The 142339-nt window shown below is 45.6% G+C and overlaps 7 protein-coding genes and 1 long non-coding RNA gene across 15 annotated transcripts; 5 read left to right on the top strand and 3 right to left on the bottom strand.

Annotated features, from left to right (window-relative positions):
- The first annotated feature begins 1942 nt into the window (after window positions 1-1942).
- LOC103722909 (uncharacterized) lies at window positions 1943-24668 on the top strand. 3 transcript variants are annotated; one of them, XM_088712237.1, is made up of 6 exons: window positions 1967-2139; window positions 2981-3093; window positions 22149-22231; window positions 22399-22461; window positions 22890-22974; window positions 24132-24668. In XM_088712237.1, the coding sequence occupies exons 2-6, from the start codon at window positions 3013-3015 to the stop codon at window positions 24222-24224; spliced, it is 405 nt and encodes a 134-aa protein (XP_088568363.1). In that variant the 5' UTR covers window positions 1967-2139; window positions 2981-3012; the 3' UTR covers window positions 24225-24668. The 3 variants fall into 3 exon arrangements, with proteins under 3 accessions (XP_038976055.1, XP_088568363.1, XP_088568362.1); XM_088712236.1 differs by having other exon boundaries at window positions 22146-22231; XM_039120127.2 differs by lacking the exon at window positions 22890-22974 and having other exon boundaries at window positions 1943-2139; window positions 22146-22231; window positions 22399-22517.
- A 39041-nt stretch (window positions 24669-63709) lies between these two features.
- LOC108511864 (uncharacterized) lies at window positions 63710-69219 on the bottom strand. The gene is made up of 4 exons (XR_003382809.3): window positions 69097-69219; window positions 68573-69006; window positions 66330-66552; window positions 63710-64234 (listed from the first exon to the last, which is right to left on the bottom strand). It is a non-coding gene; the product is annotated as an uncharacterized LOC108511864 (long non-coding RNA).
- An 89-nt stretch (window positions 69220-69308) lies between these two features.
- On the top strand, window positions 69309-70338 carry LOC103722907 (uncharacterized). Its single transcript, XM_008813635.5, has 2 exons — window positions 69309-69824; window positions 70000-70338. The coding sequence occupies exons 1-2, from the start codon at window positions 69309-69311 to the stop codon at window positions 70156-70158; spliced, it is 675 nt and encodes a 224-aa protein (XP_008811857.1). The 3' UTR covers window positions 70159-70338.
- A 10728-nt stretch (window positions 70339-81066) lies between these two features.
- LOC103722906 (uncharacterized protein At1g15400) lies at window positions 81067-81748 on the bottom strand. The gene has a single exon (XM_008813634.6). It carries the CDS (start codon window positions 81588-81590, stop codon window positions 81276-81278), a length of 315 nt encoding a protein of 104 aa, XP_008811856.1. The 5' UTR covers window positions 81591-81748; the 3' UTR covers window positions 81067-81275.
- Window positions 81749-97466: 15718 nt separating this feature from the next.
- On the top strand, window positions 97467-101952 carry LOC103722905 (tail fiber). Its single transcript, XM_008813633.5, has 3 exons — window positions 97467-97627; window positions 101064-101295; window positions 101390-101952. Exons 1-3 carry the CDS (start codon window positions 97527-97529, stop codon window positions 101684-101686), a joined length of 630 nt encoding a protein of 209 aa, XP_008811855.1. The 5' UTR covers window positions 97467-97526; the 3' UTR covers window positions 101687-101952.
- A 142-nt stretch (window positions 101953-102094) lies between these two features.
- LOC103722904 (aspartate-glutamate racemase family) lies at window positions 102095-106366 on the top strand. Its single transcript, XM_008813632.5, has 2 exons — window positions 102095-104364; window positions 105841-106366. The coding sequence occupies exons 1-2, from the start codon at window positions 103645-103647 to the stop codon at window positions 106123-106125; spliced, it is 1005 nt and encodes a 334-aa protein (XP_008811854.1). The 5' UTR covers window positions 102095-103644; the 3' UTR covers window positions 106126-106366.
- Window positions 106367-110302: 3936 nt separating this feature from the next.
- On the top strand, window positions 110303-114763 carry LOC120106985 (uncharacterized). The gene is made up of 3 exons (XM_088715289.1): window positions 110303-110779; window positions 110870-111363; window positions 114235-114763. Exons 1-3 carry the CDS (start codon window positions 110303-110305, stop codon window positions 114761-114763), a joined length of 1500 nt encoding a protein of 499 aa, XP_088571415.1.
- Window positions 114764-121117: 6354 nt separating this feature from the next.
- LOC103722903 (uncharacterized) lies at window positions 121118-134428 on the bottom strand. Of its 6 annotated transcripts, XM_088712191.1 has the most exons (10): window positions 134333-134428; window positions 133156-133274; window positions 131913-132146; window positions 128923-128996; window positions 128309-128368; window positions 127967-128191; window positions 127728-127790; window positions 121825-121893; window positions 121678-121723; window positions 121118-121592 (listed from the first exon to the last, which is right to left on the bottom strand). In XM_088712191.1, exons 2-10 carry the CDS (start codon window positions 133190-133192, stop codon window positions 121522-121524), a joined length of 879 nt encoding a protein of 292 aa, XP_088568317.1. In that variant the 5' UTR covers window positions 133193-133274; window positions 134333-134428; the 3' UTR covers window positions 121118-121521. The 6 variants fall into 6 exon arrangements, with proteins under 6 accessions (XP_088568317.1, XP_008811851.3, XP_008811853.3 ...); XM_008813629.5 differs by lacking the exon at window positions 133156-133274 and having other exon boundaries at window positions 128923-129002; XM_008813631.5 differs by lacking the exon at window positions 133156-133274 and having other exon boundaries at window positions 134333-134427.
- Between the last annotated feature and the right edge of the window lie 7911 nt (window positions 134429-142339).

Below are 142339 nucleotides of genomic sequence, written 5' to 3'. Positions count from 1 at the left end.
GCCGGCCATAATGGTATATTCAAGTCCGGATCAGATCCAAAATGAATCTAAAAAACAATGGAGTAGGTTTGATCGGAATTCAGTAAACCTAAACTCAAACCCAAATAAAAAAATGGAATAGGTCTAATTTTAGAACCCAACCTGCCCCACGGGTCCTTTAAAACTGGTTGGATTGGATTTAAGCAGGTCGAGTCAAAGATCAACCCGACCTTTTTGCACCCCTAAATATAGGACATGGTATGTTAATATTTATAGCTTGAGAATTTGTTCTTGTAACTATAATAAATCTAAAATAATTAATAACTCATAATTATGAATTTGTAGGATATTTGCTGCATGAATATCGAGCAACATGTATGCTTACTGTTAGGGAGTGAATGGGGATTTGGGACTTTAGTCTCACATTGGTTGAGTAACGGAAATGATTATGCTCTATAAGAAGGGACCAACCCCTTTCCTTCAAAGGCGCCTTTTTAAAAGACAAAGCTGTGAGGGGAGCGTTGACCCATAAGAGCCTACTGGGCCCAGAAGGGAGTTCATCCCCAAAACGGATAATACCTCTCGAGGGAATGCGATCCATTTTCCTACTCTAACACTTACCATGAAGTTATATAACATCTAGATATAAATCTTAAACATGGTGTCAATTTATGGATCCGAAGGTTTTTAGTAACTCCTAAATACAAGTTTCTGAATAGCTTTCTAAATTAATCCTAAACAATTTCTTAAAATACTTTTTCAACTTTTTTCCTTCCAGACATACACGTGGAGGAAAATTTTCTTAAAAGAAAAACTTTTGTAATTAACTTTAATACAACTTTGCAAAAAAAAGTTAATGATTTTCTAAAATAACTTTAAATTTGTCTTTTCTATATATGGATGGACTCCAAACAGCAATCAATATTTTTAAAAATAATTAAGAAAGTCCACTAGATTTGGAAATTTATTTTGATTTTTGTATGATGTGCATGGAGGAAATTTTTTTGTCTTTCTAAATATGATTTTTCCCTATCAAATTTAAAATTTACTATAATTTTTTTTTCTCTGCGTGCATAGAGAGAAATATTCTTAAAAGAAAAGAAAATTTTTTCCCCGACATGCGCGGAGAAAAATTTTCATGAAAGGAAAGTTTTCATAATTAATAATTCTTAAAATAATTAATAGGGTTCTAAAATAACTCTAAATTTGAATTTCTTTCCTATATATGTATAGACTCTAAATGGCCAATATTTGTTTCTTAAAATAATTAAAAAGAATCCAATTCTTTTCTAAAATAATTAAAAAAACTCCTACTTAATTTTTTTTTGGCATGCATGGAATTAGTTAACAACTTTCTAAAATAATTCTAAGTTTATATTTTTTGCACATGGGCTCTAAACGATGAATAATTTTTTTCTAAGATAATTAAGAAGAGTCCCACATAAATTTGACTTATTTCAATTTTTTCCCTCTACATGTATAGAGAAAAATTTTCTGCTTCCTAAAATATTTTTTTACTCAAATTCAAAATTTATTTTGATTTTTTTTCTTTGCGTGCTTCGAGAAAAATATTTATGAAATTTTTTTTTGGAACTTAACTTTAACATAACTTTCCTAAATACTTTTATCCTATGCAAAGTGATATCTAATATATTTTGATATATACAGTTTTCTTAAATATTTTTTCTGTACGGTAATTCTCCCACTCATTTTGATATGCTTAACATATTTAGATAATTTTAACATATCTAGATTACTTTTAACCTATCTAGATATTTTTTTAACATATTTAGTATTTATATTTTGTTGATATTTCAGACGGTTTTACAATGTTTTTTAATTTTTTTAAATTTTGGATAGAGGCTAATTTTCTATTATATATGTATATATATGAGATGAAAAAAATGTAAAAAGTTAAAATTAATCTTTGCTTTGTTTAAAAAAAATATATTATACATTTTATAATTCTCTCCTCTCTCTCTCTCCCCCCCGCCCATCCCCCCCTCCGGTCTTCTCTTGCTAATTATATTTAGGGTTTTGGAATCATCTGAATCTCGGCTGTTCGATCTCGATTCGGCAGAAGAAAAAGTCCCAGCGTTTTCGGAATCCGCTCTCTCTGTCCGTGTAGAGATCAAGATCAATTCAATTCGCCAGAACCAGGTATGCTTCCACTCCGGACCTCGCAGCAGAAGAGATCTGATATTTAATTTCTTCCTTCTCTCACTTTCATCTCGTTCTTCGCGACATCTGTCGAATTTTCTCCAACACGTAAACGGACTCCGATCCCAACTATGGATTCCAATTGAGGAGAGACATCTGTTCTGAATCTTGTCATGCTATGGTATTATTTCACCCACATGTGGCTGGATAATCATATTAGAAACATAAATTTTAGGCGAAACCAGGGGCTTATCGTAATGAGGGAATGAAATCGGTCCAAGACATCCGCTTATTAGTGTAATGCGAGGGCAAAAAACAAGAAAAAAAAGAAACAAAGAAACAAGAGAAAAGGTTTTCCTATTCTCGGCCGTGATGCTTCTTTCATAGTCTTGCGGCTCTTTTAATTTCATCATATGCGTCGATGTGATATTTCTTTCTTCTTTTAGGTCATCTATGTTAATATACCGATTTAGGGATCTCCTCGAAGCTTCTGATGACGATGAATGTTTGCTTGGAAATACCTGCATCATGTATAATCTCAGAGCTAGAACTGTTTTTCCGCCCAGATCTTTTTATCTTGTGAAAAAGTTATTACTATCCAACTATTCGCTCAATATGCCTTGTTTCTATGTGGCAGTTGACTGTAGCAACTTTCTGTATCATAAAATTTTATGAAGAGATCCTGATCTTAACCCCACCTCTCCCTCCTCGAGTGGTTGAATTCTATCATTGCTGGAGAGTTTTAGAAGATAGTGAAATGCTGATGTTTTTCACATTATAGCTTAATTTCCTGACTCCTTTCAATTTGTCCTTTCCTTTATCTGACTTGGATGCTTGTCAGGCTGTCAATATTCGGGTCTCTGTTGAACACATATGGCAAGCACGGCATGCTTTATAATCGTCAGCAGGAATGACATTCCTATATATGAAGCTGAAGTGGGATCTGCACCTAAAGTATGGCTTCTGTTGCATCATCCTTTATTCTTGCTTCATACGCCTTTCTTCTTTCTTTGACAATGATCATTAGCAGTAATGATGGCATCATATCAATTCAAACCAATGCTTAAGACCATTAACTGACGGACATGAAAATTCTTTTCTTATCTACAAGAATGACATCAGATAGGCACATTAGCAATGTAAAGAGCTCTGAAACTGTGCACATACATCCACATGTATTTTTTTGATGGATTTATGTATAGTTATTCAGGTGTGTAGTATTGGTATTTGGGTGACATGGCTGGCATACTAACAATTTTGCTCCATCTACATAATTTTGTTTTCTGTCCCTCTCTCTCCTTATTCCTTCTCTCTATCTATTGCTATCTCTTCATGTACAAGCATAAACACATGTAGTTAATCTCCATTAATGAGGTAGCACCTTCTCTAAAGGCAATTTTTTCCGTTGAAGCTTTTACTTGACTTTAAGATTTGTTGCTGGACTACCCTTCAAGGGGATCGTGTTTCAATCTGACAATTTTGACTTAATCGTAGCTGAAAGATGACTGCACAGTTCCCCATGTTATCCTCTACTTCCATCTTTGTCTAGCTTCTATTTCTAGAGGATACTTGGAGGTTTTCTTCTTGTTGCTTGAAGCTTAAATTGCAATACTTACTGACCTAGTAGGTAGGTTTTTTATATTTTTCTTTCAAATTCCTCTAATTGGCCTTCTAGATTTCATGGTGATCCTCTTTGTTGCCTGAACTATTATAGCTATCTGGTAGCATTTGATTGGAGGTTGACTTTAGCTTGAGAGTTGTTCTTGAACATTTTCAAGCTTTGGTGGATCACTTTCATCTATATAGTCAACTAGTTGATGGAATAAGGCTTGCTAGTTAAGATCAGAGCTTAGGCATATCTTGTTGAGCAAACCGCTTAGTTTGGTGATAGTTAACATTTCTTTTGAACATCAATTTGATAGAAAAATCATACTTTCTTGTGATATCCTTCTTTCCGCTAATTCATTATTTTATTCAGAATTTAGGTTTATATAAATCTTTCATAGCGTAATGATGTAACTTTCTTATTGCATATTAGTTTTGAAAGTCAATGCTACCTTAGTCTGCAAAATGAAAACATATTGTTTACTTGGTATTAGCTCAACACCTTGCTTTAATGCATATTTTCCACATTATGTTGGATCTGCTAAAGGTATCAAAAGAAGCTATCAGAAGAGCATGATAGCATCTGTCTTGTCCATGTAAAAAGCAATTTAATAGCCTTTCTTTCTGTTTATGCATATTGGCACATAAATAAGTGTTACGGGGGAATTTAGCCACCATGCCCCACGTGACCGGCACGCGCGCCCAGGAAGACTACGGCTGCCCCTTGATCCAGCAATCCGACCCCGAGTCGGATATCTTCGGCTCCGCAGCCCGACCCCGAGTCGGCTGCCCCCTGATCCAGTCATCCGACCCCGAGTCGGCAATCTCTCGACAACAACAGACTGTTCCTCTGAGGCACGCCGCGGCCCCCTGCTCCACTACTCCCTGCAACGGCCGTATCCGGCGCTGCCCCACGATCCCCTGTAACAGCCGTACAAAGCGGAGCTCCACTATGCCCTGCCAGGGCCGTACCCAGCGCTGCCCCACGACGCCCTGTAACGGCCATGTCAGTGGCAGCCCCATCGTGCCACACGATGACGAATCTCCGGAAAAACCCCCCAGCCTGATATATATGAGGCTGGGGGGGAAGGGGGAGGGTAAGCAAAGGTTTTCCAGAGTATTCTCTTATCCGTTACTACTATCTCTCCTTCTCCTTCAATCTCCTCTGACTTGATCGTCGGAGGGCCCCCACTACCCCAGTGGTGGTGCGAGGCTTGCCTGCAGGTTTCCCGGTGGAAGGTGGAGCGCAATCAACCCAACTCCAAGGGAACTCCGTTCACACCGCTGTGCCAATCGTTCTCGGTTTGGACCACCAGCAACAGTTGGCGCTAGAAGGAGGGCCACCGGATCTCAGAGCGATCGTAATGGCACGGCGAGGTGGTCGTGGAGCTTCCAATGCTTCCGGTCGCGGGGCCTCTCGCGCCACTGGCCGGGAGGCCGCTGCATCCCCAACACGCTCTCAGCAACACTCCACCGCCCCACCGCCCATTCAGATGGTCGAAGCCGCCCAGTTCGACCAGCTAACCCAGCAGGTTCGCACCCTCGCGGAGGCAGTGCAGAATCTGCAGGGTGTGATGTCCCGGGCGCCGCAGCAGGCTCAGGAGCCGCCGCTGCCTGAGCGTTCGCCTGTCCTCCCCAACCCGTGTTCCTTCCTCTCCCATGGGGAGAAGCGCCGACGCGAGGAGGATTCTCGAGCACGCTCCATTCTGCTGGGACCTTCCCACCGGAGCTGCGCGGGGTACGAGAGGCGGGCTCGGGCGCGTTCCCAGACCCCCCAGTCCTCGAGGAACCCGCGCTCCAGTCGATCCCCCTCTCGCCGCTCCTTGTCTCCCACCCACCGGTCGCGTTTCCTGGACCGGCGGGTGGACGATCTCCACCGACAACTCCAGGTCCTGAAGGGCCATTCCAAAGATCCCTTCGCCGACTTAGAGATCTCCTCCCAGCCGGCGCTCGCCTCGAGGATCCTGCGGACCCCGAATCCGCCGGGGTTCAAAATGCCGGCGATCGAGCCCTATGACGGGGCGGCGGACCCGCGGGATCACGTCGAGAGTTTCAGGACCCTTATGCTCCTCCACGGAGCATCAGATCCCCTTTTCTGCAAGGCTTTTCCGGCAACCCTCCGTGGCCCGGCGAGGGCATGGTTCGCCGGGCTGGAGGCTGACTCAATCCGGTCCTTCGACCAGTTCACTCGCCTCTTCATCACTCATTTCGCCGTCAGTAGCCGGCGGCGACTGGTCTCCGACTCCCTCTTTGATGTCCGGCAAAACGAGGGAGAAAGCCTGCGGGATTATCTTACCCGCTTCAACAGGGCTACGCTGGAGGTCCGGAACCTGAGTCAGGAGGTAGCTCTTTCAGCCCTGAAGCGTGGCTTCCGGAAGGGCAGACTCACCTTCTCCCTGGACAAACGCCTGCCGCGGAGCTTTCCAGAGCTGTTGTCCCGGGCGAACCAGTATGCGGACGCCGAGGAGGCGGCCGCCCACCGGAGCAAGGAGGCCGCCGAGATCCCACAAAAGCTTGGGAAGAAAAGGCGGAAAGAGGCACGCCAGAGGAGGAGCCCGACGCCCCAGCGTCGGCGCAGAAGCCCGTCGCCGGCGAAGAACCACGGCGCCCCACGCCCTCGTTCTCCGCCCCGACGTTTCAACCGGTACACCCCTCTCCTGACTTCTCGGGCCCAGATCCTTATGGAGATCAAGGGGCGGGAGGACCTCCCGGCCCCGAGACAGATACGAAGGATCCCTGGAAAGAGGCCCTCCCGGGCGTACTGTGAGTACCACCGAGACCACGGCCACGACACAGAGGACTGCTTCCAGCTTCGGGACGAGATCGAGGCTCTTATCCGTCGGGGGCATCTCGGTCGGTATGTGAGCGACCGACGTCCCCCCGCAGACCCGCGTCCGGCCGACCCGGCTCCTCCGGAGCCTCGGGAGCAGAATCGACCCGTTGCGGGCGTGATCCACACTATCACTGGGGGCTGCTCTCGGCCTGTGAGGAACGCAGGGGGCTCGACGGAAGCGTCAGGGACGGCCGTCGTAAAGAGGCAGAGGGTCGGCAATGTAATCACCTTTTCTGATTAGGATGTAAAGGGAGTTCAGACTCCCCACGATGATGCCATGGTGATCTCCCTCACTATGGCAAACTATGATGTAAGGCGTGTTCTTGTGGATAGTGGAAGCTCAGCTGATATTTTGTTTTACGAGGCCTTCCAAAAGATGAGCTTGTCCAAACAGTTGTTGCACAAAATGTCCACCCCCCTCGTAGGATTCACCGGTGACGCTGTCCCGGCGGAAGGTGTCGTTGAGCTGCCTGTGACTGCGGGCGTCGCACCCGCAGAAGCCACGGTGCGACTCGGGTTCTTGGTCGTCCGTATCCCCTCGGCCTACAATGCTATCCTCGGGCGACCCGGGCTGAACGCCCTTCGCGCGGTGGTCTCCACGTACCACTTGCTCATGCGGTTCCCCACGGCGGTCGGGATCGGAGAGGTCCGAGGTGACCAACCGACCGCACGGCAATGTTTTCTAGCAACCCTCAAAGGGAAGAAGCCCGTGGAAGCCCTAAGCGTCGAGTTCCTTGATGCCAGAGACGAGGTGGCCTTGCGGCACGGGGAGCCGGCCGAGGGAGTGGTCGAAGTCCCCCTTGAGGAAGGCCGCCCCGACCGGGCGGTCCGGGTCGGCGCCAATCTCGACCCGGGAGCTCGGGCCCGGTTGGTGGAATTCCTCCGAGCCAATGCCGATGTATTTGCCTGGTCGGCGGCCGATGTACCTGGGATCGACCCGGAGGTCATTTCTCACGCCCTCAACGTCGACCCGACCCACCGACCAATAAAGCAGAAGAAGAGACACTGTGCCCCGGATCAGATCCGGGTGGTCGACCAGGAGGTAGACAAGCTCTTGGAGGCAGGATTCATAAGGGAGGTAAGCTACCCCGAGTGGCTGGCAAATGTTGTACTTATCCGGAAGGCGAGCGGGAAGTGGAGGATGTGCATCGACTATACCGACCTGAACAAGGCGTGCCCTAAGGATAGCTTTCCGCTTCCGCGAATAGACCAACTGGTCGACGCGACTTCCGGATATCAGCTGCTGTCTTTCATGGACGCCTTCTCCGGTTACAACCAGATAATGATGGCCCCACAGGACGAGGAGAAAACTGCCTTTATAACAGACCGGGGGCTGTATTGCTACAAGGTAATGCCCTTCGGTCTGAAGAATGTTGGCGCCACTTACCAGCGCCTCGTCAACAAAATCTTCAAAGAGCAAATCGGCCGGAACATGGAGGTGTACGTGGACGATATGCTGGTGAAGAGCCGCCATGCAGACCAGCACATCGCGGATTTGGAGGAGACTTTCACCACCTTGCGGAAGTTTCGCATGAAGCTGAACCCAGCGAAGTGTGCCTTCGGCGCTTCGGCCGGGAGGTTCCTCGGTTTCATTGTCAACCAGCGGGGTATTGAAGCCAACCCAGACAAAATCAAGGCCATCCAAGGTATGTCCCCTCCGACCAAAGTAAAGGAGGTTCAGGAGCTCGCTGGAAGGGTCGCCGCGCTTGGACGATTTGTGGCAAAATCGGCCGAACGCTGCCAACCATTCTTCAAGGTGTTAAAACGCCCGAAAGACTTCCTCTGGACGGCCGAATGTCAAGCAGCATTCGACCAGCTCAAGGAATACCTGGCGTCTCCTCCCCTACTGTCCAAGCCGCAAGAAGGGGAGATGCTCTACCTCTATCTGGCGGTCTCCCCAACCGCGGTCAGTGCGGTGCTGGTTCGGGAAGAGTCAAAGCTCCAGAAGCCTGTGTACTACATCAGCCGGGTCCTACGGGATGCCGAGACGCGGTACACGAAGGCTGAAAAGATCGCCTTCGCGCTGCTGACCGCGACCAGGAGGCTTCGCCCCTATTTTCAGGCCCATTCGGTCACCCTCTTAACCGATCAACCACTACGGCAGATCCTCAGCAAACCCCGAGAATGCGGGACGACTGGTGAAGTGGGCAGTAGAACTCGGTGAGTTCGACATCCGCTGCCAGCCTCGACCCGCCATCAAGGCCCAGGTGCTCGCAGACTTCCTCGCTGAGTGCACGGTGCAGGAGGCGGAACCTAGACCGCCGGAAACGCCCAGCCTCGACCTCCCGATTTGGACGCTTCACATCGATGGGTCGTCGAACCCCGAGGGTGGAGCCGGGCTGGTCCTTACCAGTCCTGATGGAGTGATAGCCGAGTATGCCTTGAGGTTTGGATTTCCAGTGACCAACAACGAGGCGGAGTACGAGGCCCTAGTCACGGGACTCAAACTCACCAGAGAGCTCGGCATTCGGCGTTTGAAGGTCTTCACCGACTCCCAGCTGGTGGTCGGGCAGGTTCGTGGGGAGTTCGAGGCCCGGAGCCCGACCATGCAGAACTACGTCCGGAAGGTGCAAGCACTCATTTCCGACCCCGGCAGTGTCGACATTCAGCAGGTCCCCAGAAGCGAAAATGCCAGGGCCGACAGGTTGTCCCGCTTGGTGGGCACAGAGGCGCACAACTTGTCGAGGGCAATCTACCTGGAGACCCTGGATGCCCCGAGCATCGGCGAGGCTGGAGCGGTGATGGCGATTGATCCGGAGCCGTCTTGGATGGACCCGCTCGTCGCCTACCTCGCCGAAGGGATCCTCCCTGAAGACGAAGATCAAGCTCGGCGACTTGTCAAGAAGTCCGCCCACTACGTACTCTATGAAGGGAGGCTGTATCGGACCTCGTTCACCGCCCCCCTCTTAAGGTGCCTCCGCCCCTCGGAGGCGGCCTACGTCCTCGGCGAAGTCCATGAGGGCGTCTGCGGATCGCACTTGGGGGCTAGGTCCTTAGCGCACAAGATCATGAGGCAAGGCTATTATTGGCCTACCTTGTTGGAGGACTCGAAGGATCACGTACGGAAATGCGACGCCTGCCAGCGCCACGCCAATGTTCAGAGAGTCCCTTCTGTCCCCTTGGCACCAATCACCGCGCCCTGGCCCTTCGCACAGTGGGGAATGGATATCCTCGGACCATTCTCCGTCGCTTCAGCCCAGCGGAAATTTTTGATTGTTGCAATCGACTACTTCACCAAGTGGGTGGAGGCAGAGCCGCTGGCCACTATCACGGAGGCGCAAGTCCGGAAGTTCGTGAAGAAGAACATCATTGTCCGATTTGGGGTACCTCGGGTCCTCATCTCGGATAATGGTCGACAGTTCGACAACAAGCATTTCCGTGACTTCTGCGAGGAGTTCGGGATCGAGCATCGGTTTACATCTGTGTCGCATCCCCAAACCAACGGTGAGGCCGAGGTCACAAATCGGACAATCCTCCAAGGAATTAAGGCGCGAATCGGTCGGACGGGGCAAGCTTGGGTCGAAGAACTCGAGAATGTCCTTTGGGCGTATCGGACCACGCATCGGACCCCTACCGGAGAGACGCCTTTCAGCCTAACCTATGGCACGGAAGCGGTTGTTCCCGTGGAGCTCGGACTCCCCTCGCCCCGGGTCGCCGCGCACCGACCCGAGGCCAATTCGGAGCAACTCCGAGGGAACCTGGACCTCTTGGAAGAAGCAAGAGAAATGGCACAGGTGCGGATGGCGATGTATCAGCGGAGGGTGGCCCGATATTATAACTCCAAGGTCCGACCGAAACTTTTCAGAATCGGAGATCTGGTGCTAAGGCGAGCCAAAGCATCTCAACCCGCGGAAGGTGGGAAGCTGGCGCCAAATTGGGAAGGCCCGTATAGGGTTCGCTGGGTAAACCGACCTGGCTCCTACCAGTTGGAGGCCCTAGATGGTCGAGAAATTCCGAGGAGCTGGAATTCCGCTAACCTGCGGGTGTATCACCAGTAGAGCGACAAAGCCAGGAAGACAGTTCGAAAAATGTACAATTCTTTTCATTTCAATAATTCCTGGTTACAACGGTGTGTTCGTGTGATTACAAAGAATTCCCAGAGGGGAATTGGGGAGTAAAGAAAACAAGGAAGAGGTGGAGACTCCGTGGAGCTGAAGATCTGGGACCCCGAACCCTCCATCCGAAGCAGCTGCAATCCCACCGGGCGTGGGTGCTTCTCCCCGGAGGCGCCATCCACGCCTCACGCAAAGGACGAAGAGCCGGCGCGGACGAAGAAGAAGTGGACGAAGGAGGAGTTCCCGCTGCCTCCAGAGAAACGCCACCTCCAAGGGATATTCCGGTCCTCCCAGGAGAAGGGGAGGGAAGGAATACAAGGGAGAAGAGCGCGAGGAGGCGCGATCCCGGATGAAGCGTCTGGCGCAGAGCTTAATTGGGAGGCGGGGCTGAAAGGAGGGGGGATGTGATCCCGGATGAAACGCCTAGAGCGGAGTTCCGCCGGGGAGAACCTCCTTGTTGATCCCAGATGAAACGGCTAGTTGGCGGAAGTCGCGAGGGGCGCGCCTCCCGTTCCTCCGGCGGGGGTTTTCCAGCCACACGCCGGAGAGGAGGTCCACGATCCATGGTAACCTGAATAGCTCCGGCTTGGCAGGCTCCACCGCGCCTGCACTTATATTTATAGCCAAACTGTGGCCCCCGGTCGTTCCGATGCGGGTGGCTCCAATAAAGGCGGGCGCACCGAATCCGGAGCCGTTCCAGCTCTCGAGGCGTATCCTCCCACGATCTCCTAAGCATCGTTCTCCTTAATTGCATTCTTCATGCAGAACACTCCGGGCGGTGTGTATCCCACGGCCCACGTATCTCCGCTCGCGCCCAGGCCGCATCCGCCTCGAAGAACGCGCATATCGCGGCCGCTTAACTGACACTCCTTGCAAGCAGCAACTGGCGATCCGATTTCCCAGGTAACGCCTCAATTAGCATTTAATACCCTTCTGGTGTTCTCCAGGCGACGCTTGGAGAAGAGGAGAAACACGATCGTAGCTGGCCACGGAGAAATCTCGTCGAGCGGCAAGCGACAGGCGCGTGACCAACGAGCGGAATTCCCCGAGGCTCGGCCCTCGGATGCCAGGCTAACCCGATGATCATCCCGGGAACAGACTAGCCTGAAGCCCCGACCGGTCGCCTCGGCTTGCGCCAGCCTTGGCTGACCAACGAGCGGAATTCCCTGAGGCTCGGCCCTCGGATGCCAGGCTAACCCGATGATCATCCCGGGAGCAGACTAGCCTGAAGCCCCGACCGGTCGCCTCGGTTTGCGCCAGCCTTGGCCGACCAACGAGCGGAATTCCCTGAGGCTCGGCCCTCAGATGCCAGGCTAATCCGATGATCATTCCGGGAGCAGACTAGCCTGAAGCCCCGACCAGTCGCCTCGGCTTGCGCCAGCCTTGGCCGACCAACGAGCGGAATTCCCCGAGGCTCGGCCCTCGGATGCCAGGCTAACCCGATGATCATCCCGGGAGCAGACTAGCCTGAAGCCCCGACCGGTCGCCTCGGCTTGCGCCAGCCTGGGCCGACCAACGAGCGGAATCTCCCTAGGCTCGGCCCTCGGATGCCAGGTTAACCCGATGATCATCCCGGGAGCAGACTAGCCTGAAGCCCCGACCGGTCGCCTCGGCTTGCGCCAGCCTTGGCCGACCAACGAGCGGAATTCCCTGAGGCTCGGCCCTCGGATGCCTGGCCTAGCGCCGGAAGAATTTCCTGAGGCCTAACCCTCGGATGCCTGGCCTAGCGCCGGAAGAATTTCCTGAGGCCTAACCCTCGGATGCCTGGCCTAGTGCCGGAAGAATTTCTTGAGGCCTAACCCTCGGATGCCTGGCCTGGTGCCGGAAGAATTTCCTGAGGCCTAACCCTCGGATGCCTGGCCTAGTGCCGGAAGAATTTCCTGAGGCCTAACCCTCGGATGCCTGGCCTGGCGCCGGAAGAATTTCCTGAGGCCTAACCCTCGGATGCCTGGCCTAGCGCCGGAAGAATTTTCTGAGGCCTAACCCTCGGATGCCTGGCCTAGTGCCGGAAGAATTTCCTGAGGCCTAACCCTCGGATGCCTGGCCTGGTGCCGGAAGAATTTCCTGAGGCCTAACCCTCGGATGCCTGGCCTAGCGCCGGAAGAATTTCCTGAGGCCTAGCCCTTGGATGCCTGGCCTAGCGCCGGAAGAATTTCCTGAGGCCTAGCCCTCGGATGCCTGGCCTAGCGCCGGAGGAATTTCCTGAGGCCTAGCCCTCGGATGCCTGGCCTGGCGCCGGAAGAATTTCCTGAGGCCTAGCCCTCGGATGCCTGGCCTGGCGCCGGAAGAATTTCCTGAGGCCTAACCCTCGGATGCCTGGCCTGGCGCCGGAAGAATTTCCTGAGGCCTAACCCTCGGATGCCTGGCCTGGCGCCGGAAGAATTTCCTGAGGCCTAACCCTCGGATGCCTGGCCTAGTGCCGGAAGAATTTTCTGAGGCCTAACCCTCGGATGCCTGGCCTAGCGCCGGAAGAACTTCAAGAGTTAGGAGTCGGCGAGACGCTACCAAGAGTTAAAAAGAGGAAGGACGAAAGTGAAATGAAGAAACACTCTATTTGCATTAACTTTCATTGTTTCAGGGCCGAGACCCATACAACTTGGCAAAACGCCAACATACAAAGAAAAGGACAAAGAAAGGTACAGAGGGTCAGCTTGGAGGAACCCCTGGGTCGGGAACGCCGGGCACGTCCGCAAGGGGTAGGGAGGCGGTTGGAAAATCAGCAGGCAATGGCGCCGGAGGGGAGTCGAGGAGGGAGACCCCACTCAGGTCAATCCCGGGGTATTTAGCCGACACCCTTGCCAAGCCTTCATCGAAGCCTAAGACAAAGGAGTCGGACCCCGCGTCCGACATGTCACGGACGAACTCGTCGGACTGACGATAGGCCTGTACCGCCTCCGACATGTCACGGATGAACTCGGCGGACTGACGATAGGCCTGTACCGCCAGACGCCCGATTTTCGCGCTCTTCTCGGCCAGCGCCGCCTCTGCTCGCTCCGTAATCTGAGCTTTTGCCTCCATGACCTTCGCCACAATCCGGTCGTCCGCCTCGGAGGAGACCCTCAGCAGATCAGCCCGAGCCTCCTTGTGCTTCGCCTCGGCAGCAATGCGAGCAGCCTCAGCCTCCTCCAGGCGCGAATGAAGCTCCTGGTCGCTCGCGCGGGACTCCTCCAAGACCGACTCCAATTCGCCCAGCTTGGCTTCAAGAGACCGGGTTCGGTTGCGGGCGTTGTCGGCTGACCGCTGGGCCTTCTCCCACCTCTCCCGGAAGTCGGCAGCCTTCCGGGACTGCTTTTCGGCCCGCTCCTCCGCCTTCCTGACCTCGCTTTCGAGACCCGAGGCAACCTTGAGTTGCTCCTAAGCCTCCAACAGTTGCCTCTCGAGGGCGGCGAAGCCGAGTGCCCGCTCTTCGGCCACCTGGAGCCTCGTCTCGAGGTCCCTGGTCGTCCTCCCCGCCGCAGCCTGGCCTCCCTCCTCTACTGCTTTCAGTTGGCTCTCGGCCCTCGCCAGGAGCTTCGCCTGTTCCTCGTGGCTCTCCTCCAGACGAATCATGTACTGGGCGAGCTAAAAGATAGGAAAAATGAGAGCGTCAGACGGGGATCAATAGAGCTTATGAGTGGCGGAAGCGACCAAAAGAACACTCACCGACATAAGACAGACGCAGCTGGCAGCCCCGACGTCAGGGATCCTCATCTGCCGGACCTGCCTACGGTCCTTCTCCAGCAGCACCGTCTCGATGAGGTTTCGGGCGCCGGCGAAAGTAAAGGCCGACCCCGACTTCGCCCCGGAGCCGGACGGTGGTTCTACAGCCTTACCCTTACCCATCGCTTGGGGAAGAGTCATGCTGACCGTGCTCGGGGCGGGGGCCGCTCCAGGAATCGACAGGGTCCCGCTCGGCCGGGGCCTCGGCGCGCCCCTCCTTCTTGTGTCATCCGAAGCCGACCGAGTCGAAGGCCGGGTTGGGGACCGATCGCGTCCAACCCGGCCGTCTCGGGCGCGCTCGAATGACACCTCCGGAATAACGGTAGTCTCATCACCGGAGGGCTGATACAGCGCCAACTGTCGGTCCGAGCCCGCGACGTCCCCCTGATCGGTGGGTCCGGACCCGTCTGTCGGCGTCGGAGTCGCCTGCTGGCGGGACTTCTTCGCCGGTGGGACGCCGCTCGGAGGAGTCCGTTTCTTCCTCCGGACCGCTTCCAGTAGGGACGTCCTACCAACAGCCATCGCCTTGTCCGACCGCATGACGTCGTCGATTTCTGCAAAAAGGACGAGATGGTCGGAGACTGAGAAGCTGATGGAAAGAAGAAACGAAAGAGGAGAAAAAAGCCAAAAAAGAAGTGGTGGCGAGCTCACGGTCAGCGGGGACCGAGCTCAGGCCGACGTTCACCAAGGTGTCCTCAGAAATAAGGCGAGACACCGGGGGGAGCCGGCCCTCGGCAACCAACCCCTTCAAGACGGCGACGCCATCGGATTCCTCCCTCGACAACCTCGATAGGCCGATCGGGGACTTCATCGGCGTCTCCCAGGTTGCCCTGATTCCCCAAGAGGGATCTACGTCAATGAAAAAGAAACGCTCCTTCCAGCCGTGAATGGAGGAAGGAGCCTCCTTAACAAGGCCGCACCCTCGCCGCGCCGCAAAGCACCACCACCCTCTGTCCTGGGGGTGGCCGTTCAGGCCGTAGCATTCCCAAAAGACATTCAGGGTGGCGGGAACCTCGTGCATGCGGCAGAGAACCTGGAAGGCCGTCAGGGCGCGCCATGAGTTCGACACCAGTTGCGTCGGCGCCACTCTTAAACCCCGAAGCACCTGCACAACTAAGTCCGAGGGGGAAAAGCGGAACCCGGCCCGAAGGATGTCCTCGTTGATGGCGACCTTCCCTGGAGGAGGATGGGACATCCTCTCCTCAGGCCCCGGGAGCGTAACGTTGCAGGCTTCGGGAAGGTGGTACCGGGCCACGAACCTATCTAGGTCTTCGGGGATCAGATCCGACTGAATGCGGTCCGCTCTTACTTCGTCCATACCTAATGGCCAGTGGATCTACGGTCAGGACGGGGCCAAGAAGGGGGAAAGGACCGGAACGACTGAAGTACACTAATACGGAAGGAGAAAGTATGGAGAGCCCTAAATTGAAGAATGGGGCAACTCACCGGAAGGGAAGGAAGAACGGCTCCGAGAGCGTCAAAGGAGGAGCGAGCAAACAGTCCGACGGCAACGACAGCAGCGCAAGGGAGAAACTCGAAGATGCCTGCGAAGAGAAAAGCGGACGGGGGAGGGCCCCCGGTTAAATAGGCGGAAAGGCGGGTGACGCCTCGGTGACGCCAGAGGACGCCTGGCTGCCGAAGGGTCGCTCGCGCCCCAAAGGCGAATCGACGCCATTAAGGAAGGATGTCCGCCGAAATCCGCAGACTGCCAGATCAGCGACAACCGCTATACGCCATAAAGGAGGCGGGGAGCTCGAAGCGCGCGCGCCTTTCCGAGGGATGGCGGCAATCTCGAAGCATCACTCCCTTCACCCGTTCCCCTCCTGGTTCCAGGCTCGGAAGTGGGGGCCTACTGTTACGGGGGAATTTAGCCACCATGCCCCACGTGACCGGCACGCGCGCCCAGGAAGACTACGGCTGCCCCTTGATCCAGCAATCCGACCCCGAGTCGGATATCTTCGGCTCCGCAGCCCGACCCCGAGTCGGCTGCCCCCTGATCCAGTCATCCGACCCCGAGTCGGCAATCTCTCGACAACAACAGATTGTTCCTCTGAGGCACGCCGCGGCCCCCTGCTCCACTACTCCCTGCAACGGCCGTATCCGGCGCTGCCCCACGATCCCCTGTAACAGCCGTACAAAGCGGAGCTCCACTATGCCCTGCCAGGGCCGTACCCAGCGCTGCCCCACGACGCCCTGTAACGGCCATGTCAGTGGCAGCCCCATCGTGCCACACGATGACGAATCCCCGGAAAAACCCCCCAGCCTGATATATATGAGGCTGGGGGGGAAGGGGGAGGGTAAGTAAAGGTTTTCCAGAGTATTCTCTTATCCGTTACTACTATCTCTCCTTCTCCTTCAATCTCTTCTGACTTGATCGTCGGAGGGCCCCCACTACCCCAGTGGTGGTGCGAGGCTTGCCTGCAGGTTTCCCGGTGGAAGGTGGAGCGCAATCAACCCAACTCCAAGGGAACCCCGTTCACACCGCTGTGCCAATCGTTCTCGGTTTGGACCACCAGCAACAATAAGTAATGCAGATATTGTAGGTATTAATGAACCAAAAAGGCCAGTTTCTGTGGGCTTGACCAAAAGGGACAAAAAAAGGCTTGTATTCCTCCTTATTTGTTAATCTTTCTTGTGAAAGTTGCTCTATATGTTAATTTGTAATATAAGGACATATGTAATTGAAGTTATTGAGGAACACAGTGGAAGTGAAGTGTCTATATCATCACTTGATCAGAACAAATTTCATAGAATGCAAATTTATCGAATTAACAAATCTAATCACAAATGTTGTTCAATAGAGAAGTAGTTAGTATTCTAGTAGTATTAAGCGCAAAGATCAAAAGAAGATGTTCGTGGGGGTTGTTTGTGATCTGCACTTGCTGTTGTGACTCAAAAAAATAATAATAAGGCAATGAGGTTGATAATATTTTGGAACTTTGTGTAAGCTGAGTTTGTGCACATTAAGTATATATGGTATCAACTAGAATTTTGTTGCTGATGTGTGCCAGAGCAAGTAAAGAATTAGAATGAGTATCTAATATGATGTAAAGGAAAGATCAGAAAGTTATGGCTATGTACATTGAGAATTGGCAGAGAATTTGGTAGGGAGTGGGGCTAGGAATTATGTGTAAGTGTGAAGAAAGGAGAGATACTTGAGAAGACCTTGATGTTGGTGTGTGGAATATTTAAAATGTAAAGAAGGATCTTATTTTTTGTAGTGTAACACAAATGAGATTTTTAAACTACAGCACTCATAAATTGTTTAGGTTTAGTCCTTATCCATAAATGAATTGATAGTGGTGCTCACTTTTGCAAGAACTTCCATTTGTTGTTATGTTACTTTTTTAAGTTTCCTGCAAGCTGAGTGGGAGAATTAGCTACTGAATTCTTAGATGAGAGGATGTAGTATTGCATGGCAGTCTTGGCTTTGGTAAGAATAATTGCGTAATCATGAAGAGCGAGATATGAGTGTCTTCAATTTCTTCCATGTGAAGTGATGATCAGGTTACATATATTTCTTAAGCAGTGAATTTAGTCCAAGGAAGCCTTTTAGTGCACTCCGATTCCCATAATGGATAGTCTTGCAAGGAAAAAAAGGGTGAATCGCTAGATTACAATGCCAGTTGTGCCACTAGGCTCCATGCTAGTGCATGACAAGTGCCAAGCACTGGAACAACACGATATGTCAATCTTGGTGCTAGTGTGTGGCACATTATCACTGATGTGGCTCTAGGCTTATTGTAAGGGGGTGCCCGCATGAGTGTGGCTAGGCATGGTGAAGCATTTTGCATGTGCCAAAAGTTGGAATGCTCCTCGATACTTTGGAACATCCTAGGGTGGAGAGCTGGTGGATGTCTAGCTGGGATGTTGAGGAGGCAATGGTTAGCTGTGGTGCAGCATAGCAAAGGCATGATGTTGGGACACTTGCAGAACATGATATTTGTCATGGCAACGGACCGCCAAGACATGTGAATATTCGAGGATTCCTCATGGATTAAGGAAGGGTGGTGCTTTAGATGCGTCCTCGACTCTAGGCCTGTAGGACATGGGCCCATAACGGCACATTCGAGGCAAGACAGTGCCATGCCCAAATAGTCTCGTGTGGAGACGTCTAGGGCAATGTTGGTTAGACAAGCTGGCCACATTGCATGGCAGGGATTTCCACAAGGTTTTACCTTGTGGAGTTGTCCAAGTTATCCTGTGCGTTCTTGATCTTTGTAGTGAAGCATAAAGGCGATAAAGGACTAGACGAACAAGGGTTTACCCTACCTTGACTAGAAAATCTTGTGAGTATTGCAAGGTGTGATGTTTCACAGGGATCTGTAAGAGCCGGTCGGTCATGGAGCATGTGCGGCGTAAGGCTTATTGGTTGAAACATGTGCCTTGGAGCTAGGCCAAGGATCAAGGACAATCAAGTGAGTCATGCCAAGGAGAGGACAATGTGGTGCAAAAGTTGTGTAGGTTGAATATATTTACTTGAGGGGTAGACTTGGATGCCAGTACTGTGGCAATGTGCAGTGATGTGTGAGCAGGCCATGAATAAAAAGTGTTGGGAGGTGTAGCCATGTGCTTTGAGGGTATTATGTAATGTGCAGGAATGTGCGAATAGTCTATGAACATTGTTAAGCAGTATGGCCATGGATGCGAAGGCATGCCAACGATGCAAGACAGGGATCGTGGCACGAGAGCCTTGGGGGAGGTTGAATTGTGGAACCTTGGAGGGTTCAGACATGCATGGTTAATCGTAGCTTTAAGGGGTTGTGGGGTGGGTTAGCTTGGTGGTTCGATTGAGCCACACTAGAGGATGGTGTGGCTATTGCTACATGCATAGCAATGGCATTGCATGGTTGTATCATGTGATCTTGGTCTGTCTATTCCCAAAGGACGGCATGGTGGCGTGCAGGTTGGTGGTATGTTGTAGCATGAAAGTACTTTGCTAGCCATCGCGATATCTAGATGAGCAATACTTGGCTTGTAGGGCAAAACCCTGGAATTGGCACAAGGGTGTGAATGAGCATTGCGGTTGACTTGAGGTGTCGGGTTGTTTGCGGGCATTCGAAGATGCCACATGTGTTTAGTTTGGTAGAGCTGCCTAGCAAAGACATAGAGGTGCATGCTTGGCGATGCGGCTGGACCATTGTGGATTTCTATGTATGTTGGAGGGAAGGATCCAGGAGGGCTGGCCTTGGTGTGTGCCATGTGGAGGCGGCGTCCCACAAGTGTTTGGGTATGGAAAACACCCACCCCATGGCAATGTGTCATGCATCGACACAAGTTGCGGCCCTTGGGTGTATGTAGTATCAAGAAGGGCCAATTGTTTTCAATGCTAAGGCTGCAAATGGGTCGGGTCAACCCGTGACCCGACCCGACCCGACCCGCGTAGACCCGACCCAACCCGAATTTTAGGATCCGTGGGTCCGGGTCGGGTCCGAAAATTGGACCCGAATCATTTTCTGGGTCGGGTCACCTTTTTGACGATCCACAGGTTGTAGCTTGACCCCCGGATTCTGGGTTTACCGAATGGACCCGAAGAGAAAGAGAGAGAGAAGAAAAAAAAGAAGGAAAAGTGAGGGAACACTTGGCCTGTCAGGATTCTCTCTCAATCTATTACACTGTTGATACCTCTGGTGTCTCGGTAGCTGGCTTTTTTTTTTCCTTCTGTTTTTGGGCTTTTGTTTCTTTTAACGTTTGAAGGGCGAAAGTGAGGGAACACTGAATTGAATATGGGTCATGTGCCAGTTTTCTGCAATGGAATTGGATTTTGGAAGACGGTCTAGGATTTTTTTTGTCCTCGTGAGAGGGGAGCTGGGAGACACCAAGTTTCGTCCAATCAGTCATATAGATAAAAAATAGTGTGGTATGACATTTGGCTTGTAGACCAACTTAGTTAGTCATGGGTCATCTGTTCTGACTCAAGGTCACCCATGACTTAGCAAGTCTTTCGAGTCATGAGTCACCCAGCACCTCATAATTATGATATGACCAAATTAGATTTGCCCAAATCTTTTTCCAAAAGCACAAAAAATTGGACCCCATTCGGACCCAAACCCGACCCGACCCGATCTTCAACTGGGTCGGGTCTGGGTCCAAAATTAGGACCCGAACAAAAAACCGGGTCGGGTCGGGGTCACTTAGGACCCGACCCGACCCATTTACACCCCTATTCAATGCTAGTCGAGGAAACAATGTTCAACCTAGGCATTGTATCTAGCAAGAATGTGTTTGCAAGAGCACAAAGAAAAGGCAAGGAGGGATGCAAAACTAACTATGTCTACCACTAAGTGCTAGGTTAATCTGCACTAGAATCCATAAATGGCTATTTGAAAATTGGTCCTGTAAGAAGAAAAAAAATCTAATTCTAACAATTTCACAAAGAGTTGTAAATAATGTTTCAAGGCAGGCAAATGATGTTGGCAGAAATTGTGGCTAAGCTTGTGAATAGATGATATGTCTTGTTTTAGTAAACTTTTGTGGCTCTGGAAGGTATTAATGTATTCCGCACTTCGTGTATGGTTTTTCCCCCTATTACAGTATTTAAGCTTTTTCTCTCTAAATTCCATGCTATTTTACTAACTGCACATTATTGTAACCAAGGTACGTCGTATCGGCCTAAATCAGGCGATTCGGCGTGTACTGTACTATAACGGTTCGGTACTGGTACCCGGTACGGATGGCATACCGACACTTGGTATGCCAAAAAAGCTTCGTGCCCTACTATATCGATATTGTGCTAATGTGGCACTGGTATGGGGTCCAATACCGAGATGGCAAATCTTGGTTGTAACCGTATGAGCCTTATAAACAATGAGTAGAGGGCTTGACATAAGTACAAGTAATGATATTAATACCCTATTCAAAAACCACATTACACATTATTTCAAGACAAAGCATTTATACCCTTGATCATTATTTTATTCTGCACGATGTGCAGTAAATTCTTTGATTCTTTAATAATGATTCTTTGGTGAGATTAGATAATATCTGGTGCATGAACTTTTTTTGCTATGAATTGTGATAGGATAGCAAACAACGAGAATCCCTAGGATAAATGGATATTAAAAGCAGCCTTTGTTGGTTTAATGTTGGAAACAAGTGGGGTATGATGGATCATAAATGTTTTTTAATCCAACTGTTGTCTGACCAGATTTATTTTTTCAATTCTTTTAAAAGAGAACAAATACCACCAGAATGAGATCCACCAGCAAACTTGTTTAGATTGTTTGAAAATCATATAGGGAAAACAACAACAGGTGAGGAACAGTTTGTTTATTTTGGAACAGCACTGTGATATGCATAAATAGCAGATTGGTTAGGTATGGTGTGTGAAATCAAATAGCCTTTTGTTGGTTTCAGACCCTAATGAAAGAGCATGGCTTCGCCAACTTCAGCATGGAATCAAAAAGGTTTATTTTCGATGCAGATTTAGCCCTTCATAAGATTGGCTGGTGAAAAAGATATTTCGCCATAACTTTAATTGAATATGCTCTTCTTAATTATATTCTCATATACATTGTCATTGGTATTTTGTTGCTGTGCAACAACCTTGAGCAGATCTTACTGTTAGAATTCTTCCTGTTGTTTGTTTGGGAAAGAGCATTTTTCATTTTAAGATTAGCTGGTGAAATAATATTTGCACCAAAACTTTAATTGAATATGTTCTTTATATTCGTATTCTCATAAACATGGTCATTGCTATTTTATTGCTATCCAACCACCTCGACCAGATCTTACTATTAGAATCTTTCCTGTTATTTGGTAAGTCATGTTTTTCCAACCACATTATATCTTGCGTTTTGGTGTTTATGTGACAGAAGGAAGAAGCAGCTCACCAGCACCAATTTATTTTACATGCAGCATTAGATATTGTTCAGGACCTTGCATGGACAACAAGTGCCATGTGAGTGTGTTTTTAGGTGTCTGTGTTATCGATGTTTGACCTTTATTTATGAGAATTGTTTCTTCATGGAGGCTCAAATATAATGCGGACAATAAAGTTTTCAGTCTTGTAGTTCATTCTTGAATTCCATCTCTCTCAACTTTCTGATCTTCACGTATTTTGTGCAGGTTTTTGAAAGCAGTGGAGAGGTTCAATGATCTGGTGGTATCTGTGTATGTTACTGCAGGTCATATCCTTACCATTAGTACATTGTTCTACTGGATTCCGAACATGATGGGCAGATATGGTGAAGTGTATATCAAAAATTTATTTTGAACAAGCTGTGTGTAAGATAGTTGCGTTGTGTGATGCAAACCAGTTGTCTGCTTTTCCATTTGACAGATAAAAAATAATGTGTTTCTTGATTCTGTATTGATTTTCTCCTTTTTCATTAGGAACCAATTGATACAGGGTCATTATGCTCTGTTTCATTAAAAAAAATTCCTTTAGATAATAAAACAACATGAATTTACCATTGCTCATGTTCTTTAACATGGAAAGCTTTTAGGTCGCAAACAATGTTATTTGAATAGGTTCGTTTTCATTTATGACTTGCAATGCTTAGTTTAATATTCCATTATGTCCAATTTCTGTTTTCTTTGATCAACTGTATCATACACACTAGATTGATGCTGCTTCACGATTCTCGTAATGAGGATGGGATAAAAAGTTTCTTCCAAGAGGTTCATGAACTATATATAAAGGTAATATTGCTGCTGTCTACCTGTATATCTTGTTTGACTTCACTGCCAGTATTACATGCTTATTCAGCCAATATTGATTTGAGAATTCTTTTGATTTTAGACATTCGCTTTAAATTTTACTTGAATTTTTGTGTTAACTGAGTTTTTTGATGTGGAGTTCATATTTTGATGAGTTTGTTTTCATTGTTCAACATTTTAAGCCATAAAAACATGTCATTTGAGTTAAATTTTCCAATTTCGCAAAGTTTTCTCTCACTTGTAATATACTTGTCATATTTTAGCATTCATTCACCTGAAAATTCTTGATGTTAAAATTATAAATTTTTTTAATTCAGTGAAAATGAAATGTGTCTATATGGAGGGGAACCCTTCAATCCGAATGTACTTAATCATGAATTGGTCTAGTGAGACTTTCTCCAGTGTGAAATCTTTAAGCTAATACATTAAAACTGTGTTGTCATGAAGGGGAACCTTTGAATTTTCAAACATATATTTTGGAAACTAATTGTCATCTCAGCAAATTTAGTAATTTTTTTATTTCTTTAAGTGATATGAAAAAGAATGAACTTTAAAGGTGATTTGAGAATAAGCTGTTATGATAATTAATTGAAACTTGTTTCAGAAACGATGCTGCATTTTAGGATGTTATTTTAGAAATGGCTGCGATTAGCTAACAGAGATGCTAGAAAGTTGGTCTTTTGATATGAGAATCCAATGTGCTCATTAGATGTCTGAGATATGTCTGTTTTGTTTCTGATGTCCAGTAATCACCACCCATCATTAAATAGGTAGGTAGTTGTGCCATGATCATCATTGGCATGTTGCAAAAGGATTGAGCATGCTGTTTGCAGGAGCAAGAATAAATTTACTCGTTTAATGCAACCAAATAGCCATGTGCTTGTACGTTCTCATTCATGCTCATGCATGCTTGTTTGTGCACGTGGCTGAATGTGCGAGACACACCAAGCTTTTTAACTTTGTTACTGATCCATTTCACCTGTTTTCTTCATTTTACATCGGTCCTTACAATTTATATGCTTTATCTGCTTGCTAAAACAGCATTAATCAGATTTATAATGTATTCTGTTTGGTCCTGTTTGTAATATTGTGAATTTTATTTTCTCGTAATTGTTCATGATCATCTTTTGGTTGTGTAGATACTTCTGAATCCGCTCTACTTGTCTGGATCTCGCATCACATCCTCTCACTTTGATACCAAAGTTAGAGCTCTTGCAAGAAAATATCTGTAGTGGCAGGCATCCTCCATCGAGGACAATGGAAGGGTTGGCACAGTCAATCTGCTGCTCGTTTTGATATGGATGACAACTCGACTACTCAATTGTTGATCTATATTTTTTGTGTAATTTTTCTTCGTCAATGAACTTTAGAGATTGCTAATTGGCAAGCCGACCGGGTATTTTCTGTGATGATACAGTCATTGCTCGGGGAGCCTGGCTACGTCTTGGAAGTCATCTCAAGAAATGAGTTTACAACTTAAAACATGTTATGGAGTTTCCAAATGGTAGTGGTTCTGTACTGGTCCAACAGCTGTTTAGCTGAATGGGCGTGAAATTAAGACTGATGCTTATGCTAATCTTTCAAGTAGGCCCATAACCTCGTTGTTTGGTTTGTGTGGCTATCCAAAAGGAAGTACTGGAGCCATGGAAAAGGCTGGATGAGTTTGTGCTATTTAACTTTCTGGTTCTTATTCTGATAACCTTCTATTTGTTTTTGGTGGATGTCTGGAGGTGGTTGAAACCCTTCGTTGTAATTACGCAAAAGGTTGTCTCCAAGCCGCAACTCTCGGCGGGTGATAATTTCAAGCAATGTGCAAGAGGGTCCATCTGAGGCTTGTTCTTATTAGGTAGTTCTTGGTAATTTTGATGAATGCACGCGCTCGGACATCAGCACTGCTCTTGTGGACCAATAATAGCATCTCTTCGTCCGGCGTTTGGTAGCCCCAACAGGATCACCACGGTGATCTAAGATTTCGGTGATTCGAATACTAGGTGATTTGATCCCTGGTGATCTAAGATCAATGTGTTTAGTAGGTCACGATCCAGTGATTAAAAGTTCCTGGATATCCATGAGTAACTTGTTTGGTATGGTGCGGGGATTCAAGATCACTGACTACATAATACCGCAAATATCTTAGATGGATTTTTTTATGTATCTTTAATTCTCATGAATTAAAAATGTAAGTTAATATACTAATTTCTATAATAGCTCCATAATTTTGTTATATATTCTACTTTTAGTAGCTCTTATCATATAATTATTAATCATATAAAATATATTATAATAAAATATTAATATATTTATCAATATATTAATTATTGATATATTCTATAAAAATATATTTATTACTCCAATAAATTATTAATCTTTATAAAAATATGTTATTTTTCATTATAGAATTAATATTTTTATTTATACTTATAATAGATTTTTTTAATACTAATAATTATTTTGATTAGAAAAATAAGGTAAATAGGAGTAATATAGTAATATATTAAATATTTTCATTATATAAATATAAAATATAATAATATATTTCTACTAGAATTTAAAATTATCCTTCAATAATAATAGTGTTGAGGGAAATACAAGTCATCCCAAAACACTTGATTAGAAGTACCCGACCTCGGACGACCAACCTCGGGCGCCCGACCTCGGACGACCGACCTGGCGCCCGACCCCGGACGACCGACCTGGCGCCCGACTTCGGACGACCTGGCGCCCCACCAGGCACCCAACCCGGGACTCTCAACTTTGGAACATCCGACCTAGAGAGTGCTCGATCTCTGAAGGCATCCGATCTTCGGAGGCCGGACCTCATCCATTGCTTGCTACTGTCATATCCTCCTACGGCTAGATTTGAGACCACGCCTAGGGCGGCTTACTCAACAATTAATGCGCATGGTCTCTGCAGGCCTCTGGCTTACTCAGCAATTAATGCGCATGGTCTCTGCAGACCTCCGGCTTACTCAATAATTAATGTGCATGGCCTCTGCAGGCCTCCGGCTTACTCAACAATTAATGCTTATAGTCTCTGCAGACCTCCGGTTTACTCAACGATTAATGCGCATGGCTCCTGCCGTCTGCGGATCTCCAGTCCTCCATGACAAGTCAGCTCGGCTACGTTCAGTCGGCCGCGACAACTCCCTGATTCCGACCTCATCCTCTACGGCAAGGCATTAATTCATGTGATCGTGCACCGACTCACACGACGTGCTCAGTCGTATGGCAACCTGGTCCCGTCACATCACAGGTAACCCAGCACCCCACTATAAAAGGAGAACCTCTCTACCATGGGGGGAGAGAAAAACTCTGCACATATTGTTTCTACACATATTTTCCCTCTGACTTAAGCATCGGAGGGCCGGCGCCGGAAATCCCGGCCACCGGTTTCTTGCAGGTCTCCCGGAGGACGCCGCCCGCCGACGGATCACCGCCACCCGCAGCCCGCCGATTCTCGCCGGAGCTCCGCCTCTTTAGCTCAATGGTCGCCCCCGGGTCCAAATTCCAGCAACAGTTGGCGCTAGAGGAAGGGCCCGAGTCGCGGCCATGAAGTTGAGAAGTAAAGGAGCCTCCAATGCTTCCCGGCGTCTTCCACCAAGCCCTGGACATTCCGTCCAGAACTCGCCGCCTCCTGCTGACCTGGTCCCCCAAGTTCAGCCAGAACAGTTCAACATCCTGGTGCAGCAGGTCCAGGCCCTGGCCGCAGCAGTCCAAGGCCTGCAACATGGGAGAGCCGCGCCGGAACGGCCTCTGCAGGCCCAGGCCCAGCCGGTGCTTCCTCCAAATGGACCGATCCCCCAGGGCCAAAGTCTTCATGGCTCCTCCAGGGCTAATAATGAAGAACGAGCGTCTCCCCGGAGAGAACCGCCGGAAAGAAGCCTAGACAGAAGGCCGCAGCCTTCGGAGGCTGAGTCGGCTCCGGACCGCCACGAACCGGAACAGGTTACCGTGACAATCCCCCAGGTTGGGGAGCTCGACAGGAAGGTCGAGAACCTGGAGCGCCAGATTGAAGCGCTTCATAACGGAAAGGCAAGGCGCGAGGGTGACTTTGAGTTCACCACCAAGTCCCCCTTTTTCTGCCAGATCGAGGGTGAGCCGGTCCCACCGAGATTCAAAATGCCCCAAGTGGAGCCCTACAACGGAACTGCCGACTCTCTCGACCACTTGGAGAGCTACCGAGCCCTCATGGCATTGCAAGGGTCCTCGGAGGCTGTGCTTTGCAAGGCCTTCCCAGCTACCCTTCAGGGAACCGCTCGGCTTTGGTTCTCTGGACTGAAGCCGAGCTCGGTATCTTCTTTCGAGCAGTTCGGCCGGCAGTTCACTACCAACTTCGCTGCCAGCCGACGTCAGCGGCGGACATCGGATTTCCTCCTGGACGTCAAACAAAAGAAGGGGGAATCCTTTAGAGAATATCTTGACCACTTTACCGTTGCAACCTGGGAGATCCGTGAGCTCGACCAGTCGATAGCCATGTCGGCACTAAAGGCCGAAGCTCGCTCCTACAGATTTCTCTTCTCCATCGAGAAGAGCTTTCCCGCCGACTTCACCGAAATGCTGGCCCGAGCTCGAAAATATGCGAAGGCCGAAGAGGCTATCGCCTCTAGGCGAGGCGTGACCGAGCAGGCTTCGAAGAAGCAAAAGAAGTGCCGCGAGGAGCGCGGCCGCCAGAGAAGCCGATCTCCCCGCCGAGAGAAGAATCTCCCTCGGCTGAGGAGTCCGCCCCGACAGCGGGGACAGCTTCGCCAAGGTCCCCGCCCGGACCGAGATCCCCGCCGTGGCCCCGAATGCACTCGGGGAAGTACGAGAACTACACACCCATCAACGCACCCCGGACCGAGATTCTAATGGAGATTGAGGGTCGGGATTTTTTCCGACCCCTGCCTCCGATGCGGGATGTAGGAGTCCCGCGCAACCCTAGGAAGTATTGCCGCTTTCATCGGGACCACGACCACGACACGGAGGACTGTTTCCAGCTCCGAGACGAGATCGAGGCGCTTATCCGCCGCGGGGTACTCAATCGGTTTGTAAGGAACCGACGCGAGGAAAGGAGGCCAGTGGAAAACGCCGTGCCGCTCGAAAATCTAAATGACAACAGGCCCATCATCGGCACCATCAATGTCATTGGAGGAGGAGGCTTGGCTGAAAAGTTAGCCGAGGAAAGGACCTGTGGAGTGATTGATTAAAACCCCATTTAATTTTGATGAGCTCAAAGCATTTGAGTATATCTTGTGATTACTAATGAATTCAATTGAGTGTTTCAGTGAAAATCCTGTCCAAGTGTCTCTAGATTTGGTTCATAGTATTTTGGATAAGGTAAGAAGTCTGCTGAACCAAAGTCTGAGACTCGAGTCGACTCCCGAGTATCACGAGTCGACTCCAAGCGTATCAAGTTCACTGGCACGAGCTCGAGTCGACTCCAGACTAGTACGAGTCGACTCCGACTGAGAACAGAAAGAAGAACAGAAAGCCTCATCTCAGAACCTGTCAACGAGTCGACTCCTGAAGTGCGCGAGTCGACTCCAATGTTCAACGAGTCGACTCCAGGGTAGTAAGAGTCGACTCCAAGAGGTACACAAAGAAAAGTCAGAGAGCAGTTTTCGAGTCTGAGATTCGAGTCGACTCCAGTGGAACGCGAGTCGACTCCGATGGTTGGTAAGTCGACTCCAGAGAAAGCAAGAGTCGACTCTCAGCGGTACACAAAGAAAAGGTCAGAGAGCATTTTATGGACTCTGAGATTCGAGTCGACTCCCGCAATACGCGAGTCGACTCCGAGACTGTGCGACCATCGACAGACAGAAAACCATGTTACTGCCTCTGAGATTCGAGTCGACTCCCAGATAGCTCGAGTCGACTCCAAGACAAGCTTCACGTCAAAAGGCAGAAGACCAACTTTCGGAAACTGAGAGCCGAGTCGACTCCAAGGAAGTTCGAGTCGACTCCAAGACTGGATGAGCCAAAAGACAGAGAATCGGGAGTTCGGGCTCTGAGATTCGAGTCGACTCCAAGGACAGTCGAGTCGACTCGAGTGGACAAAATTCAAAATTGAATCCACGGACTTCAGTGGATGAGCCGACTCCAAAATTGCCAGGTCAGCTCCAGAAGTTGGCGAGTCGACTCCGGGTCAAGACGAGTCGACTCCCAGTCGTGACGGCAACTTTAATTCAAATTTGGAACAGTTGCCGTGTCGACTCCGGAAAAGCTTGAGTCGACTCCCGCTACAGCCGAGTCGACTCCTGATCGCGCGAGTCGACTCCAACCCACCAACGGTCATATTGTCAGGCTGCGCAGAGTGTGCAGAACGGGCAGAAAAAGCAGTGTAACGGCTAGTTTCCCTGGGGGTTGGCTTAAATAGCCACAGAAGACTGTAGCAAGGCAGAGAACAACCATTCCACTCCAAGCATTCAAGCTTTCAAGCTCTGCAACGTGCTCTTCAACGAAAAAGGGGAAGATCAGCATTTACTGCAACCAACTACATCTTCCCAGCAATTAAAGGCTCCTCCTCCTGCATTCAAGTCGACTACACATTCTAGAGGAGACCGGAGTTCAAGAAGCCATTCCTCTACTTCAGCTTACAAGCGTTTGAGGGCTTCTAAACTCCTCTTTTGATTATATTGTTTTACATCTGCTTTTGAGAAGCTTATTTTCCTTTCTTTCTATAACTTGTATTTACTTGATTCAATCGGGGGATTGAATTAAGGGGATTAAGGTTGGTTGGTGAGCCAAGTTAAAAACCAACGTGTGTAAGGGTTTGATTGTGAGCCCGGGAAAACAATCGGGGTTGGTTCTAGTCGGTGAGCATGGAAAAACCGACCGAGTTCGTTGTGAGCTCGTAAAACAACAAGTTTGGTTGTGAGCTTGCAAAACAACCGGCTGTAATCCAAGGGGGTTATAGTGAATTCCCAAGAGAGACTTGGGGAGTGGACGTAGGAGCAAGGGGTAGCTCCGAACCACTATAAAACTCTGTGTTTGCATTGGATTGTCTCTTCTCTTCTTCCTCTCACATCACTCACAGCACTTAGCATTAATTAAATAACTTGCAATAGTTTTTAATTAATCATCCATAACGTTTTAATTATCCAAATTAATTTAAAACCCAATTCACCCCCCCCTCTTGGGTTGTCTATCTGGGCAACAAGTGGTATCAGAGCCAAAAACTCTTCCACTCAAGAGTTAAAAGATCAAAATGACAACCCCATTTGGATCTTCTCACATTGAGGGTCAGTCCACCCAAAGACCTCCTTTCTTCAATGGATCCGACTACTCATACTGGAAGGCTAGGATGAGAATATTCATCCAAGCCCAAGACTATGAGATGTGGACCATTGTAGTGAATGGCCCATACATCCCATCCATATATGTAGATGGTGTCAAGGTACCCAAACTAGAAACGGATTGGGATGAACATGACATGAGGAAGGCACAATTAAACTCTAAAGCTATGAATGTGTTTTATTGTGCCTTAGACCGTAATGAATTCAATAGGGTTTCAACTTGTAATTCTGCAAAAGAAATTTGGGACAGACTTGAAGTGACCCATGAGGGCACAAATCAAGTCAAGGAATCCAAAATAAACATCTTGGTTCATAAATATGAACTATTTAAAATGGATTCAAATGAAACAATCACATGCATGTTCACTAGGTTTACTGATATTGTCAATGCCCTAAAAAGCCTTGGCAAGAACTATACTAACAGTGAGCTTGTCAGGAAAATCCTTCGGTGTCTACCAAGGTCGTGGGAAGCTAAAGTGACGGCAATCCAAGAAGCCAAGGACTTGAACAAGCTACCACTTGAGGAGCTTCTTGGATCCCTTATGACGCACGAGCTCACCATGAAACAACACAACGAGGAAGAGTCCTCCCATAAGAAAAAGGTAATAGCTTTAAAGTCTACTTCATCTAACAAAGATTTATCTTGCAGTAGCAGTAGTGAAGAAGAAGAAGATGAGGAAGATGGTGGTGAGGCACTTCTTGTGCGCAAGTTCAAGAAATTTATCAACCACAAGAAGTCCTATCATCAAAGGAGAGGCCCCTCAAATTCCTACCGCAAGGACAAAGGTAAGGAAAGAGAAAATGAGGGGATTAGGTGCTATGAGTGCAAAAAGCCGGGACACATCAGAACTGAGTGTCCCTTACTAAAGAAGGGCAGCAAGTACAAGAAGAAGAAGAAAGCCCTTGTCACCACCCTATCGGACTCCGACGCATCATCTTCATCATCGGATGAAGAACAAGAAGAGAAGGCCAATTTCTGCTTCATGGCCAACGAAAACGAGGTAACTTCCGATACGCATTTTGATTTTACATTTGATGAACTTTATGATGCGTTTAATGAATTAATGATTGAATATAAGAATATAAATGTTAAAAACAGAGAACTAAAAGTAACTAACCAAACTTACATTCATAAGCATGATTCATTAATTAAGGATAAAGATAATCTGTTGCCCAGTAGATACAAGCCAAGAGGGGGGGTGAATTGGGTCTTTCAAAACTTTTATGCTACTTCTAAAACTTTTTGATTAACTATGCTAAGTTGTATAGATGCACAGTGAAAGTTAAACTTAGCAAGGGTTTGATGTATAGACTTCGACTTGATTAAATATGCTTGCAACTAAAGGATGTGCGGATAAGAATTAAGCAAGCAATTTATCTAAGTAAGTAAGTGTGTTAGTTAAACAATAACTAGAGGCATTACAAACACACAGGACATATAGTGGTTCGGTGCACCCCAGCACCTACATCCACTCCCCAAGACCTCTTGGGAATTTCACTATAATCCTACCGATTACAGCCGGTTGTTTTACAAGCTCACAACCCAACTTGTTGTTTTTACGAGCGCACAACGAACTCGGTCGGTTTTCCCAGGCTCACCGACTAGAACCAACCCCGATTGTTTTTCCGGGCTCACAATCAAACCCTTACACGTTGGTTTTACCCTCGGCTCACCAACAAACCTAAACCCCGTTGGTTTTCCCTTTGGCTCACCAACAAACCTTAATCCCGTTGGTTTTCCCTTTGGCTCACCAACAAACCTTACACCGTTGGTTTTCCCTTTGGCTCACCAACAAACCTTTAACCCCTTGATTCAATCCCTTGATTGAATCAAGTTACAAGATATTAAAACAAAGAATAAAAACAAATCAAAGCTTCTTAAACAAGCAGATATGACAATATAAACAAATAGAGTAAAGAGAAGCCCTCAAACGAGTTTTGAAGATGGAGGAGCTCGGCTTCTTCTTTACTTGACCCTCTTCTGATTTGGCACGAGGTAGAGGATCACTGAGGCAGCACACGGATGGAGAGGAAGCTTTGGGATTCTCTTGGATGCTCTTCTTCTCTCTATTTCACTTTGAATGGCCCTTTTGTGCTTATGGGAGATTTCCCTTGTAATCTCTTTGGAATCTCTTTTCTAAATGATCTCTCCCACTTCCATGCCTTCTCCCCTAGCTCTCCTCTTGTTTTTATAGCTTTAGATGGCGTGGAAACAAGAATCTAGCCGTTAGAGACAAAAATAGAGCCGTTGGACACAGTCTGCACTTCCTGACAATATTACCGTTGGGATCGGAGTCGACTCGCGCGATCAGGAGTCGACTCGCCTGTTGCAGGAGTCGACTCGTGCTTTACTGGAGACGACTCGGCCACTGTTCCAAATTTGAATTATGGTGCATCCTCGACTGGGAGTCGACTCGTCTTAACCCGGAGTCGACTCGCCAACTTCTGGAGCTGACTTGGCAATTTCGAAGTCGGCTCATCCACTGAAGTCCGTGGATCCAATTTTGAATTTTGTCCTCTCGAGTCGACTCGACTGTCCTGGGAGTCGACTCGAATCTCAGAGCCCGAACTCCCGATCCTCTGTCTTTTGGCTCGTCCAGTCTTGGAGTCGACTCGGCTCTCAGTTTGCGAAACTTGGTCTTCTGCCTTTTTGATGTGAAGCTGTCTTGGAGTCGACTCGAGCTGTCTGGGAGTCGACTCGAATCTCAGAGGCAGTAACTTGGTTTTCTGTCTGTTGATGGTCGCGGAGTCTCGGAGTCGACTCGTGCAATGCGGGAGTCGACTCGAATCTCAGAGTCCCAAAAATGCTCTCTGACTTTTTCCTTGTGTTCCGCTGAGAGTCGACTCTTGCTTTCTTTGGAGTCGACCTACCAACCATCGGAGTCGACTCGCGTTCCACTGGAGTCGACTCGAATCTCAGACCCGAAAACTGCTCTCTGACTTTTCTGCCTGTGACTCCTAGGAGTCGACTCATACTTCTCCGGAGTCGACTCATACTTCTCCGGAGTCGACTCGAATTCCACTGGAGTCGACTCGAAGACTGTTCTTTTGAATTTTTCTTTTGATTTTACTCCTCCAATTTGAATCCTTTGAACTTTAAGCTTGGGCCAATAAATTGTAGCTTTCTTCCAACTTGAGAGCTTTGGAGGCCTTCTTGTGTTCTCCCAACTTGCTATGTTCCTTGCAAAATAAATATCTTTCTCCTTGCAACATAAACATTAGTATCTATACTTCAAGGTTTTGTGATCATCAAAATCAATCTATGAATCAATCTTTGGGTCATCAATCTCCCCCTTTTTGATGATGACAAAACTTGGAGTATATGCAATATAAAAGATATTGTTTTCTAGAAGTAATACATAGCTAAGTTGCATGAAGTAGAAAACATATATATTTAAAAAAAATATACTTCATGATAATGCTTTAGATTTAATCAGCTTAACACAATCAACATATTTAAATTTTAAGCTGATTTATATTCACTTCAAAGTAATAAAGCATTCTGAGTATATAGCATATACTTAGATATTTCTTCCCTTTTTTGACAACATCAAAAAGATAGTGAAACATTAAGTACAAAGATCAGAGCAGAACACATCGAGTGTGAATTCAAGAGATTTTTTAATTTGATACCACAGATAGTTTTCTAATCAAGTGTAGGTGGAATCTTCCTTAGGTTAATTCAAGAAGTACCACAAATGATATTCAAGAAAAAATATGAGTGGAAATCTAACCTCTCTTCACTAAGTATGAAAGCTTGTTCATTTAAGACCTTTTGCCCAATCTATTAAGTATTTTATCAACATGAGAGCAATTTAATTAATTTTCAGAGTAAAAGATCAAAACTTATATATTTGGAAAAACATATCATCATGTTGGATCATTAATTCTTAATGACTTCAAAGTTCTTATATGATAATAAGAGCATTGGGGCACAAATACCAAAATATGAGTTTATGCAATTTTTGATACATCTTTGAGCTCTTTTAAAGACTTTCTTTTATTCCTTTAGAAAATAAGCATAATTTGATACATAAAATAATGAATTGGCACAAAATAGAAGTTCTAAAGAGTAAGCCAATTAAAACTCATTAGTGAGGTTCAAAATAGATTTTCTAAGAGATACTCAAGAAAATTTAATACATTGTTCTCCCCCTGTTTTATTAAATTAGAGGCTCTTAAGATTTGTAATTTGGTTCATGAGTGATGCATAAGATATACTAACCAAATAACACGCCTCAAGGTGTATCATAAAGATTTTCAGATTTAAATTTCAGATGATACATATTGGAGAGTATTAGGATCACTTTTCATTTAGTATTCTTTCCCTCTCCTATAGATTTATGTAATTAAGTTCCATAAGACCTCTCCTTCTGAAATTTTCTTTCTCCCCCTCAATTGATCATTCCATTTAAGAGTTTAGAATCCTAAGATAATGTTCAATAAGATTGTCAATCTCAAAAATATATTTCAGCTTATCTTCATGAGACTCAAGGTTTGAGACAAGACAACCTTTATAGAACTCATCTCAAGGTATAAACTTATAATTAAAGCAAGTATTGTAATATAAGGAGGTTCATCAAAATCAATCCATAAAAATCAAGGTATGCATCAAAATAAAGTGTCTTTGGGATAGGATACTGAATATCTAAAGCTCCCCCTCAAAAGATGCATTCTTCTTTAATCATTTTAAATTGTTGAATTTCAGATTTTAGTGATAAACGTGAATAACACTGAAATTCTGTAATATCAAGAATGTAGAGTGATCTAGAATTATTCAGAATTTATAGTAATCACTCTTTCTAATCCTTTAAGAACAAGTTATGCTTTCTCCTAATCTTAGAGAAAATGTATAAAAGTATTAATCAGAAAATGATTCAATTGAAGCTCAATTTCTTTCAAAAGCATTTACATTTTCTTTCTTTTAGAGTCATTTGAGTGAACTGAAATATTTCTAGTTTTAAGATCATTCACTCTATTGATATTCTGATGGAAATCTTTAAGAATGTAGGAGAGAAAAACATATAGATGATCATTGAGGTATATATATTTATAGAACTCAATTTCTTAATCATAGTTTTTCACCAATGTATTCATGAAACACAATAAATCTTTTTAATATCAAAATAAGATCATATATTTAGAAATTTTTGTTTGCAATCAAGATCATCGAAAGACACATCATTTGGACCAATATTAGTACATTTTAACGATAAGAAAAGATATGTTTCGGATGCGTATCGGAGCAATCAACCAAGGCATCAAAATTAATTCTGTTTTTCTTAAATTAAGATTTTATTTAGAAATCATATTGAGTTTAAGCTTTTATACGAAATCAGATTCTGAATTTCATAAAGATTTTCAAAAGAGGCTTTCAAAGTCATAATTTGAGATATGGATCTTCCACATTGTAGCTTATCTTAAATCATTACGATTGAAAACACATATTTCAAGCATATTCAGAATATTTGTATTTATGTTGAATTTTGGTATGAGTTAGCACATTATATACCAAAGTTAAGCAAGTTGATGGATAAGACAAACTCAATTCATTGTGCCTAAATAGAGATATCCTTCTCTTCTCCTTTTTTTTTTACAAATTTATTTAACTTTCAGATTTTAATGATGATTGTGAATAACAAATCTGAATTTTCTTTTCAATAAAACCAAACAAAAGATGTTATGTAGCATTTCAAACATTCAATCAAATTGTCCAAGTATGGGGTACTACAAAAGATATTGAGAACCCATAATTTAAAATATCATGCCACATGCAAAATATAGTGTGTGTTAAGTCATACATTAAAATATTAAGAACAAGCATGTCAAGTATCAAAATCAATTCTTTTCAAATAAACTCCCCCTATTTAAATATAATTTTGCACTGATTTCATCCTTAAAGTGTGTTTCCATGTGACTAAAAATTTGAATTGATTCTTTCTTGTATACTTTCATTTACTTTGTCTTTCTTTTAACTTTCTTAAGCTCTATACTCTATTTGCTCCCTATCCGGTGGAGTTGGGAAGGGGCACGAGGTACTACCACTAGCCTCCCTCTTGTGCCGTCCCTAATATGCCCTACACCGAATAGTTGGGTCAAATAGTGCCGGGTACTACCACTAGCCTCCCCATTGGCACCATCCCTATGATGAGCAATATAGAAAGGTTAAAATGTTTACTTCAAACTCTCCCTGTTTGAGTGTAATTAATTATAGATTTTATCCCTTCCAAATGTGCCGAATATATTATGCTTGTTTTGCTTTTCCTTAAGATTGAAGTACTTGCCTTTGCTCAGATTTTTCATCTCTTGAACAATGTCCATTTTCTTTTCTTTATCTCTCTCTCTTTTTGTTATTCTCAAGTAATCTTCTTCACGCCAATCTTCTATAAGAGTTTTCTTGTGGACTAACGTTGGTCAATGAAGATCTCCTTTCCTGTTTGTCTTAATTTGGAGTTTGAGAGAAGATGTTAATTCATTCATCATATTTCAAACTCACCTTGCAATATAACTATTCATATAAATTTTCATTGGTAGAACAAAAATGATGCCATCAATGTGTGCTATGAGCAAGCAAGATATCATAGATTCTTCTTTTTGATGCATAGATTTATCACTATTACTTTCTATCAACAAGGTTACCTAAGCTTTTATATATCAAGCTTTTGATGCTTGTTTTAAATCACATATTGCTTTATCATATATGTAATGTGTAATTTTTAAATATGGTGGTTATTTAACATAGATCTACTTTTTAATGAAATAACCACATAGGAGTGAATTCTACACATTCATTTGACAGAATATAAAGCTCATGAGTCAAGCAAATGATAGTGGTGATCTTTACTTTTAATCATGAAAGAATCAAGATCTATTTCATCTTTTCTTGATTCAGTCTTTTAGTAGTTATCAATTTTTCTTCATTAAGTGCATTTCTGAAAAACTCAATTTTGTAATAATTATTAACAAGTTTTCAGATTGTTATATGTAAAAGATTAACCATATATAATTTGATCTTAGTATCTTGACAATAAATCATTAGTCTCATAGAGAATAAGACGACTTGATATTTTTGCAACTAAAATCTTTTCATTGAATATTCTATATGCATTGCTTGATGAATGATATCCAAGGATAGACATATCTCTATCAGATTTGGCATTATTTTTCATAAGAACATATCAAGCATAACATGTACGACTGAAAAATATGAAAGATATGCAATGGTTCATTTTTCATTTTTCAGAAGATCAAAGGGAGTTTTCATCAAAAATAGATCTAATAGAAATCATATGTATGACAAGCAGTGATGATAGTTTTTTTTTTAAAAAAATCATTTAAGTAGATGACTATCATACACAATTGTCTTTTTCATTTCTTCAAGAATTCTATTAATCCTATTTTACTTAAGGTGTCCTTGGTGCTGAAAATATTATTTTTCTGTGCACAACTTAACACAAAATTGGTTTTCAATCACTATGCCATGATTTCATAGTTTGCAAACCTTTATCATTTGATCGCTTCTTGTGAGTTTGTGCCAATGCAGAAAATATTTTAATTTGAGTGCCAAGAACAAGGCTAATGTAAGCTTTTGAAAAAATTAGTGTTGGAAACAACATCTCTAGATTTAGAAATTATTTTTGTTTGTTTCCTTAGTTAGCATGCATAGTAAAACTTTGACCTTTAAGAGGATAATCTAAGTAAGCCTATGGCAAGGTCTTTTGAGATTAAGTACATACTAGCATGAGCTGATTTCATATGCCAAATATGGTTTCTTTAATCTTGGTATTCATAGTGCATATATTCAAAAGCATACCAAGTACACATTATCATATCTATGATCAATAAACAATAATGCCATAGATAAAAACTCTCAATCAAGCATATAGAGAATTCATAGAGTTATTCTTAATAAGTTGATTAATCATTTAGCACCTTATCCACTAGTGAGTAAAATGAAATGATTTGATTATATTTCCAAAAGTATTTTCTATATCACAAAATTGATCACTACTAGCAAATCATATCAAATACTAAAGCACAAATAATGATGAGATGCAAGAATTACTGATTTCATTATTATTTTTTTTTGTTAATAACTTTTTAAGTTTCTTTATGTTCCATGGGTACCTTGGTACACCTATGTGTACATCCTCATTTTCTCATTTTGGGTACCCAAGCTTGCTTGAGTCCTTGAGAGTTAGGACATATGGTTCCTTTTGGAACCTATATCTGTTTAATAGTAATAACTTTACCATTTGATTTAATTATACTAGAACGATAGGTAAAGTTGTTATTCCCATCCTTTTCATTTTTGAAATAAGTTATCTTATTTAATGGTTTGCTTGGTAAATTGATAACCTTTTTCTCTAGAGATTTATGGCTAAGTGAAGGAGTCAAGCTAAATTTTGATTTATCAAAATCAGCATGTTGGCTTTCAAACATCATTTTTAATCTTTCTGAGCTTACGGTGAATTTGTTAATGCAAGATTTTAATTGATTAATTTCTTCGCTTAAGTTTTGATTTTCTTTAATTAAGCTATGATTTTTCTGAATCAATTCTTCTGAAAATGACCTTAAGCATTCATTTTCAGAATTTAGTTTCTCTTGTATTTCATCATTAGAATTTCTTTCTTTTGAAATTTTCAGATTTAGTTTCTTAAGATTTTTATTCTTTACAGCTAATTTTCTACATTCATCATACAAATCATGAAAAGCATTTAATAATTCATCATAAGAAAATTCTTCTTGAAAATTATTTGATGTAAGAGTAGATTCAGTTTTTACCTTGTCTTCTTGTGCCATAAAGCACAAGTCAGTTACCTCTTGTAGTTTCTTGGAGCTAATATCATCATTGTCGCTCCTAACTTTTATTTTCTGGCTTGACTCTTTCTTGGTCAAGGCTTTCTTCCTTTTTATCTCTTTCTTCCTTTCTTCTTGCTTCCTTTTCTTCTTTGTCTTTAGGAAGCTGATTTGCCTCGGAGTCGACTCGGACCTTATTGGAGTCGACTTGGTAAACTTGAGAGTCGACTCTGAGATACTTGGAGTCGACTCGACTGAGGAAGATTCAACACCCTTTTCTGCAGTCTCATTGTTAGTATATATTTGAAGCACATGTGAGCTAGTCTGAGATTTATCATAAATATTTTCTAAAGTATCCCAGATCTCCTTAGCAGATAAGCATGCAGAAATTTCATTAAACTTCGTTTCTTGAATAGCACAATATAACATGTTCATAGCATTAGCGTTCAATTGTGCTAAGTCCTTTTCATTAATAGTTTGTGAGAGTGTGTGAAGGTCATTTGTTATGATTTTCCATAAATAATAGTTTTGTGATTGAATAAAAATGCGCATGCGTATTTTCCAATGTGTATAGTTTATGCCATTAAATAGTGGAGGTGTATCAATTGATTGTCCTTCTCCTAGAAAACTATCTATTTGACTTGTCATGATCTTTGGCTTTTGATCGTGAGATCAATAATTAAACTTAGAGCACCTGCTCTGATACCACTTGTTGCCCAGTAGATACAAGCCAAGAGGGGGGGTGAATTGGGTCTTTCAAAACTTTTATGCTACTTCTAAAACTTTTTGATTAACTATGCTAAGTTGTATAGATGCACAGTGAAAGTTAAACTTAGCAAGGGTTTGATGTATAGACTTCGACTTGATTAAATATGCTTGCAACTAAAGGATGTGCGGATAAGAATTAAGCAAGCAATTTATCTAAGTAAGTAAGTGTGTTAGTTAAACAATAACTAGAGGCATTACAAACACACAGGACATATAGTGGTTCGGTGCACCCCAGCACCTACATCCACTCTCCAAGACCTCTTGGGAATTTCACTATAATCCTACCGATTACAGCCGGTTGTTTTACAAGCTCACAACCCAACTTGTTGTTTTTACGAGCGCACAACGAACTCGGTCGGTTTTCCCAGGCTCACCGACTAGAACCAACCCCGATTGTTTTCTCGGGCTCACAATCAAACCCTTACACGTTGGTTTTACCCTCGGCTCACCAACAAACCTAAACCCCGTTGGTTTTTTCTTTGGCTCACCAACAAACCTTAATCCCGTTGGTTTTCCCTTTGGCTCACCAACAAACCTTACACCGTTGGTTTTCCCTTTGGCTCACCAACAAACCTTTAACCCCTTGATTCAATCCCTTGATTGAATCAAGTTACAAGATATTAAAACAAAGAATAAAAACAAATCAAAGCTTCTTAAACAAGCAGATATGACAATATAAACAAATAGAGTAAAGAGAAGCCCTCAAACGAGTTTTGAAGATGGAGGAGCTCGGCTTCTTCTTTACTTGACCCTCTTCTGATTTGGCACGAGGTAGAGGATCACTGAGGCAGCACACGGATGGAGAGGAAGCTTTGGGATTCTCTTGGATGCTCTTCTTCTCTCTATTTCACTTTGAATGGCCCTTTTGTGCTTATGGAAGATTTTCCTTGTAATCTCTTTGGAATCTCTTTCCTAAATGATCTCTCCCACTTTCATGCCTTCTCCCCTAGCTCTCCTCTTGTTTTTATAGCTTTAGATGGCGTGGAAACAAGAATCTAGCCGTTAGAGACAAAAATAGAGCCGTTGGACACAGTCTGCACTTCCTGACAATATTACCGTTGGGATCGGAGTCGACTCGCGCGATCAGGAGTCGACTCGCCTGTTGCAGGAGTCGACTCGTGCTTTACTGGAGACGACTCGGCCACTGTTCCAAATTTGAATTATGGTGCATCCTCGACTGGGAGTCGACTCGTCTTAACCCGGAGTCGACTCGCCAACTTCTGGAGCTGACTTGGCAATTTCGGAGTCGGCTCATCCACTGAAGTCCGTGGATCTAATTTTGAATTTTGTCCTCTCGAGTCGACTCGACTGTCCTGGGAGTCGACTCGAATCTCAGAGCCCGAACTCCCGATCCTCTGTCTTTTGGCTCGTCCAGTCTTGAAGTCGACTCGAACTTCCTTGGAGTCGACTCGGCTCTCAGTTTGCGAAACTTGGTCTTCTGCCTTTTTGATGTGAAGCTGTCTTGGAGTCGACTCGAGCTGTCTGGGAGTCGACTCGAATCTCAGAGGCAGTAACTTGGTTTTCTGTCTGTTGATGGTCGCGGAGTCTCGGAGTCGACTCGTGCAATGCGGGAGTCGACTCGAATCTCAGAGTCCCAAAAATGCTCTCTGACTTTTTCCTTGTGTTCCGCTGAGAGTCGACTCTTGCTTTCTTTGGAGTCGACCTACCAACCATCGGAGTCGACTCGCGTTCCACTGGAGTCGACTCGAATCTCAGACCCGAAAACTGCTCTCTGACTTTTCTGCCTGTGACTCCTAGGAGTCGACTCATACTTCTCCGGAGTCGACTCATACTTCTCCGGAGTCGACTCGAATTCCACTGGAGTCGACTCGAAGACTGTTCTTTTGAATTTTTCTTTTGATTTTACTCCTCCAATTTGAATCCTTTGAACTTTAAGCTTGGGCCAATAAATTGTAGCTTTCTTCCAACTTGAGAGCTTTGGAGGCCTTCTTGTGTTCTCCCAACTTGCTATGTTCCTTGCAAAATAAATATCTTTCTCCTTGCAACATAAACATTAGTATCTATACTTCAAGGTTTTGTGATCATCAAAATCAATCTATGAATCAATCTTTGGGTCATCATAATCTTACCAAAGAAAATCTAGAACTTAAGACAAGCAATCAACTCTTAATTAAGAAGACTAACAACTTAACAAAAGATAATGAAAAACTAACTAAGGAACTTTCAGAACTTAAAAACCATAAACAAATCTTAAACAAGGATCACACAAAAGAACTAAATGATTTAAAAGCAGAAAATCAAACATTAACTAAAGAACTTGGAAAATACAAACCTTTAGTTGAAAAGTTTACGTATAGTTCTGAAAAGTTAAATATGATACTAAATAGTCAACGAGCAGTATTTAATAAAGCGGGTTTAGGGTATAAACCAAGAAATAAACAAAAACTTCTTAGTAACTTCTTTGTTAAAGCTGGAGAAACTAAAACTAAGAAAATAACCTGCTTTTGTTGTGGAACTATAGGACATAAGGCAAATGCATGTGACTATAGGAAAAGTAAAACAAAAAAGAAAATTAAAAGGGTATGGGTTCCAAAAGGAACCAACTTGACTAACCATGAAGGACCCAAGAAAACTTGGGTACCTAAGATGACATGATTTGCTTGTGTAGGAGTGTCTTGCAGCCAAGGTCAACAAAAACCGCTGGTATTTGGATAGTGGCTGCTCAAGGCACATGACGGGTGATAAAGATCAATTTTTCACCCTTGAAGCTAAGAAGGGAGGTGTTGTGACTTTTGGAGACAACAACCAAGGTCATATCATTGGTATTGGTAAAGTTCAAATCACCCCTTCTACTTTTATAGATAATGTTAGATATGTTGATGGTCTTAAGCATAACTTGTTAAACATTAGTCAATTATGTGATATAGGATATGATGTTGTGTTTAAACCATCACTATGCATTATAACAAATCCTAATGATAATAGTTTAGTTTTTAAAGGAATTAGACGTGGAAATGTATATGTTGTAGACCTAGAAGATCTTGCAAAACATAACCAATGTCTAGTTGTAAATGAAACTAAAGATAATGATGCTAGTTGGTTATGGCACCGTAAGTTAGGTCATGCAAGCATGGACACAATAACTAAACTAGTTAAAAGAGACTCCGTGATAGGTTTGCCAAAATTAAAATTTGAAAAGAACAAAATATGTGAAGCATGTCAATTTGGCAAACAATCTAGGAACTCTTTTAAATCCATAAAATGTATCTCTACTTCTAGGCCTCTAGAATTACTACACATGGACCTATTTGGTCCAACTAGAACAACAAGCCTAGGTGGAAATAAATATGGTCTAGTTATAGTAGATGATTACTCTAGGTACACATGGGTCATGTTTCTAGCACATAAGGATCAAGCATTTTCTGTTTTTAAGAAGTTCCATAAGGAAGTAACAAATGCTAGAGAGTCTTCAGTCATAGCCATTAGAAGTGACCATGGTACCGAATTTGAAAATCAATCATTTGATGAATTTTGTAGTAAAAAGGGGATAACCCATAATTTCTCAGCACATAGGACACCACAACAAAATGGAGTTGTGGAAAGGAAGAATAGAACACTAGAGGAAATGGCTAGAACTATGTTATATGAAAGTAACCTCCCTAAGTACTTTTGGGGAGAAGCCATTAATACCTCTTGTCACATATTAAATAGAGTTCTATTGAGACCCATTATAAAGAAAACACCTTATGAACTGTGGAAAAACAGAAAACCAAAGGTTAATTATTTTCATGTTTTTGGATGTAGGTGTTTTGTGCATAATAATGGGAAAGATAATCTAGGGAAATTTGACCCTAAATCTAATGAAGGAATATTCTTAGGTTATTCTACAACTAGTAAAGCCTATAGAGTATTTAATAAAAGAACCTTAGTCATAGAAGAATCTATACATGTAGTATTTGATGACTCTAGTGACATCTCCTCTAGTAAGAAAGTTAATTTTGATGATGATGTTGAAATACTTGAGGAAAAGATAGATGAGATGGGATTACAAGATGATAATCAAAAGTTGATTGAAGGAGAATCATCAAGCCAAGAGGCTATTGTGGATCATGGGCTAACAAAAGCTTGGAGGTATGCTCACGGGCATCCTAAGGAACTCATTCTAGATGATCCATCTCAACCGGTTAGGACTAGAGCTTCACTTAGAAATCTAAATAACCATCTAGCTTTTGTTTCACACTTTGAGCCCAAACATATAGAAGAAGCCGAAAATGATGTAAATTGGATAAATGCAATGCAAGAAGAACTAAACCAATTTACTAGAAACAAAGTGTGGGATCTAGTAGAGAGACCTTCTAAATATCCAATTATAGGTACAAAATGGATATATAAAAATAAGCTAGATGAAAATGGAATTGTTATAAGGAATAAGGCTAGACTAGTGGCAAAGGGTTATAATCAAGAAGAAGGCATAGATTTTGATGAAACCTTTGCTCCCGTAGCTAGACTTGAGGCTATTAGACTATTATTAGCATATGCATGCTCTAAGGATTTCAAACTATTTCAAATGGATGTAAAAAGTGTATTTTTAAATGGGTATATTAATGAGGAAGTGTATGTAGAACAACCTCCTGGTTTTGAAAATCATCAATACCCTAATCATGTGTATAAACTGAACAAAGCACTTTATGGATTAAAACAAGCACCTAGAGCATGGTATGAGAGACTTAGTAAATTCCTATTAGAACATGAATTCTCTAGGGGAAATGTAGACACAACATTATTTCTGAAAAAGCAAAATAAGGAGATGCTATTAGTACAGATTTATGTTGATGATATCATTTTCGGTGCTACTAACAATCGCCTCTGCGAAGAGTTTGCTGATTTGATGCAGAGTGAGTTTGAGATGAGCATGATGGGAGAGCTGAACTACTTCCTCGGGCTTCAAATCAAACAATCTGAAGGAGGCATCTTCATCAATCAAGCAAAATATGTCAAGGAGATGCTCAAGAAGTTTGATATGGAAGGAAACAAATCAATCAGCACCCCCATGAGCTCATCATGCAAATTAGATCAAGATGAATCAGGTAAATCTGTAGATCAAAAACTTTATAGAGGTATGATAGGATCTTTACTATATCTTACTGCAAGTAGACCTGATATTATGTTTAGTGTTTGCATGTGTGCTAGATATTAGGCTAATCCTAAAGAATCACACCTAGCTGCAGTTAAGAGAATTTTTAAATACTTAATAGGAACTAAGAACATAGGGCTATGGTACTCTAAAGAATCTAGCCTAAACTTAATAGGGTACACAGATTCAGACTTCGCTGGATGTAAGCTTGATAGAAAAAGTACCAGCGGGTCGTGTCAGTTTCTAGGAGAAAACCTAATCTCATGGTTTAGCAAGAAACAAAACTCGGTTGCATTATCCACTGCAGAAGCTGAATATGTGGCAGCCGGAAGTTGTTGTGCTCAAATCTTGTGGATTAAACAACAATTAGAAGATTATGGCATTAAACAAGATAAAATTTCCATTAATTGTGATAATACAAGTGCCATAAATCTAACTAAAAATCCAATTCAACATTCAAGAACTAAACACATTGAGATAAGACATCACTTCATAAGAGATCATGTATTGAATGGTGATGTGTCACTCCAATTTGTTTGCACTGATAATCAATTAGCAGATATTTTTACAAAACCCCTAAGTGAAGAGAGGTTTAGCGTGCTTAGGAGGGGATTAGGAGTGATTGATCCATCCTAGTGGGAGTTTCCACTAGATTAATTGATTTTGATGATTAGAATACGGTTAAAATAGAGTTTACATTCAATGATCATCAAATCAGATCCCAATTAGGTGATTTTCCCTCATTTGGCACGGTTATAGCATGACTTTTAGGTGCGTGCCAAGGTTAGAGACGACTCGAGTAAGTTTCAGAGCCGGCTCCTAAGGGGGAGTCGACTCGCGCATTTGCGGGAGTCGACTCGCAAAGATGGCAGCTGAGGGGGAGTCGACTCGCACATTGTCGGGAGTCGACTCGAAGTCTACAGGCGTATAAGGAGAGTCGACTCGCGCATATTCTGGAGTCGACTCGAGATCGAGTCGACTCGCGACCCAGGGGAGTCGACTCGCAGTCGGGATCCGACTTTTTAACCCTAGGTTTGTCGTTTCGCAAACACTTCTCTTTCAAGCCGCCACTGTTCAAAAAGCCCTAGAGCCGACTCCTAGGTCTTCCCCGATCGTCTCCAACCTCTGTTCGGTCGATTTTTCACCGGTTCTTAGGGTTTTCGTCCGTTCCTAGGTCGTCTCCGGTCCGTCCCGAGTCTCCTCCGTCGACCCTTCTCCGTTCTTTAGGTGTTTCTTCCCGTTTAGGTCAAGATGCCTCGTAAGACCGTGGTTAGGAAGAGGTCCCGTCCCGAGGCCGGTCCCGAGCGGCGCTCCAAGGCGCGGCACGATCCCGCGAGGCAACCACCTCCGGCTCGTTCCCCGCCTAGGGCGGTTCCCGCGAGGCCATTGGCCGGGAAGGTCGTCTCCACCGGGAGGTATGTCGATTTCGACTTCCTCTCCCGGGAAGGATTCACCATAGGTGATAGGCTTAGAGCCCAGGGCTTAGAGTTCTTCCTTACATTGGACCTCCCCACATATCCAGGGCTCGTTAGAGAGTTTTACGGTACCGTCCATCGGGGAGATGGGGGTATCGAGGGCACAGTAGCCGGTGTCCCTGTGTTTGTCACGGAGGATCTTATTGGCCACATCCTCCACCTTCCACTAGTAGGGGTGGCTCCCGCACACCCTGAGGATAGAGTTGAGGCCCTTACGGTCGTCTTAGGGCATCCACCTCAGTCCCCCCTAGACGAGGTATCTGCTAGCTCACTTCCTGTTGAAGTGAGAATCCTTTTGAGTATTCTGTCCAGGTCTGTCTTCCCTAAGACAGGAAGATTTGATTTTGTAAATGAGAGGGACCTAGCTATTATGTCTTACATTCTTCAGGACACCCCGGTCAACTTTTCCAAACTCATATATAGGTATATGTGTAAGCCCCTAGATAGACCTAGGCTCACCCTCCCATATGGCATGATTTTTACTCTTCTCTTTAGGGAGTACGAAATTCCCATTCCTGAGAGGGAACCCTCTCGTGCATTGCGATGGACAGATCGCTTGTGTACGGGGACCATGCACAGGATGGGGTTTCGGAAGAGAGAGGGGGTATGGGTTAGGAAGTCTACCCTCACCGCTCAGACCACCAGACCTTCACCCAGTCCTGAGCCCGATTCAGACTACCCAGACCTTCCAGACCTTCCATCCACTCCTCCTGCTCCTACCACCTCCGCCGGACCTTCCTCCTCGGCACCACCCTCTATGGCGGTCCGGATTGATCCTGAGCAGCTCCGGGAGCTGCGACAGGAGATAGTCAGAGAGGTGAGGGATGAGCTGCTTCGGGAGCTCCGAGGTGCGGTGCCTGCTCCCACTCCTGCACCCGTCTCTTCTCAGTTGGTCCCTTCCTTGACAGCCGTGACTGACATGACGGCTCATGTACGGGAAGAGATCTACAATGTCCGGAGTTTGGTCCAGGCCCAGTTCCACAGCATGAGTGAGGTCACGAGCTCCACTCGACAGATGCGAGAGGAGATAGGTCGTGACATGCACACCACCACCGAGGGGGCCGAGCGCTTGGCGAATGTACTCATCGACAAGCTGGACGCACTTCAGACATCGGTGACTGGGCTTCAGGCGTCGGTGACAGAGCTCTCCACTACACATAGCAGAGCCACCACGTCTATTATCACGCAGCTCGGACATGTGACAGATGCAGTCATCCTCCTCATGAAGCAGAGCCGATTGAGAGGAGGAGCACCATCCTCGAGAGGAGGTGCCACATCCTCCAGAGGAGGAGATGCATCCTCGAGAGGGGGAGCTTCATCCTCGAGGAGGACATAGATGTGTTTGAGTTGTGTTTTGTCTTGCTTTGCTTTACTTATTGTATTCTCACATGTATTCACATTCATATCAATACAATGAGTAGACATTTTATCTTCAATTATGTGCTTTGCTTTATGATTGATTGTGTGTGATTACCTCCTTTTTAGTATGATGACAAAAAGGGGGAGAAATATGTATAAAATGTGTAAAAGGGGAGAAATATGAAAAAATATGTAAAAGAAATCAATGGAAATAAATAAAAAGATAAACTCTTAAAAACACACTCAAATTTGTTCTAAGTGAATTCGGTACCTCGAGGCTCATTATCTCTCTTTTGGGGCTCCTAATGGAGTAATCTCCAGAATCTATTCAAGGGATATTCGGAGATTAGCTGAATCCTACTCAAGAACAAATTGACAGATTTTCCCTCTAAAAAGATAAAATTCAGTTCAAAAACTTCAAAGCATTAAAAGAAAATTCAGAGAATCAAAACATAGTTGAATGCATATGTTGAGGGGGAGAATCTGAATCTTAATCAAGCTAAATCATTAATGACATATAAGCCAAACAATTGATTGCATAATATGAAGGCTTATATAATTCCAAATAAAAGGGAGAGCTTTAACTCCGAAATTTAATGTTTCACTCCTTTCAAACTTGGATAAATTAAATTATCAGACATTTGAATTCATTTATGGATTTTACTTCATTGTTTTATTGAGCAAGTCATTTTACATATACTCAAAGTTTTGTCATCATCAAAAAGGGGGAGATTGTGGAGTGATTGATTAAAACCCCATTTGATTTTGATGAGCTCAAAGTATTTGAGTATATCTTGTGATTACTAATGAATTCAATTGAGTGTTTCAGTGAAAATCCTGTCCAAGTGTCTCTAGATTTGGTTCATAGTATTTTGGATAAGGTAAGAAGTCTGCTGAACCAAAGTCTGAGACTCGAGTCGACTCCCGAGTATCACGAGTCGACTCCAAGCGTATCAAGTTCACTGGCACGAGCTCGAGTCGACTCCAGACTAGTACGAGTCGACTCCGACTGAGAACAGAAAGAAGAACAGAAAGCCTCATCTCAGAACCTGTCAACGAGTCGACTCCTGAAGTGCGCGAGTCGACTCCAATGTTCAACGAGTCGACTCCAGGGTAGTAAGAGTCGACTCCAAGAGGTACACAAAGAAAAGTCAGAGAGCAGTTTTCGAGTCTTAGATTCGAGTCGACTCCAGTGGAACGCGAGTCGACTCCGATGGTTGGCAAGTCGACTCCAGAGAAAGCAAGAGTCGACTCTCAGCGGTACACAAAGAAAAGGTCAGAGAGCATTTTATGGACTCTGAGATTCGAGTCGACTCCCGCAATACGCGAGTCGACTCCGAGACTGTGCGACCATCGACAGACAGAAAACCATGTTACTGCCTCTGAGATTCGAGTCGACTTCCAGATAGCTCGAGTCGACTCCAAGACAAGCTTCACGTCAAAAGGCAGAAGACCAACTTTCGGAAACTGAGAGCCGAGTCGACTCCAAGGAAGTTCGAGTCGACTCCAAGACTGGATGAGCCAAAAGACAGAGAATCGGGAGTTCGGGCTCTGAGATTCGAGTCGACTCCAAGGACAGTCGAGTCGACTCGAGTGGACAAAATTCAAAATTGAATCCACGGACTTCAGTGGATGAACCGACTCCAAAATTGCCAGGTCAGCTCCAGAAGTTGGCGAGTCGACTCCGGGTCAAGACGAGTCGACTCCCAGTCGTGACGGCAACTTTAATTCAAATTTGGAACAGTTGCCGCGTCGACTCCGGAAAAGCTTGAGTCGACTCCCGCTACAGCCGAGTCGACTCCTGATCGCGCGAGTCGACTCCAACCCACCAACGGTCATATTGTCAGGCTGCGCAGAGTGTGCAGAACGGGCAGAAAAAGCAGTGTAACGGCTAGTTTCCATGGGGGTTGGCTTAAATAGCCACAGAAGACTGTAGCAAGGCAGAGAACAACCATTCCACTCCAAGCATTCAAGCTTTCAAGCTCTGCAACGTGCTCTTCAACGAAAAAGGGGAAGATCAGCATTTACTGCAACCAACTACATCTTCCCAGCAATTAAAGGCTCCTCCTCCTGCATTCAAGTCGACTACACATTCTAGAGGAGACCGGAGTTTAAGAAGCCATTCCTCTACTTCAGCTTAAAAGCGTTTGAGGGCTTCTAAACTCCTCTTTTGATTATATTGTTTTACATCTGCTTTTGAGAAGCTTATTTTCCTTTCTTTCTATAACTTGTATTTACTTGATTCAATCGGAGGATTGAATCAAGGGGATTAAGGTTGGTTGGTGAGCCAAGTTAAAAACCAACGTGTGTAAGGGTTTGATTGTGAGCCCGGAAAAACAATCGGGGTTGGTTCTAGTCGGTGAGCTTGGAAAAACCGACCGAGTTCGTTGTGAGCTCGTAAAACAACAAGTTTGGTTGTGAGCTTGCAAAACAACCGGCTGTAATCCAAGGGGGTTATAGTGAATTCCCAAGAGAGACTTGGGGAGTGGACGTAGGAGCAAGGGGTAGCTCCGAACCACTATAAAACTCTGTGTTTGCATTGGATTGTCTCTTCTCTTCTTCCTCTCACATCACTCACAGCACTTAGCATTAATTAAATAACTTGCAATAGTTTTTAATTAATCATCCATAACGTTTTAATTATCCAAATTAATTTAAAATCCAATTCACCCCCCCTCTTGGGTTGTCTATCTGGGCAACAGGACCCCCCTGAAGCGCCCACGCACCTCCGAAGCCATCTCGTTCTCGGAGGAGGACTTAGAAGGAGTTGAGACTCCTCATGATGACGCTGTGGTCATATCCATGGTTGTAAACAAGTTTCATGTAAAGCGGGTCTTAGTTGATAATGGAAGCTCAGCAAATATTTTGTATTACCAAGCCTACCAAAAAATGGGGTTAGCGGAAAGCCAGCTTCGGAGAATGAACGCCCCGTTAGTCGGATTCACCGGGGACTCGGTCCCGGTTGAGGGTGAGGTCAGCCTTCTAGTCACGATTGGTCTCGCCCCCCGAGAAAGTACTGTGAGGGCGGACTTTCTCGTGGTCCGCCTGCCTTCGGCCTACAATGCTATCCTCGGGCGATCAGGGCTAAACGCCCTCCGAGCCATAGTCTCGACCTACCACCTGCTCCTACGTTTCCCTACCAACCAAGGAGTGGGCGAGGTCCGCGGAGATCAGATGGTGGCCAAACGGTGCTACATGGCGACTTATAAAGCAAAGCGATCGACCGAAGCATTAAGCCAGCAGGAGCTACTGGCCGAGGCGTCGATCCAAGCAACGGATCGCATGCTATCCATCGAAACCTTGGACGTGCGAGACGACCCTTGGAAGAAACGGGTAGATCCTGGTGAGCTTCTCACCCAAATCCATTTACTAGAAAATTCTCCAGAATTAACCGTACAGGTCGGCTCCGGCTTAAGCTCCTGCGAAAGGGAGCGTCTGATCGAATTTCTTCGAGCCAACATGGATGTCTTTGCCTGGTCGCCCGCCGACATGTCAGGAATCGACCCCGAGGTCATGATTCACCGACTTCAGATGAAACCGACCTGCAGACCCGTGAGGCAAAAGAAGCGAGGCTCCGTCCCGGAGCGGCAGCAAGCGGCGGCCGAGGAAGTAGACAGACTCCTCGAAGCCGGCTTCATCCGGAAGGTCTCCTATCCAGACTGGCTCGCCAATGTGGTCCTCGTGAAAAAAAAGCCAATAAAAAATGGCGCATGTGCGTGGACTACACCGACTTGAACAAGGCCTGCCCGAAGGACAGTTTTTCCCTCCCCAACATCGACCAGCTCGTCGACTCTACTTCGGGACATCAACTACTAACCTTCATGGACGCCTTCTCGGGATATAATCAAATCCGAATGGCGCCTGAAGATGAGGAGAAGACGGCGATCATCACCGACAAGGGCACCTATTGTTACAAGGTGATGCCGTTCGGGTTGAAGAATGCTGGAGCTATATATCAAAGGCTGGTCAGCCAAATCTTCAAAGATCAGTTAGACCGAAATATGGAGGTCTATGTGGATGACATGCTGGTGAAGAGCCGGACGGCAGAGCACCATGTGGCCGACCTCGACGAAGCCTTCTCCAAGCTCAGGAAGTACTGAATGAAGCTCAATCTCGCAAAGTGCGCGTTCGGAGTCACCTCGGACAAATTTCTGGGCTTCGTGGTAACCCAACATGGAGTTGAAGCCAATCCCGAGAAGATCCGAGCGCTGCAAGATATGGTGCTACCAAAGGCTGTCAAGGAGGTACAGCGACTTACTGGGCGGGTCGCAGCTCTGGGGAGATTTGTCTCTAGGTCGGCCGAGCGGTGCCTCCCATTCTTTAAAATTCTCAAGCGGCCGAAAGATTTCTTATGGTCGGAGGAATGCCAGCAAGCTTTCGAAGAGCTCAAGCGCCTCCTCGCCTCCCCTCCGCTACTCACCAAACCTCAGCGAGGCGAAGTTCTTTACTTATACTTGGCCGTCTCCCCAGTTGCAGTAAGCTCAGTCCTGGTCTGGGAAGAGGACAAGCTCCAAAAGCCTATCTACTATACCAGCCGGGTCCTCAGGGATACTGAGACCCGATATTCTAAGTTGGAGAAAACAATCTTCGCCCTGATCACTTCAGCTCGAAGACTCCGACCCTATTTTCAGGCCCACATCGTGGCCATACTGACTGACCAGCCTATCAAACAAATCTTGCAGAGGTCGGACCGCACAGGGAGGATTGCCAAATGGGCAGTCGAGCTTGGGGAGTTCGACCTCAAATACCGTCCAAGGCCGGCAATCAAAGCTCAGACACTCGCCGATTTCATTGTGGAGTGCACTTTGCCGGACGATCCCGAGCACCCACTCATGCCAACAAAGGAGACCCCGGGGCAGCCATGGGTCCTATATGTAGACGGCTCCTCAACCTCGGGGGGTAGCGGAGCCGGTCTTATCCTTACAAGCCCAGATGGGGTGGTGGCAGAGCAGGCCCTACGCCTTGAGTTCCCGGCTTCAAACAACGAGGCGGAGTATGAAGCGCTTGTTGCTGGGCTCAAATTGGCAAAGGAGCTGAAAGCCGGGAACATGAAGGCCTTCAGTGACTCCCAACTGGTCGTGAGCCAGGTTTTGGGAGATTTTGAAGCAAAGAAGTCGTCGATGCAGAAATATCTCCAAAAGGTGCGAGATCTCACATCCGCCCTAGGCTCCTTCAACATTCACCATATCCCCAGGACGGAGAATCTCAGAGCTGATCAACTGTCAAAGCTGGCGACCTTCCGCATGAGCGAGCTCCCCAAGACGACGGCGCTTGAATATCTCCAAACACCCAGCATAGAAGAGCCCGAGCCAGCCATGTGCATAGACACCGAGCTGAGCTGGATGGACGAGCTCGTCGGCTACCTCCAAAGTGAAGTCCTCCCCAATGATGAGCTCGAGGCTCGCCGAGTCAGACGTCTATCCTCCCGATTCATATTATACGAAGGTAAGCTCTACCAAAAATTCTTCACCTCTCCTCTCCTCAGATGCCTCCGCCCATCAGAGGCGGACTATGCTGCGAGAGGTCCATGAAGAGGTATGTGGGAACCATCTAGGAGGCCGAGCGCTGGCTCATAAAATTTTGCGCCAGGGATACTTTTGGCCCACACTCCAAAAGGACGCAACGGACTTCGTCCGAAAATGCGATCGATGTCAGCGAAACACCAACATCCAGCACCGACCCTCGGCCCCACTGACCTCGATCGGTGCCCCCTAGCCATTTGCCCAGTGGGGAATTGACATTCTGGGGCCATTTTTCCTAGCAACCGGGCAGAGAAAATTTCTGGTTGTCTTCATCGACTACTTCGTTAAGTGGGTCGAAGCTGAACCAGTGGCTCGGATCACCGAGCAGAAAATGCGGAACTTTGTATGGAAGTCGATCATATGCAGATTTCGACTCCCTCGCATCCTTATATCCGACAACGGCCGCCAATTCGACAACATTCATTTTAGAGAGTTCTGCTCCGAACTCGGCATCGACCATCGCTTTACCTCGGTCGCCCATCCTCAAACAAATGGAGAAACCGAGGTAATAAATCGCACCATTTTGCAGGGGCTCAAGGCCAGGCTCGATCGATCCAAAGGACAGTGGGTCGAGGACTTGTACAATGTTCTCTGGGCCTACCGGACTACGTTCCGACTATCCATAGGCGAGACCCCTTTCAACCTGGCATATGGGACGGAAGCTGTTATTCCTCTGGAGGTCGGTCTCCCCTCCCTGAGAGTGGAACATTACGACACCGGCTCCAACTCTTCTCGGCTTAGGAACAACTTGGACCTCATCGAAGAGACAAGAAAAGTCGCCCGAGTTCGCATGGCAAGATACCAGCAAAAAACGGCCCAGTACTACAACTCCAAAGTCAAGCTCAAGCTTTTCAAAGTGGGGGACCTCATCCTCAGAAGAGCCGAAGCCTCTCAGCCGACTGAACAAGGAAAGTTAGCCCCGAACTGGGAAGGACCTTATCGGGTTGCGCGAGTCCAGTGGCCCGGAGCATACAAATTGGAATCTCTTGAGGGAACTTCCATCCTTTGGAGCTGGAACTCTGAGAATCTTCGGATGTACTATCAATAGACCCTTCGGGGGTCGTCGACAAAAGGGAATACAACTCTCACCCTCCGCTTATGGCAATTCACCTATGGTTCTCCATTAATGATTTCACATTCTCCTTGATAACATGATGTCCATGAATCTCAGGAAACCCGACCAAGCTCGGATGCCCGACCAAGTTCGGATACCCGACCAAGCTCGGATGCCCGACCAAGTTCGGATGCTCGACCAAGCTCGGATGCCCGACCAAGCTCGGATGCCTGACCAAGCTCGAATGCCCCAGTAAAGTTTGGAATGCCCCGCCGCGTCGATATCGAGCTCGATCCAGGTCTTCCTCAAAAATCTCGACTAAGATCGAGATGCTCTGTGTGTCGACCGTAGATTTCCAAACTTCCTCGACCTCGAAAAGCGTCGCAGGTCGATAGTGCGTTCCCAGACTCCTCGACCTTGCGCACGATCCCTCGACTAAGATCGAGATGTCCCGTGTGTCGACCGTAGAGTCCCAAACTCTCTTGACCTCGGGAAGCGTCGCAGGTCGACAGTGCATTTCCAGACCCCTCGACCTTGCGCACGATCCCTCGACTAAGATCGAGATGCCCCGTGTGTCGACCATAGAGTCTCAAACTTTCTCGACCTCAGAAAGCGTCGCAGGTCGACAGTGCGTTCCCAGACCCCTCGACCTTGCGCACGATCCCTCGACTAAGATCGAGATGCCCCATGTGTCGACCGTAGAGTCCCAAATTTTTTCAACCTCGGGAAGTGTCGCAGGTCGGCAGTGCGTTCCCAGACCCCACGACCTTGCGCACAATCCCTCGATTAAGATCGAGATGCCCCATGTGTTGACCGTAGAGTCTCAAACTTCCTCGACCTCGGGAAACATTACTAGGCCGACAGCGAGCCCGAGCTTCCTCGACCTCGGAAAGATGGGGTAGTACCTTCGCGGCCCTCCGTGATATTTGACAACGATGGTAGAGTGACATCCACACAAATTTCCGACGACAGCGACATCTCCCAGCATGCCTGCGTCCCCTAAGCAGACCCCAGGCCAAAAATGCCTCTGAAAGCTGGCCGAGAAGTGGAGCGGCTTGCTTCAATATGGAGTGCTCGACTTCGAAGGCACAAGAGGTACATCCCACTTAGCGCCTGTTCTATTATGTCCATTTACTTATGGATCGTTGGCAAAATCTCGATCAACCTCGAGACTCTTCCCAACCAAGGTCGGGATATCCTTTCGGACCGACCCAAGGCCGAGGTCCCATCAACCCCCATTATTTACGATCTCCATTCTAGCCCACGCAAACCACTCTGAATGAGGGCCCAGCCAAACCCAAACACCGAAAAGTCAACGTTCGTTCGCAGCGACGACCTCGACCTTTGATGCTTTGGTCGAGCTCGGGAGTGCCAAGGCACCCACCATATATTTTATCCCGCTTGTCGGTACCTCGACTAGGCTCGGGGCCAATTACCGCGGAGGCCCCAGCGGCAACTTAAATTTAATTCACGGTCTCCCCGAGGACCAACCCCAAAACTTTCCGTGAACCTACGGCTGAACATTCCGGAAGATGAATCTGAAAGCCCAGCAGAACCCCTCTTAGGGTTCGAGGCCCGAGCTCGGTGCCTTAGGGATTTGGAAGCCAGGCTCGAGGGCCCGGCAAACTCCGAATCCGAGCTCGAAGACTTGGTGAATCTTCCTAAGATTTGAGCCCGGCGCCTAAAAGTTCTTCATCGGACTTAAGCTTGATGGTTTGGCACACATAACCTGAACCTGAGTCCATGAGTTTAGCCGAGCTCCAACACTTAGAGGAATTCACCAAGAGAAAATTAACTCGAATGGTTAAAACAAGGTCTATCTGTTACGCAGAGAAGAGAAAAGTAGACATGAATTCATAAAGAAAGTTCTTTCATTAACAAAAACCCGAAGGCTGAAATACAAAATCAGAGACTGGCCGTACAACAAGTTCGAAGGCCGATCTCACTCACAAAGAAAAAAAAAAACAAAAAAAAAAGCTAAGTCCTAGGGAGCGGCGATTGCACCAGCGTCACCCTCAGGGTCATCTATGGTAATAACCTGAGAGCCTTCAGTGGGCGCTGGCTCGGAACCCTCCGCAGCGGCCTCAACTGGGGCCTCGATAGAAGCCTCGGGAGCACCCTCGGCAATTTCCTCGGGAGGAGCCTCCGACACCGCCTGATCGGCCATATCAGCCTCGGCCTCAGCGAGCTCCTCCTCGGGCGCGAGAATCGCAGGGACGTCGTCCTCAGACCCATCCTCAGACGGATCTCCGAAAGGTCGAGCTGGGGGCAGTACCGAGCCATCTGCCTCCTGAAATTCTCGAGGCCCCGGAGGAACCCGTCCACGGTCTCCTCCTTCAACATGTCGCGGAACTCTTCCGACTCCTTGAAGAGCTCCATGGCATTCTCAGCTCGCTCGAGCGCCCTCTTCTCTCGGGCCTCGAGCTGCTCGACCTTTAGGCGGAGGACCCTGCCCTCATACTTGTGGCCGGCGGCTTTGGAGCGGGCCTCGGCAAGACGCGCCTCGAAGGCGCGCAGTGCTGATCTCGTCAAGGAGTGCGCAGCCCTCTCCTCTTCAAGTTCGTCGACAACAGCTTGCCGACCCGCCTCAGTGGCCTCCCTCCGTGCTACGGCTTCCGCCAGCGCGGCCTCCACCTCTGCAAGCCTCTTCTCGGCTGACTCCAATTGTTTTTGGAATCGCCGAGACTCATTCTGGCATTCCGAGGCAATGAATAGCAGAGTGTCTACTTCGTGAATATGCTGCAGGAAAAATAGCAATGAGTAAGAATGAAGGAAATGCCGACGACTAAAAACAAGATAAGAAGGCAGCTTACCCGAGCAGTATTACAGTATGTCTGGTCGACAATTTCTTCAAAGCCGAGAGCTCGAAACTCGGCCCGGTCAGCCGGGAGCATCGCGCGGCGAAATACAGCGCGCGCAACATCGCCATCCCGGAAGGCCGAGCTGCCCTCCGGGATCGAGGACTCTGACTCGGCCGATCCCCCTTCAAAACGCCCTCCGGCCCCTGAAGAGCTCGCCCCGCCCGAGCCCATGGTAACGGGACGGGACGGGCCCGGAACCCCGGGGCTCCTGCTCGGCTCGGGCCCCAAGCGCTGCAGACGAATGACCGTGCGGCTCGCCTGCTGGGGAATGGGAGCGGGGCGGCTCGGAGAAGCTGAGCCCGGAACTCCCCCGGAGCCCGAGCTCGCGCACTCGAGAACTGGAGCTCTACCCCAGGAAGACCCCGAGGCCCCGGCCCCCGAGCCCCTCGCCTCGGCAGGGGCAGAAGTGGTAGCTAGCCTGGCCTTCTTGCGGGGCTTGGGTAGAGCCCTGCCGGTCTCGTCTGACCTCCTCTTCAGTCGGGCGAAGAGGGATGCATTGCTGGTCGGCATGTCAGGAATATCTGAAATAAAGAAGGAAAAAATTTCTGTTAAGTATCGGACTAACGTCAGGAGAACAAAGGAAAGAAACAGATAGGACGAGAATTGAAAAATGAAGGAGCAGTACAACTGCCCTTACCCTCGGGGCGCGCCGAGCTCAGACCAACGTTCACCAGAGCTTCCTCGGTCAAGAACTCGATCAGAAGGATGTCCCTCCCGAGACTCCGCAGAGCGTCAAAGGCCCTCCGCTCCTCCACTGAAAGACCACTAAGCCTGTTCAGGGCCTTCAGCCCGGGATGCCCCCACCTCGGATCGAACCCCCACGAGAGCTCGGAAGAAAGAAAGAAAAATTTCCTCTTCCACTCATGAATCGAGGAAGGGGCACCTCGAAAGAGCGACATGCCGCTCCTCCAGACGAAGTATAACCACTCTACATCCGCCGGGTTCGTCTTTAACATAAAACACCGGCAGAAGACATTCACCGAGGTCGGGATCTTATGCGCAAGGCAGAGGGACGCAAACCCGACAATGGTCCTCCATGAGTTCGGAGTGAGCTGTGCCGGGGCGAGTTGGTACTCCACCAGCAAGTCATTCATGAACTCATGCAGGGGGAATCGCAGGCCGGCCCAGAGTGCATCGACGTACATCCCGATCCGATTTGGCGGAGGTCTAGTTACCCGGTCCTCCGACCTCACGAGTTCGAGACGAAACCCGAATCGAAAGAAAAATCGGGAACAGACCAATTCCAGTTCCTCCTCGGTCAAAGTAGACCCAACCTCATCGGGACCAAGACCCATCTCGAGAGGAAAAGGGGGACAAAGGAAACAGCGAGAAACGAAGACGAAGAAAGCAGGTATTTAAAGAAAAGACTTCCGAGCCAACGCGGGAAAACGACCTACTATAAAGTCGTCGGGGATCGTCCCAGGGTATCGCCGGAAATCGCCTCTGAACGCCGCCGAAAAAGCTCAGTCGCAGTCGGGAGAAAAGGAGAGAGGAAGGAAGACGGCAGTAGCAAACAAGCGAGACCTTTCTAGGGCGAAATCGGGGGTTTATATAGACCCTCCCGACGGCTCAGATCGGCAGGGCTAAAACCCGCCTCCCGTCTAGATTGCACCACGTGTCAGCCCCAAGAACCGAAGCAGCGCATTTATTCTGGACGGGCGCCTCGGATACGGGACCAAGGCGCCGTCCCATCGGATCTCGGAGCCCCATCATGAGCCCGCTACTCGAAATAACCTCAAAGGATGAAAGGGCGTCGCCTCCTCTCCCCTCATTAAAAATGCCCCGAAGCACGCGGAGCGCCGGCATAATTTAAGCCCCACCACTGCAATAAAAGCAATTACTTCCCGCATCCCGGCTCGCTAGCAGTTTGGACTCGAAAGTCGGGGGGTAGTGTTAAGGAAAATACAAGTTACCCCAAAACACTTGATTAGAAGTACCCGACCTCGGACGACCAACCTCGGGCGCCCGACCCCGGACGACCGACCTGGCGCCCAACCCCGGACGACCGACCTGGCGCCCGACTTCGGACAACCTGGTGACCCACCAGGCGCCCAACCCGGGACTCTCAACTTTGGAACATCCGACCTAGAGAGCGCCCGATCTCTGAAGGCATCCGATCTTCGGAGACCGGACCTCACCCACTGCTCGTTACTGTCATATCCTCCTATGGCCCGATTTGAGACCACGCCTTGGGCGGCTTACTCAACAATTAATGCGCATGGTCTCTGCAGGCCTCCGGCTTACTCAATAATTAATGCGCATGGTCTCTGCATACCTCCGGCTTACTCAACAATTAATGCGCATGGCCTCTGCAGGCCTCCGGCTTACTCAACAATTAATGCTTATAGTCTCTGCAGACCTCCGGTTTACTCAATGATTAATGCGCATGGCTCCTGCCGTCTGCAGATCTCCAGTCCTCCACGACAAGTCAGCTCGGCTACGTTCAGTCGGCCGCAACAACTCCCTGATTCCGACCTCATCCTCTACGGTAAGGCATTAATTCACGTGATCGTGCACCGACTCACGCGGCGTGCTCAGTCGTACGGCAACCTGGTCCCGTCGCATCACAGGTAACCCAGCACCCCACTATAAAAGGAGAACCCCTCTACCATGGGGGGGGACTCTGGACATATTGTTTTTACGCATATTTCCCCTCTGACTTAAGCATCGGAGGGCTGGCGCCGAAAATCCCGACCACCAGTTTCTTGCAGGTCTTTCGGAGGACGCCGCTCGCCGATGGACCGCCGCCACCCGCAGCCCGCCGATTCTCGCTGGAGCTCCACCTCCTTAGCTCAGTGGTCGCCCCCGGGTCCAAATTCCAGCAACAAATAGGAAAATAATATGATTAGTAATATAATATAATATAATATAATATATAATTAATATAACATATAATATCAACATAATATATATAATATATATATATTATATATAATATCAACATAATATATAATATATAATATATAATATATAATATATATATATTATATTGATATTATATATAATATATATATATTATATATAATATCAACATAATATATATATATATATATATATATATATATATATATATATAACTATATATAACATTGACATAATATATTGATGGTATATTGATATATCAATTTTTTTGCTAACTTAAGGGGTATTTTTGTCTTTAACTTTTAAACCTAGGGTGATCTTGGATTTTCGATCTCAAGGACGGATATTCCATCACCGAGTTGGGGGGTGATTTGAGAAGTAGAGGTGATTTAAGATCACCGCCACGTAGGATCACCGTGGTGCAACCAAATGTGGTGATCTCATTATCTCCATCCACATCACCCTTGATGCTAGGACGATCGTCCCATACCAAACGCTCCTAGAAACTGATCAAAAATTCTGTAATGTGTATTAGGGAAAATCTTATGGAGATAGTAGGGCTATTTTAAGGATTGCCCATGAGGTTTGTGATTCGAATGGAAATGGTAGGGTTATTTTAAGGATTGCAAGAATCTTGTATTCTCTTTCAAATATAGAATTTAGATTTATGTGATTTGAAGTTTGAGGCTAATATACACTTGATGATGTGTCGATATATACTTTAAGCTTTATATATATATATATATATATATATATATATATATATATATATATATATATATATATATATCCAACAGCGATCGAATATATATTTTTAGATAAATCAATACATATTTTTCAATACATACTACAAAGTTAAGCGATACATACTTTGCATATTAGTCATCCTGTCAAATTGATATATAGTTTATAAAATATATATAGTATATGGTCAGGTAAAACATATTCGTCAGCTTCTTGATACATATTATAAGTGTTTTTGGATATATATTCGACAACGATTTAATACACATCTCCAAATAAATCGGTATACAATTTCTAAAATATATTGTTCACCAGTCTACAGTTCATGGTTAGATAATACATATTTAAAAAATTTGTCATCCGGCAATATAATATATACTTTGAGAAGGAGAAGGAAACTTAACAAGGAAGAAAATAAGATGTGGATGGAAGATAGCCTCAATTATTCATGCGTGTATTGTAATATTTTTTATGTTCTAATTTTTTTTTTAAAGTTACAAAACGAACGGATGCTATTGGTAAAAAGAGTCCTATCCAAATGTGGCTTCTAGATTTCTGCATTAAGATGCACAATATATAAAGCGTGGCAAAAAAGAAAACTTATTTTATATAATTTTCTCTGAAAAGTGGGTTGTTCCCTAATAACACGCATGAAGAGATACCTGCAAATGGCCATAAAGCGCAAACCCGCTTCGAGCATTATTCACGCTATATTATGTGTGCTGTTGATGAAATCTGAGCCATGGATCAAGTTTCCACCTTGGCTCCATAGAGATAATCTATTGTTACTAAGTGAAGGTTCAAATCGAAAAGTACTTACACCTATTACATAATATAAGATATTTAACACTTTATTTTGATTTTAAAATTTATTTTGATTTTAAATTTTTTAAATATTTAATTTATGTGGGGGATTGTTGAATACAATTAAATATTTTAAAATTTGAAAATCAAACATTTGACTTGGTCAACGGCCAAGTGGCAAGCATCCGCGCACAAGCAAGGGAGCAAACATGGAATGATCCCCAAAGAAAGCAGACCATGACAAGTGTCATGCATCTACGCGCAAGAGCAAGTATAGAAAGGCCCCTCGAAGAAGGAAGGAAGCATGGACGGCCAAGCCGAAGGATCAAAGGAGCACAAGAAGACACATCATCAATCCGCGGAAAGAGAGTCTACTTCTTTTGACACGCCTGAGCCTATATAAAGAGCTCTAGGGATCATTTCAAAAGTAATGAAAAATTTCTCTTCTTCCTATTCCAAGAGCTTATATAAAAAGTGCTCTAGGGATCATTAGGGAGAAAAGAAATATAGTAAATTTTTCTTCTTCTTATAATTTCAATTATTTTTCTAAATTTCTTTTGAGCTATCTAAAAAGTGTGAACGTGCTCTTCTTTTTTCCCTGAAGGCGCACTAAGGGGAAGACATGGTTCTGTACTAGGACGTCGTATCTCTAGGAGATCTGTACCAGCAGATCCGTGCATGGGGGGCATAAATTTTCTTGGAACAACGCGTCAGCGTGCTTCGATCCACATGCCATCTTCTCTCTCTTTTTTCATTTTATTATTCTATTGTCAAGTTAATTATTTGCTAGTTTATTCTTCTTATTTATTATTTTTAAATATTAAAAATATTTAATTACCGATTTATCAATTACATTTGTGCATCTAGGCTAACAATAATAGCAGACGAGATGCCTGCACCTATCCCCACAAGGACAGTTGTGGGAGGAGGAATGAGGAGGGGATGCCCACTCGAACACCCCGCACGGTTCAGCCAATTCGCCATCCTGATCAGATAGATAGATAGATATGCCTTTGAAGTTGATGGTGAAAAATGATATCAATCCCTTCATCAGTCCTTGCAGCACAGCAAACGGAACTGCTCGAGTGCTCGTTCCCCTGCCAGCCTTCGACGCCTCCACCACTCCAGAGAGCTCCAGGAGCCCAGCTGCAACAATCTGAGATGAAATGCAGCTCTTCCAGACCACACAAGGGAAAACCAAGCGTATGATGAACAAAACTTCCACAGCATAGCAGCCCATCCGTTCCCCCTGTGTCGCGACAATTTAAGCAGAAAACTCTTGCCAGAACGATCTCCCATCTTCATATCCTGAAAGCGAAAATACACAGCGAAGACATATCCACTCTATAGTAAAGTCTGAAACAAACATGTCCTAAATAACATCAAACAATATGGAAGAAAAGTGATAACGACGAGGGGGATATATAGACACACACACACACGCACACACATATACATACATAGAGAGAGAGAGAGAGAGAGGAGCAAGGAAGGATGGAGGTTTAAATGGGTGGAAAAGAGACTAGGAAGTGTTAGAGAAATCAAGAGAAACAAGATTGATGTTGGTGATTTGCCCTAATGAACCAAGCTTAACCATAAACAAAATTCAGTTAGTGCATGATGGCTTAGTTCAACATTGCAGCGAACAACAAAAAAAATATGGTGAACATCACATGACCATCAATCTTTGCTTGAACAGGCAGCAAAATTTATAGAGTCTATGTGTCTTCTCAGAGATAGAAACCTATATAACATATTTAGATTACTTTTCAGAAAAAGTAAGCGTATCTCAAACTGCAGTAGGAATTAACAAACTGAAATGTATAATCATGATATAAGCAGTAAGTTTTGTATTAATATTGCTCCAATAAAGCTATCTAGAACACAATTTTTTTTTTTTAATGGTTCAGTCCCAGATAAATTTCTAGGAATTATAACAGTTTTCATTTGTATGCGTTAATAAAATGTATAACTTGGTGTAGGTACCCGTGTGACAACCAAATTGCGAGTCTCAGAAATCATACATAAAGCTATCCTGAATTTTTTCACCTAAAAGACTAAATTCTTTACCTAAGAATCAACCAAAAATCATGCCTGCGATATCTTAAGTTGTATATATTTCTGTGAAGTACATAAAAAAAATAAAAAATACTGATATATGTAAAAAACAAAGCATACAACTTTGACAGCAGTTTGTTGATTTCAGCTATATCCTAGATTAGAAAATATTCATATCCTCAGGGAGGCCTCATTCATCCATATTGTTCTTCAAAAGAAAAACAGATGACATTTGGCATGGCCATGGATAATAATCAAATGCAGAAAATTCTGTTTTAGTTCCTTCCAAGAAATAAAGTTGATACATTCTACACCCTCTTCAGTGTCTTCAATATTGAAGATGGGAATGGTGGATTCAGTTCTCTTGACGGCCCCTTTTTTTGTAAACATAACTCTTATTCCCATTCTTTCCCTTCTCTCTTGAACTGCAGCAACTTTCAACACCATCGGCTTCTAAGTCAGACTCATTCGCGACAGGCTTATACCGCATAAGGCATGTCTCCTAAAGCAGCATCCTGTCCCCACATAGACAGGACCCTGGATGCCATTCAGACCTTTCAAGTTGATCTGCAAAACAAAATATTTATAATTAAACAGTTCGACATATCAACTTGATAATACTAACAAGAAAATATGATACATCGAGAAAGAAAATAGTTTGATTGGCATATCAATCATGCAAATCTATGCTGTCAAGTCATTGTGGAAACTGAACATAGCATGTCTTCTTTCCAAGGGCAGGAACCACCATGAAACACATTGCTTCCCGAAAAGCTTTGCTGTTGCTGAACTAATATCCTAATCCATGTTTAAAAGCACCATTGGCTAGGGCAGAAGATACAGAAATCTGAACAGCACAAGATGCCACTGAATGCCATAAAAGTATGCCAGAATTTATGTAACTATATAAGCATATAATGGATGCAAGATACAAATCAGAGCATTCATTGCACCAGCTTTTTCTGATGCCCAAAGCCTGTTCACTTCTCATAGGAAAAGTACAGAAGTCAATGTGGCTCATTACAATCTTTATCAAGCCATCCACCAACGCCATAAAAACAGCTTTTGTTTTGACAATGAAAGGGCAAGAGAATGAAGATAAATGAAACATGAAATGATAACAAAAGGTGTATGGGAATGGTGCTGACACCTGAATAATGTCAGGATGATCTCTTGGATTATTTCCAGGCCAAGGAGTGCTATCTTGCATTGCCCAGTGTCCTTTTGCTTGATATCTTGCCCAGCGTTTTTTGACAAAAGAAGATTGAATATTGTCCTTCAAGTAATCTATTTTTTGAGCAAAGTAAAACACAGGAGCCCTGGGTTCTATATTGTTGTTTCTTGCAGAAACAAAACCCACTTCCTAGCAAATTCTGCATTCTCTGATACAGCTTTAAATGTCAACATTGCTGAACCATCATCAGATACATAGATGAAACTTTGTCAACAAGTTAATCCACAGCAAGAATGGAAAATACAGTGTTGGCAGTTACTAAAGGAGGCTCTTTGAGGAGATCAATTCTACTGACAAAACTATCAATCGGGACTAACTGAGAAGGTTCTCCTTCCCTCTCATATCTATCAGTAAGATGACTCATGATTATTTTGGTACAATATAATTTCCAGAACAAAAAAGGCATGACATGTCCTATTAAAGGAACCTAAGATAATTAACCTTAGTGCGTGCCTGTCAAGGTATGTCTCAAGTTTGATTGGATGCCATTTAGGAAATTGATCTAGAAGCCAAGACGAAACAAATGAGATCTCACAGATGACAGATGACAGTGGGTAGGCATCTGGATGAGTAATATGATACCAAAAGAAGAAACCTAGGATAATAAGTTGGAATATGATTACTACTCGGTAAAGGTTGAGTTGGTTGGAACTTGAAGGAATAGGCACTGTGGTTCAAAGGTTGATGACCATCATCAGCTCTGTGAAAAGAAAACAGGAGAGTGATGCAGGCACATTCTTTAAGAACTTGTCTTATATGTCCAGAGATTGCTGAAGTGACTGCTGTTCTCCTATTACAACTGTTTCGCTATACCTAGCTTGAACCATGTCAGTGTCTTCTTCATTTTGGTTTGGCACATATCTGGTATTCTGAGGACACTATTGTTCAGCACAAAAATATAATACCATTGATACCATTGAGGGGGGGGGGGGGGGGGGGGGGGTGGAGGGGAAGAGAGAGAGAGAGATTATAATACCATTGATATGCAGAAAATGAAAATGTAAATGTGAATTAGGAAAAAATGGTAGCAACTAGCACTTAAAAGTATGAAAGGACTAGCGATTGATCCATCCTAAGTCAGCCTTAATCGTCATCACCAATCATGCATATGATTCATGAATCTTAGATTGAATCATTCAGAATGAATTCCTAGTGTCTTGACTTAACTAGGCATATGATCAGCGAATCTTAGACCAATTCAGCCTTAATTGCTATTCCAAAAGTGCATACGATCGGCAAAACCTACATTTCCAGTTGTACACATGATTAGTTAATATTATACTGACTCATTTGGTATTTCAAAATCAAATATGAAAATCTAAAAGCATCAAATGCAAGAACTTAAATTCTTAAAGACAACGTGAAAACACCCAGTTTAGATGACATCAGTAAAGCCACAATACTAAATCCATAGTAACAGTATCCTACCGGCAGCCCATTGGTAAGACAAGGAATTCGGTGCTGCTCTTCATGTCTATAAGAAGAAAATAATTCAGCATCTTCACTCTGCCCCTGATGCTGCCAATGGTGCACTGCCTTGCCATTTCCTTGTTGTAGTTTTTTTGATGCAACATTTCCTTGTTGTAGTTAAACTCGTTGTCCTAGTCACCAACAACATCCTCTTCTTCATTTCTCTAAACTCGAGGCCTCCCTGAAAAGTCAAATTTTAATCATATAGCAGGGTTCACAAAACCAGCACAAGAAGGCATGTCCATGTCTCATCTACTTTGACTTCGGTTATGCGTAAAAAGTTGCATAGAATGTTCATACAATGTTGATGCAAATCGAAGGGATATAGACCAATTTAGAAAAAGGCATTCCTTTTTCTCTTGCGCTCAGTCTTGCATTGAGGACAATACTGATTCCCCCCTTTCCACTCATATTCATAACAAGGCCCGTAAACCAGGAAAGTGCACTCATTACGAGCAACAAAGACATCGCCTGTGGCTGTATCCCCCCACAGTGTCACCACACATTTCACAGACTTCACAACTCTGTTTTTTCAGGGGCTTGGGTTGAATTTCCAACCGAAATTAATATAAGATCAATGAATTCCAAGAAGGGATAAGAATTCTTCCCAAATACATTCCCATGAAACATGATGATTGCACAATATGATATTTATGAAAACATTGCTTAGACATACTAGTTGAAAAGAAAGAGGAGGAAGATGACAATGGATGACTACGAAAATTAGACTTTTATGAAACAACACCAAGATCCAACAGAAACAGGAACATCCAAGTTTCAGCTATAAGAGAAAGCAAACAGACATAAAGGCAACAGCACACCAATTGCGAGAAACTTCAGGAGAATGCCTGCAGATTAAAAGCGACTTGGGATGGTTGGTTTCGAATAAAACCATTATCTTCGGCAAAACAGCCAACACTATTCCATCATTTGAACTCATGCTTCAAGGACTTGATGCAACAGTGTCATGTTTTGTGACATTTGGCATGCTTGCAGTTAAACAATTTCACAAACTTAGACAAAAGATAAAATATAAAAGATAAGGACAATGATCAGAGAAAGAGGCAATGCCGAATAATACAGGATCGCAACACACAAGGAAGAAGAATTCAACAACTACAAGAAAGCTCAGCGAAAAGCCTCAATGATCACAGGTTTACCAAATTCTCGTTCCAAACATGACGAGGGCCAATGAAAATCAAAAATTAGAGTGAAGGAAAAGGCAGATTTAACTAAAGACAGCAACTGTATGGCATTGATGATAGAATTCAAGAAGATCAAAGAATATCAATATTGGATAGCCACAGGTAAAAGAGGAGAAGAAATTTGTTAAGAAAAAAAGTTGCTAAAGATTCGAGCTCTGCCAACAAAGGAAAAGGAACAAAGCAGAGAGGGAGATGGGAGCGTTGTTCATATCAGGATTCCTCCTGATCTCAGCGGTCCATTCAGTCCCATCGGTCGATCGCATGAGCATAATGATTAACTTTAGAAACCTGAAAGGAGGGCCAATGAAAAATCAACAATTGAAGTGCAGAAAAAGACAGATTTACCGCCTAAAGGCAGCAACCCGAAATCCGAGCTCTCAACCACTCTCACTGCAAACAGAAGAATATCCAATAAAACACCACAGAATGAATCTGTCAAAAAAAAAAAAAAAAAATCTCGGGCCGCAGACAAGACGAGTCTAAAGACATGACTTCCTTTCAACCCTTGGCGCAATAATTATTTTCAGCTCAGTCACAAGAAAGCAGGAATTCAACAAATCCAACCAATGCTGACAAAAGATCCAAGAATTCCGGCTTATCTATAAAGAAAAAGCAAACGATAGAAAAGAGAAGGAATTCGATCAATCTGAGCAATCTAATCGATACCCACGACCCAACTATTATAAAAAGGGGTCAAATTCGAGGTCAAATCCACGACAAGAAAAGAAAACATTTGTCCTTGAGAAAGGAAGAGGAAAGGAAAATAGATAAAAATAAAAACCATCCACCCACCGGCAATTCCATTTTCTAGCCGAAGAAAAACCGAGAACAAGAAGAGAAGAGACAAATCGAAATCTTGAAATTCCAGCTCAACGATCTGATTTGAATGAACGGGCATCGATTCTTCTCTATTTTCACTTTTTGACAAGGAAATGAAGAACAAGCATGGGATATGGGCGAGGATGAGAGAGAAAGAGATTGAAAATAATGACGCACCCCGACGACGGCATCTCCACCTCTTGCGGCAGCAGAATCGCGGAGAATCATGACGAACTCGTTCCTCTGGCGGGAACCAGCCACCGATCCCGTATTCGCTGATATCCTTCTTCCTTTCTTTTCTCTCTTTCTTGGCCGCCCTACTTCTCTCTCTGTGTCTTTCCCTGTCCTCTCTGCCAAGAGAATAGCAGTGCCATGGCCGCAACCCAAAGGCGGTTATAACAAGTAACGGCGGTCGACGTTGTGGAGAGACGATGATGTGCAGAAAAAGATTAAGGGGAAAATAAGTTTGAAAGAATTCAAACAGCTTCCATTAAAATAATGAAAGCAAAACGGAGAAAGGATAGCCAGGGTAATTGAGGGCAATAAAAATAAGCCATCGGAAGATCTTGCTTCTCCTCCTGCTTTCCTCGTTCGAATATCAATAATACGACCTGCAATAATCGAAAGAAGCAACCTAATCATAAAATTCAGAACGAACGAGATCCTTGATTTTTTATTATCTGAATCTGGCCTCTGCATACCTAATGCATGTGCATCCTACCACCTTTTTCCTTTTCTTTTCTTTTCTTTCCTTCTCTATTATTTTTATCTTTCCGAACCCGCGTCTATTTCTTTCACCAACTCCAATCATTGCATGCTAAAATAGACGGTGGACCGGTAATGGAAACAAAAAGAAGATCTCCACCGGCCTGAGCCCACGTATTTAGTATTCCTTGGGATTAGGCGAGCTCACATGGCCTTTCTCCTCTCTCTCTCTCTTTGTGCCCCATTTAATCTAGCGGTCTCCACCGCGAGAGATTCGAGACTCCCACCCCTCATATCTCCTTGTAGATCGATCCGGATCGCTATGGGAACCATTGACGGGCCTGAGAGAGAATCCAGTTCCAGCAGCCAACGCAGCGTCGGCGGGGAAGGCGTGCCAGAAGGCCCAGAACTGATCGGCAATATCGAGGCCAAAGCATCGAGAGCCGTCCAGATCCGCGATGATGGCCGCGGGATGCCGCGGCTTCATCATACTCCCGAGGGGTCCGGGAGCACCGCAAAGTTGGTACCGGGGAGGAAGTCTTTGCCGCATGTCGAGATGATGAATGTAGACCGAGAAGAAGCAGCAGCAGCGTCGCTCCGGGTGAAGGCGATGGCAGCCGACATGCCGGTGTTCATGCAACTGCATGCCTTTCGATGCGCCAGGCGGGCCCATGACAGCCAGGACAGTTTCAGCTCCAGGCAGATGGCCCATGACATGAAGAAGGTGCATACATATATACATATATTCCAAATTCTACATCTCTTCCTCGTTTTGATTTTTAGTAAATTAATTGTGGCAGCAGATCATGATAAAAGGCGATATATATATTCCATTTCTATGCTTTCCAATTTCATTCAGTGCTCAAACTGGAATCTGATCTGTGCTTCTCTGGTAACAGGAATTTGATAAGGTGTATGGGCCGACATGGCATTGCATAGTAGGGACGAGCTTCGGGTCGTTCGTGACTCACTCGACCGGCTGCTTTCTTTATTTTTCTATTGAAAAGATCCTCGTATTGTTGTTCAAGACCAGGATCCGACAGGTATCCACATCTTAGATCAATTTGTACGAAGTTCGCCCATAGATGTTTATCGCTCTCTCTCTCTCTCTCGCTCCCCTTGAGAAAATCCTTTCTTTTTATCCTTTTTTTTTTTTGAGAAGTGTAAGAGACGGTAAAGAAGATCAGAGCTGCTCGATCTTCTTAATTTCAGATATATGACAAACATTGTCAGGTCCAGCACGTGTATGACACTAATTGATTGGAAACAACTAATTTAAAAATTGAAAAAAATGTTGGGAATAAAACTTATTGTCACCGGCTGAGATTATTATAATCGCTTGGCTCTTACGAAATTCTGAGAGCAGATAGAAGATAGGGTCAGATACCTAATAAATAGAGGTGGCAAAATATGATCCAACCCGCCAACTCGACCGGTGTTCGACCCGCTATAAATAGGTTTGGGTTTGGCCTAAACAGGTTTAGATCGTAAATAGGTTGACTCGTTTAACTCGTTTATTAATTGGGGCGGATACATGTTTTAGATGTCTGACCCTTTAACCCGTATAACTGTTTAATATATGGGCCTTATTGGGCCTAATTTTATCCCAAATAAAACAGATGGAGGCTAATGATTCCAAGATCCAATGGCTGGGAGCGGAAGATCACCAGATGAAAACCTAACTAAAAGAAGAGAAACCCTAGAGCCCCCAAGCTCTTTCCCTCTTTCCCTCCTCCATCTCTCCCTCTCTTCCCTCGGCTGCCGAGCCGCCAAAGGTCTCCCTCCGGCCGTCGCCCCTCTGTCGAAGACCGGAGCCGGCCATTGCCTCCCTCTGCCGATTGCTAGCACTCTCGTCTCCTAAGATCTGACCTTTTCGTGGGATTTGATCTCGGTCCTCTTAGATTCGGCGAACAAACGAGCGAAACAAAGGAAGAGAAGATATGGGATCTCCCTGGGTTTTGAGAGGAGGATGGGATGAAGAAGGAGAAATAGAAGATCCGGAGACACCAGGCCTTCGATGATGCCGAGGAGGTCAGTGAGGAGGGATTCGACGACGACGACAGTGCCGCCAGCGTCGGGGTCGGAGGAGGGTGCCAAGGGTCAGAGAATTTCATCGAGATCCAAGAGGTTGTCAGAGGAGCAAAGGAGGGAGTGGTGGCCGCGGAGGGAGACGCGAGGGTCGACAGCCTAGGGCTTCCCGTGGTTGAGGTCGTGGGACCTTCCGAGGCAGGGCTTCTGGGAGATGGGTTGCGGACGGAGGGGGAGGTGGATGAAGTGGAAAATGCGGCATCTTTGGAGCTGAAAGGGTGAGGAACGAGGTTTTAGAGGAGATGGGTCAAGGGAGAACGGGGAGGGGAGGGGGTCGAGTTAGCTGTTTAAATAGGTCAAGAAGGAACTATTTTAAACAGATTACCTATTTATTAAATAGGTTAAATGGGTCGGATCGGATTATCTGTTTAATAAACAGGTCGGGTTCAAGTTATAATTTCTGACCTGTTTAATAAATAGGTCAGATTCAGATTTATGATTTTTTGATCCGACCTGCATCTGAGCCGACCCGTTTATGCCCCATCTGATCCAGTTGCCACCCCTACTAACAAACATATCAAAGTCCTATAAATCCTCCATTTCCCTAGATATGTAGCAAATGCAAAATACATCATGTTGCATGTTGGGATGTAAAACACTTGATTGTCTCATAACTCTATCCAAGCATTTTCCTTTTGTTCGATCGAGTTCATGAAAAATATGACACAACTTCAATTTTAGGTGCAAGTGGGCATCACGAGAAAATAGCGGCCATAATGACACTTTTCTGTTCAAATCACGGATTATCTCTCTTTGTTAAAAATAAAATACATGATAAGTTAGTACACAGTATAACATGATGCAGGACGACAGAGAAAAGGAAGGAGAAATAGAGAAAGAAGGAAAGGGAGGGGAAGGAAGAAGAGAAGAAAGGAGGCTGTTTGATGCAGGTCGGTTACGTAAACGGGAGGAAAGGAAGGAGAAATAGAGAAGAAGGGAAGGGAGGGGAAGGAAGAAGAGAAGAAAGGAGGCTATTCATTTTATCAATCTTTCATTCATTAATCCTAATCAAATGGATGGGCCCCTATATATAGGGTTACAAAATAACAAAAGACCCCTACAAATAGAATAATCCCATAAAATTCTAAAATAACAATATACAAATAAATCCAACCAATATAAAATAAAGTAATATAAAATCAAATCAGTCCAGCCATAATGAAAGTGGCTGGACCATCCTCCTGTGACGGCTATAGCCCCACGTAACAGGCGGTCTGGTATTGGTGTCCGCACCAACTCCCCTCGGGTGCGAAGAAGTCGACCTCAATGAAGGCGGTGCAGTGCAGCTCTGGTAATACTCCAAAAGGTTCAGATCAATATGTTGGAGCTCCTCCCGTATAATCCAAGTCGAATCTGATTCCGGTCGTCCACGCCAACGAACCAAGAAACGCTGAATGCTCCCATCACTAGATAAAATGGTTTGCTCGGAAAAGGAAGCAAAGGAAGCGTGGATGGTAAGGGATCAGTGATGGAGGAAACAGTGGGCTCAAGAGAGGGCTCAACAAAAGGGTCATCAGGGATGGATGTTGGACCCTAATAAGCAACCAGATCTTCAATATTAAAAATAGAGCTGATACCAAAATCAGACGGAAGGTCAATAACATAGGTATTCGTGCCCACCCGGTGCAATACCCGAAATGGCCCATCACTACGAGCCTACAGTTTCTTAATGGTCCCATGCGGAAACCGCTCCGGCCAAATACATACCATAACATAGTCTCCAGGTTGGAATATTTTATCTCGCCTATGGGAATCAGCTTATAGTTTATATTAAGCATTACTGGCATGGATGTACTTTTGAATTTTCTGATGTAACTCATGAATGTGTTGAGCAAATGCATGTGCAGACTCAGAAATCCTAACATGTGGTAACATGGGTAAAAGATCTAAGGGCTCGTTTGGTTCACAGAAAAAGAAGGGGAGAAAGTGTGGTCAACGAAAAAGTAATGAGACGCCTCTTGTTTGGTTGGAGTTTTTAAAGAAGGGAGATAGGAAAGTTGTATTCCCATGAAAATATGATTTTCACATTTTATGGAAAAGTCTTTCCCATGAGAAACATGGAAAAGTTACTTTTCCATGAGGCGGAAATCACTTTATTTTTATTTTTTTCCAAAAAGGCCTTTTAGCATTAAAGAAGCATTAAAGAGGCATTAAATACCTAATTTTTGTTAAGGGCATAATAGAAATTATACATAACTTCCCAGAAAAGTGGATGGCTAACCAAACATAAGCACTTTGAAAATTTGTCACTTTTCCATGGTCAACCAAACATGCCAAAAGTACTTTCCTAGGCATCCTCTTCATAGGAATTTGTTTCTCAGGAATCATATTCCTAGGAGGAAAAATGCTTCCCGCGAACCAAACGAGCCCTAAAGGTTTTCTAGCTTTGTAACCATGCACGACCTCAAATGGACTCATACCTATGGACCTATCGACCGAATTATTATATGCAAACTATGCGACAGAAAGAACTGAGTCCCAATTACGAGGATGTTCGCCCAGAAGGCACCGTAAGAGATTACCAAGACTTCTGTTGATTACTTCTGTTTGACCTTCAGTTTGTGGATGATAAACAGTGGAAAATTTGAGTTTCATACCAACCGAGTGCCACAAAATTTTTTAGAAGTAACTTATGAAGCGTATATCCTGGTCGGACATGATGGTTTTAGGAAAGCCATAGAGCTTGACAATCTCATCAAAGAAGAGTTTGGCCATTTTGAAGGCATCCGAGGTTTTGAAATAAGAAATAAAGTGGGCCATTTTGGAAAAACGATCCACGACGATAAGAATGGAATCATGTTTTCTAACAGTATGGGGAAGACCAAGCACAAAGTCTAAATTAATTCATGCCAAGGATGATCGGGTACCGATAAAGGGGTATATAAGTCAGTGTTCTGTTTTCGGTGTTTGGCCAATTGGCAAGTTTGATATTGGGCAATGATTTTAGCAACATCCCGTTTGAGGCTAGACCAGAAGAATTGACGTTCCACCTCTTCGATGGTCTTATCCCGTCCGAAGTGCCTGAAAAGGCCACCGGTATGTACTTTCCACACCAAGAAATCTCTTACCGATATCCGTGGGATACAGAGCTTAGCCGCCTTAAACAAATAACCATCTTGAAAGTGAAACCCATCGAGCGAGGGTCTTCACCCATCAGCGAGGGCATTGTAGAGTTTCCCAAAATCAGAGCAAGAAAAGTAGTCCTGTATGAGACTGTAGAAGCACGTGACATGCACAGACATGGTCGAGAGTAGGGTTACTCGACGGCTTGGTGCATTAGCAGTAGTGTTAGAGGTACCTGATGTGTGTTTGAGGATAAAAGTGTATTCTTGGAGGAATGCAGCCCATTTGGCATGCCTAGAGTTCAATTTCTTTTGGAAATTAAAGTAGTGAAGAGTTTCATGATCAGAGTAAAGGACGAATTCATTGGGCAGCAGATAATGACGCCAATACTAGAGAGCCTGGACGACAACATAAAATTCCTTATCATAGGTGGAATATTTCTGCTTAGCCTCATTTAACTTCTCACTAAAGTAAGCTACGGGATGGTGTTCTTGCTAAGCACTCCACCTATACCTAGGCCGGATGCATCACACTCCACTTCAAAAGCCTTATTGAAGTCGGGCAGGCACATAACTGGCGCTCCATCATCATCTTCTTGACATCAGGAAATGCTTTAGCAACAACACTAGTCCAATAGAAATCGCCCTTTTTGAGGCAATCAGTAATAGGGGACATAAGTGTGCTCAACCTCTAAATGAAGCGACGGTAGAAAGTGGCCAGCCCATGAAAACTGCGAACCTCACTGAGGGTTTTGGGCTCGGGCCATTTGACTATTGCAGTGACCTTATCAGGGTCAGCAGACAAGCCCTCCGATGAGATAATGTAACCCAAAAAGTTGACATGAGAAGTGAAAAATGAACACTTCTTAAGGTTAGCATACAATTTTGTATCTCGTAGGACGGTGCATACTTGTCGCAAATGAACAAAGTGGTGCTCCCTTGATTGGCTGTAGATGAGGATGTCATCAAAGTACACGACTAAAAATTTGCCCATGAAAGGTCGCAGTACTTATGTCATCACCCGCATAAAAGTACTAGGAGCATTCAAGAGGCCAAAAGGCACGACTAACCATTCATACAGTCATCTTTTGTTTTAAAAGCCGTTTTCCATTCATCACCTGGGCAGATTCGAATTTAATGGTAGCCACTTTTTAAATCAACTTTGGAGAAGATTGTGGCGCATGCCATCATATCCAACATATCATTGAGGCGAGGGATGGAAAAATGGTATTTAACCATGATTCGGTTGATGGCCCGACTGTCGACACATATCTTTCATGTGCCATCTTTCTTGGGAGTGAGAAGGGCAAGTATAGCACAAGGACTTAAGTTTTCACGAATAAACCCTTTTTGTATTAACTCGTTAATTTGCCTTTGTAGTTCAGCATGCTCAGAAGGATTCATTCGATAGTGGGGTAGATTAGGCAGAGTAGCTCTCGGAACCAAATCAATGGTGTGTTGTATGTCACACAAGGGTGGTAGATGATCCGGGAGGTCCTCAGGAAAAACTTTCAAGAACTTCTTAAGGATAGAATGGCCTTTAGATAGTAACTCGCTCAGCGTACTCGGATGGTTTTCTAGGGCAAGTACAACGAACACCGTGGAATCGCTCAAGACTTCCCTTTCAAATTCGGATGGGCTTAGGATATGGAGTACCTTGCTCATTGGCTCATTTTTCTTCTTACCTTTGTCAAGCGTCTTAGGCCTCAAGGGATTAAGTTTAATCCTCGTGCCCTCGAATATAAAAGAATAAGAATTAGAACGACCATAGATGGTGACATCAAGGTCGAATAGCCAAGATCCATCCAATATTAGGTGACCTACATCTATCGGAATTACGTCACACCATATAGTATCTGTATAAGAAAGAATTTGAATTGGTACGAGACACCTTTCTTTGATTTAGATAGAAGACGTATCAATCTAGGAGACCTTATAAGGTTGGGTCAGAGGAATGGGAGTCAAGCTTAAACGGAAAATAATGTTTAAAGATATTGCGTTAATACAACTTTCGCTATCAATGATAATCTTATAGTCCTCGTCTGCGCACTTGATATAAGTGTGGAAGATCGAAGTGCGTCTCCAGTCATCAGGTACTGTAGGTTGGGCGAGAGCACACCTTACTATATTCATAGCGGATTGAGTAGAGTCAGTCACAACTAGTGGAGTCGTGGTGCGAATACATCCTAAATTGTCGGGTCGTTCTTTCTGGTCATCATTGACGTCGGGGATGTCGTCCAAATTTGGTTCATAGATTTGTTCTTCCACTTCACCGGAGTTACCCTCTTGGTCTTGTGCCTCAATGACAAGAGATGTATTCGCACATTGTGATGCGACATGTCCAAAACCCTGGCACTTAAAATATTGAATTCGAGAACTCGACTTGGGGGCTTCACCAAGAATGCCCTTGCCCTTAGTGTCCCAGCTAGGGGTAGGGATAGAGGAAACAGGTCTAGTAGGCATGGATCCCAGCGAAAGTCGGGATCCAGAAGGGAGAGCACTGGCAGGTGGCCCTCGAGGGTCAAAACGTCGAGCAAATATAGACCTGGTTACCTGCTTATAATTCTGGCCGAATGTGTAGGCCTGATCGAGGGTGGATATTTCTCGAAGGACGAGTTCCTTCCTTCCTGAGCTCATCATTAAGACCTCATCGAAACCAGCTCAGGACCATACGTTCACTTTCTGCCACATTACATCGGTCCAAGTACTGTGACCGATTACCTTGTCACAAAGTATTTCATCGATCGAGAAGATCATCTTGGTAGCTAAGGGTAGATATTTTTCTTTCAGTTTCTCTTTCATCTCTACCCAATCGGTTATTGCAGGCTGATGTCTTTTAGCTAGCAATTGTTCGGTGCTTTGCTAGAAAAGTTTTGCTCGACCAATGAGCTTCATCCTAGCAAATCGGACCTTCTTGTCTTTAGATAAATTATACCACTCAAAGAAGTGGTCCATTTCGTGCAACCAATCTAAAAAGATCTTTGGGTCAAGGCGACCATCAAAGGTGGGGGCCTCAACTCGAATGCCTTTCATCACATCGTCATCACGGTCAATGAGGGTGTCTAGGATCCACGATATAGCGACCTCGGTCAACATTAGGAAAAGTGCATGATCCTCTAGGGCAAGGGTAGGCATGGTGACGGCCGGATAAAGGTATATTGTCAAAATTGACCTGCCGAACAGAGCCGTGGGGTTCTAGGGTTTCATTAAAGTCTAGACTTGGGAAGTGGGTGACACTATCATCTTTAGCTTCAATGAGTCTCTGTAGGGAGGACTCAACCGACTCGAAGTGGGCATCGGTTTGGGTAGACTTAGTGGTTAAATCTTCAACTGTTTTCAGAAGGGCTTCGATGCGGGCATCCATGGTAGACTGGGTGTCGGAATGTGGGATGACACGACCACTACGAAGGTGCATATGATGACTGAATGCAAATACTTGCTAGCCTAACAAAGGAGGACAATAATGATGTAAGGCTGTCCTAACGCAAGCAAGGATGATAAAAATGCAATGTGTATGCTCAATATAATACAAGACTACGCCCTAGTAGATAAGTATGTTAAACTGGAAACCGGTAGGTGATGCAAGCCAACAAGCAGCTGCAGTCAAGTAGTATAGATATCCAGTGGGCTGTCGGATGTCACGGACCTGGTAGGTCTCCCAACAAAGGTTTAGCTCTACAATTAATAATAAAGAGGGCTACAAGGAGGGTTCTAGTGTGTCTTGTGTGGTGGGTGAAAATGTGTGTTTCGAATATTCGGGGTGTAGCACCAAGCACAAATCAACTAGTAGATGCCAAATTAAAGTAAGCAAACTAAATTTTTAGGAGAGAACAAACCTGATCCGGCAGAGGGCGACGACCCAAGTGCAGCAAGTCGGCTCCCTAATTGGCGCAAATTTGGTTGGACCGCAAGAGAGAGGAAGAGGAAGGGGGTTGCGTAGGCGTGTAGGATCTGCCTGCTGGGTCGTGGTCCAAAGAGAGGAGGAAGGAAGGCAGGCCGAAGTGGGCTTTGCAGTGGAGTTGCAGGCCAGCAGGCTTGGGCCCATGAGGAGGAAATTGGGTTGGGCCCGGTGCCTAGGATCTGAGAGTCGGGCGAGGGTGGGGTTGCGGGCTCAGCCTGATGAGATAAGCGGCCCGTGATAGAAAATGAAGGGGATGGTGGTGTGAAGGAGTTGGGGTTTTGTGAGAGGGGACCGGGGTGTGAGAGGTGATGGGTGCAGACGGTGGGCGACAGTGGGGGAAAAGAGAGGAGGAGGGGGGGAGGGGTGAAGGCGACAGTGGGGAGGGCAACGGTGGGGAAGGAGGTGGGGTGGGGAGGCGGCCCATGAGAGAGAATGAAGGGGGGGGGGGGGGGGTGAAAGGGAAAGCAGCGGCGGTCGTAGGGAGATGGAGCGGAGGCAACAGAATAGGGTAGGGGACGGTGGTGGCGATAGCGGTTGCGACCTGCCTTCACGCTTGATGCCGATGAAGATGGGACTCAGCGAGTTTGGCGGCGGGGCGACGGCGCAGAAGAGGCAATGGGCGGATGAAGCACGGTGCAAGGCGCGACAGCGATGCGGCAGCGGAAGGCGGCAACATCGATGTGGTGCAGGCGAAGGTGGGGCGGCACGGTGGAGGCGGCGGCGGTGCTAGGGCGATCGGAGATAAAAGGTAAGTTTTTTTTCCTTTTGAGCTGGCACGTGCGGCACGTGCAAGCGAGCATGTGAGGCTCACGTGCGACGGAACACGTGCAAGGCACTTGCTGTCTCTTTTTCTTTCTCTTTTTCTTTTATTTTTTTCTTTTTTTTCTCTTTTTTTTCCTTCTCCGGAACGGATCCGGGTTACCCCAAACAAAAAAAAGTTAACAGGTTTGGACCTTACCCGTTAGCTGACTTCAAACCTCCCGACGGTTTCGGGAGGTCATGCCGAGATTTGCGTCGGCGGTTGCAGGCGGATCTCCATGGACTGCGGGAGCGGCCGGTGACTGGTCACCGGCTCCGGTCAGTGGTGGGGACTTGTCTTCCCTACGATTGCTACAGAAAATCTAAGGCCGCAGGTTCCTCTTCTTGCTTTCGGTGGGACCGAGGGACAGAGACGATAGAAGAGAGATGAGACTCCCTCTCTTATTGGCAATGCGAGTTGCGCATGGCCCTTCAACGCGCTCCGGTGTTTGCAGTGCAATGGGTACAACGAAGACCTCGTGCGGTAGCTAGAGATGTGGAAGCGGAAGCTACTCTACCATACACCAGAGCCTGTTGCTTTGGCACAGAGGCAAAGCATGGGCTCTGATACCAAAGTTGATGCAGGACGACAGAGAAAAGGAAGGAGAAATGAGAAGAAGGAAAGGGAGGGAAGGAAGAAAGAAAAAAAGAGGCCGTTTGATGCAGGTCGGCTACGGAAACGGGAGGAAAGGAAGCAGAAATAGAGAAGAAGGGAAGGAAGGGGAAGGAAGAAGAGAACAAAGGAGACTATTCATTTTATCAATCATTCATTCATTAATCCTAATCAAATGGATGGACCTCTATATATAGGGTTACAAAATAACAAAAAACTCCTAGAAATAGAATAATTCTATAAAATCCTAAAATAACAATATGTAAATAAACTCAACCAACATAAAATAAAATAATATAAAATCAAATCAGTTCAGCCACAACGAAAGTGGCTGGACCATCCTCCTGCGACGGCCGTAGCCCCACATAACAGGCGGTCCGGTACTGGTGTCCGCACTATAACAACTTAAGACCTCACCCAAAAAAAAAGATGGTCAGAATGTATTATTTGAGTTTTTTGATCCTATAAAAGTATCCAAAATCTATCCAGCAAATAACCGATATGAGACTAAACACACGCCGTCAGGCTAAGAAAGCATCACGATTCGTCTATGGCAGTATCTCTTAGTCCACATAGGTTATAAATCGAGTTTGGTCGGATATTATTTGTAACAACCGGAGATCTTTCTCAAAAAGACTAGCTGGATGGATTTATTTCAATTTTTTGATCACCGGCACCATGGACCTTTAATAGGTGGGACTGAGTGGACAGATGGATGAGTATTGCTAGAGCCATCTTTTTCTGGAAAATATTTCTCGCCATCATTCGTTCAAGAGCTCGTACTTAAGGATCATAGGAGTAGAGATCACGCAGAGATTTTACCAAAAACAAGGAGCGGATGCGCAAAAAAAACCGACGAGGGCCGGTGAAATTGTAACCTCTCCAATTTGTACTTCAGTTTGTGCGATTCGGGCAAATTTGTCCCTCTCCATTCAGTTCCGATCAGTCGACCGATTACACCGAAATCGCGTACTTTAGTGTGCGGCAGAAAACCAATTGGGCATGCGAGGAGATAAGAACGAGAGACGGCATTGCATCATCACGGTGATATAGACTTGGCAAATTTACAATGCGTCACCGCTCTATAAATTATGTTTGGAAAAGAATAAATTATGTTTGGAAAAGAATTTTCTAGATGATGACGTGAGCCAGAAAAGAGTGGGGATGGGATCTGATTTTGGCATTATTAGATGCAGCGGGGAATAAAAAAAGATCAGACTAGGATTGGCAACGGCCAAGATGTTGAGGGGGAGACTGAGAGAGCGAGAGCAAGCTCCATGCGTTTCGTTTATTTATCAAAAATAAAATTTAAAAAAAAAAACGGAGGCCAGATCGTTGCATCAATCGAGTCAGCCAACATGCCGTCCAGTCTAAGAATCAGATATTAGGCCGAAGAGACCTCACAGCACGGCTGGTTATCCCATGAGGGAGCCAGGGAGGGGGAGAGGAGAGAGAGGGAGGGGAAGAGAAAAGGAGGAAGAAGAAGAAATGAACAACTCACCCGGAAAAGAAAGTAACAACTGCATCCGAACCTTTAAACAAAACCTCCTCTTCAAATTCAAATTCAAAGATTGAACTAACAGGCTTGGCCCTCTCTATCCCAGCAGAATTCAGTAGTCTCAAACAAAGTTCTCCATCCATTTATCTCACAGCATATACAACAAATTTATGAAGAGGGGAGGGAAATAAAAATAAAAAGAAGAAGAGAGGAGATCAGCGCCGGTGGCGGCGGTTGGGCTTGGAGGTGTGGGCCGGGCCGGCGGGCTTATTGCCGAAGATTCCGCAGAAGCCGCAGACGGAGAGGCGGGGGGAAGGCGGGTCGAGGGCGGGCGAGACGCGGCCCGCCCGGTACCCGGCGCCGTTGGATCGGCTGCGCTCCATCCGGGCGCCGCCCCCCTCCTCGCCCTTGTTGTTCGTCTCCTGTTGATGGTTCGTCTCCCCGGGCAAGAAGCGATCCTCCCACACCAGCCCAGACGAACCCGACCGTCGAAACGTCTCCTTGGATCTCTGTAGCCCTGCTTCTGCCATCTCCCTCCCTCCCTCCCTCTCTTTCCCTATCCAGTCCCTGTTATTATGAGGGCTCCCTAGATTAATAGTAATGACGGCGAATTAGTCTTTCCACCCGCGGATTGTTTGTTTTGTTCCGCAATATATAAGACGAAGATAAGGGAAGAGGAGGTGGGAGGGGGAGAGGATGGTCAAACTTCTTCATTATGAGTAAAGCGAAGCATTCGACGACCAACGCGTTTCACACCGCTACTTTTTTGGCCCCCTCTTTTGTATTTTACGTATCTTTTTATTTTTTTTATCTGCTGATCAATGTGGACTATTTCTTTCTCAAAGCCATCACCAGTCCCAGCCCACCCAACTGCATTTTTATTTGGTGCCCGTCTGGTACCGCAACTAAACAAAACTGAAAAAAGAAACAAACTCAGTCACGCAGGATTAGCCTTTCACTGCTGCTCGGTGAAAGGGGATTACTCGAAAGCAATAAAAATCTTAGCTAGTAAAAAGCATGGAAAAGATATTTTTGGACAGCTTATAGTGTTCAATAACGAGGCATTCAATGAGCTTGAACATCATTTAATGTTAGTTAGGCCTTGAACTGGATTGTTGTGTCTTAGATTTGACACATCATGCATGCAATATGAATCAATTGGATTTTAATACAGTAGGCAACGCATCTTACTAGCCTTGTATTAGTACCTCAATTTTTTTATTAGAGCTTGTTACGGTTAACTCAAATAAATCTTAGTCACAGCCTTCATCATGTTACCTATCCCTCCAAGAATATTTTTGATGGGATGCCTTGCCGACTTCCAACACTTTTTCAATCCATTAAGAGTATAACTCAAATCTTTTGTAATTTTTTGTCACTGAATCGAGCATTTATCGTAGAGGCACAAGGAGATATTCTCCAAGAGTAGTGCTCTAATATATTCATCAATCAACTCTATTTATATCATGTCGAATCTCTTTTATGAAATCTTTAATGACAAAGATTGGGTATCCATTATTAGTGACATTTAATTGGTAAATCTATGCTCTCGGTGAATTTAGAACTTCATTTTTTAAATCTTTAATTATTTGATTTGCCAAGCTTTTTATGACAATATATTCCAAAAAAATTACTTAATATTTTCTATGTTGTTATACATACTTATAATAAAGCGAGACATATTAATTCATCTTTTTGTAGATACTTTTTAATTGAATTTACATATTTATCTGATATACGTGGAGGGGCCACAGAAGCATGCCGATAAGAAGGCGTCGTAAGGCTGAGCGAACAGGGGTGTGTGGGGTTCAGCCCAAAAACCCAAAGGCCAATTTGGCCTTGAATTATTGAGCTTTATTAAATGCAAGTCTATTTGCAATAAGATATTCAATATGGGATTATTTCAAAAGCTAAAAAAGATTTAGAATTTGAACCTTATCCAAACTTTTAATAAACTAAAGTTCTAGAAAATAAAATATTGCAACATGCTCAAAATTTTACCGCAGTCCATTTGAAAAGAACGCATGCTTTGTGAAAACCTTGAGTTCCACAAAGTCACGAGCTTAACTAAATAATAATATGAGTAATGCTTCATGTACCTTTAGTATACCTTGAATGAGTGCCAAACCGGTTTCTTTTTATATCATTTACGGAGATAAGTGGCTTATGAAGGGATTTATTACCATTTTCCCCCCCAGCAGCTTAAAAAAAAGAAAAAAGAAAACGGGACGGGAGTGTTTTACAAAGCATTTTCCGAATAATATTCTTCAGTATATCATGTTAAAAGAGGCCAGACGTTCTTGATGAATGGGATTGGGCTCTACCCAGTTCTTTTCCTCAAAAAAAGTAAAAGGCTCTCGGCCTTAATTGAATTTAAGATTTCAAAATAAGGAGATAGTTTTGACTCCATGGAAGACCTGAGCAGTAAACTTGGACTTTGTCCAAATATGAAAGCATCACTAGACTCCAATTTCTTCCCTTCAAAAAAGGGGGAAAACATAACTAGCATATCAAGACTTGAGAATTCGAGGAGATTCCAAGTCTCTCAGAAACCCAGTTATTAGTGTTGCTGGAAATTGGACCCGGGGGCAATCTTCGGTCGAGGAGAGGGAGCGACTGTTAGTCCTCACGGCGGGGCGGCGGTCTGTCGGCGGGCGGCGTCCTCCGTCCGGGGCGGTCGGAGAGAAGGAACAGCAGGTCCTCGCAGCGGGGCGGCGATCCGTTGGCTGGCGGCATCCTCCGTCCGGATGCCTGCACACGAACCGGTGGCCGGGTTCTCCGGCGCCGGCCCTCCGACGCTCAAGTCAGGGAGGGGGCAAATAGTGGGGAGAGGGAGATAAACAGTGATTTTTGGGTGTATGAATGTTCCAATCCCCTCTTGAGAGGCCAAGGCTCCCTTTTATATGCGGGGGTCGGTTTACCTGTGATGTAACAGGGCGAGGCCGTAGTACGGCTTGGCATGTTGTTCAGGTCGGCGCTCGGTCAGGCGAATCATTGCACTGATGTCGGCGGTATGGCCGAGATCAGAGACTTATCATAGTCGACTAGACCCTGCTGGGTCGATTTGCCGTGGAGAGCTGGGGATCCGTAGATGTCAGGAGCCACGCGCATTTATTGTGGAGTAAGTCGGAGATCCGCATTTATTATGGAGTAAGCCGGAGATCCGCATTAATGGTGGAGTAAGCCGGAGATCCGCATTTATTGTTGAGTGTGCCGGAAGATTACAGCGGCCATGTGCAATAAATGCCGGAGGAGTGTTAGAGTACGGTCCTCGGACATCGGGGTTTCTCTTAGGTCGGAGGTTTCGGGGTCGGTCGTCTTGTGGCCGAGCGTTCCGAGGTCGGACGCTGACTTCGGCTGTCCGGGGTCGGAGGTTGTACGGCTTCTTAGGGGCATTTATGTCATTTGGGGGGAAACTTTATTCCCCCCAACACTACCCCCCGACTTCCGAGTTCGAGCGGCTTGTGGGGCTCGGACGTGGAAAGTAAAGTCTGTCACTAAGGTTGGGGGGAAGGTCTCGCCCGCCCCCTTGTGCTTTTCGGAGCTTTCATGGTGAGATATGCGCCCTTTGGCGTCTCGAGGCTGCTTTATTCGGTGAGCTAATGATGGAGCTCGTATCATCATGCTTCTTGAATCGCCAGGATCATTTTACGGCGGATTAATGATGGGGGACCTCGAGCTCGTCGAGGCGGTGTCTCGATTCCGTAATCGACGTTTCTGGCTCATTAATGAGTGTGCCGTTACGGGGTTTGAAACGGACACGCGGCGCGACCCGAGGTCGGACGCTTTCGATTTCATGTTACTGGATCATAATTCCAAAGAAGTGGAGGCCTCATCGGGGCTCCACGTGTCCCATATCTTATTAAACGAGGGGAGCGGGGGTTACGTCCGCTCGTTCCTCAAGACGATTTGATTCTGTGGACCCATGATGAGGCCCCGAGATCCGATGGGACAACGCTTCGATTTCGTATCCGATTTATTAAACCGGAGTGAATACGGTGCCTCGGCTTCCGAGGTCGACACGTGGCGCAACCCGGTCGGGGGGATGGGAACCGACCCCGTCGATCTGGGCCGTCAGGGGGGTCTATATAAACCCCACGAGTCTACCCTAAAGGTCTTGTTTGGCTGCCTCTTATTTTCGTCGTCTTTCCCCCCTGCTTCCTCCCTCAGCTGAATCTTGCTGGTGGTGCCCGGAGCGATTTCCGGCAATGTCCAGTAGGTTTTCTTCCTGTTTTCACTAGGGTTTCCTCTTTTCTCCTCCTCGTCAACTTCCATTTTCTACTCTTAACTTTTGCTCCACTCTTCCATGAGAATGGGTTCCGGTCCCGAAGAGGTTGGGTCGAGTCTGTCGGAAGAGGAGCTGGAGTTAATCCACTCCCGTTTCTTCTTCCAGCCCGGGTTTCGCCTTGAAACCGCAGGGCCGGAAGACAGGGTGACGCAGCCGCCCCCAGGTCGGATCGCGGTTTACCGCGAGACACTTTGGGCGGGCCTGCGTTTTTCCGCCCATGAGTTCGTGAGCAACTTGCTGGCCGAGTACCAGCTCGTCCCGGCGCAGTTGGCTCCGAACTCATGGAGGACCATAATCGGGTTTTTATCTCTGTGCCTCGGGCACGGGATCCCGATTTCGGTAGGCCTTTTTCGCCGGTGTTTTCTGTTAAAGAAAAACCCGGCGGACGTAGGGTGGTTATATTTCGCCTTTCGGGGCGGTATGTCACTCTTCCGGGGCGCCCCTTCCTCGATTCACGAGTGGAAGAGGAAGTTTTTTTTTCTGGCGTCTGCGGCGCCTTGGGGGTTCGAGCCAAGGTGGGGACACCCTCGGCTGAAGGCCCTCAACAAACTCTCCGAGCCCACGGGGAGGGAGCTGAGGACCCTGGACTCTTTGCGAACCCTCGGGAGGGGCAACGACCTGACCGAGCTCCTGCAGGAGGACGCCCTGGCGAGCGTGGGTCTGAGCTCGGCGCGCCCCGAGGGTAAGGGCGGTTGCATTATTCTATTTATTTATTTCTTGTTCTCCGTCTTTACGGTCACTGGTCTGACTCTTAACAAAATTCTTGATTTCAGATATTCCACGCATGCCGACCAGCAACACATCACTTTTCTCTCGCCTGAGGCGAGAGGCCGAGGCCGGGGGTGCTGTGCCCCAGCCTCGGAAGAGGGCGAGGACGGACGGCGCTTCTTCGTCGGCCGGGACGAGTGGCCCCGAGGCGGGGGCCCCTGCAGCCGACCCGAGGCGGGAGCGGGTTGTTGGTGATGCGGGCCCGTCGGCCCCTCCTTGCCCTACCCCCCTTTCCCAGCGGGGGGAGCCGTCCGTGGTCCGGCCGCAGCAGCCAGGACCCGGGCTTACCCGAGGCACCGAGGCGAGCGGCTCCGGGACCTCGGGTTCGATCGTGCCGAGCTCTTCCCGGGCTTTCCGAGAAGAGTCGGTCGAGCCGGACTCTTCTATTCCCAAGGGGCGCTCGGCCTTTCAAGATGCCGAGGTCGCACGCTCCATGTTGTGGCGTGCGGTGCTTCCAGCGGACCGGGCCGTGTTCCGGGGTATTTCGCTGGAGGAGGTCGTCGGCAGTGCTTACTGCAACACCGCCCGGGTAAGCTTCCTTCTTAATTTCTCCGAGTTTTTAGCGTACATATGTGCTTTTCAACTCACAATACCCTCGTTTCTTTCTTTTCAGCATATTCTCGAGCTCGACACCATGGCGTTCATCACCCATGGGTATCGGGAAGAAGTTCAACAGCTCGGCCAGCAACTGGAGCCGGCCAAGAAAAGAGTCGCCGAGCTGGAGGCGGCGTTGGCCGCGGCCGAGGCTCGGTGGACAGCCACCGAGGCTGAGCGCCTTGCCATGGTGGGGGCGCTCGAGGAGGAGAAGGCGGCTCATGCCCTGACCAGGGCAACCATGCGCGGCACGGAGGCGCGCTTAGGGGAGGTCCAGGCCAGGGTCGCGGCCCTCGAGTATGAGGAGGGGGTCTTGCGCCTCCGACTCGGGCAACTTGAGGCCCGGGAGAGGAGGGCCCTCGAACGAGCCGAGCATGGTGTGGAACTCTTCAAAGAGTCGCAAGAGTTCCGCGACATGTTGGAGGAGGAGACGGTCGACGGTTTCCTTCGAGGCTTCGAGAACTTCCGGGAGCAGGTGCGTCGGTACTGCCCTCAGTACGACTTCTCGACGGTCCGTCCGAGGGAGGACCGGGGCTGGGGGTCCGACGTGCAAGCCCTTCCTGCCATCCTGACGTCCGAGGCGGGAATATACAAGCAGGACCCCGCCGAGCCTTCGACGGGGGTAGCCGAGGCGGACGGTGTCATGGAGGCGGCTCCGGCGGCCGAGATCGACGCTGTCCCGGAGGCGGCGCCCGAAGCTCCTGCTCCCGGCCCCGAGCCTGTTCCGGAGGAAGATCATGAGGTCATCAATGTGCCGGATGACCCCCCGGATGTGGCTCCCGCCGCTTAGGACTTAAGCATATTTTTCTTTTATTTTTCATTGTATCTGGGGTCGGCCCTTGAGTGGCCGACTTCCAATTTTGTAATTGGCCTTCCGGCCCTTTGTTAATGAAGAAATGTTTTTGTCATTCTGTGTTCATCTTTCCCTCTGTTGTCGTGGATGAGGCTAGAACCTTAGCTAACCGCCTCGACGACCTCTAACTTCGTATTTTAATCTTTGGGCTACTTAACGAAGCTGCCCTTTTCCCTGGCTATATCTTAGCCTTCTCGGATTCCAGTCGTCTCGACCAAAGGGAGCTCCGAGCTTAGGTTTCTAGAAAATTTCTCTAAGTCTTATAACTCGGATCTTAGAGTCGTGGGAGTTGCCACGTTTGGCCTTTAGGAAAATCTTAAGGCACCGAGGTCGGGCCTAAGCCCTTCAAGTGGGACCGGAATAGGTCTATTCGTGCCGCTATTCGGGGAGTTTAGTCGGGTTTCCGAACTCAACTCCGAACCTCTCATAGGGAGCGCGGGCTAATAAACAAGTTATTGCCGAAGGTTTTCATAGTTATCGTTCTCGGACCCTGCCGAGATTTCGGTGAACAAGGCTGGGATTCCCAAAGATTGCCTTGGTACCTGTGCTTGGCTGGTACATTCGTGGCCGGGACCACTTTCTCAGCTGGACGTCGGAGTTTACTTAGAAGAGCCGAGTTGGGCCCTACTTTATGAAGCCTTAGTACGGATTGCGGAGACTTGACGAACAGAGCAGGCATAATGAGGTTGGGAGGTCGGTCTTAAGCCGACCCAGCAAAGAAGCCCGGCTTTGGGGCAAAATAAGACTCCAACATTGGACGAGATCCCGCTCGGCAATATGTAGATAAAATTTGACAAGGAGGGCGTCTAGTTGGATGTACCTCTTGCATTCTCGGGGTCATGCTTCGCATGGTGGAGTAGGTCGCTTCCCTTCCTCGTCGACCTTCGGAGTCATTTTTGACTTGTAAAAGGGGCTCGGGCTTCCCATGGACCCGGCGACTCCTGCCGGAGTTGAGAGGATCTGGGGAGGCTCTGTTGATTTGTAGCCCTTTTTGAGATCGAGGGGGCTTAAGACCCTATGGTCGGACCTCGGAGCGCCTCAACCTTGGTCGAGGGATCTCACGTCAGGTCGGCGGGTTCGTGGACGCTTTGCTGACCTGTGATACCTCCCGAGGTCGAGGGAGTCTGGTTCTCTACGGTCGACCCTCGGGGCATTCCGACCTTAGTCGAGGGATCGTTCGTCAGGTCGGCTGGTCTGGGCATGCTCTACCGACCGGCGACGCTTCCCGAGGTCGAGGGAGTCTGGTTTTCTACGGTCGACCCTCGGGGCATCCCGACCTTAGTCGAGGGATCGCTCGCTTCGGGGATTGGGGATCGTCGACCGCTCCCGGGGGTCCACTTTGTGGCGCCCCGGGTGGAGCCACCCTTTCTACCCCTCACGGCGCCTTCCCGAGGTCGAGGGAGTCTGGTTCTCTACGGTCGACCCTCGGGGCATCCCGACCTTAGTCGAGGGATCGTTCGTCAGGTCGGCTGGTCTGGGCACGCTCTACCGACCGGCGACGCTTCCCGAGGTCGAGGGAGTCTGGTTCTCTACGGTCGACCCTCGGGGCATCCCGACCTTAGTCGAGGGATCGCTCGCTTCGGGGATCGGGGATCGTCGACCGCTCCCGGGGGTCCACTTTGTGGCGCCCCGGGTGGAGCCACCCTTTCCACCCCTCACGGCGCCTTCCCGAGGTCGAGGGAGTCTGGTTCTCTACGGTCGACCCTCGGGGCATCCCGACCTTAGTCGAGGGATCGTTCGTCAGGTCGGCTGGTCTGGGCACGCTCTACCGACCGGCGACGCTTTTCGAGGTCGAGGGAGTCTGGTTCTCTACGGTCGACTCTCGGGGCATCCCGACCTTAGTCGAGGGATCGCTCGCTTCGGGGATCGGGGATCGTCGACCGCTCCCGGGGGTCCACTTTGTGGCGCCCCGGGTGGAGCCACCCTTTCCACCCCTCACGGCGCCTTCCCGAGGTCGAGGGAGTCTGGTTCTCTACGGTCGACCCTCGGGGCATCCTGACCTTAGTCGAGGAGGCGCTACGGGGGGCCGTGAAGGTACTACCCCGTTGTTGGTGTCGAGCGCCACGGGGGACTGCGAAGGTACTACCCCGTCTTCCCGAAGTGTCGAGGGGTCTGGGCACGCACTGTCGACACTCGGAGCATCTCGACCTTAGTCGAGGAATCTTGCACCAGTCGACGTTTCACCGTCCTGCGATTCTTCCCGAGGTCGAGGGAGTTTGGGACTCTACGGTCGAGCCTCGAGGTATCCCGATTTTGGCCGGGAGATCTGAGGATCACAGACGACCCAATATTAGAAGAGGATTACAGTCATCAAAATGAGAGAAATATTTGCAGAAAAAGGAGCTGAGTCCATTATCCTGATTATCTTGAACCCCTTGGGGTTTCACTGGTAGTACATTCGTAAATTCTCGGAGTTCCAGCTTCGTGGGATCAGAGTCCCTTCCAGGGACTTCAATTTGTACGCCCCTGGCCGTTGTACCCGGGCGATTTGATACGGTCCTTCCCAGTTTGGGGCGAGCTTTCCTTGCTCGGTTGGTTGAGAAGCCTCGGCTTTCCTGAGGACGAGGTCCCCTACTTTGAAGAGCTTGGGCTTAACTCTGGAGTTGTAGTATTGGGCCGTTCGCTGTTGATATCTCGCCATGCGCACCCGGGCGACCTCTCTTGTCTCTTCGACGAGGTCCAAATTGCTCCTGAGCTGGGAGGAATTGGTATCGGGGTCGTAATGCTCCACCCTCGGAGAAGGCAAGCCGATTTCCAATGGGATGACGGCCTCAGTGCCGTATGCTAGGTTGAAGGGGGTCTCTCCCGTGGGCAGTCGGAACGTGGTCCGGTACGCCCAAAGGACATTGTACAAGTCCTCGACCCACTGTCCTTTGGACCGATCAAGCCTAGCTTTGAGTCCCTGCAAAATAGTTCGGTTAGTTACCTCAGTTTCCCCGTTTGTCTGGGGATGGGCAACCGAGGTGAAGCGATGATCAATGCCGAGCTCAGAGCAAAACTTCCTGAAATGAACATTGTCAAATTGTCGACCATTGTCAGATATAAGGATACGGGGTAGTCCGAATCGGCAGATTATAGACTTCCACACGAAGTCCCGCATCTTTTGCTCGGTGATCCGGGCAACAGGTTCGGCCTCGACCCATTTGGTGAAGTAGTCGATGGAGACGACCAGGAACTTTCTCTGTCCGGTGGCCAGGGGAAAGGGCCCCAGGATGTCGATCCCCCATTGGGCAAACGGCCAGGGGGCGATGATAGAGGTCAGCAGAGCTGAAGGTCGGCGCTGGATATTGGCGTTTCGTTGGCACCGATCGCACTTGCGGACGAAATCTGTTGCGTCCTTCTGGAGTGTGGGCCAGTAGTATCCCTGCTGCAGGATCTTATGGGCCAAGGCTCGACCCCCCAGGTGATTTCCGCAGATCCCTTCATGGACCTCTCGGAGGGCGTAGTCCGCCTCGGAGGGACGGAGGCATCTGGGAAGGGGAGAAGTAAATGATTGTCGATAGAGTTTATTCTCGTACAAGACATACCGGGGAGCCTGGCGCTTGATTCGGCGAGCCTCCATCTCGTCATGAGGTAGAGTTCCGTCCTGAAGATAGCAGACGAGCCCGTCGATCCAGCTTGGCTCGGAGTCGATGCACATAGTGGGCTCGGGTTCCTCCGTGCTGGGGACCCGAAGATACTCGAGCGCTGTTCCCTTGGGAAGCTCGCTCATGCGGGAGGTGGCCAGTTTGGATAGCTGGTCTGCCCTGAGGTTTTCCGCTCTGGGAATATACTGAATATTGAAAGAATTCAGGGCAGATGTGAGTTCCCGCACCTTTTGGAGATACTTTTGCATGGATGGCTCTTTAGCTTCAAAATCTCCTTGGACCTGGTTCACCACCAGCTGGGAGTCGCTGAAGGCCGTCAGGTCTCCCACTTTTAGTTCTTTCGCCAGCTTGAGCCCGGCGATGAGAGCCTCATACTCGGCCTCATTGTTCGAGGCCGGGAACTCGAGGCGCAGAGCTTGCTCGGCCACCACTCCATCTGGACTGGTGAGGATAAGTCCGGCCCCGCTGCCCCCCGGGGTCGAAGACCCATCCGAGTGCAGGACCCATGGCTGCTTCGGGGTCTCCTCCACGGACTCAGATGGCGGCTCGGGGTCGTCCGGAAGGGTGCACTCCACGATGAAGTCGGCGAGTATCTGAGCTTTGATAGCCGGCCTGGGCCGATATTCTAGGTCGAATTCCCCGAGCTCGACCGCCCATTTGGCGATCCTCCCCGCACGATCCGACCTCTGCAATATCTGCTTCATAGGCTGGTCGGTTAATATAGCTATCGTGTGGGCTTGGAAGTAAGGCCTGAGTCTCCGAGCCGAGATGATGAGAGCGAAGATGGTCTTCTCAAGTTTAGAATATCGGGTCTCAGCATCCCTGAGAACCCGGCTGGTGTAATAGACCGGCTTTTGGAGCTTGTCTTCTTCCCGGACGAGGACCGAGCTTACTGCAGCTGGGGAGACGGCCAGATATAAGTAAAGAATTTCGCCCTTCTGGGGCTTGGCGAGCAGCGGGGGAGAGGCCAGAAGGCTCCGAAGCTCTTCAAAGGCTTGCTGGCATTCTTCTGTCCACCGGAAGTCTTTCGGCCGTTTGAGGCTCTTGAAGAAGGGGAGGCAACGCTCGGCTGATCGAGAAACAAACCTTCCCAGGGCGGCTACCCGCCCCGCGAGCCGCTGCACCTCCTTAACTGTCTTTGGAGGCGACATCTCTTGCAGTGCCCGGATTTTCTCCGGGTTGGCTTCAATTCCGCGTTGGGTCACTATGAAACCCAGGAACTTGCCCGAGGTGACTCCGAACGCGCACTTCGCCGGATTGAGTTTCATTTAGTATTTTCTGAGCTTGGCGAATGTCTCGTTGAGATCGGCTATGTGGTGTTCCGCCGCTTGGCTCTTTACCAGCATGTCGTCCACATAGACTTCCATGTTCCGGCCGATCTGGTCTTTAAAGATTTGGCTGACCAGTCTCTGATAGGTGGCCCCAGCGTTTTTCAGGCCAAAGGGCATCACCTTGTAGCAGTAGGTGCCCTTGTCGGTGATGAAGGCCGTCATCTCCTCGTCTTCTGGCGCCATTCGGATTTGGTTGTATCCTGAAAAGGCGTCCATAAAAGTTAGCAGTTGGTGTCCTGAAGTGGAGTCGACGAGCTGGTCGATGCTCGGGAGAGGGAAGCTGTCTTTTGGGCAGGCCTTGTTCAGGTCGGTGTAGTCCACGCACATACGCCATTTTCCGTTGGCCTTCTTTACGAGGACTACGTTGGCGAGCCAATCCGGGTAGGAGACCTCCCGGATGAAGCCGGCTCCGAGGAGTTTGTCCACCTCCTCGGCCGCAGCTCGTTGTCGCTCAGGGGCGGAGCCTCTTTTCTTCTGCTTTACAGGCCTGCTGGTTGGCCTCACCTGGAGTCGGTGGACCATGACCTCGGGGTCAATTCCTGGCACGTCCGCGGGCGACCAGGCGAAGACGTCAGCGTTGTCCCGCAGGAAGCTGACGAGGCGATTCCTCTCATGGGCGCCGAGGCCGGAGCCAACCTGCACGGTTAGCTCGGAAAAATTTTCTTGTAGTGGGATTTGAATAAGGAGCTCACCGGGCTCTACTTGCTTCTTCCAGAGGGTGTCCCTCGCATCGAGGGTTTCTATGGGCAGTGAAGGGCCCATCGGGCGGTCTGGTGCCTCGGCTGGTTGCTTTACTGTGTGGGCCGCCATGTAGCATTGCTTGGCGACCAGTTGGTCTCCGCGGACCTCGCCCACTCCTTGGCCGGTGGGGAACCGCATGAGCAAATGGCGAGTTGAAACCACGGCTCGAAGGGCGTTTAACCCTGGGCGCCCAAGGATGGCGTTGTAGACCGAGGGCAGACGGACCACCAGGAAGTCCATCCTCACAGTGCTCTCCCGGGGGGCGAGGCCAACTGTGACAAGGAAGCTAGCCTCACCTTCAACCGGGACCGCATCTCCGGTAAACCCGACCAGCGGGGCATTGATTCTCCGGAGGTGTCCTTCTGTCAACCCCATTTTTTGGTAGGCATGGTAGTACAAAATGTTGGCTGAGCTTCCATTGTCAACTAGGACACACTTTACATCAAACCTATTTACAATCATTGAGATGACCACAGCGTCATCGTGAGGGGTCTCGACCCCTTCTAAGTCCTCGTCCGAGAACGAGATGACTTCATCAGTGCGTGGGCGCTTCGGGGGTGCTCCCTGGGCGGCTGTTCCTGCCGAGGTCCGCCCAATCATGTTGATGGTGTCGGCGATAGGCCTGTTGCCGCCAGGATTTTCGGTTGGTGCGACATTCTCCGCCGGCCTCCTTTCCTCATGTCGGTTCCTCACGAACCGGTTGAGTACTCCCCGTCTGATGAGCGCTTCTATCTCGTCCCGGAGTTGGAAGCAGTCCTCCGTGTCGTGCCCGCGATCTCGGTGGAAGCGGCAGTACTTCCTGGAATTTTGGGGAAATCCCGTGTCTCGCATAGGAGGCGGGGGTCGGAAGAAGTCCCGACCCTCAATTTCCATCAGGATCTCGGCCCGAGGAGCATTGACGGGTGTATAGTTCTCGTACCTCGCCTGGTACGTCCGGGGCCGTGGTGGAGACCTCGGACGAGGAGGTGTCCTCTGCTGAGGTCGCCCCTGCTGACGGGGCGGGCTTCTCAGTCTGGGGAGATTCTTCTCTCGGCGGGGAGACCGGCTCCTTTGTCGACCGCGCTCCTCGCGGCGCTTCTTCCGCTTCTTCGAGGTGGGCTCGATTGCCCCCCGCCTGGAGGCGACTGCCTCCTCGGCCTTGGCGTACTTCCGGGCTCGGGCCAGCATTTCGGTGAAGTCGGCCGGGAAGCTCTTCTCGATGGAGAAGAGGAATCGGTAGGAGCGGACCCCAGTCTTCAGAGCCGACATGGCTATCGACTGGTCTAGCTCACGAACCTCCCATGTGGCGGCGGTAAAGCGGTCCAGGTACTCTTTGAGGGACTCCCCCTCCTTCTGCTTGATGTCCAGGAGGGAGTCTGATGTCCGTCGCTGGCGCCGGCTGGCAGCAAAGTTGGTGGCGAACTGCCTGCCGAGCTGCTCAAAAGAGGACACCGTGTTCGGCTTCAGACCAGAGAACCAAAGCCGAGCGGTCCCTCGGAGGGTTGCTGGGAAGGCCTTGCAGAGTATGGCCTCCGAGGACCCTTGTAGGGCCATGAGGGCCCGATAACTCTCCAAGTGGTCGAGGGGGTCGGTGATTCCGCTGTAGGGCTCCACCTGAGGCATTTTGAACCTCGCGGGAACTGGCTCGTCCTCGATCTGGCGGGAGAAGGGGGACTTAGTAGTGAACTCAAAGTCCCCTTCCTGTCTTGCCTTCTTGCTGTGGAGTGCCGCAATCTGGCGCTCCAGATGCTCGACTTTTCGGTCGAGCTCCCCCACTCGTGGGATTGTCGCTGTGGTTTGCGCCAGCTCACGGTGATCCAGGGCTGACTCCACCTCAGAAAGTTGGGGTCTCCGGTCGAAACCTTCTCCCGGTAACTCTCTCCGGGGAGAAGCTCGTTCTCCATTGTTGGCTCTGGAGGAGCCATGCAAATTTTGGCTGGGGAGAACCGGGCCGTTGGGGAGACACTCCGGCGGGGCCTGGGCCTGCGGGGGAAGTGCCGGTAAAGCTTCCACGCGCCGCAGGCCCTGAACGGCGGCGGCCAGGGCCTGGACTTGCTGTGCCAGGGCATTGAACTGTTCCGGCTGGACCTGAGGAGCTGGGTCAGCCGGAGTTGGAGAATTCTGGACGGAGTGTCCAGGACTTTGCGGGGGACGCCGGGAGACGTTAGAGGCTCCCTTACTTCTCAACTTCATGACTGCTACTCGGGCCCTTCCTCTAGCGCCAACTGTTGCTGGAAATTGGACCCGGGGGCAATCTTCGGTCGAGGAGAGGGAGCGACTGTTAGTCCTCACGGCGGGGCGGCGGTCTGTCGGCGGGCGGCGTCCTCCGTCCGGGGCGGTCGGAGAGAAGGAACAGCAGGTCCTCGCAGCGGGGCGGCGATCCGTTGGCTGGCGGCGTCCTCCGTCCGGGTGCCTGCACACGAACCGGTGGCCGGGTTCTCCGGCGCCGGCCCTCCGACGCTCAAGTCAGGGAGGGGGCAAATAGTGGGGAGAGGGAGATAAACAGTGATTTTTGGGTGTATGAATGTTCCAATCCCCTCTTGAGAGGCCAAGGCTCCCTTTTATATGCGGGGGTCGGTTTACCTGTGATGTAACAGAGCGAGGCCGTAGTACGGCTTGGCATGTTGTTCAGGTCGGCGCTCGGTCAGGCGAATCATTGCACTGATGTCGGCGGTATGGCCGAGATCAGAGACTTATCATAGTCGACTAGACCCTGCTGGGTCGATTTGCCGTGGAGAGCTGGGGATCCGTAGATGTCAGGAGCCACGCGCATTTATTGTGGAGTAAGTCGGAGATCCGCATTTATTATGGAGTAAGCCGGAGATCCGCATTAATGGTGGAGTAAGCCGGGGATCCGCATTTATTGTTGAGTGTGCCGGAAGATTACAGCGGCCATGCGCAATAAATGCCGGAGGGGTGTTAGAGTACGGTCCTCGGACATCGGGGTTTCTCTTAGGTCGGAGGTTTCGGGGTCGGTCGTCTTGTGGCCGAGCGTTCCGAGGTCGGACGCTGACTTCGGCTGTCCGGGGTCGGAGGTTGTACGGCTTCTTAGGGGCATTTATGTCATTTGGGGGGAAACTTTATTCCCCCCAACAATTAGCATATCAAGACTTGAGAATTCGAGGAGATTCCAAGTCTCTCAGAAACCCAGTTATTTGACACGGCATGCTAATCAGGAATTGCATGGGGCACAAGTCCAGTGTTAGTTACGGATAAGGTTAGGAGGGAAGCCAAAGGTTGACTTTTACCTCTGCATCGAGGATTTAGCTGAGCACGTTTTGTTAGCAACCATAATGCTCTTAATCGCGCGAATTGGATGCCCCCAAAATATTCACTATGGGCTCGTTTGGTTCGCGGGAAGCATTTTCCTTCCTAGGAATATGATTCCTGGGAAACAAATTCCTAGGAAGAGGATGCCTAGGAAAGTACTTTTGGCATGTTTGGTTGACCATGGAAAAGTGACAAATTTCCAAGATGCTTATGTTTGGTTGGCCATCTACTTTCCTAGGAAAGTTATATATAATTCCTATTATGCCCTTAATAAAAATTAAGTTTTTAATGCCTCTTTAATGCTTCTTTAATGCTGAAGGGACTTTTTGGAAAAAAGTAAAAATGGAGTGATTCCCGCCTCATGGAAAAGTAACTTTCCCATGTTTCTCATGGGAAAGACTTTCCCATGAAATGTGGGAATCACATTCCCATGGGAATACTACTTTTTCTTCTCTCTCCTTTGAAAACTCCAACCAAACAAGAGGCATCTCATTACTTTTCCGTTGACCACACTTTCCCTCCTTCTTTTCCCGCGAACCAAACGAGCCCTATAGGTTTAGCCCAAATTTGAGCTCTTTTATTTACTTATAATAGGGAATGAAAGTTGGTTTTCTGATAGCTTGATAATTGCCTTGATGATGTCACTGTAAGATGAGTTATCATTGGTTGGATCAGATTTATTAGCTCAACGGTGGATTATTCCAACCATAAAAATCTGTGCACAAAAGACGAGCAATAGTAACGTATTTGTGTGTCCTTTTGTGGTTAGACTGGTGGACTTGATCGGACCAATAATTTCACCTAGGGCTAGATTTTTTTTTTCAAGGGAGATTAAGCTAAACCTAATTTACAATGCTACTTTACGAACCCCAAGTCAAAATCAAATTCACTGTGACTCAGGTCTTCCTCTGTACTGGATTCGGATCTATATAGTTAGTCGGATCCGATCGGAACCCAGGCCCGTTTACAGCGGAAAAAAAAATAAAATAAAAACACGTCCTTGTCCATCTCGAGGTGTAGGTGGGTTTTTCCTCCTCTTTCCTGTCTCTCGAATCATGGCACCTTCAGCGAAGACGGGGTGGACAAGCAGCAGAATCGCCTACATCGCCTCTCGCGTATATTTCGTCCTCATCATCTTCCAAATCCCTCTGTTCAGGTATTCATCAAATCAATCCCTGCTCAAAATCAATCTGATCATCATCTTTTCTTTTCTTCTTCTTCTTGTTTTTTTGCTTCCTTTTCTTTTAATTTTAAAACCGGGCTCTGTTCTTAATCTCCTTTACCGTGGAAACCACCACAAAATTTCTCAAGAAATCTGGCATGTAGTAAGATTTATATATATATATATATATATATATATATATATATACTGGGCCTGATCACTCCACCCCTCGTGCAACTATCATCTCTTTGAAGCAGTCAGATTGTCAAAATCTGGTGATGAATGGATGCATCTTAAGACCAGATCGGGGAATTTTGCTGCCGTGACCTACCACTAACATCTCAGAGATTTGAATCTAAGCCCTAGACGTCCCTGTAACTTTTTTTTTTTTCCTCGTAGCTGCTCGATCTTTGTCATTTTCTTTGAAATGGATCTGCTGCCTCCGTCCTAGAACATTTAGACCCATTTGTGTTCGAGCATGCCTCAGAAGCGAACCAGATCTTCACATGCTCATCTGAAATGCTCTTAGGCACGGCTCCTCTTCAGTATTTATATATTTTTTCCTCTTGTGTGGAAATGGAGGAAGTGAAGCGCTTCCCCCGATTTATTGATCGGTTATTTGGAGTATATCAACTTTTACAACTATCAGCATACCATTTCTCCTCTTCGTTCCGCAGATAAATTTAGGTATCGAATAAAAACACTGAATTACGTCTTCTTCATGTTAACAGGATAGAACCTTGACAGCTCTATCTTGGTGACTACAACCACAAATTCGTCATGGTGACTCCAACCACAAATTCGTCATGTAGCCCTTCTGTTATCCAATTACTTCTTTTCTCACAAAAAATGCACATGCTTCGTAGATATTGGCCTTTTTTTGCTATCAAATACATTGTTTTTTCCTTCTTTTTTTTTTTTGCTGAGCTATCTGATCCAGAGTTGACATATATATATATAGCGCAGAATTTGCCTTAATCGGCGAGAGTATATACAATCTATGCCACTGGCAAGAGCATGATTTCGGGCTTAATGCTGTAGTCTTTAACTATTCAATTGGTCATTGGCTCTACCTCCAGCCCCTTCATATTCCGTATCCTGCTGCTTCTTTGCTTGCTTTTCTTGATCAGGCAAGAATAATGATTCCAACAGTAGTAATTAGTATTGATATAATAGAAGTAAGTAGATCGATCAAATACCCAAACTCTGAGGAGAAATCAATATCTTGAGAGAGAGAGGGTATACCCTCCTTCAGTTCATTGTACTTGAACCTCAGCAATAGAAATTAAAATAATAAAATAGAGGACTTTTGATAGAATCTTGAAAGCAGAGGACCTCGCTGCGTTCAAAGAACCCCAAAATCACCCTATTTAGGGGCACGGTGGTGTCCCTTTCGTCTTAGTGATGATCCAGATCTGCTAATGGGAGTTGGGACTCTATTCTACTTGAAAGAGGTTGACTGACTGTGAAAGATAAGCTTTAGAATTTTGAACTAAAACTCACTATGCATTCAGATATGCTGTCTTACTTCACCTTTTACAAAGTCTTCAGATTTGTTCTGCATGGAAAAAAGAGGACAATTCAAACACTACTAGATATAGTAAGGTCAGTTTGCTAAATGTTTTGAGTTAATAAATGATCCTGGACTATGGAAAAAAATAAGACTTAATGACACCTTGTCCGAGTAAACCTAATACCTGGTGTCCATTGAGCTTGTTGTTTTGATCAACCAAATCCAAATGTCATATAAAGGATATATCTTGATGGAAGTTTAGAAATATGATTAAAGGTTGGGTGTGTTGAATCATGAATCTGAAAGTAAGTCTGGCTTAAAGAGTTCCAAATGGATCAGATGTTAATTGTTTTTATTTTATTTTCATTTTTTGTTGATTCCTGGTGTTTTCTTTATATAATGTTTTATATCACTAGTAAATATATGTAGATAAAAGCTATAGGATGCTCTATGTTGTGTTACTGGATGTGAGTTATGCTCCTCTATGATGGGAGAATCAACTACATGACTGTCATTAATTCACTCTTGTGCTCAATGAGTGTTGTGACGCCTGTATAGCATGCCCTGAACCTCTACATATGCTGTACAATTTGCTCTCAATCTTTATGAGTACTCTGACAGAGTTTTCTTTCCACCTATTTTGCATCCCTACATGTACAACTGCCATCTCATACCTCCATATCTTGTCCTGTATGTATATTAGGAAATCCTAGTAATCAAGTCTGCATTTGATGGAATCTGAGTTTAAATTTGCTTTGAGTATTATTTGAAATCTACTTTGTTAAATTTGATTAAACAACTTTTTGTTTTTTTCCTTTTTCTATGATTGAATATAAGAAAACCATTTGCCTGAGAGTCTCATCAAATGCTGAACTGGATCATGCACTGATTGCTATGTAATTTACCTTGTTCAATTTTTGAATAGATCTGAAAAATTCCCCAACTAATGCTGATTTTCCCATTCTGCTGTCAATTCTAAAGTTCAGACCCAGCAAGCTTATTTTGAATGTTTCACTCTCTGAATTCTATTTTGTTGTTACTGCTGCTTATATCTGATGAATCATTGTTGGGCCAGAAGATGTTATTTTCATGGCAATATTATTGGAAAAAGAAAAAGAAAAAAAGGAGTCGTCCAGCATAGGGGTGAAAGTGGACCGGGCGATAGCACTCTAGATCCGTTCCCATATCCAAATCTACTTGGATAAGCTTATAAATTTGGGCATGCAATTATTATTCATATTCGTATCGATATCCATAAAAAAAAAAGGATGCGGATATAGAAAGACAACTGTACAGCCTGTATCCAAACATCTGGTTCTATTTGTAATCCTATTTAATCCTAAATAGCACCCATGAACTTTTCAAAGAAATAAGTGGCCATATTAACATGTTATTGACTTAATTTACTTTCCATTCAGTGATTTCTTTATGTGGTGGTGATAAAGAGATTAACTATCTGACTTATATCCGTATTCATCCATACTTTCAATATCTAATGTATATCTATATCCGTTTAAAGCAAATATAATATGAATTTTTATATCTGATTGATTTCTATATCTGCATCCATATTCACTAAATACAAATAGTTATGAATATGGATATGTTGATACCCGATCCGTATCTAATCTGTTTGCAGCCTCTGTCCAGCATGAATTTCAATTTTTAACTCATGAATGCATATGAAGGTTAATAAAAAAAAAAGTAGGATAGTTGCAAGAAAGATGGCACAGGCATTTTTGTATTGAGAACAGGTTGGCAGAAAAATCCCCTTAGAAAGTGACTCTTTGATTTCAGACATGGGAACGCAATGGTATCTTACTTTTGTAATAATCCTGACTTTGCTAGAACTTTGAATGGTTGAATAAGCATAAGATGTGATGATTGGACTTCAATTTGTTTTTTTGGCCCTTTCAGGGTCCCATGCAGATCAGGGATGTGTACAACGCCAATACAAGTGACATCTTCACAATTAATTGCAAATGAAGTATTTCCTCCATTTATTGTGAAGGCTCTCCTCTACCCCGGAGCTATAGTGAATGGTCTCCTCAGAAACATGACCTTCCCAAGCTGGGACAATTTGCTTCACATGTACAACCTGACAGAGGCTAAAAATGCTTCAGCAGTAGTTGATCTTCAGCGCCTAGAGGTTTGTTGATATGTGCGATTCCTGTATTCCATTAACATATGCAATTTGAATTTTGGCTACAGAAAATAGCTGAATTTGTCTGTTACCTTGCCAGGTTCTTGCTGGAAGCTACTTCTCCGTTGCAGGTGCCCTCGTAGGTCTCATAAATCCTGGGAGAATGACCTTGTTTGGGACTCTCTTGGTTGTCTGGGGCCTTGTAAAGGAAGGGATTCTTGGGAAACCAGCAAACACTGATCCAACAAAAGCTGTTTATGTCTACCCAACAATTGTGGTTGCACTAGTATGTGCCTTTTCATCTATAAGGTACAATGTGAAGAAGGAAGTCAGAAATGGTCAGGCTGCACCCGTCGCCAAGCCACTGAAGAGCTCGGCCAAGTCGAAACTGAAATAGATGATGCACGGGGAAGAATGGGTTCTTCCATCAGAAAAAATGGGAAGAATGGCTTTTGCTCGATTGCATCAGATTATTTTGATTTTGTTTGGCAAGAAGCCAATTTTAGAACTCGTTACAGTGCTGTAATAGTATGCTATTTATGACATAGGAAGTAGCAAAAAAATTCAGTGTGATGTTCAGTATTTAAACTCGGTGCTTGTAGTATGTACACAGGTTACAGTGAGAATATGTCGGCTTTTGGGGCAAGCAGTTAACTATCATCATTTCTGAGAAGCGAGCACGAATGTGATTGGCAATCCAATTCGGTTCAAACTGATGCAGGAAATAATGATTTTTTGCTGCACTCGGTCTCTTGGTTTCTAGCTCTGCTGAAATAGACTTTACAGCAGATCAAAATTTTCCCCCTTTTTTGCTTGTTAAACACTGCCGCAGCCTAGTTTAAATCTGGTGGTGATTGAAGATCCCTATTATATGTTGGAGAATGAATGATTTGGAGGCAAATGGGAAATGCATGGAATGCAAGATCAAGTCCATTATTGTGCATTGCAGGCTTCATCTTGACTGATAATTTAGCATGGTGGTCTTACGGGGTGCCATGCACTGCCTCAGCCTCAAGTTATGGATTGCATCTTGCAGTTCATCTCGAACTCCGCTGGTACTGTTCGACTTGAAACTCATATAAATTCTACCCTTCAAGTCAGAAGATAAGATAAAAATATGATATGGGTGTCCGATATAGGATAATGTACGCACAGGATCGTTTTTCCCCACTTCTCGCTGATGCATGGACCCTGGAGGGGAGGGGTAGGAATTATTAGGTGGATTTCATCCCAGGTCCATGGTGAATCTGTGTTTCATCCCTAGGTCAAAGGTGAATCTGGCCATAAAAATTTCTCTCCCGGTGGATACCTTACCGATTACCGATCTTACAATGGGGCGACCAGAAATCCCTTGCAATCAAGCTTATGGTCACATGGGAGACATCTTGGTTTTTGTCGTAGGAGAGCATCAAATACCGTGTATTATACGAAGGGAGGCGAACAAGGGGTTCTCTGCCGATGTACTGAACGTGGCCCCACGAGTGGGAACTCGCATTAATGATAGATCCAGTGTCGGACATCCAACTCATGCCAACAGGCAGCGGGCCGCCGTGCTGCTGTTTTCTACAAAATCTACCGGCAAACGTTAAACGCGGCGCGAGGGCGAGCTCTTAATAAAACTTCAGAACCGGAAGGGAAGGGAAGGGATTTACTGCAGCCATCATTTGGGGAGTGGGGGGCGAGATAGATAGAAGAGAATCTTGTTCCATCAACTGTCATTGTTGTCACCTCCCGAGAATCCAATGTCAGGCCGACAGACGGCATGAGCGACGACTGGAGAAGGTGAGGGGATGATAATGTTGCTGTAACGTCCAATCTTTTTCCTATTTCTGCTGTTTCTTTTGGATTCTTCTGGTGGTGGATGATAGATAGAGTTAGAGAACTTACATTATTGAGATTCCTCTGTGCCTCCTTTCTTCATCTTGAAGCGAGGGGATGTGTCTCTTTTCAGCTCATCCCTTGCGTACTTTCATAAAAGAAAAATCAAATCTTGATCGCGGATTTTTTTTTTTTCCGCCGCAAGGCTAGATTTCTGTCTTTTTTTCTTCTTTGTTTTGTCCCTCGTGCGATCATTCGGCAGATCCTGGAAGCGGCTTCGTACCTCATCGGACAAACTGAGAAGGTGCGAGTCTTCTTTTCCGGGGGATCTGTGCTTCAGAAGGTTTGGCTAGAGGGGAGATAAGAAGCGTTCTCGCTGTAAGTCCTGGAATTCCTTAAACGACCTAATACTTCCTAGAGTCGTTGAAATCTGCACTTGAAATCAGATCTTGCGATCGAAAACTCGAATCGGATCTTTGGGTACCGCAAAGACTGTAAGAAAATCGTAGAGACGCACGCAATCAGAGGCGAGGCGCGATGCTTGATGGGAGCACGACGATGTCTAGTTTCCCGATTCGTCTCGTGGATCATGGAGTAGCCAGGCACAGGATGGGCCGTCCCAAAGCCTGGCCTTCCAGCTCCGTCCGCTGTCCCAAACCGTCATCGGTTCTGCTGCAAACCGATGGGGGTGACGACCTCTCTGATTCTAGGAGTTCCACGCCAGCTTCCTCTCGTTGGGGAAGTGGGTCCGAGAGTCCCGTCCTGGCCCTTCCCAACACGGTTGGTGTCATAGGAGGCGTCTCGGCTGTTTCCACCGTCGGCTTCTTAGAGAAGCTCGTCGCGTGGAGTTCGGGAGATGGAGGGGCAGGTCTCCCTTTCATCGCTTGCAGCGACCCCGTCCTGAGCAGAGAACTCTCTTCCCGTAAAAGGACTTCCTTTCTGTCCCCCGCTTCAAGGAACACCGATCTGCGAATCGATCATGCTTCCGTCGTGGAGAACCTACGCCGCAAGAGGATCTTTTTGGAGAGCTCCGGAGCTCGTTGCATAGTCATGCCATGTCATATCTCGAGCTCGTGGCATGAGGAAATTTCCGAGGGCTGCTCGGTGCCCTTCCTTCATGTCGGTGAATGTGTTGCCGAGGAACTCGAGGCAGCAAACCTGAAGCCGGTGGAAGCTGGAAGCAATCTGCGTATAGGAGTTCTTGACACAGATGCCTTATCGACCGCTAGCTTCTATACGGAGAAACTCCAAAACCAGGTAAGCAACCTCCCTTTAATCTTTCTCCACCCCCATAGGAATCTTGGAATGCTTAAAGAAGCACAAGGAAAATGACAAGCGTCATCTTACCTCGAATTATTGGACCGACCCCTTGAGTGAGTAAGGCCTCCCAATATTGTAACGAAGGAAAAAAGAGAAAAAGAAAGAACAAGAACAAAAGGATGCACCCAAGATAATGATACGGACATGGCTGAACCTAGCGTTTCGCATTTGTCTTTTTCAATGCTGATTGTTTCTTCCTCTTGTCATTAATATTTCCATCCTCTAGAGTTAGGGCCAAATACATCTTCTTCTGTCTTAATAATGTGTGACATAATATGGACCTCTTTTTTCTTATAAATAAGGAAACAACCATGCTTCTCTTCTGGCAGCATCTCTCTTCTGATATTTCTCTAGTGCAAGCAATTGTAGGGTACACTCATACAAACTGCATGTAAAACTCAATATGATAGCGACCATGAACGAGAGATATGGTATCCTTCGAGCAACACTAAGGAGCCTAAATACCCAACAAGAAAGAGCATTCTCAATCCCTTTTGCTCAAGGCGTTTAGCCATCACATTCTACAAAAAGGAGTGCCCCCAGATATAGCTGTCATGTTAATCTCCCTTAGAAACTGCTGCTAAATTTTGTGACTTCCGCACACCAATGTTACTAGGCACCGTTATCTCTTTTTGGGGTTTCTGTTTTGCATGATTTAATTAGCATCTTGCATGCACGGATGTATTCCTAAGTTTTGAAATCTATGTATGTCTTTAATCCACTAGGTCTAAAAATCTGTAGGTGAACCAATGGTAAAGTCTCTGTATATATCTCTGGTTGCGTAGAAGTTCTCTTCAAATGAATTAGCTTGCGTACAGAGAACGCTTCTCAAAATTGATTAGCTTATCATTGGCAGAAGAAGAGATGCGATTAGAGTTCTATGCTGCCAAAGTCTTGGCTCATTCTTTTTCCAAGTCTTCCGAGACAGTTTGGGTCATGTTCCCCTGTATGCGAGTCACAAAATATTACCACTTGCAACTTGAACCAGATCCGGTGCTATGTGAATGATTTGAGAAGGATGTGTTGGACAGGAAACTTTAGAGTTGGATTGAAATGTTTAAACTGGAAATGGCTGTTGAGAGGAGAGATTCCCCCCTCCCTTTCTGGGAGCACTTGCTTGGCTATAAAGGATTTTTTGCTTAGCTGACCTTGCTTTTCCTTATCATTGCGGCCCCCTTGGGCATCTGATTTCTCTTTTCACCTTTTCATTCGGCGACTCTTACTTCTTCGTCTTTTCCACCCAACTTGAATTTTATCTTGGGTGGTCACAGTTAGCTATGCACGAGTAGTTCAACCTTTTTTGTTCGAGGAAAGCTGCAGCATGCTTCTGCCAGCTACACTCTCACCTAATTCAGCGACGATGTAAGATGAAAAAAAAAAAATTCATCCGAGTTCTGCTGTGATCTTGAGCAGGGATTTGAAGTTCTATTACCAGATAAGGAGACCATGGAGCACACCGTTATTCCTGCTGTGGGGGCATTTCACAGGAAGGATGTGGAAGGCGCGAGAAATCTCCTGAGGATAGCACTCCAAGTTCTCCTGGTGCGGGCAGTCAGCACCATCATCCTCGCCTCCGATGATATGCAAGGACTCTTGCCTCGGGACGACCCGCTCCTGAAGAAATGCATAGATCCTATGGATGCATTGGTTAGAGCCACAATACGGTGGGCTGATTCAAGGGCAAACAATGAACAATAGCCCCCTTGGTGGGGGAGGTTGGAACTTGTATTATCTTTATAAATATATTGTTATGTATTGCTGCATATGGGACGGATATCATCACAGAAATTTGTATGTTACGATAGCATCGAGAGTGTGTGTGTGTGTGTAGTCAGGTTGGCCTGCATACACCATCATGGTGATATGCTTCCTTGATGGCACAAATTTTATCAATCATCATATGTTGTTGCATAATGCTGAAATCTTTTTTTTATCATCATCCCAAAGTCCTGACTAGTGGATCCAGTTTTCCAGAAAAAATGCCAGATAATTTTGATCGTTTGCTTTAATCTGGTTTCTGGCCAGTGTCCGATCCTGTTTTACGATGAAGCAGACTCTTCTTGGATGTCGGAGCCCTTCCTTCACCCTCTTCCTCGAGTACAGCCTTGCAGCTCCAGCAACCTGCGATGTCAATCTCTTCTTCTCTTGGCACTCGACAAGTTTCCGCGTTACCAGGGTCAGTGCTATTCATGCCACATGTGCCGATGACAAAGTAGGATCTATTATTGCCCCCTCATGCCAGGAGCCAAGAAACCTTACTTTCTTTTGCGCAACCAATTAAAGTTCACCGGCACCCGTCATACCTCTTGTTCTCTGTCCAAATCGCGCATAGAACCGAGGAAGGGCATCAAACTCGAAAGAGAGAGAGAGAGAGAGAGAGAGAGAGAGAGAGAGAGAGATTCGGTAGGACTTGCAAGCTCGAATGTAGCCAAGTGTCGCCACCAGCCATGTGCCGGGCAATATCCAATTCCACCTTCTTCATGGCCGGCCGCTATCCTCCGACCCTCGATCGCCGCATGGAAGCCATATCATCTCATCTTAATCGGTTTGGAGTGGGGTTTTGCAATTTGTCAGTAATTCGTGAACTTGGATGGAATCACAGGTTCCGCGTCCAAATTGTTTTCTTCGTTGGATGTAAATGCGTCACGCATCACTAGCTAGGAGCGAAAAGGAATTCCGAATAGTAGCCTATTATTCGCTGATACCGATTGGGAGACGAGAGAAACTTGCATATATATAGATCGCTTCCTGCTGCTCAAACTATATCATATATGACACGTCCTCATGAATATATGAAACCAAATGTGATACCTGCAACCGATCCATTTCCTGGAACAAAAGCGTCCGTGTTATTGGTGGCTGCTTTATGCATTATAATATATTCAAAGTTTCAAACTTAGAGCATCTTATTCATACATGTGAAAATCTAAGCCAAACATTAAACCAATCAATCATTTGGAAAGGTCACCAAATACTTGTCCTTGGAAGAGTCGTCACTCCAACAATGCTCGCCCAGTAAAAAAAACAGAGAGAGACAGAGAGAGAGTAATAACGTTCATATTAAGGCGATGACAACTGGCAATGCAACCGGGTGCCGTCGATTTCCACAATGTGGAATGAAGCCTCATTTATATGCTGCTCGTGCTTCGCAGGCGTATTCAGATGAAAGCTAAAAAGTTATCAAAGCGATCTAAGCAAAGACTAGACTTCAAGAAATCTGCTTTAATTTTAGATTCCAATTTTGCCTTAAATGACTACTAATTAAAGATGATGGGTAATAATAGCGTACGAATTATGCAAGAACCACGGAAGATGCTCTCATGCAGGCATGCCTAGCAGGATAACGCATACAGATGCATATATCTAAGACTGACAATTGCCCAGCTAATCATCACCACAACCAAATCAGTGATTCTGTATTAAATAGCTTCCTCATAGCTATGCAACCGCTCAGAATCACATCCAGAAAAGTTAGCTACAAGATATTATTGATGTATGATTAAATATACATCCCCATAGATTCCTGCATACTTCTATTTAAACTAAGCCTTGATACCCTTGCTAGTCTAAAGAGTCTTAATCCTGAGAGAGAGAGAGAGAGAGAGAGAGAGAGAGAGAGAGAGAGAGAGAGAGAGAGAGAGGTGCATCAAAGTTCGCGCTCCGGGGGGGGGGGGGGGGGGGGCCTTTGGGGCATTCTGTTGAATAGGTGAGGGTGTGTGGGGATGACCGATTCGGGGGGTGGATCGGCGGTGCCGGAGACGGAGAGAGCTGAGGGGCCGAAGGGTTCGGCCCCCAGGGCTGCGGAGAAGGGCCGCTCATGGGCAGATGTGGCGAAGGGAGAGCCGCGGAGGCAATATGGGTCCTACTATCGTTCCTCCCCTCGGGTGTTGGAAATGATGCAGAAGAGGTTCTCCGAGGTGGTGGACGTCCCAGAGGAGGAGTTGGAGGAGAATCGTTCGGAGTGGCGGAACTCCACGATCTTTGTGAGAAGCCTTGGGAGGTACGTTCCGGCGGACTGGGTGGCGAGGGAGATCAAAAGAGTGGGGCGCTTGGGATATGATGTGGAGTGCTTCTTGTTGATGGACGGTTTCTTCGCCATCCGGTTTGCGAACGAGGATGATCAGGAAGCTGCTTTGGCGAGCGGTCCGTGGATGGTGGCCGGTCAGCTTCTTGCAATGGACCGATGGTGACCTAATTTTATTCCGGGCGATGAGGGGCTCAGCCGGGTGGTCGTCTGGCTTCGCCTGCCTAGGTTGCCCTTGGATTACTGGAAGAAGCCGACCGTCATGCGAATAGCAGCCTCTGCCGGCACTCCTCTGGCTTTGGATGGGGTCACAGAGCAGGGGAGGCGCTGTGGATTCGCCAGGGTGAAGATAGCTTTGGATTGCTCAGCACCTCTCAAACCGGGCACTCTTGTGAGGGGCTCATCGAAGGGGGTAGCGGAGGTTTTCTGGCAGGGTTTCATCTACGAAAACCTACCGGCTCCCTGCTCCAGGTGTGGGCGTCTCGGGCATGCGACGGCGAACTGTGCTTTCTCCATGCCGGAGGCCGAGGTGGCAGAAGAAGGGGAGATTCGGGGGGACAGGATGGAGCCCCCGAGGTCGTCGACCTAGGAGAATAGGGGTAGTGGTGAACCGGAGGACCTGCCGGTGTTCGGCCCATGGATGGTCACGGGTCATTCTCGGGCTCCGCGGGTGGCTAAGGTGCCGGCTCGGAGGAAGACGACGGCTAAGCTTGGGGTTGGTCCGAGTTCGGCACATACCTCTCCCCGATCCGGTCCGAAGCCAGGCGTGAACAGGGCTGATGCGGAGTCTTCCCCGATCGACCTCGAAGGGTGGCAAAAACCCTCCAAGGTTGCTCGCCGAAGGATGCCGGAGAAGGACGTCTCGGAAGCCGGCGGAGGCGTGAACAAGGGCGGCCCGAGTCATTCCACCCAGGCCGCAGGCGCGGCGACTGAGTTGGACCCGGGGCCGAGTTCGGGCGGGAGCGACTCAGTGTCGACTCGGGCTGCGGTCGTTGGTGCGGGTGAGGCGGGACCCGACCCCGTTCGGGATGGGGTCAAGATCGATGGTGCGGGCGAGGTGGGATCCGACCTCGTTCGGGAAGGGGTCAAGGCCGACTCCACTGATCGTCTCATCGGTTTGGGTCGGAGCCCGATGAAGCGAAGCAGGAGCCCAACCAGACCAAAGGCTCTGCTTCACCCGACCTCCCCCGGGGGAGGTTTTGGTTCCTTGAGGAAGGAGCGGCTGGGGGGAAGCCACCGCTGGAGAAGCAAGAGTTCCCCTCCGCCCCTCTCGGCGGTGTGCAGTCGGCCTCCTAGAGCGGAGCGGGAGTCCAAAGGTGGTGGCGGTCCCTCTCGGCGCGGGATGGTGGGGGCGACTGGGAAGACATTGGCTCGGTCCCTCTCGGTGACGGCGTTGGTCTCGGAATTGGGGGAAGACCCGGCGGCACGGCCGGCCAGGAAGAAGGAAGGGGAGAGCCGTTCGGTGGGGATGGGGGGTGCGGCTGGGCCGCTCGACCTTCCAACGGCTGCGGAGACCCTAGAAGCGACACAGGTGGCACAGGGTAAGCTTCCTTTGTTGCCGGATGCAGGGGAATCTTCTAGGCCCAGTGGAATGGGTTGTGGGCACAGGGAGGATTCTGGTAGCGGGCAGACTGGGGGATCGACGTTTGCAGCAGAAGAGCAAGGGGAAGCTTTGGGCCAGGGGGCACAGCCGGAGGCTGGTGGTGTTCACCTTCGTATTTTGGACCAATTGAAGAATGCAGTGAAGAGGGTGAGCACAGGAGAATTGGCTAGTGATGGACCTGTGAATGAGGTGGTGTTTCATGATTGCAACCCCGGGATGGTGGGTTGTGACACTCCCATGGGTGATCAATGAAGGTTCTCCTATGGAATTGCCGTGGTGCGGGGAAGCCCTCCTTTGCCCCGACTTGTCGAAGGTTCGTCCAACAAAACAGGCCGGATATCTGTATTTTGTTTGAGACCCATTTATCGGGCAGGGGTCTTCAGAAGGCAAGGAGGGTGCTCCCTCGGTCGTGGGGTTTCTATGCAGTTGAGTCTCGTGGGTTGTCGGGTGGGATAATTGTTACGTGGAGGCTGGAGTCCTGTAGATTGGATACATTTCATGTCTGTGCCCAAGAGGTGATTATGGTGATCTCGGAGGGCACTAATGATCCCTGGGTTCTTGCGGCAGTGTATGCCAGTACTGATTTTAGGGAGAGGCGATGGTTGTGGGAGGAGGCATCGCAACTGGTTGATCAGGGCTACTCGTTATTGATGGCGGGTGACTTTAATTGTATTATTGACCCTCAGGAGAAGATGAGGGGTAAGCCTTTCTCCCATGAGAGGAAGGTTAAGGAATTTTAGAACTTTTTGACCGCAAATGGTTTGATTGACTTGGGATTTTCGGGTCCTAGATTCACATGGTGCAATAATCAGCAGGGTCTGGCTAGAGTGTGGGAGAGACTTGATAGAGCTTGTGCGACAGTTGGGTGGGTCCAGAGATTTTCGGATCATCGTGTGTCTCACTTACCTAGGATTGCGTTCGATCACTGTCCTTTATTGTTGAGCACTGATGCCTTTGTTCCAGTGCATCCCCCCTTCAGATTCGAGAAGATGTGGCTTTCTTACCCTCGTTCATGGGAGATGGTGAGGGAGGCGTGGAGCATTCCAGTGAGGGGTGATGCCATGTATCGGGTGTCCCGGAGATTGGAGTTGGCGAGGAGGAGGTTGAGGAGATGGAATCGAGAGGAGGTGGGTGACATCTTTAGGAGGATTGAGGAGTCAGAGGTGGCCATTGTTAGGTTACAGGATCAGGAGGTTCGAGGGGGGGGTCTGTCAGATGAGGATGTAGGGGAGCTCAGATCACTATTAGCTTTAAATGATTGCCTCCTTAGACAGCAGGAGATATTTTGGAGACAGAAAGCGAGGGTACAGTAGATCATGGAGGGGGACAGAAACACCAGATTTTTTTTCACCAGGCGACAGTGATTAGGAGGCATCAGAACAGGATCAGAGTTATCAGGGATGAGGAGGGGCAGCAATCGGAGGAGCCGGAGGTGATACAGAGGATTCTGGTGAGTTTCTTTAGGGGCAGATGGACTGAGCAGACCATTGGAGTGAGCCTAGCAGAGATTCCGTCGCCAGGAGAGGTGGTCACAGAGGAGGAGAATTCTGATTTGATCAGGCCGGTATCGGAGAGGGGGATCAGGGAGGCGGTGTGGTCCCTCGGGGGGGGGGGGACAAGGCTCCAGGGCCGGATGGATTCCCACCAGTATTCTTTCAGCGTTATTGGTGTTGGGAACCCGCCCATGCCGCTGATATTTCAAAAAATTTCAGATGGCAGCGGAATCGGCATGCACGGGTTCGACGTTCATCGCATGAACGCTTGTTTCGAGACCTTTCGTAATTAGGTAAGAATTAAAACTTTTAGAACTAATAGGAAGATCAAATCTTCACCTTGCGCGGGTAGATGATCACCGCGAATCTGAATTCGTGGTTTTGGAAGAGGGTTCGTTTGAAGCCGTTCAAACGTCCGGCCTCTACGGGTATCCACACGAAGTAGAGAACCGATCAAAGCTTTCTTGTCTTCCCGGGGTGCTAGCTCCCTTGCAAAGACTCCTTTGATGGCTGATCTCTTCTCTTTCTTTCAACTCTTGAAAGTGCTTGAGAGGAGGAAGAAGAAGGTTGAAGAAGAGGAAGAAGAAGAATCCCCACGCAGCCTTCTTTCTTTTCCCTGCGTTGGAAGGAAGAAGGGAGGAAGAGGATGCCGCCAACCTTTGGCCTTGGTCTTCCTTGCTTGCGGCTGATCACAAGAAGAGAGGAGAGGGAGGCTCACGGCAAGGAGAAGGAGGAGTTCTTCTATGCTTAGGGCGCCGGCCTCACACCTCCTTTTATAGCCATCTAGGGTTCCTACTAAGTAGGAGCCCTAGACATCTTTCCAAAGAGGGGGCGCCGGCCCCCTCTCTTGTGCCGCACCAATGGATCAAGGGGGAGGGGCTTGCGCCCCTCCCTCTTGGTAAACCCTAGTCCACATTAGGGTTTGCATTGCCCTAATGTGGTCAAGCCCTAATCCTATTAGGTTTAGCCCAAGGGTGAACCAATGGATCCAATCTAGGTAAGTCCTAATCCAATTAGAACTTGAATCAATTTTGACTCAATTGAACTCTTCAATCCTAATCCAATTAGGAGTCTTATTGATTCATTAGATTAATAATTAATTGTGACTTAAGAAATCCTAATCCATATTAGGATGTATTTAGTCCTAATCCAATTAGGATTAGATTTGAATCCGAAGTCCTAATCCAATTAGGATTCCTAGGAATCCTACTCCAAGTAGGAATCCGATTTAGATTCAAAATTCCTAATCTTATTAGGATTGAGGAATCCTATTCCAAGTAGGAATCCCAGTCCTAATCCAATTAGAACTCTAGGTATCCTATCCGAAGTAGGATTCTTGTTTCAAGTCCAATTAATTAATTCCTTTTTCCTTTTTCAACCTTTTATCAATCAAATTGATTTCTTGTGATTCCTAATCACGATTTCAACCATCGGATCGGTCAATACTTCTAGTGTGTGTGACCCCATAGGTTCTATTCTGACTGGTAGTGAGATATATTGTGATCTCTATCACTATATCATTGAAAACTCCTTTCAATGGGTTGGAACGATTCCAACTCAACTCATTAGGGTTTATCGATCATCAAGATAATCCCTATGAGTCCCACCATCCACCAGTGACACCTAGCAGCATGTAGTGGCTACCCAGCAGAATAGAATGATGAACCTCTAGGTGCAGTTAAACATGTGATACAGTCCTACTATCGTGGATCCCTACAGGACGGAGGTCATGGACAACTCGTCAAACCCCATCGTCTGTCATATGTCAAGATTTATTCGACTCGAGTTCGATAGTGAAAAACTCTTTCTCCACTGTGCATACTGCCCCGGCCGAGGTCTTACGAACTCAGTCTTATAAATCACATAGGATCTCTCCTTATCTATCAAGGTCGATAGATTCCATATAGGTGCATACCCTTACTCCTACAGTGAACTTACTGCAGCCAATCTATACTGCATGGACCCATATGGCTAGAGACCATGTATGTGTGCAGTCAAACTACAATAACCTCACTGTGAGTAGCCGAAGCGCCGCAGGTCAAAGGACCAGTCACACTACTGCAACATCAAGCAAGTCACTGACGAGTGGATAGACATCCAAGTGACTTCTTGTATTGGTCACGCTCAGTACCCTTGTTCTCTAACAAGCACCTGCACTATCACTTCAGTGTCCCTACACTGTGGACTCAAGTCTCGTCCATCCAGAAGGAGAGTGATCTGTGCACTGATCGGATCGATCACCGTCCTCGTGATGATCCTTTGATCAGGAGCATTTAGAAATTAATCACCAATGATACATGGCTCAAATTCTCAACTCTTGAGAATATGTATCATCATCTTATTAATTTCTTGGACGATTCATAGACACATAAACAATATGAATGAAAAAGATGCCTTTTATTTATTCAATAATAAATAGTCAAGTACAAAATTATGTCCCTAGAATCAACAATGTGTCAGCCAAATTGGCTTCTAGGGCAAACATCTAACAATTGGATGATAGTTGGACGGAATGTGACGGAGGCTATACTGCAATTCTTCAGCACAGCAGTGATGGCTGCTGAGTAGCAGAGGACCTTCATTACCCTGATCCCGAAATGGCAGGATGCTTCAGAGCCGAGTCATTTTCGTCCGATCAGCCTATGTACGACTTTGTACAAGGTGACGACAAAAATTCTCGCTATCAGGTTGAGGGGTGTGCTTCCTAGGCTTATTTGCCCGGAGCAGGGGGCTTTTTTGGAGGGGCGGAGTATATCTGACAATGTACTCATTGCTCAGGAGTTTATGTTTGATCTTAGCAGAGCTCCGATGAGGAGAAGCTTGATGGGGATCAAGCTTGATATGGAGAGGGCATATGACAGAATGAGGTGGGATTTTGTGCAGCAGTCCTTGCGGATGTTTGGGATCCATGAGACATGGATCAGGTGGGCCATGGGCTGTATCAGGGTGCCCTCCTTTGCTATTTTGGTGAACGGCACGCCCTCCCGTTTCTTCGCGTCGTCTGGGGGTTTGCGCCAGGGCTGCCCCCTCTCTCCACTGTTGTTTATTATCTGTGCGGATGCATTGTCTAGATTCTTACGGCAGGCAGTGGCTAGTCAGGAGCTGGAGGCTTATAGACCGGTGGAGGGAGCAGTGGCGATCTCCCATCTGTTATTCGCTGATGATTGCCTGCTTTTAGCTAGGTCTTCTAGGCAGTCGGCTCGGCTCGAGTTATAGGTCAGATTCTTCGGGATTACTGTGCTCTGTCAGGTCAGTAGGTCAATTTGGCCAAATCAGCTGTTATCTTTAGCCGAAGACGCGCGAGGCACTGAAGCTCTCTATACTGGAGGTTCTGGGAGTGGGAGAACAGGGGGGCCTGATGTCTTACCTGGGGGTTCCATTATGTGGCCGATGACTGAGGATTAGGGACAGCGTGTCCCTTGAGACTAGTGTCAGACGCAGGTTAGAGGGTTGGCATTCTCACTCATTGTCTATGATGGGGAGGATCATCCTGGTTCGTTCTGTACTCTCATCTGTCCCTATTTACCTACTATCCCACGTCGATATTTCGGTGGCAGTCTTGAGGTCCTTTCAGCAGCTTTTCAGGGAGTTTATCTGGGGGAGGAGCAGCGGTAGAGGTGGGATCCATTTGGTGGCTTGGGAGGTTATATGCCAGCCGACCAGTGCTGGGGGTCTGGGGATGCAGTCCTTGGTGACGAGACGGGAGGTATTAGCGGCGAGGCATGCAGTCAGATTTGTGCTTGAGCCCGAGAGCATATGGTCCTCACTGATGAGGGCCAAGAATGGCGCCTTGGTGCCTGGGGGGCGGGTGGAGCGTCACCACTCTTCGGTCTGGAGAGTGATGTGTGCTAGAGCTATGGCGGTGCTTCCGGAGATCAGATGGGCGATTGGTGATGGCCGCTCGATAGATGTGCTGGAGGACAGCTGGGTGACTGAGTGGCCGATCCGCCGTCTGCCGACCATGGTGGACTCTGCGAGATTAGCTGGGTGCAGGATCAGCGACCTGCTGGATTCAGAGGGGAGCCATTGGAGGGTGGGGATGATCAGGGAGGCATTTGGTGAGCAGCTGGTGGAGTTGATTCTGGCCTTGCCAGCCCCCTCTGGAGGGGAGTCGGATAGGTTACTTTGGACTCCGACGGGGCGGTCGCGGGTGCGGGCCAGGGACCTTCTCGCACTGTTTAGCAGGGCGCCAGCTCGACAGATCGTAGGAGGCTGGATATGGAGATTACAGATTCATCCCCGAGTGGCACTTTTCATCTGAAAGGTGGCTCGGGGATGCCTCCCGACCAGGAGTCTGCTCGTTCGGCGTGGCATACGGGTATCTCAGTTTTGTGAGACGTGCGGTGATATCGTGGAGACCACCGAGCATGTTCTTCTGCAGTGCCCTAGGGCTCGAGAGATATGGCAGAGATCTTCGGTTCCCTTGCTTGAGACGGTGGTCTCGGCGCAGGATTTGTTGCGGGTGTTGAGAGACTCCATGTGTAGGCCCAAGTTGGCAGCGGAGGGAATATTGAGGACGTACCTGTCCTATCACATTTGGTTGGATAGGAACGTAGGCATATTTGAGGGGAGGCGGACGCTTCCGAGGATGGTGGTGGATAGAGCGGCGCGACATGCGAGGGAGGTTATGGCGGCTGCCACTGAGTTTTTTTTTGGGATGGCTAGGGACACTTGGGGTACTTCTCACGCTGCTTCAGCGCCCCGTTTCGTTCTTGTCTCTTGGGTACCCCCACCCCTTGGCTATCTCAAAGTAAACTTCGACGGCAGTAGGTCACTAGATGGTTTGATTGGAGGGGTCGGTTTTATGATCAGGGATCACTGTGGTAGGTTGTTGGCCGCAGGAGGGCGTCGTACACCTGGGCTTACAGTTGTTGGAGCGGAGCTGCGGGCTGCTTGGAAGGGTTTATCCTATGCCAGGCAGGTTCTTGACGCCGAGCGAGTGTACCTTGAGGAAGATTCTGCGGTGGTGATCGATTGGATTCAGGGGGTGGACAAGTACGGTGACGGTCACCCCCTTATTCGGGAGACTCGGAGGATGGCTCAGCTGATGATCGGATTCCAGGTTGGTCATGTATTTAGAGAGGCGAACAGGGCTGCAGACTGGATCGCCTCTTTTGTGGCCCGGCATTCCGTGGATGTTTTGTGGACGTCTGCTCTAGACGCTCCTTCCCTTTTGTTGTCTTTTCTTTCTACGGACGTGGCGGGTTGTACTCATGTTAGATCTATATGAATGAGTAGCCGGTTTTTACCAAAAAAAAAAAAAAAGAGTCTTAATCCATTTACATCTACATGGACTATATGATTGGTTGCTTTGATACCATTTGTAACGATTCAAGATCTTATCTAAAAAAAATAACCTAAATGGTAGTATTTCGATTACTTTATCCTATATAAGTATAAAAAATTCTATCCAATTCGTAGCCGATGTAGAACTAAATATATACCCGCATGGATTGTTACAAATGTTCCTCACTAGCCCACGGTCGATCCTCTATTTCGAAACCTTTTTTAAAAAAAAAATTAAATAAAATTGGTAACTCATTTGCCAACTTCTCTTGAGATAAAATAGGTAAAATATCAACCGATTTTTTTTAGATAAAGTCAACAAGTTATTTGTTGAATTTTTTTTGATAAAATTTATAAATTATTTGCCGACTACATTTTAAGGCCGGACCAAATGACGGGCTCTCACAAACTATGAAACAGTATTGTTTGATAGAAGCACATGCCTCATACATAACTACAAGCGGCGAGGCATGCATGCTGACTGCTGTGCCGTGGGAGCAAAATTTAACAAAATTTAGAACGGATGGGGGATCCAAGTCAAGGATCGCTTACTGCACGTCTGCTTTACCGACGGCACGAGAGCGGAGTTCGGACAAAGCAAGATCGCTTGTCAACCTGTGGCAGCCAAAAATAGGGCTAGCACTGATTTGACATGTTGTAGCAATAGAGAACAATTTTCTAGAGCACTGCAGAGTTTAGAAAATAATATAATAGTACCTTAGATAAGTTAGACTAAGGATCTATTCTTGGTAAGAAAAAATATTTATCTGAAAATTTATATTTTTTTAAATAAATATTTTTATAGAAACATAGTTTATCTATATTTTTTTGCATTATGGATAAATTGCTAATTAGATCTATCTATATTTTTCATAATAATCTTTATATTGTATTATATATATATATTATATAACATCATATTATAATATACTATATAATAAAATAACATAATATTAGAGTTAAGGGTATTTAATGAATAAAATGAAAAAATATTTTACCGACTGAGAAAAAATAACTTATCTATTTTTCGGTAGGTAAGACTTTCTTCCTCATTTCATAGGTAAATGCTACTCATGGAAAAATAACTTACCCGCATAGAAAAGCATAAAAATATGGATAAGTTGGTCAATAAAAAAGTTGATAAACTTTTCTATGATATTTATCCACCAAAAAATAGATCCTAAAAGTAATTAAAACCAACATATTATATATTATTAGCCATAAAGAAAATAAAAGATTGCTACATTGTGGAAAAGATTGGGCCCACTTTTAATCATGTTTCAAATTTGCAGACTTGTGATAAAATCACAAAGTCAAGTAAAGATTGCCAATTTGCATCGTAAATTCAAATATCTACAAAACTATTTTATTTGTGAAGAAAATATATTTTCCTGTACAAATTTGAAAGACCCTAAGGACCCTAACACTGTCCTTGACATGGTATAGATGAAAACTGCCCTATTTAAATCGGTTTGCACCCCAGGGGAGAGAAAAAATTCCCCTCCCAAAGACAGATTTAAAATAGTCGGTCATCAATATGTAGGAATATTTAAATCAGTATGTTAGATCATGACCTGGTGACACGTGCTAGACTGGGCGGTGCATGATGGTAGCAAGCATCCCTCCATGACACATAGGGGGGGTGTGATATGCGGACCTCAAAAGAGTCCCGTACTCTCTTAGCCCAAAAAAAAAAAAAAAAAAAAAATTCCCGTACGTTGCTATTGACTAGAGAGAGAGAGAGACAACAACATTCATGCAATCATACGGAGATTTTCTCGAACAGGTGTTGGGCGTGACGATGGCCGACAGCAGGGCAAAGGAGAAAAAGGCTAGGTCGGCGGGGACTAGGGAGGCCTAAGGGGCCAAGGCACCTAACTCCCTGGGGAGCGGCGAAGGATCCATCATGGGCGGCAGTAGCCAAGGGCCCGCCGAGGCAGGTGACATGGACATGCCATTAGATTTCCAATCGAGAGCTAGGACTGCTGCATAGTCGATTTACCGAGGTACTAGAGGTGTCGGAGGAGAGGCTGGCGAAGACTAGGATGGCCTGGCAAGATACAACTGTGTTCATGCAAAACGTAGGAAAGAAGGTACTGGTTGATTGGGTTGCCAGAGAGATACACCGGGTGGGAAAGCTGGATTATGATGTTGAGTGTTTCACAATGGCGGATGAGGTCCTGGCAGATCGGTTTGCATGCGAGAAAGACCAAGAGGCTGCGCTGATGAATGGTCCTTGGTTAGTGGTCGGTCAGCTCCTTGCTATGGAACGATGGAGGCCCAACTTCATCACTAGGTCTAGTGAGGTCGACTGGGTGGTAGTGTGGATGTCTCCCACAACTGCCCTTAGATTATTGAGAGAAGGAGACCATACTCCAAATTGCAATGACGGCTGGATAACCACTGGCATTGGACGGTGTCACCGATCAGGAGAAAAAACAGGGATTTGCGAGGGTGAAGATCGAGCTGGACATCAGATCCCCCCACAAGCCGGGGATATTTGTGAAAGGCGTTCGAGAGGGTGTCGAAAGGAAGATTTGGCAGGTTTTCGTCTATGAAAACCTGTCGGCCTATTGTTTTAGGTGCGAGCATATAGGCCATGGGAAGGCGGCCTGTGTTTTTTCTTCTCCAGCGATGGAGGGGACAGAGATAGAGGTGGACTTCGGAGAAGGGCGCTTGGCAGCAGCGAAGGCCCCGTTGGAGTCTACTGGGCAGGCCGGGGAGAAGGAATCTGAGAAGGATGAGCGGCTACTATATGGCCCCTGGTTAACCACAAGTCGCATCAGGCTCTCGAAGGTTTCCAAGGAGGGAAGCTGGACGATGAAGACGACCGGGGCCGCATCCAGACCTGGCTCGGTGTCGGCGCCCCCTGACTCGGGCCCGAGCTCTGTGGAAGGGGGGCCAAGATCACCCATCTCCTTGCCGGATCTGGACGGCTGGCAAAAGCTATCCAAAGTGGCCCGGCGAAGGTCGTCGGTGAAGGCGGACTCGGGTGGTGCTGCGGGTGGAGCAAGAGTCAGAATGAGTCAACTCAGTGGCCCTATTCATATGGAACGTAGTTTAGGATTGCCTACCAACTAGGAGGATGTTAGCAGGGCGAGGTGTTTGGATCACTACATATTGTGAGACCTGCCTGGACACCGAGGAGACCATCGACCATGTCATCCTTAGATGTCCCAGAGTAGTACAGATCTGGGAGGGGTCTTTCGTCCCCTTTCCATAGGCATTGGAGTCAGTAGAGAACCTGCTACACTATCTGAGAGAGTCCATGAGGAGACCGGCTACAGTCGAGGAGGGGATTAGGAGGGCATATCTAACCTATTATATATGGTTGGATAAGAATGCCTGCCTCTTTGAGGGCAGTGGGTCAGCTCCAAGGGTGGTGGTGGATAGGGCTTTTCGTCATGCTGTGGAGATCACCACAGCGGCCGCGGCAAGTTCCTTTGGGATGGCCAGGGACATCTGGGACACCAGTTCCGTTGTTATAGCATCCAGATTTGCCCTTTTTTCTTAGATACCCCCATCCCTTGGTCATCTCAAAATTAATTTCGATGGCAGCATGTCAGTGAAGGGAGCATATGGAGGAGTGAAATTTGTGATCAGAAACCACCATGGCAGACTAATCGTGGCGGAAGGTCGACGCACCCCCAGCTTGTTGTCATTAAGGCGAAACTTTGAACAGTATGAGAGGGCATCTCTTATGCAAGAAGGGTACTTGATGCAAATAGAGTATACCTCAAGAGAAACTCCTTTACGGTTATCGATTGGATACGAAAAGTGGATCGATACGAAAACAGCCCCCCACTGATTCAGAAGACTCGCAGACTGATCAAGAGAATAAATTCCTTCCAAGCAGCACATGTATATCGGAAGACAAACAGATCTACAGACTGAATTATCTCCTACGAGTGGTTATTTGAACTAGCGCCATTGAGAATCCATCTTTCTTGTATCATTTTATTTCTTTTAACTTGGCAGGCTATACCATTTAAGAGCTATATGAATACCATTTTTCAACCAAAAAAAAAAAAAAAAAAAAGGAGCTCCTCTGCTTACGGCCAGCGACCATGCAAAGCAAGAAGATGAGGCCATCGGGTCATGGCATTATTTTTTGTTAATGCTCAGGAGGACCAAATCTGATGTGCGGCCTTCAAATCTGTTTTATAAATGAAATGGACAAAAAGTTAAAATCCGCCTGATGACCCGGACAATTTCCAACTTTATATACCACGAACTAGAAATATGGATATTACTACACAAGCAAGAACACTATAACAGCTGGGATGATAAATATCGGAAAAATATGTTCATTAACATTGTCATCGGAACTCAGACCAGATTTAAAGACAAAGCTGCCTCCAACAATTACAGTTAAGCCACCACTTGCTTCCTGGTTGGTGCTTCAAGCAAAACTTTAGATGGCAATTAGTCGAATGGTGATTAGGTATGTATGATATAGCATTGCTGACCACAGATTGAAATTATCCAAGCATCATGTGAAAATTTCCGGCATCCAAAGTCCATACCATATTTGAGACCATCTCTGAAGAAACGTCAAATAACACAGCCCATTTCGACCAGCCACGAGGCTCAATGACAGTATATGTATTTATAAGCTATGCTACCAAAAACTCCTGCCGAGACCCTAATCCAGTCAATAACCTTAGTAAATTATGGAAACAACCTGCCTACTGAAGTTTCTTAATCCCAGGAAATGAAGGGAGAATTGCAATAAGAGCATCACCATATCCTACTGGTTCTGCAAAGCATAGCATCAACAAGGATTATGTCGATGAGCATCACATAACAGCCATAACATAAACACAACAGTTTGGCATCCTTACCACCATCTTTCCTTAGTATCTTTACTATCTCTCCGGAAACATCAGACTGAAACAAGTGATAAAAGAAAAATGAACTAAAATAAAAATATTATGCGTGCCATATTGGCTTCAATGCGAGGGGTTCTACAAATGGATACAAGCTAGTACCTCTACAGGAATCTCTCCACCAAGCTGTTCGATGCAACAGAGAATCTGGCCTTCCTTGACTTCTTGCTTCTGCCAAGAGTACATTACAAAAAATTAGATAGGGCCTACAAAGTAAGAACAATAACGTAGACCGGGATTTATTATTTTTACTACAAAGAACGATTGTGGGGTTGGCTGAGCAAAAGAAGCAACAGAAGTAACTGAAAAATAAAAGACATAAAAGGAAGCAACGAGTCATGTAATTGACCAAGCCAGAGCCATTTGTCTGTTGTCATGTTAATTTGGATTACTACAACCTGACTAGACATATTATCTTTCTGGAACAGAAACACAAAATATCCAAAGGTAATATGCACAAGACAGTCCCTCTTTTTGTAAATTGTCCCATTAAGGACAAAAGTACAGTTCTGAAAACATGAAGGCCATTGAGCAGACAAGCAAAAATAAAATTTCGGTCTCAGAGAACCTTGCAAGTTTGCAGTATTGATCAAGAGCTGCAAATAGCAATTTGTGAATTCTCAAGTCAATTGAAGTGATTTGGAAAAATCAGATATTGTTAAAAAATTTGCATTTGGGATATAATCAACTCAGCTCAACTTAGCTAAGCCTTAATCCCAAAACTAATTGGAGTCAGCTACATAAATCCTTTTCCTCCATTCCACTCTTTTTTTTCCTGAAATATTTAGTGATATTAAGTCCTTCCTTACTACATCATCCCATGAATTTTGGTCTACCTCTACCCTTCTTTCCTTCTATATGTATCAAATCACTCCATAAAAAAACTGGCTCTGCTTCCCTTTTTGAAAATGAAGAAAGAGAGAAGGGTTCGCTTACAGTTGTTCTACCTATAGAAAAGATCATGAAAGAGGCGATCAGAATGGTACCCGAATCCTACAATTCTGAGTTTCCAGATATATCGCACTTCCACTCAGGTCGAGGCTGCTACTCGGCCCTACGACGGATCAAAGAAGAGTGGGGAACCTCTTGCTGGTTTTTGGAATTCGACATCATTAAGTGTTTTCACACCATCAAATGACATCGATTCATCTCAATCTTTAAGGAAGAGATCGACGATCCCAAGTTCTTTTACCCCACTTAGAAACTGTTTTTCGCCGGAGTATTTGTAGGAGGTGAGAAGCGCCCTTACTCCATCATCCCTCAGCCTATGTTGTACATATCTAAACTAAGTCACTCTCTCAATTGGTCTTTAATTGGTGCCACCTCCACCTTTTTTATGAATGACTTCATTTATCATTCTATTTTTATTTGTATTACCATATATCCATTTCAATATTCTCATTTCGGCCTCCCTCATCTTGTACACGTTTTTTAACTGCCCGATATTCTGTACTATAAAGCATAATTGGTAGTATGGCTATCCTATAAAGTTTTTCCTTCAACTTGGCAGGTACTTATTATCATGTAATATCCCGGTTGCATTTCTCCATTTTATCCAACTTGCTTTAACCCCAAGGATAACATCCTTTTTAATCTACCCTTCCTTACGAATAATCGATCCTAAATACTGAAAATGTTCACTCTTATATAAGATCCTCAATTTTCACTCCATCTCTATCTCTATTTCTAATTAAAACCACATTCCATGTATTTCATCTTAGTAGTACTTAACTTAAAATACTTAGATCTAACACACTCCTTCGTAATTCTCACTTATGATTAACTCCAACTTTAACTTCATCGGCTTAAAATATGTCATCTGCAAACAGCATATACCATGGAATATCGTCCTAAATTTGCCCAGTAACCTAATCCATAACTAGCACAAAAAGGTCAAGACATATAACAGATCTTTAGTGTAGACCTATTATAATTAAAAATTCACTAGCATTACTGCTAGTATTTCTCACACTAGTAACCATTCCATTGTACATGGTCTTAATCATATTAATATATCAAAAGAAACTCATTTCTTTTCTAACACCATCATAAAACTTTTCTAGGAACTGTATCATATACTTTCTCTAAATCAAGATAAACCATAAAATGATCTTGAATCTTTCTTTGTATTTTTCTATTAACCTTCAAAAGAGAAAAATAACTTTCATAATCAACCTTCCGGGCATAAAACCAAATTGGTTCTATGATATTTTCATATCATATACCAATTTATACTCATTCACCCTATCTCAAAGTCTCATAATACGGCTCAAAAGTTTGTTACCACAATAGTTAGAACAATTTTGAATGTCACCTTTATTCTTATAAATTGGTACTATAGTACTCTTCCTTCATTCATTAGGTACCTTCTCAGCTTTTAAAATCATATTAAACAAATTAGTCAACAAAGTTACTTCCATCTAAACACTTCTAAACCTCATAAGATTCCATCAGGTCCAACCATTTTTCCTATTTATTTTTTTCATAGCCTCCTTTACTTCAGATACTGTAATTCTACGTGTACACTTAACATTTCTATTCTTAATGAACTAGTAAGGCATCCTAAACTATTTACAAAACTTTGATGGAATAGCCCATCAAAATAACTTCATATTTATTTGATTTTATTCTCCTTAACCAAAAATTTTTTATTTTCAGATTTGGTGCGTAATCTAAGTCTCCAGTTTTCCTTTCTCTTAGTCATGTAATCTTATACATATTTTCCTCCCATCCTTAGTTTCTAACTTGCAATATAACTTTTCATACACTTTAAATCTAGCCTCTCGTGTCGCCTTCTTAACTTTCTTCTTAGCTAGCTTATAGCTTTCATACACTTCTCTATTCCTACATTTATGTAGCCTTCTACAATGCTCTCTTTTAGCCTTACCAGTCAACTGAACTTTTTCATTCCACCACCAAGTTTCCTTGTTGAATAGTCCTTTTTCATTTGATTCTCCTAATACCTCCATAGCCACTTTCTTAATATTATTAGCTATCTCTTCCCACATGATATTGACTTTCCTATCTAGACAATTTTTTTTTCCTTCAACATTTTATCCTTAAAAGCCCTTTTTTCTCTTCTCACAAATTCCAACACCTAGTTCTCATATTTCTATTTTTTTAATCCTTCTCTTTCATTTCCTAATACATACATCCAAAACGACCAATCTATGTTGGATTGTTCAATTCTTACCTAGTATAACCTTACAAATTTTATACAAAAATCAATCGATCTTTCTAGTAAGGAATAAATCTATTTGATTATTATCATACACACTTTTAAAAGTTATCAAGTGAGAATCTTTCTTCTTAAAGCAAGTGTTAGCTAATACTAGGTCATATGCCGTCGCAAACTCCAAATTGGTACTTCCCTCTTTATTTCTATCTCCAAAATTATAACATCCATGCACCTTTTCAAAACTTATATTATATTTCCTTGCATGGCCATTCAAATATCCTCCGATGGATATCCTTTCTCTACTCTCTTAAATTAGTCTTATTTATGTTCCTCCAGAAGTGTTGCTTTGTAGCATCATCCAATCCCGCTTGAGGAGCATAAGTGCTAATGATATTAATGGACTGATCATCTAAGACTACTTTTATCAAGATTATTCTATCACCTAGTCAGCTCTTTGTTATTAAATTTATAGTGTGCCTCCCATTCATTTCTCTCATATTTACAGAACCTTATTTGATAAATCCGCAACTATTCCATGAGAATAAAGAGTAAAGAACACATCTTTTCTACATCCACAACTTGCATCTAAAGGCAAAAAAGGAAGCATGAAGTTGTCTAGAATTCTGAAAGAAGTCAAACAAGACACTATCACAAAGAAGTAAAAGGTGAGAAATGCTTTACAAACCAATATTGACCACAAATCTGCAAGACCCATTTGATTTTATTACAGAAAAAGAAAGCCCCAATCAAGCCTGGTCAACTTAACTTTGTAATCAATGCTTGTCATTTTGTTCTTGTGCATGGCTTGGCTACTTTTAACTCTCATAGTCTCAACAGAAACATCTTGAGACAGCATGGCATTCAACCAGGGCTGGCAAACATGCAAGCTGTTCCTAAGCTAGGTAGCGTTTGGCTCGAAATTTCACTTGAGTTTCGCTTACTCAGTTAGCAAGCGAGCCGAGCTAGAGCCACGATTAGCTTGCTCGAGCTTGGCTCATTTTAGCTCAAAATATCAATATGTAAGTATATATATATGTTATATATTTTTAATTATTATTATCAATATAAAATTTATTTTATATTTATTTATTGTAAATTAATACAATTTATGAAGAGTGGAATAAATTTTAATTATAATATTAGAATATAATGAAAAGGTGAGTCTAAACTATATGAATGAAAGCATAGAAAGATCTTGAGCTCTCACCAAATCTTTTAAATGAGCTGTTCATGAGGCTCGAGCTCAGCTTCGAATTTAAGTGTGCTGGCTCAAGCTCAGCTCGATTGTAAAACAAGCCAAGCTAGAGGCAGGCTTGGCTCTCTCATGTTTGGCTCATTCACACCCCTGCATTCAACCTTGTGTCATCACCTTGAGCATGATTGCCTAGGGTGTCTTAGCTAACTAAATAATCAGAAAATACTTGAAAAGAAGCTTTACAAGCGGCACACCATTAAATATTATATAATGACTATCTGATGACTGCCACAAGATTTTCGATTACATCCCATTAAGCTGATAAAACTTGAAAATAAAACTGAGCCCCAACATGTTTCCATCTTATTGGATTCTAATATTATATAATGACTATCTGATGACTGCCACAAGATTTTGGATTACATCCCATTAAGCTGATAAAATTGGAAAATAAAACTGAGCCCCAACATGTTTCCATCTTATGAGATTCTAAAGTAAGCAAACTAGTGATTGTGCCTACGGCATCAAATGCACTTCTTTCAAAGTCTGTCAATAGTGAATATTATAACAACTAGGAATATGGGGAAAAAATCCAATGATGCACCTTCTTTGCAACCCTGGCACCCAATAACCTTGAAAAGCCAACATGATCAAATCTTAAAGAAAACATAGACAGACCATTGATAGCTCATTGACAAATATTTTCTATGTTCATAAATGGGGGAAGAGATCATGAAAAATAAGGATAGAAGTATATATTGCATTAGATTCAATTTGCAAAGACAATCAAGTTAGGCCATAGAGAGAAAGATTCTCTTAAATTATGCCAGCAATAGACAAATGAAAAGATTCAAGAGAAACAAGGATCTATAAACTAGAAATTACATTAGCTTGGACTTGCGAATGGGTTTAGGTCTTGGTGGGGAAAATATAAACCTTTTTCTGGAGTAGCGAGATTGCATCAATAAAAGGAGTGGGAGGTGATATTTAAGAGATACAAGGTGCAGTATTTATGAGAAGAAAGAACAACAGGTGTAGACAAGTTGGTAAATGGTAAGAAACCATCTCCTTCAGTGTTTGGCTTCTAACTATTTGCTAGTACGGTAAAGTCTAGCTCAAAACTCATTGATTAGTAACTATATTAGATCTACTTCCAATTGATAAACTAAACTTGGTGTATATGTGCTTGTCTATTGAAATCATACCCATCCAGAAAACGCTTTTAGCTAATGCTAACTTTTCAGAGGAAAATATGAGCTACTTCTATTTTAGGCAATAGGCAATTTTAGAGCTAGACCACCAAGTGAACCCACAGAGCATCTTTTCATCCTGTTCCAGACCACTTATCGGTTCTAATTCTGTGACCTCATTGCTCAATCATTTAAAAGATCTATAAGTTGATAAAAACCAAAAACATACAAACTGTATTTTAAAAAAGTACACAGAAATTTCAGTTTGAAGCAGAACAGTATGAGGATATAGGTGAGGCCAACGACTAAAATTTAATTAGCTATTTTCCAGATTGCCAAAATAGAACAGATGAAGCCCCAATATAAATCTCTGCTCAACTACTTCAGGTCAGTTAGCTCCAATATTGAAAATCTTAAAGGCATGCCTTAATAAAAGAGTTACCTCTTTACATAATGGAGGTGCTCGCTTTCCTTTGATGGTGCGGGATGTCCTAAAGAACCCAACCTGCTTAACACGTAACATCAATGCAAAGACCATTCACAAAAGGAAAGAAAAAGAAGTGTACTTTATGGTTGAACAAATTGGAATGAGCCCTGGCCTAATTCGTGAGGAGAGAGGTGGGAAGGGGGGGAGAGAGGGGGGGGGGGGGGGGGGGGGAGAGAGAGAGGTAAGTTCCTCACATTTGGTGATGGAAGCATCACTAATCCCTCATCTGAAGCTGTTCTCTGGATGCCACCTGTAGATGGTTTTGGTTTGGAGATGGCTAGGGAAGCTGTAGCAGCAGACCCATTTGAATCAGCAGTTTGGTTTGTAGTATTGGTTTGGGCTGGAGGGAGAATTGGAACAGGTGGGGGTACATTTTCCTCAACCAAGTCCCTTTTGACATAGAGATGAAAGCCTGCAAGCTAATCATAATGATAAAACACATAGATAAATAAAATAGTATTTATTTATTACATTTTTCAGAAAATCAAATAACAATGGCTACACTTCCATAATGTTTACAATTTGAAATGCCTTACATCCAGTTTAAACTCTGAGATAGAAGATGTATCACAGATGGCTGTGAGCAAAGGCTCCACCTGTGAAAATTGAAGACGAAAAATCACCGGGCAGACTAATAAACTTTCCAGCAAATATGGAATGATATACAATCCCCTGTAATCAGTTTATTCCCAAATTGTTGCCATTATGGTTTGTGACTTAACTCTTAAGGAAAAAAAATTAATCAATGTTTTTTGTGAAATTATTTACATGACAATAGATAATGGAGCTTGATTTTGTTACTAAGGATTATTCTTTTGGTCATTACGTCAATACCAGACAATGCATTTTATATTTCTGCATGGGCGTAACACTATATTATTGACATGCAAATTTAGATAATTTATATGTTAAGAAGCAAATTTAGTAAAAATAAGGACTTGGGATAGGAGAATCAAGTTAATCGCTTTCCTCTTACCAAATTAAAATATTTTTTTCAGAACATCACTTAAAGTTTTAACAAATTTTCAGACCTCAAACATGAAATCCACTTGCATTTCCACGGTTTTATGAGAGAACATGCAGCAGGACACTTATGCAGTCTTCATGTTTAAAGCTACAATTATCAACCAAATCAGAATGAGGTACTCACTTCTAGTGAAACTGGGATAATTTGGTCTACTTTAAATTTATTTTCTTCGAGCATGATGGCATCTGAATCGTTCTCTGCTACTTAGATAAATTGAGACATGTTAGCATAAATTCATGGAGACAGTTAACATCAGACAACAGAGACTCTTCAACCAATTAAAAGTAAATGCTCATATGACTCTCACCTTCATGCATGCAAGTATGAATTTCAATGCATGGTCAAATAATAGTTTGAATCTTAGATACCAAAGATGGCTAGAAGCGGAAGAACAATATAAAGGAATTTTTTTTAGTGGTCTGAAACAACTATATTCATGCAATATTGACGCAGATATTCTCCAAGAAACTTATTTAAAAAAATCAGCCATTTTATTTTCTCCTTAAAATATTATAATAGAAATTCTGCAATTTATGCATACAATTAATGCAAATAATTTAATGATTCAGTGTATAAGTATGACTGAAACTGTATGCTGAGAAAAACAGAACAAAGGCAAGCAAATGCAGCAATAACTTTGCAGAAGGGAATCATAAATGTGCTCCAACTCTTCATTTCATATTTCAAAAAAATGGTCTAAACATGTCTGAGCACGTTCTGGTTACACAAACATAATAAAAAATCACTAGCCTCATAACATCTATATCGATCTTTTCCTTTAAGGATCCTACTTTGTAACAGGTTCTATTACACAGCCTGATCCACTGAATGGGGAAAATGCTTGTGAATATCATTAAACCATTTCAACGCAAGTTTTCATCTATCTGCATAACCTCTTCCCCAACCCTTTGTGTTTCATCTCGTTCCTCTCTAATTCTACTCTTTCCGCCTCTTTGATCTTTGCTTCAATTCTTCTCTTCACTGTGATAAAGGATGGTAGTAAAGAGCACATTATTGCTGGTTATCAAGGTCAAAATCAGATCTGAGGAAAATCTGTTCTAGTCTACACAAGTAACCAGTGTTACCTAGACACTCCGAATTTTGGATTTTATGATGTGGCAAACACCTAAACATTTGGCTACTTCATGACCCTCTATAACATATCATACCATCAAATTATGATGCCATCATCTTTATGTACCTACTTCTAGCACTTCAATATCAAAGTTCTTAACTCTAATATAATAAACAGCCATTTCATCAAATTTATATAACCTTAGAACGTAGGTCTAGCTCATTATTGATCATATGCATATATCACTATATAATATGTAATACATTGTGTGTGTGTGTGTGTGATGTACGTACGTATGTATGTAAGATATAGATGTGTCCTCATGCCTAACTTTTAGAAGATTCCCATGTTGGATTCTCCTGGACACTTCACACCCTTGTCACATATCCTAGCATCATTGTGAATAGCCCCTGAATATCCCATCAGGATTACATCAAGTTGTTTAAAAATGCCTAGTAAGCAGAAAAAGCTTGTGAGACTTCTTCATATTATGTGTATATATTTTACAAAAAGAAATTCTTATCAAATAATATCCTATGACTATTTTCTGGTTTATATGCTTAATAATTCATAAAATATAACTGCTAAACATTTCCAACGCTTGTTTAGGTTAACCTGTCTTGGTAAGTAGTAACAGAAAAATTACAAAAAAATGAGGGGAAAATTCGGGGTGTCTCATAGAGGGAAGGTTGATGCATTATAAGCTATACTTCATTAAAAAGACAGTTCCAAAGGTAGGAATTATTCTCTCTAAATTATGTCTATCATTTTTACACAGAATATGCCTTCCCACTTTTTCTATAGTATATAACCTATCCCCCCACATTAATTCCAGATGTTAAAAAAGGAAAAAGAAATATAACTATCAAAAAGAAAAGGACTCAAATCCTCTCCAATCAAGGATAGTGTTGCATGGGCATGGACACAAGAATCAGATTAAGAAAATGTCCAAGTGTTTGACTCAACAAGAAGAGAAAACGAAAATATGAGAGACACAAAAAAGAATAATTTTAATTAAAAACTATTATTAAAATGTTGATAAAATAAATATTAAATATATAATTCTTCCAATATACATTTTTATCTTCAAATTTCACAATAAGCATGAGAATTTTAGATAAAATAATTTTTATCTTCAAATTCTCTATCAGCGTCTAAAAGTTGTAGATAGAAAAATTTGATAAGTATCCATGCACCTCTGATAGGTACCCAATTTGGATATATATCCGACAAGGACTCTAGGAGCTCGACACTCGTGTACAGGTAAAACAGGTCAAGAGATAGCTTGTGATAGGCATAATGGCCTGTGATGCAGCAAGTCCCCACACATAGAGCAACACACCATCCATGTAAGGAATGGAGCCCACTACATCATGAGCTGACATGCAAACATAGTGACCCATGATTGGAGATTGGACCTGTCCAATCGAAACCCTAGCTGGAGAAGATCCAAATCCAAAACAAACAGTAAAAAAATCTGGAAGATTTTGGATTGCTTTTTAAAAACCAATCTAGTGAAAGAACATAAAGAATTCTTCCAGATCAAACCATATTTGTGGATATTTGTTTTCCAAACTAATTTGAAAAAAAAGAATGATCTCATAAAAATATGTAAGGATTTTGGATTGTTTTTGAAAACCTAATATGATAAAAATGTGGAAATGGGCTACCCCAAATCAAATCCTATTTATTGATGCCAGCTTTTTGAAAAAAAGTATTATGTTATTGATAAATATTTATATAGTTGGTATGGTATAACTTAAGATTTTATCTTTTCCTTTTTTTTCCCGCGCAAATGTGCATTGGCATGCCCCATTGCGAATGCGGTATAACATATAAGACCTCAAGCTTTATTTAAGTTTTTCATCTATAATGATGAAATTTACCCCCTATTACGAGAAAAATTATCCAAGCAAATTGCAATGATTTGTCTGACAAATTGCAGTTATCGATATGACAAACCTAAAACCAATATTTGAGATTTACACAGATAAGTTACAAATTAGTAAAAAAAATGTTACATTGAAAAGGCACATACTTCCAGAAGATAAGCAACATCTTGCAGCCAATGAGTTTGTGAGTCTCTGAGCCTGCTTATCAAATCCTGCAGCATGCACTGGTTCCTGCCATATCTGAGTTCCTTTCGAGCCATTCAGTGCTTCTAATCTGCCACTTTTTGTCCTACGAGGAGTAAACAATGCAGTGCACCTGAGCTTTTTGAACTCCGGATGAAACTTGAACAGTGTGATATTAGAGGTACTTCCTTGACTGCCTGAAACAAAGTGTCAGACTATAAAAGATGCTTACCAGTTTCGAGATAACTCATGCAACTGAATGACCCATATAAACAGATAGGAGATTCATCAATGCACAAGCATGGCAAGCTACACTAGCACTAATGTTTTGGTCAGTGTACAAACTATGGCTTTGCATGAGCATGTGACTGAATTGCATAATAAACCAAATTTGAAACAAAACCTACAGCACTGATTATTTCAATGACAAACTATACCAAGGATTTATCTAGGGTGTTAAGGTACACCAGCACTATTGACCATACATTGCTGCAACAAAAGTGAAGCATCATCTCTCCTGCTTGATCTTTAAGAACCACTTGAATTGAAAAAGATAAGGACTTTTGACCAAGCATACATTGGCAAATTGTCTCCCATGCCACATTTTCAAATCTGCATCCTGGTAAGGGCGCCTTGGATATTTTCTTTCATGATGGCATATTTTTCCCCCTCAAAAATCTATTGTTTCATAAGATTTAAAGGTCCAGATAGATGTCAAATTTATCACAACTTTCGTTTGACTGAAGTACGACATGGCCAGATGATTTGCTTTACTTTTTCTTTAATCAAACAATTCTATGTTCGTGAAGTCCCAATAATATGTTTATAATAATGAGCCATTATTCCGAACCTACATATTGCTGGTTTCTTCTGAGGTTGTTGATGTCCTGCTTAACAGCTTTCCTTTCCAAGCAAGTTTGTGAACATATTCTTACCAGGGAAAGAAGCTGAAGATTCTCAGTGCAGAAATTCAGGAAAGTTATGTAGTGAAATAGATAAAAAAATTGATTGAACGCAAGACATCTTTCATCATGACTGCAAAAAATACAGGACAACTTAAAATGTGAAAAAAGGATATTTATCAGCAATATAATCTCTTTAAAAATTCAAGAAAAGTTACTCAAGCTGTATATAGAAAGTATTACTTAAATTCAGAGGAGAGAGTTGCTGGGTTCCTCGTCCCAATGCAACAAATAAATATCATACTTTTCCAGATGATGGAAACTGATTTTGAACACAACATAGAGACAGTGGGGTCTAAACTCTTTCCCACATCTGCTTGTGAGGTGCAGCATGGTAGGAGGAGGAATACCAATGTGCTTCACCTAGATTCAAGGTGTTAAGTTATATCAGGAAGAAAACAAGTCAGATAGCGAAGTACCAAAGCGAGTGCTGAAAAGAATGGGCTAAGTACATCCCATAATCATCGTCAATCCCTTTGCCAACTAATGAAGACACATTACAAGAATCCTCAATAAACATTCATTCCTATTTAGTGCTATCTCTGAGTCTATTCAAGTCACTGTTGTTCATACTGATGGTGAAAGTGAACGGAGAAGAAAGATGGCGGGTACCAAGCATGCGAACGTTTTGTTCTGATAATATCCATCGGCACACAGAAACTAATATGGCTTTTCTTGTTTTTAGGGTTTGCAAAAATATCCACAAGAAAATCAAAAAGTTTAATCTGTGCAATCATAAAAAAAATTATAAGTAAATAAGATCGAATATTTGGATTTGCAATGCTGTCTCACAGATGAAGCCCGAATCCCGTTCAAGGAAAGAAAGAGGAGGAAGAAGAAGAACAAGAACAAGAATTCACATATGAAATCAAGAAGAACTATTATAAGTTTCAAAATTCAAGAAACCAGATCGGTTACAAGATTTCAATCACTCACAAATTCTCAGCAAGGAAACTAATATCAATATCAAGGAACATTGTGGGGAGGGGAAAAAAGGGGAAAAGGGGAAAAACAAGAAGCGGAAGTTTCAACATATCGATAAGCGCGTTCAAAGGGACATGCAATGCCGCGGCATCACACAAAAAGAGCAAGAAGAACACGCGAGAGAAGAAAAACAAAGAGAAAGAAAAAATGCCATAGCAAACTAGAATCTTTGATTCTTTGATAGCTTTCAACTATAAACCGCCCAGGATTCAGCTTTGAAAGACCCGTCGTGCAATCCAGAAACCGAACGCTGAAGAATTCGTCAAGAGAAATGGAAAAGAAAAAAACAAATCCCTTGACGGCATTCGGAACAAGAAACCATTTACGATTAGGTTTTCGAATGAAAAACAAAAACCCATCGAACAAGATCGTCGATAGACAAAAAGAAGAATGGGAAGACTTCGTTCGAGAGACAGAATGGCCGACGTGGGACTTACATGTAGCCATGACCCTTCTTCTCGCGCTCTCTCGCTCTCTCTCGTTTCTTCCCCTCTCTCGGTTCCGTGCTTCTTTTTTTTTTAAGCCCCCTCTTCTTTCTTTGATGGTATTTATAGTGGCACCGAAAAGGACAGAAACGGAGGAGGCCGTATTGCGTGCGAGTCTAAGTTTCCGTCTACCGACAGTCGTTAGGCGGCAGAGAAACAGCTCGATCTGTCACGAGCAACAATTAGGGATGGCAGAATATGATCCAATCCGCTAATTCGATCCATATTTGGTTCGTTATAAATAGATTTAAATTTAGCTTGAACAGTTTTGGATCGAAAACAAGTTGACCCATTTAACCTATTTATTAATTGAATCGGATACGGATTTTAGATGTCTGACCTTTTTAACCCATTTATAATTTGATGCCCATAGATTTTTTTTTTTTTTTTGTTTGCTGGAAGTCTAGGAGACTTGGACAACCGGGCAGCCCGCAGCCCAGTGGACCACAAAGTCACAGCAGGGAGATGGAGCGTGATTACTTTTGCTTTTTCTCTTTTCCTGATTTTTATTCATTTAGTTATATTTTCCCCGACTTTACGGACACCTCTGAGTCTCTCTCTCTCTCTCTCTCTCCCCCCTCCTTGAAAAATCCTTTACCCAATCCCCTCACCCTCACTCCCACAACTCTTCTCCCCCTCCCTCCCTCCCTCCCTCCCTCCTCGTTCTCAAAAATTCACGAGCATCAAGGAAGAAGAGCTAATATAACAAACCATAGTTCCTTTCCTTTTTGTCTTTCGTTTAACTCTTTTTTTTTGTTCCTGTTTGCTGGAGGGCCCGAAGCTCCATCTCCATGGTGGAAGATTTCTACCCCCTCTGAGCCCCACCTCCGCCGCAAGCAGTGGAAGATCTCCTCCTCCTTAGGGTTTCGGGCCCTCCCCTCTCTCTGTTCCCCTTCTTCGGCCCTCAAGGCCCCGAGCACACCCTAACGGCTTAAGGTTAGGGTTCCGGCATCGACGGCAGCGGCGATGAGAAAGTACGAGTTCTTCGTCTTCTTCCATGGGGAGTGGGTGTTTGTGGAAGGATGGGATCATGGGAGGAAGAGAGTAGGGCCGGCTGCAAGTGAAATTTTGAATAGGCGGTTCTCCACCGTGGAGGTATTTGAAATTTGGGGCTCTCACGGGCAAAATTTTAAATGGGAGGATGAGATTAGGGCCGGCTGCCCTAATTTTTTTTATTAAACGGGTTAAACGAATCGGATCGGGTTACTAGTTTAATAAACAGGTCGGGTTCAGGTTGTAATTTTCTGACCTGTTTAATAAACAGATCGGGTTCGGGTTTACAATTTTCTGACCCGATCTGCATCTGACCCGACCCGATAGCCACCCCTAGCGACGATGGGCATATCACAAAGGATTTGAATACTATTAGGTAAATATTTGAGCAGTTCTTTCGCACCAGATGGACAATGTAGATGAAAAATGAAGATTCGTCAGTCATGCAAGCCCAACGACAAAAGTCTCGATAGAGAAGAAGTAGCACTGATCAGGCCTGTGTCTACCGAGAAGATCTAAGAGGCATTATGGTCCCTTGCTAAGGATAAAGCCTCCGACTCAGATGGATTTCCTCCGGTCTTCTTCAGGAGATACTGGCCTGTGATCAGACAGGATATGGTAGAGGTCATTCAGCAGTTTTTTAGTACATTCGTGATGACTGCAGACTGGAAGAGGACCTTTGTCACCCTTCTCCCGAAAAGACAGGATGCTGCGGAGTCAAGCCATTATCGCCCGATTAGCTTATGCACCACCTTGTACAAGGCTATGACAAAGGTGCTGGTGGCCAGACTGAGGAGTATCTTGCCGAGGCTCATCAGCCCAAAGTAGGGAGCCTTCATGGGAGGGCGGAGCATTTCCGACAATATCCTCATCACCCAAGAGTTTATGCACGATCTTTGGAGTGCTTCGAGCTGGAGAAGCCTCATGGGATTAGGCAGGACATGGAGAGAGCCTATGACGAGATGTGTTGGGATTTCTTACAATGTTCGTTGAAGAGTTTTGGCTTGAATGAGGATTGGATAGGTCGGGTTATGGATTGTGTCAGGTCTCCTTCCTTTGCCATCCTAGTAAATGGTTCGCCAACTTACTTCTTCAAGTCTTCTGTCAGACTGAGGTAGGGGTGCCTGTTGTCCCCACTGCTCTTCATTTTGTTTTCGGATGCCTTGTCCAGAGCTCTTCGGCGGGCGACGGAGTCCTAGGTAGTGGAGGCATACAGGCCGGTGCCGACAGCTGTCTAGATATCGAACCTTCTCTTTGCGGATGATTGTCTGCTCCTAGCGCGAGCTATGAGGCAGACGGCTAGGGTTTGAGGATTATTGTGCTGCTTTCGTTCAGCGAGTCAACCTGACTAAGTCTACGGTCAGCTTCAGCCCGAAGATCAAGCTACGGGTGAAGGCGTCTATCAAGGAGATACTTGGAGTTGAAGAGCAGGAGGGTGCCTTGCGGTATTTGGGGATCCCCATCATTGGCCGCCGACTTCACTGCAGTGACTATGTTGATATGGAGATCAGCATTAGATGGAGACTTGAGGGGTGGCAGATGGGTACACTGTCCATGATGGGGTGGTCTTAGTGCAATCAATTCTCATCTCGATTCAGTTTACTTGATGGCAAACACTGTGGTGTCGGTGATATTCTTGAGATCCTTGGAGAGGCTTTTCAGGAATTTCATCTTGGAGAGAAAGGAGGACAGGGAGGTATGCATTTGATGGCATAGGAAGTGGTCTGCCAACCAGTCAGACAGGGTGGCTTGGGGATCCATTCCTTAGTGGAGTGGCGGGAGGTGTTGGCGGTATGGCATGTGGCCAGATATATCCTGGACCCTGAGAGCCTGTGGAGTACACTTTTGAGAGCCAAGTATGGGGCTTGCACGATGGCGGCAAACTTCCAAGCAGGGCGGAGGTGCTCCTTTATTTGGACGGAGATATGTTCACATGCTTCGGTGGTGTGTCCGGCGATCAGATAGGCCGTTGGGGATGGTCGATCTATTAATGTCATGAAGAATAGCTGGGTGTCTAAGCATCTGTTGAGTCGAGTGCCGACCTTAGTTGACGCAGTGAGGTTGAAGAGTTGCAGGGTTAGTGATTTGTTGGTCCAGGGGGAGGGTTGTGGGATGGAGCACTGATCAGAGATGCCTTTGGGGAGGAGTTGGTTGACAGGATTCTGGCTATCCCGGTACCGTTGGGGGAGATATTAGATAAATTGGTTTGGGCTTCCACAGGAATGTCCAAAGTTCGGGTAGCGGACTTACAGGAGGTGATAGGAGGGGGAACTACTCGGCAGATGGAAGGCAGATGAATCTAGTGGATGTGCCTTCATCCCCAGGTGGCCTTATTCCTATGGAAGGTTGCATGAGGATACCTACCGACCAGGAGTGTGTTGGCAGGGAGGGGTGTCAGAATTACTCTGAGCTGCGATAGGTGCCCTGATATGGAGGAGTCCATCAGTCATGCCTTGATTAGTTGCCTACAGGCAACACATATATGGAGGCGGGTCTCGGGTCCAGCGGCCTGAGATGTTTGTTCTATCAACGACCTTCTACGACATATGAGGGTGGCTATGTGGAGCCCAAGGACGACTGCGTGGGGTGTTGCATGTGCCTACGTAGCATGTCATATATGGCTGGATTGGAACACCCAGATCTTCGAAAGCAAGTGGATGCCTTCGAGGTGTATTATAGAGCGTGCTTTCCTTCAGGCAGCAGAGATCACCAGTGCCACTACGTCAATTTTCTCTGGATGGGCCAAGGACATTTGGAACCCCCTTCATGCTGCTACAGTGCCCAGGATAGCTCTTGTCTCTTGGGAGCCCCCACCCCCAGGCCATCTCAAAGTGAATTTTGATGGTAGTGCAGCCGGTGATGGAGATAGTGCAAGTATTGATTTTGTTATCAGGAGCTATGACTCCAGATTGATTGCTGTCAGAAGGCAAAGCACCATCGGCTTGTCAGCGGCCGGGGTGGAGCTCAGGGCAACCTGGTAAGGCATCTACTATGAGAGGGGCGTGCTGAGGGCGGAGTGTATCCTTCTTGAGGGAGATTCTGCAATGGTGATTGATTGGATTCAGGAGGAGGGAAGGAAGGGGGATAGCAACCCGTTGCTCCACGATCTCCGACGGATGGTGGAGGACTGCAGCATTTTTTGGATCGTGCACATGTACCGGAAAGCGAACGGGGCCGCAATTGGGTCGTTGTCTATGCTGGCCAGCACTCAGGAGAGGTCCTTTGAACAGACCAGAGGGTAGCTCCCCCAATGTTGAGTCATCGTCCTTTTCTTGATTCTACTGGTTGTACCCACGTCAGAGTAGCGTGAGCAACCGTTGTATCAAAAAAAAAAAAGTCATGACAGGGTCCACCAATTTCAAATAGGTCGGGCCAACATGCTTGCCAGGCTGGATACCAAAATGGCTTGGGTTCGATGATGCAACCCAGCCTAACCCATTACCTAAAATCTAGTCAACACAATGTTTTTTAGCCTATATTAGAATTTTTCAATTAATTGTTGCAAACTGAAATCCAGCCTTCCTGAGTCTCATCAAGTCATATTTAGTATTGTGTGACCTATACGTGAGCCAATTGGAAAAGAGAGCTATTGTTGAAAACCTTGCCCCGACTGTGGGTCTTCTCCTTTGAAGATGGTAAAGTCAAATACAGTTTTGAGCTCAAATATGACCCAAGGCCACATGATTTATTTGCAACCTACTGTTGAGAGGTTGAGCCTTTTTACCTAGATAATCTTGACCTCCATGAAAAAAAGGATGAAGGCTATTATTATTTGATAACATAGTCCCATATTTTCTTTCTTTCGTTTTTTTTCGAGCTTGAGGAGGCTAAGAGCCAACCATCTCTTTACTTAGCTCAACCAACCTAGGTAGGAGCCTAGGGCTAATAGATGAGGCCGAAAACCTAGTTTGATGCCTCCCATATTCTGAACCCCTGCCACTTGTTTACATATTAAGATTTTCTACCATCCAAACTAATGTTCAGCTTTGATTAGTCTTTTTCTTGGGTGTCTAGAGTGAGGCCTTAGCATTAGAGAAATTAGATCCTAAAGGACCAATTGTAGAAGGGGCCAATCACTACTTGTCATGTCAAGCTTTCAGGGGGAAAAAAATGGTGCGGGCACCAGATTCCGGAAAAGACTCCAATCAATTAACTCAAAGTCACTGTGGCTAACTTAAATTTGATCGAGTCCTGTAAATAAAATCATTGAGTCAGAAAGCAAGCCAAGTCAGGTTTCTACCACCACCTTTTGCACACCCTTGGAGCACCACCTCGGCATCCACATCAACATCAGCTAGCCACCTCACCACCACTCCAACTAATGGAAGCACGCCAACCAGGATGAAGTCAAGCATAAAGAGCCGACCACATGTTGGGTTGTGGAGCCTGATCCATTCCCTTTTTTTTTCAAGACCCCTATGTGCACTATGGTGGTGGAGGATCAAGGGAAGACAAGCCGGAAAGAGTTCGAAAAGATTCAGAGTTGAATCAGCAAAGAAAAAAAAATTTCAGCAAGGTTCGGAGTCGACTCCAGCAGACTTGGAGTCGACTCTGGCACGCAGGCAGACTTGGCACAGTCTTGGAGTCGACTCCAGATCCATAGGAGTCGACTCCCCAGTGTTGGAGTCGACTCGAGAACTCCAGGAGTCGACTCCCACAGGCAGACAGAGAGGCTTTTTCTGTGGACTGTGGCCGAGTCGACTCGCAGAATTGCGGGAGTCGACTCGAGCACGATTTTCACGCGAGGCTGAGTTATGAACCGGGTTCAAGCCAAGGTTTTTTTAAGCCCTAATCAAAGTAAGAGATTGGGAGGTATATATAGACTTCTTGTGGGACACGAGAGGTGTGTGGCAACCTTGAGAAACCCTAGAACTCATCAACGAGAAGTTTCCAAAAGGAGATCCTTTGTGTGCATCAGGAAGACGACGCGTTGCTCGTCTTGAGAGAGATTGTTTTGCTGTAAGAAAGAGAGTTTGTTCTCTTCTCTTGAATCTCTGTAACTTTCTTTGATTATATAGTGAAGTATTGTCTTGTGCGTTTGTTATTGTTTCTTGCCGTGTCCTTTTTCTCCTACTATTTCTTATATTCCGCAATCGTAGGGTTGAATCCCTAACAACTGGTATCAGAGCCATCTGGTTCAAAGGAAAAAGTGGGAGCAATGGCGGCTGAAGAAGGCAAGGTCAAGATTGACAGATTTGACGGCAAAGACTTTGGTTTCTGGAAGATGCAGATCGAAGATTATTTATATCAGAAGAAACTTCATCTACCTCTTGAAGGTATGAAACCGACAGATATGTCACAGGCCGACTGGGATTTAATGGATCGTCAGGCTTTGGGAGTTGTTCGCTTGACGTTGGCTCGAAACGTTGCGTTCAACGTTTTGGAAGAGAAGACAACAGCAGGTTTGCTGAGAGCATTGTCGAATATGTATGAAAAACCCTCGGCCTCCAACAAGGTGTACCTGATGCGCCGTTTATTCAATCTGAAGATGAGTGAAGGTTCCTCTGTTACTGATCACATCAATGAGTTCAATCTGATTACGAGCCAGTTGAGTTCGGTGGAAATCAGTTTTGAAGATGAAGTTCGTGCCCTAATTCTTCTATCCTCCTTGCCAGAAAGTTGGGGTGCAACGGTGACAGCTGTAAGCAGTTCCTGCGGCTCAAACAAACTGAAGTTTGAGGAGGTCCGAAATCTGATACTCAGTGAAGATATCAGAAGGAGGGAGTCTGGTGTGAAATCTGGTTCGATTTTGAACACATCTGAAGGCAGAGGAAGAACTGTGCAACGCAGTGAAAACCGTGGCAGATCGAAGTCTAAGAGGAGGAGCAAGTCTAGATCGAAAGGCGATGGCTGCTGGCATTGTGGCAAGATGGGCCACACGAGGAAGAATTGTTGGCTTAGAAAGAAGAATCCAAGCAAGGGGCAGAACGAGGTGTCCGTGAATGCAACCACAGATGAAGCCAACGATGCTTTGATTCTCAGCGTGGACAGCCCTATGGAATCGTGGATACTAGACTCTGGAGCTTCGTTTCATTCCACCTCACGGAAGCAGTGTATGCTAAACTACACTGCATGAGACTTCGGAAAGGTTTATCTCGCTGATGATGAGCCTTTAGATATTGTGGGGACAGGTGAAGTTCATATCAGGATGATGAATCAGTCAGTGTGGAAACTGAAGAATGTGAGGCATATCCCAGGCTTGAAGAGAAACTTGATTTCTGTTGGGCAGCTTGACAGCGAAGGGTATGTTACTACCTTCGTAGGTGGTTCATGGAAAATCACCAAAGGAGCTATGGTGATAGCACGTGGGAACAAGTTGGGGACTCTCTACATGACCAATGACACCAAGGATACGGTGGCATTAACAGAAACAGGTGCAGATAGTTGTCTTTGGCATCGCAGACTTGGACATATGAGTGAGAAAGGTATGAAGATGATGGTGAAGAAGAACAAGCTAGCAGATCTGAAAACTGTTGATGTAGGTCTCTGTGAAGACTGCATATTTGGGAAGCAGAAAAAGGTTAGTTTCTCAAAGGGTAGAAGAACACCGAAGACAGAAAAGCTAGAGCTTGTACACACAGATGTGTGGGGGCCTTCACCGGTTGCATCTCTTGGAGGCTCACACTATTATGTCACGTTCATTGACGACTCTACCAGAAAGGTTTGGATTTATTTCATGAAGCACAAATCAGAGGTATTTGTCACCTTCAAAAAGTGGAAAAGTCTGGTGGAGAATGAATCTGGTGCAAAGATAAAACAACTAAGGTCTGACAATGGCGGTGAGTATGACAGCAGTGAGTTCAAGGAATTCTGCGCAGTGAATGGAATCCGAATGGAGAAGACAATACGGAGCACACCGCAGCAAAATGGGGTGGCTGAGCGAATGAACAGAACCCTGAACGAGAGAGCCAATAGTATGAGAATCCATGCTGGTTTGCCCAAGATGTTTTGGGCTGAGGCAGTCAA

This window comes from Phoenix dactylifera, chromosome 1, assembly GCF_051530095.1.
Source record: "Phoenix dactylifera cultivar Ajwa chromosome 1, Ajwa_hap1_PhDact_Kaust_v1.1, whole genome shotgun sequence".
NCBI classification, from domain to species: Eukaryota; Viridiplantae; Streptophyta; class Magnoliopsida; order Arecales; family Arecaceae; genus Phoenix; species Phoenix dactylifera.
The sequence above is the reverse complement of the archived record's forward strand: the minus strand, read 5'-3'. Positions and strand labels throughout refer to the sequence as shown.

What these genes read in the sequence shown, in the direction of transcription:
- LOC103722903 (XM_088712181.2), bottom strand. Translation starts at nt 133,192, where the DNA reads ATGTTGTGTTCAAAATCAGTTTCCATCATCTGGAAAA. An exon ending in ATGTTGCTTATCTTCTGGAA is followed by an intron (nt 129,003 to 131,912) that starts GTATGTGCCTTT and finishes AATTTATCTAAG; the next exon opens with TAGCAGAGAACGATTCAGAT. An exon ending in GATACTAAGGAAAGATGGTG is followed by an intron (nt 121,593 to 121,677) that starts GTAAGGATGCCA and finishes TATGCTTTGCAG; the next exon opens with AACCAGTAGGATATGGTGAT.
- LOC120106985 (XM_088715289.1), top strand. Translation starts at nt 110,303, where the DNA reads ATGAAGGTTCTCCTATGGAATTGCCGTGGTGCGGGGAAGCCCTCCTTT. An exon ending in CTTTCTCCCATGAGAGGAAG is followed by an intron (nt 110,780 to 110,869) that starts GTTAAGGAATTT and finishes AATAATCAGCAG; the next exon opens with GGTCTGGCTAGAGTGTGGGA. An exon ending in AGACAGAAAGCGAGGGTACA is followed by an intron (nt 111,364 to 114,234) that starts GTAGATCATGGA and finishes TCTCGCTATCAG; the next exon opens with GTTGAGGGGTGTGCTTCCTA.
- LOC103722906 (XM_008813634.6), bottom strand. Translation starts at nt 81,590, where the DNA reads ATGGCAGAAGCAGGGCTACAGAGATCCAAGGAGACGTTTCGACGGTCG.
- LOC103722907 (XM_008813635.5), top strand. Translation starts at nt 69,309, where the DNA reads ATGGCCTTTCTCCTCTCTCTCTCTCTTTGTGCCCCATTTAATCTAGCG. An exon ending in TGGCCCATGACATGAAGAAG is followed by an intron (nt 69,825 to 69,999) that starts GTGCATACATAT and finishes CTCTGGTAACAG; the next exon opens with GAATTTGATAAGGTGTATGG.
- LOC103722905 (XM_008813633.5), top strand. Translation starts at nt 97,527, where the DNA reads ATGGCACCTTCAGCGAAGACGGGGTGGACAAGCAGCAGAATCGCCTAC. An exon ending in TTCCAAATCCCTCTGTTCAG is followed by an intron (nt 97,628 to 101,063) that starts GTATTCATCAAA and finishes TGGCCCTTTCAG; the next exon opens with GGTCCCATGCAGATCAGGGA. An exon ending in TTGATCTTCAGCGCCTAGAG is followed by an intron (nt 101,296 to 101,389) that starts GTTTGTTGATAT and finishes TTACCTTGCCAG; the next exon opens with GTTCTTGCTGGAAGCTACTT.
- LOC103722909 (XM_088712236.1), top strand. Translation starts at nt 3,013, where the DNA reads ATGGCAAGCACGGCATGCTTTATAATCGTCAGCAGGAATGACATTCCT. An exon ending in AAGTGGGATCTGCACCTAAA is followed by an intron (nt 3,094 to 22,145) that starts GTATGGCTTCTG and finishes TTTATGTGACAG; the next exon opens with AAGGAAGAAGCAGCTCACCA. An exon ending in GTGTATGTTACTGCAGGTCA is followed by an intron (nt 22,462 to 22,889) that starts TATCCTTACCAT and finishes CTGTATCATACA; the next exon opens with CACTAGATTGATGCTGCTTC.
- LOC103722904 (XM_008813632.5), top strand. Translation starts at nt 103,645, where the DNA reads ATGCTTGATGGGAGCACGACGATGTCTAGTTTCCCGATTCGTCTCGTG. An exon ending in CGGAGAAACTCCAAAACCAG is followed by an intron (nt 104,365 to 105,840) that starts GTAAGCAACCTC and finishes GATCTTGAGCAG; the next exon opens with GGATTTGAAGTTCTATTACC.